At 41.9% G+C, this 121,109-nt stretch overlaps 2 protein-coding genes and 1 long non-coding RNA gene across 4 annotated transcripts; 1 reads left to right on the top strand and 2 right to left on the bottom strand.

Annotated features, from left to right (window-relative positions):
- Positions 1-2,111: 2,111 nt before the first annotated feature.
- Positions 2,112-69,544, bottom strand: esama (endothelial cell adhesion molecule a). The gene is made up of 9 exons (XM_078931212.1): positions 69,453-69,544; positions 68,506-68,587; positions 61,234-61,333; positions 11,978-12,108; positions 8,806-9,004; positions 8,547-8,702; positions 6,837-6,959; positions 6,381-6,519; positions 2,112-4,989 (listed from the first exon to the last, which is right to left on the bottom strand). The coding sequence occupies exons 1-9, from the start codon at positions 69,542-69,544 to the stop codon at positions 4,470-4,472; spliced, it is 1,542 nt and encodes a 513-aa protein (XP_078787338.1). The 3' UTR covers positions 2,112-4,469.
- Positions 44,563-48,531, top strand: LOC144983775 (uncharacterized). Its single transcript, XR_013647583.1, has 2 exons — positions 44,563-44,706; positions 44,792-48,531. It is a non-coding gene; the product is annotated as an uncharacterized LOC144983775 (long non-coding RNA).
- A 3,063-nt stretch (positions 69,545-72,607) lies between the features above and the next one.
- msantd2 (Myb/SANT DNA binding domain containing 2) lies at positions 72,608-88,429 on the bottom strand. Of its 2 annotated transcripts, none has more exons than XM_011492402.4 (4): positions 87,954-88,429; positions 81,478-81,733; positions 81,334-81,397; positions 72,608-75,300 (listed from the first exon to the last, which is right to left on the bottom strand). In XM_011492402.4, exons 1-4 carry the CDS (start codon positions 88,380-88,382, stop codon positions 74,391-74,393), a joined length of 1,659 nt encoding a protein of 552 aa, XP_011490704.1. In that variant the 5' UTR covers positions 88,383-88,429; the 3' UTR covers positions 72,608-74,390. The 2 variants fall into 2 exon arrangements, with proteins under 2 accessions (XP_011490704.1, XP_011490705.1); XM_011492403.4 differs by having other exon boundaries at positions 81,334-81,394.
- Positions 88,430-121,109: the final 32,680 nt, after the last annotated feature.

Genomic DNA, 121,109 nt, shown 5'->3' with positions numbered 1-121,109 from the left:
CTTTTTTTTCTTCTTTCTTCTCCCGGTGCTCATCCTCTGCCCTCCATTGCCTGAGACATTCACTGAGCACACTGTCAGTTGGGGCCTTGAGCTTGATGTATTCATGGATCTTGGATGTTTCATCCTGGATAGTGGCTTCTACGCTCACTAGTCCTCTGCCTCCTTCCTTGCGGCTAGCATACAGTCTCAGTGTGCTGGATTTGGGATGGAACCCTCCATGCATGGTGAGGAGCTTTTGTGTCTTAACATCCGTGGTCTGTATCTCTTCCTTTGGCCATCTTATTATTCCTGCAGGTTATCTGATAACTGGCAGTGCGTAGCTGTTTATTGCCCGGGTCTTATTTTTGCCATTGAGCTGGCTTCTCAGGACTTGCCTAACTTATTATGAGTAAGACATATTAGGGTAAGCCATATGTATCTAAATATATTTATATAGGTAGATCTTTTGGAACTTTTCGTCTCAAAAGTAGCTTATAAGTAAAAAAGTGTGGGCATCCCTGTTCTACAGTCTGCAGAGGAAACTGATGATCAGAAAAGAAGCTTTCGGTGAAATGGTCCAGAAAAACTGCTGTGTCCTATGGAGCAAGACTTGTTTCAAGCACACTCTTTCAATACGGACAGTGTTCTGTGGATAGACTACCGTAGTCCAAATGTGAGCCTCCTGTTCGTGAGCAGCAGATGCAGTGAGTAACATGCCCACTTTCAGCAATGAGCCTTCATTTTGGTTCAAGAAAGTTTTCTAATGTTTTCTAATGAGTATTTTAACTTGATTGAAGAAATTGCAGACATTTTTGCTTGTATCCACCAGTTGTGAGTAAAGCTGGACCTAAGAAGTATGGTTTTGGAATGTGGGAGGAGGCCGTAGATGCCAACGAAAACCTTCTCACTGAGGTGAAAGTGCTAACCACCACTCCACTGTAACCGTTGTGCTATCATAAACACTTGAACATTGGGAGTTGGGTCATCTAAACCAGTGTTTTTCAACCAGTGTGCCGCGGCACACTAGTGTGCCGTGGGAGATGGTCAAGTGCGCCGTGGAGAAATTGCCCTCATTAACTGATCTAAAAACATTTTCCATCTCCAGGAAATCAGCTCTTTGTTCATCCAAACAGGCCCTGATAAAACACTGAGTAGTTAGGAATATAAAAGATCTTAAAATTACTTTTTCTTTGTGTTTATTTAATTCTATTAAAGACATTTTGATAAAAATCATGGTACCGCGATTTAGCTGCAGCTATAACTGTGTAAGGACAAGTCCCGCCCCTTAAACTGTCTCCGCCAATCATTCTTGAAGGCTTAATCACATGTCATCAGTCTGACCAATCAGAAGTGCTTAAAGTCTTCACTTCCTTGTTCTTAATTCTGCTGATAAAGTCGCTCAGTTCTAACAAATATACCAGCTAAAGCTCGTCTTTAGCTGGTGGTTCATCTCTTAGAAAAAAACAGCCGCAACTTCCTGCTTTTTCTGCCACAATTATCACAAAAATTCACGTGAGATTGCGGGGGGGGGGGGGGGGGGGGGCGCTGTCGATCAATACAGACCATGAATTTCTGCTTCTTTTTTTTTGGATGCTGGTGTGCCGCGGGATTTTTTTTCAGGGTTAAAGTTTGCCGTGGCTCAAAAAAGGTTGAAAAACACTGATCTAGACCCACTAGACAGTGCTCTGAACCTTTTTTCTTCAATGATTTGTGATCTTCACTGGTGTCCATGGATTACATGAAATCTTTCCACCTTTATCCACCTTTGTCATGGTAGGGAGAACACGTCAATGTGAGGAGGGGGGGGTCATCTATGATAGCACAAGGGATAAAAGTAAAAGGAGCAACAAAGATTGCACTGGAAAGTCTAGGATATAAAAACTCCATAAAAAAATAATTTCGTAAGAAACAAGGTGTAATAATGGGACCCCTGAATCTGTTGACATGTTTTTTTTAATCATTTCTACACTCCAACAGGTTTAAAAGTCTTAACAGACGGGTCAAAACTGTGCAGCATTCTTCTGGACGAATCATGGCTCCAAAACTACTGGCTGCTTAGTTTTTTCATGTGGAAAGTTAGGCAACACGTTGATGAAAGTAATCTTTGAAAAAAACAACAAAGTGACAAAAAATAGCATGAGTTTATTTATTTCTATTATGGGTGAAAATATCATCATTTTTCATGAACATACATTTTAAGGAAACAAGTTCTCAGTGCTCTTGGTTTTACGTCCTCTGCATGGCTGCAGAAGGCATGGACTCCAGTGCATCAGTCAGCACATTTTTCTTCCAAAACACTAAACTCTGGACTAAAAAAAGTTTGTATCAGTTTATCTTATAGCGGTATAAAAATAAAGGCTTGTCTTGAATACAGTTTTTTAAAATGTACACTTCTAAAGAGCCATACACACTCTCAACACAGATTTAATTTACCATAATAATCCAAGCATGAATTCATTAAAGCCTAAAGGCTGCCCAATGAACTGCTCAGCTTAAATGCACTGCAGTCATTCAGAAAAACCTCACAGAAACCACCTCACCTCTAAACCTACACGGTCAAAACAATACAACAGCTTACCGCTCAGTCTTCTGTCCACAATATGGAATTCAGTTAGAATCGGCACGAGTAAAACTTGGAAATACACAAAAAAGATTCATAGCCTTTAAAAATAACAGTAGTTATAGATTTTTTTTAACTTTGAGTTTAAAGCTAAATTTAGAACTCAAAATTGCTGATAAACTGATCAACATAATGATGGTAGATCATTTGTATATACTAGTCTTTTAGTCTTTACCCTCTCCACAGTGCCCTGAGGTGGTGCTAGGATAAAACCACACAGGACCGTAAATATTAAATATGTGGTGGAGTATTACAAAACACAGAATAAGATGTTGCCATCCATCCATCCATCCATCCATCCATCCATCCATCCATCCAGCCTCCCTGTTAGAAGTTGCCTCATTCTAAAATCACTGCATTGACTGATCATATTTTACAGTTTATGTTATTGTTTTTTTCTTGTTTTTTTTCATGGGTGGGGTCTTGTTCTTGTTTTAATTGAGATTTCCCACACAAATATGTCATCTATAATGGTCCTTGAGACGTTTTTCACTTTTCTAAAAGTAAAGTGATGGTGAGTCGATGCTCCACATCTATGGAATAAAAAACTTTGCAAAGAGCCTGAGAGTTGCAGAGGATGTATAAATGTTGAAGAGCAGCAGGAGAGCCTCTGTCTTTACTTATATTTAACAAGCATCCTGTTATATTTTAATATTTGTTAATTGTCATAATTTGGGCAGCATGGTGGCGCAGTGGTTAGCGCTCTTGCCTCACAGCAAGAAGGCCCCCAGTTCAAGGCCCAGCTGGGGGACATGAAAAACACAACATCAATGGGGACCTTTCTGTGTGGAGTTTGCATGTTCTCCCCATGCGTGGGTTTTCTCCGGGATCTCCGGCTTCCTCCCACCGTCCAAAAACATGCTTCATGGGTTGATTGGCTTAGGTGTGAGAGTGAATGGATGTGTGATTGAGGACATTCTACCCTGCGACAGACTGGCAACCAGTCCAGGGCATCCCTTGCCTACGCCCAAGTGGCCGGGATAGGCTCTGGCAACCCCGTGACCCCGAAAGGGAATAAACAGTAAAGAAGATGAATGAATGACATACTTTCCCTTTATGTTTTTATGTATCTTTTTGAATTAGCCAGACGGCCTTTTTGTTTTCATTTAATTTGATTCTAAGTTGTTCATATTTGGATTTTAATGTATCAAATTGTTTTTCTAAAGTCACAGCTGGCTGTTTATCTGGTGTTGGGTGAGTAAAGGTGTTCAAATAATTAAGATGGTTTTCTTGCCATGTGAGGCATTTTGTGCTATTTCTCATATAAAATGTACTTCATAAATAAATACTGAGTAAGAATTAGAACGTTTGAGGTACCAAAAACAATCAGAAGTAAGCCCTGCATTATCTTTTTGTTCCTGTTAGACATCTGCTATGGTAAAGTCTGCATTCTACTTCAGACCCTGCTGTTGCACTGATAATCTTAGCTTCTTCATTTAGTTTCTTCACAGAAATATTGTGAAGCAGAGTGAGGAGAAACTGCCATTGGACTGCAGACGAGAACGATTTGCTTTGTTTGCCGTCACAAATACACAGATGCACTGCACAAACGTTTTCAAAAATAAAGCAACAGTTTGAATGAAAAAGTGTCCGAAAATAGGATGTTTATCACCATAATAAGAAAAAAATGAAAAAGATCATTTATAGTGTGGAACAAAGGTTATTGGAAAAATACACAAGTCTATATAAAATAAAGAAGAGTGTGGAGAAGAATGTAGCAAATCTAAAGAAGGTAAACATTATATTCTTGAATCAAACAGAAATATAGGCAGCCTTTTAGTTGTATGCTCTGTTATGTCAATGATTGACCAAACCAAATGTTTTCCTCAGGAAAATCCAGATGAGGAGCCTTGAGCTCACCAAGCTGCAGTTAGACTAGTGAACCTGCTTGGTTTTGAGCAGGCACCATAATGGGCACCCCTCCCATGCGGCTGATGTGGGAGGCAGTGATGGTGGAGGTGGGCAGTGGTGGTGGTGAGGGAACAGCCTGCGTCTGAGGGTGGCCATAGGTCTGCTGCAGCATCTGGGCCTGGGGCAGCTGACTGTAGCGCTCCTGCACAGGCACAGAGCTGCCGTTGGTGACGGGCTCGGTGGAGGTGGGCGGGCCACGCTGCAGGGTGGAGCTGTTGTTGTAGTTGTAGTGGGTGGGAGTAGAGGCCCCCTGGTGGCGAGGTGGTCTGTAGCCACCTGTGCTGCCCGTGGCAGTGATGATGGAGGCAGTGTCTGATGCTGGATGCCTAGGCTGCTGGTGATGGCTGTCATGGTGGCGAGAGTATCCTCTGTGGTGCGGGCTGGAGGCGATGGAGGAGAGAGTACCATTCTTGGATATAACATCAGAGCCCATGCCACTCTTTGCCCAGGATACACGCTTTGGAGCCTGAGCGTCCTCCCTGAAAGTGCAAAGGACATGGTGTTCCACATGATGATGTTTGTCATGACTGCTGCCTAAAAGTTTTGAAAAAAAAACCCCACTTTTTTTGTTTGGTTTTCAATCACAAGGACCTTTAAAGCTCTTCTTTACTTTTCTCCTCATTTACTGGAGTTAGAAGTTCAATCATTTACGGGTAAACGTTAAGAAAGGTTTGGCAAAAGCAGTGGCCAGAAAATAGCTGATCAAAATACTAATTATTGACAACACTTAAAAAAATACAAGAAAGAGTGTTTGCTCTGAAATAAATCCAACGACTTAGCAGCTCTAGCACTTTTTACATTAGTCTCTTAAAATGGCTGATGAACCTTGTTGATCAGAATATAATGAGTTGACAGAGTTTCTGTTCCAAAAAGCTTTATTTATTTGAATTTGGATTCCACAAGGAAGCTGTCTTGTTTTTATAGTGACAGATGAACTACAGAGTTAATGTCTATTTCGTAGTGTGTTGTGGAGAAGAAGTTAAAGTTGAGTGTTTTGAAAACTAAATGTTTGTTACTAGATTCTCAAAAGTCTGTCAGAGAAACTCCCACATTGCCCATCTCATTACAGAATCAGCCAATGGAACAAGTCAAAGAGAATAAACTGTTGGGAATTATGAAATGTGAATAATAATAAAATGAGCAAAATATATCTTTAATCAGAATCAATGCTCATTATATTCCAACTGAAACAAGAAATTTGGTTTTGCAGACTTTCAGTCTTTTGTCACTTTGATTACTGTCCTGCTATATGGTCAACTGCAACCCAACAGACTTTACAAAGTGCAGAACGGGGCTGCATGATTAGCTCTGGGTTGTCTTTTTGGACTAATACAGACTGGATGCATCAGTGTCTTTGATGGATGAAAGTTCAGGACAGGCTTGCTGTAGTCTGATTTTGTTTCTGCATAAAATCTGGGCCCTGCACAAACCCTTTAGTTAATGTTTGCAAATGCTGTCTACTACTAACACTAGAAAAGCTTCTGTTACTTTTACTTTCCCTCTAACATGAACCAATGCTCTCAAAAAAGATATTTAGCTCAATAACATACTGGAATATGCTGCCTTTAGGTATCACAGTAGCAAAATGCCATAATAGTTTTAAAGCTTATCTAAAAAATCCATAATTCATGCTGTAATTTCATGACACAACTGATTGATTTATCTTAATTTGGGGGTTTCTGTCTTTTTTGGGGGTTTATTTTGAATTCAAAAAGTTCCTGTGTTTGTTTTTATGTATGTATTTTGATGACGTGTAATGATGCACCTGTTCTTCCTAAGTGGACCCAGGAGGCGTAGCTAAGAAAGTAGTGCTCGGTCACCAAACACAACATTTTCTAAAATACTTTCATGTGTTGCCATGATAACCCACTTGATTTCATTGGCCATGTCGTCTTCAACGTAGCTCCGCTTCTTGAAAACAACCAGGAAACCAATCAGGATGAAGATGAGGAAGATGAAGCCTAGCACTGAGCCCACCGTCGCTCCAACAATCATTCCCACTTTATTGGCTGGAATCATGAAGAAAAGACAGTGATTACATGGCTTCAAAATTTCCTCCACACATCCTGGCAGTGGACGTCCTGCTGCAGACTGGAAGAACTGGAGCAGTCACATACTGTGTATCTGTGATACTTGTGATGCAGCCTTGAAGGTGAGTCGTGGCATCTGGACTTGATGTTTCACCTCTCATCGAAGTGGCTTGTCACTCAGAAGAGTGCTGAAGCATTAAAAAAAAGACTTTAGGTCCAGATACCATGACTCACCGTCAAGACATCAATGGATGAAGGAGCACCTTTATCAACTTGTGATGCTGTCTGCTACTTACTACTGATGATCTCCAGGTTAATGGAGCAGTTTGCTGATCCGACTGTATTGTTGGCCGTGCAGACGTAGAGTCCGGTCATGTTGCTGCTAAGGTTAGTCAGCTTCAGAGTACCCGCCTCAGAGTCTAAAACATCATAAAATACTGATCATTCCTACAGACACATATCAGCCATGTTTGGATTATTTTAAACTGCCGGTAGGTGATGACATGCAGAAAGTTCACTTTTACCTTTTGTAAGCTGCAAATGAACAAATAAGGGGCAACAATGTTTTAAGGTTGAGTTTTTGTGCAGGACAGGGTATTGATATCTTGGTGTTAACTAAAACATCAGAACCATAAAGTAATAAAATCCTGCTGGGAACGTCTCCACATCTCTGAGACCTTTTTTTCCGTCCTTGGGGTGGGTGGGGCACTGGATCAATGAACCGGGCTCCTCTTTTTCAAAGTGGACTGGAGGATGTGTTCTGATGGTAAACTCCGTGCTGGAGTACAGCAGAAGACCGGCCTGCCAAAAGTCTAATCTCAGCTTCAGGAAAACTGTTGCCTCCATCCTGGCTGTTAGTCAGCTCTCTTCCCTCTCAGCAGGGATACTCGCTTTGAGAATTGGAAGTTGGGAATTTTGCCCTTCCACAGGTGACTGGGGGTCTTCTTTTGAAACAGGGTGCAACAATTTGGGAGGAGCTCAGAGTAGAGCCATCACATTTCTACATCAACAGGAGTCAGATGATGTTGTCTGGTCATCTGACAAGAGGCATATCTAAACAGGATGAGGTCTGTGGCAGACTCAGGGCACACAGTTTACCTTAGACTGGCCTGGAAATGCCTTATAGCCTTTAGAGAAGCTGGAAGAAAGAAATCCTTTATCCATGTTTAGAATACTTTGCTCTGGATTCAGACCTTGGACTAGGACTGGGTGGTTGAGGCTCAGAAGTATTCAACACCAAAACAGTATGTCTTCGCTGACTGTTGAAGAAAAGAGGCTCTATTGATGTTGCTGCATAAGTGTCAATCACAGTCAGACTGGTGGTAAGTCTCCAACATCTCAGTGTTGTGCTCTCAAAACAATTGAGAGCAAGTAATCCAAAGAAAAGGTATTAACCCTTGTGCTATCTTAGATGACCCCCCCCTTCCATTGACGTGTTCTCCCTATCATGACAAAGGTGGATAAAGGTGGAAAGATTTCATGTAATCCATGGACACCAGTGAAGATCACAAATCATTGAAGAAAAAAGGTTCAGAGCACTGTCTAGTGGGTCTAGATGACCCACCTCCCAATGTTAAAGTGCCTAGGATAGCACAAGGGTTAAAGCAGCTGTGCAGAGTCCAAATAGCATATTGGTGCAGTCTGGAAAACATGAACTGTAAGCTCTGCAAGGCTGGAACTGCAGAAGACAGTTGGACTCAAACGACTCCAGAGCTGCCTGTTTTCACTCAGACCCAGTTTGGGCCAAAAATATTCTATTTGAAAAAGAATACTAATATATTCAACTTCTGGTAAGATATTAGAGCTGAAAGAGTCGGTTTTTTTCTTGACAGAAAGTGTCATTGAATTAATTTGCTGAGTTGGGCTTTTTTAACAAAATCAACTGCAACAACACAAAACAAGTGAACATATGACAGACGTGTGCAGTGCATCTGATAATGTGTGTGTGTATGTTTTCCATTTTCACTTGAATCACTTCATACCCGCAACACTTTTTGTACACTCACTTTGCATGGGTGGGAAGAAGATCTCAGTTTTGGGTTTGGTTTTCTTCCAGTGGTACAAAGGGGCTGGTTTCCCCTCACTGGACATGCAGCTCAGAGTCACATTTCCTCTCAGGGTAGGTGTCCCTATCACGGAGCAGTTAGGAGGAGACGGGGGAACTAAAACAAGAACAGGTTTTTAATGGTTATACATTAGAACGTGATGTCAGAAGTCTCTGTTTTTATCTGTGGAGTTACTGAAGGCAGAAATGCTTCCTCTCACCCTTCACATTTAGACTGAATTCAGTGACGAAAGGGACTGTCCCAGACGTTATGACCTGGCAGGCGTAGCGTCCCGAGTCAGACTCCAGGGTTTTGTTGATCATCAATGACACGTCCTGTGAAGGCATCTGGTTAACAAAACCAACGCGGCCCTTGAACTGGCTGCCATAAACTGTGGAGCCTTTGTTGTAAGAGATGACCTGGTCAGAAGACACAAGTAAGACAAAAACACAGGTGATAAGGAAGCTGGAGTTAGCAGCCTTCACAGAAAAAACATTTTGTATTCAATTCCAATAAAAACATACTTTTTGCTGAAAGCTTATGTAATTGTTGCAGTAATCTACGGGCTTCCATAAGAAGTATGACGTGTCCACAGAGAGTCAGCTGCTGCAGGTCAGGAGGAAATGTGTGGACCTGGACATCCATGCTGATGTGACTACTTGGCTGATATCCTGACCCCAAACATCTGAGGGATTTGTAATTCTAACATCTTTGGCCCAGAAAAGGAAACATGTTTGACATTTCTCAGAAGGTTTTATCTGAAATACATTTGTAAGTTACATAAACTCAGTTTGCTTCTGCTGCACACAGACAATCCTTCTCTGCATATTTGTAACAAGAAACATGCCTCTGAGCTGAGACCAGCAGTCTGCCCCTGAATGACTGATGTCTGACCTGCAGACTTACAGATGTCCCTTCTTTTACACCATCTGCAAAAACTCTCACAGACATACAGTCACATAAAAAATGCTAGTTTTATCTTTGACCATAAACATAATAAAGTACTTTCATTATTTGCAGTGAACAAAAACTCAGATAAGCAAAATGTCAGCACTGATTTTTCAGAAACGGGGCAAAACTGAGTAACATTTTGCATGCCCCCCCCCAAACCTCATCCTATAGCCTGTCATCATCAGAAATGTGATTCAACTCTTTCAGGATAGAAGTATTGTTGTATTGTGTAATTGTTGACGTGTGTGTGTTTTAAGATTTTTGGAGCCAACAATTCAATTCAATTCAATTTTATTTGTTTAGCCCAAATTCACAACAACTGTCGTCTCGATGGGCTTCGTATTGGTAATTGAAAAAGTAAATCAAAAGGATCATAAATACAAAGAGTTCAATAGGAAAATACTAAAATGAACTAACAAACTGACTAAACTAAACTGGACATCCCTGCCCTTAGACCCCCCCTTCGCGGTAAGGAAAAACTCCTAAAAAAATGGATTCTGGAAAAATGAAGAAACCTCAGGGGTGTCCACATGAAGGAGGGATCCTCCCCCAGGACAGACAGGCGATGTACCAGAACTCATAGAGAAGAATTAACTTATCTAACTCTACAACTACATACTTGTAGCATTGCCACATATGTAAATATATATTTGGAGTTGTCTATTTACTGAAAAAAGAAAGAGAAAATTCAGTATTGACTTTCCTGTGTTGACCCTGGTTAATATGGTCCTGGCTATATGTTTATTTCGTTTGGAGTTTATGTTGGATAACAGGGGATTGGAAACTACATGATCAGGAGACTCTGGACTACAAATATGGCTACCTGGGGACTTCCTGGGACCAGGTGAAACACAAATTAAGAGGAGGTGAAGCGGAAAGACAGAGAGTTGACAGCCGCAGGACACGTACATGCAGAGGATTACCGTGACGTCGGAGAGAAGTCCAACCGCATCGGTGGAATTTTCGAGGATTTATTCCTGCAATCGGGTGAGACCTCCACATGCTTGGAATGACTGAAAACCCTATCAACGGTGGACAGAGCCGGTAAGCCACGTACGTTCATCCTACGGACGGAACATCGACATCCCGCAGGTCATTTGGATCTCCGATTTCATATGGAGGGCGGAGGACGCCAAGATAGGCGGTGACTTTGGTGACTTTGTAAATAACGAACTAATATAAAAAAACTGGGGTGTATTGGGTAAAAAAACTGGGGAAGCTTGTGTGGGGTTGAATACTTGAGACTGTTTAAAAACACTTGAGTCATATTGGTTGTGTTTTTTTTGTTTTTGTTTGTTTGTTGTGTGTAATACTTTGATAAATTGAAGAGTGTTACATACTTACAACAGGTATGTTTGTAACATTTGAGTGTGTGTAGACAGACCCCGGCCTTTTAGACCAACCTCTACACCTGCCAGTAATGATGATAAACCCCCAGCAACTAGTTGCTTAGTGATTCAACGCCCTTCTACTTTTTTATTCATCCTTCAACTTCTTTAACCCCCTTTTATAATCATTGTTTTTTCCCCCCTTTTTTGTACCTTTAACGTCCCACTCTACTTTTCACATTTTTCTTTTCCCTTTTCTGTTTGGTCCAATAGAAATGCAAACAGATATAATCAACATATAACACCACATTTAAATAAAGTTTTTATTCTCCAAATGCAAAAGGGGTTTATAAAAAATATGCACCTATGTGTCAGAAGGTTCAATTGTAACAGTAAAATGGCCTTCAGCTCTCATGTGTTTGCTCAGCTGGTGGACAGGACAAGTTAAAAAAGGATCAAATCCACGTTGGTGTGCATGTAAACACCATCACAAAACAAGTCCAGTGATCGTTTTCCTCCCATCCCTGCTGAACTGTGTGACAGAGTTTATCTGATTTAAACAGAGACGACATTTTCAGAGAAGAGTGTGAAGGTCACCTCTTTCCAGTCATCTTTTCCCTCCACACCCACATGTGTTTTGGTTTTATGGCCTCTCATCTGCACATTACTGCCATCTGAATGCTGCACTAACATGAACCAGCTCCCACTCCCAACAGTGCAGGGACAGGGCTCGGTGGGTCAATCACTCTGCTTTGATGTGGCATCAAAAGGAGGCAGGAAAAGTTGCTTTTTTGTAACAGAATTAGACACAGAAATGTTTGTGCTGCTCTGAAACGATGAAGTTTTAGCTGTTTGATGGACAAACAACAGGAATGAAAACAGAGACAAATGCTGAACTCTACCTTTGGATGGGAATCTCTGCTTCATAGTTTGACCAAGGTTCTGATGTGATACTGAATGATTGAACGTTTTTTTTATTTTTTTATTGATTGTGATATTATTGAGAATCATCTGGTGGGTTTTTGTGCACATTAATGTCCTTATTTTTAGTGTGTACACACAAACACATAAACAAAAACACTTAGGGAAAGCAGGGTTTCATCAAGCACTCACCAATACAATACTGTCAGATATAAAGTTCCAGATGACAGTGCTGCCGCTTTGTTCGATGTTGCTGTTAGATGAGGCCTTCAGCTCCACCTGTGCCCCCCTCACCACGTCAATGCTGGTCAGAGCCTTTAGTCCTGGAAGAGGGAAGAGGAAGACGGGTCAGAAGGGACAAAAGACCATGGAAGATTTTGTGAAATTAAAATAAAAAAGAAAGAAATGAAAACTGCTAAATTAAATGTATTACATTCTATTGCAGTGAACTTCACAGTGTTGCAGGGATTAACACTCTTGCCTCACAGTGAGGCAGTGTGGGTTTTCTTGGGGCACTCTGGCCTCCTCACAGACCAAAGTCGAGTTTTGTGGGTCTGTTGGTGACTCTAAAGTGTGACGGTGTGTGAGGGAGAGATTGTGTGGCCTGTGACAGACTGGTGTCCTGTCGAGGGTACACCCCAGCTTTGCCCGACAGTAGCTGGGACAGGCTCCAGCAACCCATGATCCTCAAAGGGATAAAGTGGGTTAAGAAGATGGATGGATGGAGAACATGTTTGAGAAATGTCTCATGTTTTTTACATTTCTGTAAAAAAATGTTAAAGCTTTCTCTTCTGTTTGACAAGTTACTTAGCATTTGCTGTTCATTCAATTGCTCTACTTGTCCTCAATTCTACAGAATTTGAAAACTTCTGTTATTTCCCGTCTTTTGTCATTTTTTTCACCTTGATCTCTTATTTAGGAACTTATTTTACATTTTATGCTTCAATACAGGCTACAGTGGATGGAATCTTTTTCCTGCAGGCCATCTCCAAAAAAGGGTTTCATCCAAACAGGAACAGCACTGGAAGAGACCAGTCTGTTCCGGTTATTGTGCTTTTATAGCCAGAGGGGGGCAGCAGAGAGCTGAACACATCTCTTACAAAATGGTGTAAAAAGCTGTTTTTTTTTTAGTTCAGACAGAGAAACCATGTGTGCCAGTTCATTAATAACAAATACAACATGCATAACATATATAATGATATTGTTTTTAAACGTGCTGCTCACATTGGTCCAGCTAATCGGTTATTGTTTAGCAGCACGGCGACTGTTTTCTAAGCTTCCTCTCAAATGTCATTTTGCACAGCTCACACTTCACATTTCCAGATTCTTTCTGATAAATGACAGATGCCTTCAGGCCCTCGCCCGATGCTCCTTTCAGAATAATGAGAACCATCTATGAACATCTGCACATGTATGCAGCGCGGACAGGACACGGGATGCAGACGCAGGTGTGAAAAGAGACACAACTCACATAAATAACAGATAAACTGAAACATAAAAATAACACAAATCCTAACACTAAACATAACCTCAAGCTTGAGAAAACAGAACTGAGCAAATAATAAGAAGCAAGAAGGTGACCAACTGAACCATGAAACAAACAGACATAAGCAGCTGAGAAAATGACAAACTTGAAACTGGGGTGACAGTTGCTTTAGACAAGCACAAACAACAAGGTCCAACATGTAAGGATAACCTGAAAATATAAAGAATATATAAGAGTTTAACACTCACAGCGTTTCTGCCACAAACACATCAACATATGAGTCCTGGATAAAACTTCAGACACATACATTGTCTACACACAAAAAGTATTTCTAAAGCAGCCAAAGCTTGCACTCTCTGTCCCCCATGCCTCCTTGCTCTCTGGCTCTAGGGGCTCTGGGGGCTCCCGTGGCGGTCCTGCTGGCCCTGGCCTGGGTGGCGGTTGTTCTCTGCCTGTTGCCTTGTGGCGTTGGGGGGTTCTGGCTGCCGCGGCTGCTGCGGCAGGGGTCTTGGTGTGGGGGTGGCTGGGCGCTCCTCCTCCTTCTTTTCACATTCCACCATCCATTTTAGAAGAACATAAACACTCACCTGAGCACAGGTGTTAGCTCACCTTTGCACTAATAGTTTGTGTGACTGAATGAAATATTTCACATGTTGGTCTGAAGGCATACGTTTGCGTGTTTGAACATTAGTTGTATTGTGTACATGTAGACATGTTTGTATGTGGACGTCTTTGGAGCCAACAGTTGTGTTTATAACATTTGTGTGTGTGTGTGTGTGTGTGGACAGGCCCCGCCCTTATAGACTTGTATTACATTAGAACCTGACCGTAATGATTGTAAACATCCATAAACTTGTTGCTTTATGCTGCTTCATGGTTTTATCCCCCCCCCCCCTCCTATGAGCACCCTCCTATCCCCCCTCTCTAACATCCCTCTCTCTTCTTCCCTCCTTTCCTTTTCCGTCCGGTCCAACACAAAAGATTTTCAAATTTGATTAAAATGAATAAAGTTTGGCCTCGATTACAAAAGGGGTTTATTCAGACATACCTCTGGTTTGTCTGAAGATTCATAAAATAAAAATGTCCAACACAAGAGGCCTTCAGCTCTCATCAGTTTGCCCAGGTGTTTTTTTTTAATTTAATTTATTTATATTTATTCCACAATGGGGAAATTGTTCTCCACATTTTAACCCATCCCGTAGGGCAGGGATGTCAAAGTCAAATACACTGAGGGCCAAAAAAACAAAATGGCTATAAGCCGAGGGCCGGACTGGTTCAATGTTTATTAAAACATATTGAAATGGTTGCACGTAGCTTATTGAACCAAGACCTAACATAGTGTATCATTTAATGATTAAATGAATAATCGGGAAAACATTTTTCAGCAGGCACACAGACAAGAACAAACTGCCTTCAAATAAAAATCACATGTCACATTCCACCATCCATTTTAGAAGAACATAAACACTCACCTGAGCACAGGTGTTAGCTTACCTTTGCACTAATAGTTTGCATGATTGAATGAATGAAATATTTCACACTAGTTGGTTTAAAGGCATAAGTATGCGTGTGAACACTATCTGTTTTGTGTACATGTCGACATGTGGACATTTTTGCAGCTAGCAGGTGTGTTTATAACATTTGAGTGTGTGTGCTGACAGGCCCCGCCCTTTTTGTACTACATTTGAACCTTACCGTAATGATAAACAACCAGTAAACTTGTTGCTTTATGCTGCTTCATGGTCTTATCCCCCCTACCCTCCTATTATCACCCTCCTACCCCCCCCCCCCCCCCTCTTTAACGGCCCTCTCTCTTGTTCCCTTCTTTCCTTTTCCGTCCGGTCCAACACCAAAGATTTTCAAACATGGTTGAAATTAATAAAGTTTAGCCTAAATTCCAAAAGGGGTTTATTCAGACATACCTCTGGTTTGTATGAAGATTAATAACCCCTCTTGTTAAAGTAAAATATGTCCAACACAAGAAGCCGTCAGCTCTCATCTGTCTGCCCAGCTGTTGGACAGGACAAGTTAAAAAAAAAAAAAATCACATGTCCTGTATATTAAATGAATAAAGTAATGTTTTCTTATGGCTCTGTCAGTAAGTTGAAGAGAAAACATTTTCAACAGGCAAACAGCAAAAAAGCAATTTTCCTTCAAAAACAAAATATGTTCCTTATATCAAGATAAATGCATAAATGAAACTGCATGCACTATAAATATTATAAATATTATGCTGCTCTATTATCCTACCAATTACTGCTTCAAATAGTAAAATGAGAAAATATAGAATAAATCAAATCAGTTGTATTCTTTCTCATGGCTCTTAACTGCAATTTCCCCTGAGTCCATTAACTGAAAAATAAATATAAATAAATAAATAAATAAATAAATAAAATAAGATAAAATGCAAAAATATATGGCACACAGACAAAACAATACGTCCTTCAAAGAAAAATCCCATTTCTTGTAGAAACAAATGTAAAAATGTAACTGAATTAAAAACTAAAAATACGTTAATGCTCTGTGATGCTCACTTGTCTGAGGATGAGCCTGTACTTGGTGATGTCTCATCTTTTGTACAAGTTCAATGTTCGGGGTAAGGCTTTGAGCTGAGGAAATCCTCAGGATTGAGTGGAGGTGCTGATCAGTAAGACGGCCCCCATGTGATGTTTCGTTTAGCTTCATCAAAGAGAACAGTCGTTCACACAGGTATGTTCTGCCAAACATACAGAGCGTCTGAGCAGATTGGATGCGCAGCTCGGCCATTGTGTCGGGGATGAATGATGAAGCCGAGGTCCGCTTGCTGCGCTGCAGTGAGTTCGCGGGTTACCGTTGCATTATGGGAAATGTAGTATTGTTGCGTGCAAAACACCAGCGGGCAGCTACAGCCTGCGGGCCGGTTCTAATATTAATCAAATATCATCCCGGGGGCCATAGATAACTCATTCGCGGGCCGGATTCTGCCCGCGGGCCTTGACTTTGACAAATGTGCCCTAGGGCAAGCGGTGAGCTGCAGACTAGCCGCGCTCAGGGACCAGCAGCTTTCTGAAGAGAGCGAGGATTGATCTTCCAACCCTTCGGTTGTTAGACGACCTGCTCTACCGCCTGAGCTAAACTGCCACCCAAGGACAGGACAAGTTAAAAGAAATATATAATAATAATAATAATAAAAGAGAATATATGTGGGATATTAGTGAGGGGAAACAAGGGTACAAGAAACGGAAAAAAGAGGATCTGAAGTTACCCTGGGCTCACACTGCATCCTGCATCCAGGTGGCTGCACCGGAGCCGTTTAGCTACGGCAGGTGACTTACATTGGCTACCGATTCCTGCCTTGGCATTCCTGCCTTGTTGTTGTTATCCTTATAAAAAGCCTGTGTGGTACCTTAAAGGATGGGGTGGTTCTGGACCTCTGTGATCAGCCTCTTGTCATCAATGGTGACGCTCTACCACATACATCCACCACAAACATAGCAAGTACAGCGGAAAATAGGTTTTATTTTTAATAATGTACCACATACACTTAACGCTCACTTTCATGATTTTTGGTTTAGGTTTGATTTGCCTCAACCTTTCAAAAAAGTGCTTCGGCTCGCTCCGGCGTTCAACCAAAATTTGAAGCCAACGTAATGGATAAGGAGAGCCGGAGCGGAGAGGCCAGACCGGACTGGATGCCGAGAGAGTACACACCGCAGCTGGACTGGATGCAGCGTGAACCCAAGGTCAGAGGATGATGAAAGATTGGAGGAGGTACATTTAGACAAAGAGGCAACAAACTGGTCAAGGTTTATCATCATTACTGTCAGGTGTAGGTGTTAGTCAAAAGGGCGGGGCCTGTCCACAGACACACTCAATTATTACAAACACGCCTGCAAAAACCTTCACACACATACATTTCAACGCGTACACAATACAACTACAGTTCACGCGCACATATTTATGTATTCCTTGTGCTGTCTTAGATGACCCCCCCCCCTCACATTGAGGTGTTCTCCCTACCATGACAAAGGTGGATAAAGGTGGAAAGATTTCATGTAATCCATGGACACCAGTGAAGATCACAAATCATTGAAGAAAAAAGGTTCAGAGCACTGTCGAGTGGGTCTAGATGACCCCACTCCCAATGTTAAAGTGACTATGATAGCACAAGGGTTGCTATCAAACAAACAAACGCATGTGAAGCGTATCCTTCCGTCACGCACACTATTGAAGGAAAGGTGAGATGGTGCCTGTGCTCAGGTGACTGTGTTCGACTGTGATGGATGATGGAATGTCAAACGACATTGGCATTGGCAGCAGAGGCTTTTCAATGTGAAATACAAATAAAAATACAAAAAAGTAGCAAATGAACATAATTCACAAACAACGTTTGCTCCCTGTCTTTCCCTCTGCCAGCCTGTCTGCATTCCTGACCAGACCCTCAGGCCCTCAGGCCCTCAGACCCTCAGACCCTCAGGCCCTCAGACCCTCAGGCCCTCAGGCCCTCAGACCCTCAGGCCCCCCTCTTTCAGGACCCTTCATTTCAGCTGTGGCTCCATAAACTAGTCCTCCATTCCCTTCATCGTAGGAGCCTGGGCTTCTGCCTCTATCTTCTTTCTTTCTAAGTCCAAATGGACCCAATAACTGGTCCTGGCTGCTGCTAAGGTTCCCTGGAGCTGTTTTAGCGCCTCGGTATTGGTTTGGAAAAAGAGAATCAAAATCAATAACAAAATCATATTTCATCATCTTTCTAGGAGTCTAACAGTTGGTGTAAATCTTTATACAAAACCAACAAAACAAATAAAACAAAAAAACAAAAAAAATGGTGCTTACTTTGATAAATGTCTTCAATCTGCTCCACTAAACAATTACTGTACACTTTTCCCTTTTTTACCTTCCATTTCATACATTGAATGTATCAATAGCATTTGCTTCTTATCTTTATGAACAGATGCAGGAAAATGAGATGCAGGACTCCAGTCAAAAATTTGAATGTTTGGCCAGATTACAATTTGAGTGTAGCAAGAAATGGCAAAATTATAGAATTCAGAGATGAATTACAACAAACAAAAGCTTCTAACCAGCTCCAGCAGACAAAAACATTCCATACCTTAATGAGGTGAACTATAATGCTGTAAAATGTTTAGCACTCAGGACAACCTAAATATCTGAATGTTGCCCTGAGCGTTCCTTTAGATGTGGTGCTAATTTGGAATAATAGATATGAAAATAGTGCAAATGTGAAGTACATGAGAGATTTCAGCAGCAATCGTAACATCAATATTACATTGCAAAGTAAGGGCCAAAGCAGCTCCTCATTAGGGCGGATGCCTCTTCTTGATTTAACTTTGAGTACATTTTTCCATAAAAGTCTTGCCAAGTGCTGCTTTAAGAAGATTTCCAAACAGAAATCCTTCCTGAATCCAATAAGAGAGCATCACACTGGAGGAAAAAGATGAAGGAACACAGAGGGACGACTAGAGAAATGATCAAGGTCACGTGGATCCCATTTATAACATTCACTTTTGCTTCCTAATTTGGTCAGTGAGGCTTAATCTTTCCCACTGTGGCATGTCTGAAATCCACTTTTCAGGCTTCACAACGACTGACTTTAAATATTCTATGGTGACTGATAGCAGGGCAGATGGGAGCAGGTTTGCAGGAGGGAGTAAAAGGGTCAGGATGTTTTTTTTCCACAGATTGTAACACTCTTCAATTTATCAAAGTATTACACACAACAAACAAACAAAAAACAAAAAAAACCCACAACCAATATGACTCAAGTGTTTTTAAACAGTCTCAAGTATTCAACCCCACACAAGCTTCCCCAGCTTTTTTACCCAATACACCCCAGTTTTTTTATATTGTTTCGTTATTTACAAAGTCACCAAAGTCACCGCCTATCTTGGCGTCCTCCGCCCTCCATATGAAATCGGAGGTCCAAATGACCTGCGGGATGTCGATGTTCCGTCCGTAGGATGAACGTACGTGGCTTACCGGCTCTGTCCACCGTTGATATGGTTTTCAGTCATTCCAAGCATGAGGAGGTCTCACCCGATTGCAGGAATAAATCCTCGAAAATTCCACCGATGCGGTTGGACTTCTCTCCGACGTCACGGTAATCCTCTGCATGTACGTGTCCTGCAGCTGTCAACCCTCTGTCTTTCCGCTTCACCTCCTCTTAATTTGTGTTTCACCTGGTCCCAGGAAGTCCCCAGGTAGCCATATTTGTAGTCCAGAGTCTCCTGATCATGTAGTTTCCAATCCCCTGTTATCCAACATAAACTCCAAACGAAATAAACATATAGCCAGGACCATATTAACCAGGGTTAACACAGGAAAGTCAATACTGAATTTTCTCTTTCTTTTTTCAGTAAATAGACAACTCCAAATATATATTTACATATGTGGCAATGCTACATAGGCCCCCCCCCCCAGCCAACGGCTGCCCAGGAATTGACCCATGATACGTCTTTAAATTCATCACATGTACCACATCTTCTTTCTGTGGGTTGCCCCAACCGACTTTATAGTTAACCGGTCCCAGTCTTTTTATGATCTTTACTGGTCCTTCCCACTTAGGCGCTAGTTTCGCAGAAAACTTCTCACTTGCTTTGGACAGTGGATGCGACCTGACCCAGACTAGGTTACCCGGCAGGAAGTGCGCATCTCTCCTCCGGTTATTGTAATACCTAGCTTGTCTGGACTGGTGCAACCCCACTCTCCTTTGAACATCCTCAAACATCCTTTGCTGTCGTTCCAATAAACTGTATGCAGATGAATGTTCGGGGGAAGGAGGTTTATGTATGAGTCTCTGTAGTGGTCCATATATTTTCCGTCCTAAAGCTAACTCTGCAGGGGTCTTCCCAGTGGTCTCTTGTTGGGCAGTATTAACAGCAAAACGGAATTCAGGAAGCCATTGATCCCACGTGTTGTGGTATTGGCCAACAAACGAGGCTATCATGACTTTGATGGTTCTGTTAAATCTCTCTGTTAGATTTGTCTGAGGATGATAACTGGTAGTCAACTTATGAATGACCCCCCATGTATTACATAGTTCCTTGATCAGGTGACTAGTAAACTGGGGACCCCTGTCAGAGACTAAATACTTGGGAACGCCCCAGCGAGTAAAGATCTCCTCCCTCAAGATTTTAATCAGACGTGGAGTAGTACTGTCTTTCAGTGGAAACATTTAGATAGTCCACTATCACCACTAATACAGTGTTGGATTTCTTACTCCTAGGAAATGGTCCCATAATATCAATCCCCAACATTTCTCCTGGAGCGGTCAGCGAGGTGGTCTGCATTAAACCGGATGGCTTACGGTTGTCTGCTTTGAGTCTTTGACAAATTTGGCAGTTCTTTGTGTGATCCCACACATCCTTTCTTACGCTTGGCCACCAAGCGACCTCCAAGACCCGTAAGAGTGTCTTCAGTTGACCCAGATGGCCCCCTAGTGGGTTGTCATGGAAATATTTGATAAACTCAGATATAAGTGACTTGGGAACTACCAACTGATATTTTACACCTTGGTCTTTCAATGGCGCCCTTCGATACAACACACCCTGGTGTGTCTCAAAACCTATGCGTCCCGAAGGGGTGGATGTAAGGTGGGATTGGCGTAGATCACTAACAACTGGATCTTTATCTTGTTCTTGTGCGATTTCGGCTAATGTGGCGGGTAAGTCAGAAAAAGGTTTGACTGCAATTTTCAGACATGGAGCCGAATTGTGGTGTGAATACGTTTGTGGTCCAGGTCTGATGACGAGCGGCTCAACTACCCGTGAGAGTGCATCAGGGCCCGTATTGAGGCACCCCTTTCTGTAGTGAACCTTAAAACAAAACTGTTGGAGCCTTAAAATCCAACGAGTTAATCGCGATGACGTTTTTGGGCAATTAAAAGCCCATGACAGAGCTGCATGGTCTGTGTAAACCGTAAACTCCTGTCCTTCTAAATAGTGTCGCCACTTCTCTACGGCCCACACGACTGCCAAACACTCCTTTTCTGAGGTGGAATAATTCTTTTCGGGACCCCGCAGCACCCTGGAAGCATAGGCTATGACACACTCTCCTTGTGGTGTATCTTGGGTTAGTATGGCTCCCAGCCCCACTTCACTGGCATCGGTATGGACCTGAAATGCCCGAGAAACATCTGGTTGTGATAAGATCGGAGGAGTTTTTAAGGCTTCCTTCAACATTTCTACGCTGTGTTGGCATTCCTTGGTCCAGTTCCACTCCACTCCTTTTTTCTTCAGGTGGTTCAAAGGAGCTGTAATGTCAGCGAAATGAGGAATGAACTTATGATACCATCCAGCTAGACCTAAAAATCGTTGGAGTGACTTGATATCAGTGGGTGTGGGAAAATCAGTCACTGCTTGTGTTTTCTCTGGGTCCACCTCTACCCCTTTTTCGGACACCAAGTGTCCTAAGAACAGCAGTTCTCTCCTAAAGAAGTGGCATTTAGACATATTCAAGCTTAGGCCGGCGGCCTTGAGTCTCTTAAACACAGCTGTCAGGTCTTCCATGTGGGCTTCCTCCGTCTTAGAGTACACTATAATGTCATCGATATATACAAAACATATCTTTCCTCTCAGCTCACCCAAGACTCTTTCCATTAGCCGTTGGAATGTTGCAGCTGCATTTTTTAGTCCGAATGGCATACATTTGAACTGAAATAGGCCCATGTGCGTGGTGAATGCGGTTTGTGGGATGCTGTTTTTTGCCATTTCGACCTGCCAGTATCCCGACTTTAAGTCTAGGGAACTAAACCAGGAGGCACCTTCAAGTGACTCCAAGATGTCATGTATTATTGGCATTGGATATGCATCAGGCAGGGTCTTAGCATTTACACGTCTGTAGTCCACACAAAATCGGTAAGATTCATCTGGCTTTTTCACCAGGACCACAGGGGATGACCAAGCAGATTGGGATGGTTCAATGATGTCTTCTTTTAACATTTTATCAATATGCTCTTCAATGATTTTCTTTTTTAGAGGAGAGACCCTGTATGCTCGAGCTCTTACAGGGACCTCATCCTGTAAAAAGATTGTATGTTGTTCGAGGTGAGTTCTTCCCAACACACCGGAGGTGACTGTCGGCCACTCTTTAACCAGCTGTTGGAGTAACTCGGGACAACCAGAGTTGTATAACGGACCTCCAGTTTCACTAGGGGTAGCAGTCCAACAATGAGGAAAGTCCGGCTGCCAAGCATAATACAAGTGAACAACTGGAAAAGTTGGATGAAATCCAGGGTTCATCTGTATCGAAGAAGGGTCTTTTGGTGGAAGGAAAGCATGGAATATATAACCCTGATCGGTTTTGAGACCGTAGCTGCGTTTGGCTAGGTTAAGAATAGCACCAGTCTTCGTCAGAAAATCCAAACCCAAGATCAGAGGGAAAGCCAGATGGACATCCTCCATGATGTTTATATCTAATGGCCATTGTTTTCCGTGCCACTCCACCTTTATTGTTTTCTTCCCTAAAGCCTGGTGAACAGTTCCGTCTGCCATCACAAAACCTATACTTGTAACTGGTTGCACTGTGTCGTCCGTATCAGAGACAGCCCTCCATAGACTGGCTTTCATCAAAGTGAACGTGCTGCCGGTGTCTAACACAGCTTCACACTTTATTCCCCTAAGAGTAATGGGCACTATCAAAAGTTTCGGGTCCTGGTATTCTTGGTGGTTTGGTTGGGACATTGTTACACCCATAGTTCCTTTTGGTATATTTTTCTTGTCTCCTGGTCTTCCTGTAGGTCGATCGGTGTTGGCATTTATTTTCTGCCAATATTCTTTAACACCTATACAGTCTCTCTCAACCATGGATCCAATTTTTACCAACTGGGCAACAGATGAAACTGTTCCACGTAGACATCCCGCCACTCTTGGGTTTATGTTGTTAAGAATTCTACGGACTATTTCTTCTTCAGGCATATCCTGTTTCCATTTTAGACATAATGCCCGGTAATCGTATGAAAAATCCCTGATACATTGATCTGGTTGTTGGACCGTGACTCGTAATTTCTCTTCTACCTCACTTAAGTAATCAGTGGGGAGGAATGCAGACAGAAAAGCTTCTTTGAATGACAACCAATCCTGCACCTCGGCCTTTGTGGCTTTTCACCAACTCAAAGCCGGACCCTTCAAGACTGCAGACAAAGTTCCCATTAACTCATGATTTGGTAAAGGCCTCAGGTCCAGGTAATTCTCGCATTGTTCTATGAAGTTAATTGGATCAGAATCACTTTTGTCACCAAACGTAGGGAAATCCAGTCGAACCGGAGGTTTATTGTAATATGGGGTTGCACCAGACAGACGTGAGAGATGGGAGTAGGTTTGAGGTGATGGAGCAATGGTACTAACATCTGTGGAAATAGCTATGTTTTTTTTTGCTACTGGGGTACTAGCAGATCTAAGTGTCGCTAACTGTTGTTTCCATTTTTCATCTCGGCGAAGCATACAGTTTACCATGTCCTTTTCTAATTTTTCTACAGCACACGTAAACTGTCGTTCCAACTTGGCAAAACTAGCATCCACATACTCTCTGAAACTACTCTCTCTATTCAGGGAGCTTATTAGAGAGTCTTTAAAATTTTTCTCCATTCCTACCACCTGTTGTTTTAAAGCAGTGAGTTCTAGGTTCACACTATCCTCATTTGGTGGTACAGGTTCCTCAAACTGTCTCCCCCGTTCTAACTGTGCATCTTCATCCGCATCACTATCATGCCCACCTTCAATATTTAGCTCTTCCGCATCGTGTACAGAGACCTGATCCTCATCTTGTAGATACAGCGAGCTTAACATTGAGGAAATCTCCCCAGCCGAATTAGACCGCCGTGTAACAAAAGGACCTGCACTAAAGTCAGGATCCAAAGCAGAAACCACACGTGGAGAAAACCTGGCTGATGTCATATTATTATTCTCACCACCAGCTGCCATTCTTAACAGAGGAACAGCCCTCCCCAAAACAAAAACTAAAACCCTTTAAATTCCCAAATCATTCCCCATACTGGCCACCATTATGTAACACTCTTCAATTTATCAAAGTATTACACACAACAAACAAACAAAAAACAAAAAAAACCCACAACCAATATGACTCAAGTGTTTTTAAACAGTCTCAAGTATTCAACCCCACACAAGCTTCCCCAGCTTTTTTACCCAATACACCCCAGTTTTTTTATATTGTTTCGCTATTTACAAAGTCACCAAAGTCACCGCCTATCTTGGCGTCCTCCGCCCTCCATATGAAATCGGAGATCCAAACGACACGCGGGATGTCGATGTTCCGTCCGTAGGATGAACGTACGTGGCTTACCGGCTCTGTCCACCGTTGATATGGTTTTCAGTCATTCCAAGCATGAGGAGGTCTCACCCGATTGCAGGAATAAATCCTCGAAAATTCCACCGATGCGGTTGGACTTCTCTCCGACGTCACGGTAATCCCCTGCATGTACGTGTCCTGCGGCTGTCAACCCCAGTGGCGGTTCTACACTAACTTACTCCCTGGGCGGGTAACCCCCCCCCCCCCCCCCCCCCGCACGCATGCAAAATTTGACAACATCCTGTTGTGTTCCCTATCTTCTATTTAGCCATTTTAATCAAAAAATGCATGAATTTTCTAGACTCGTATTACAGGGGGGTCAAACTCAGTCACACAGGGGCCTAAGTTAAAAACACGCTCAAGGTTTTGGGCCGAAGAAGATAAATGTTTACTGAACACACTAAAGCTAAACTTTTAAACCTTTTAAACTGAACTTTTTGAACATAAATATGAATAAAAACAGGAACATTAATCCAGAATAACTCAAGTTTAACCTTAAATAACTTGAAATATTTTGTTTTCCATATAAATATATTCTGTCAAAATTATACAAATATGAACATGCTGCAGGACAAAACAAAGAAAGCCTGGAAATATTAATAAGAAATTACATATCAAATAATTCCATTTTTTTTGCTCTTTCATCATTTTTTAGAGCATTTTTTTTTAGAGCTGAACTCCTGTTTCATTTTTAGCAATAATTTCTTAATGTGTGACGTCCTGTGTGTGTCTTTGTGAAACATATCAGAGGGTTTAGATCTAAAAAATAAAACTTATTGTGATTAATATGTTTAGGTCTTATAAAACATTAAAGACTAAATCTTAGAACTCATCAGTGGGATTACTCAAAAATATTTGGCATTTCCCTAAATTTGTGCAACACCAACAGCAGAAATCCTCCAAAAAAACTCAATCCTAAAAAAATGGTCTGCGCTCACAACCCCTCCCCCTCCCTCTCACACACGCGGCTCCGTCTCTATGACGGGAGGCGCAGCTGCGGCCCAGAGTTGATTGTCAGATAGAAAAAGACTCCCAATCACCTGTTAGTGTGATTCAGCCAGCCACCGGCGAGTTGCGCTCCCCTCTGGAGTTTTTTTACTTATGTTCCAAAGACTACCGCAAAGAGGTGTGGCCGCAAGCGTCTTGCAGCAGAGGGCGGTGGTCACGTGCGCATCGGGTCTGCTGTGTCGGAGCAAAGAATTGTGGGAAATAATCCCCATTGCCTGCTTTTTTCGAAATTGGGTTGAGCACGGATGTTTTTTCTGCCTAATTCCTTTTCATGTGTCTGTTTTACGTTGTTTCACTCTAAGGTATTCTCTTTTTTTTTTTGTGTCACGAACAGCTAAAAAGAGCTTTTATTCTTACCCCTGCCTCATCAGCTGAAGATATACATGGTAATTTTGAAATTCCAACTTGAAATTGTCAACTTAAAGGGAAACATTGGTTTTGTGAAATGAATTGCAAAGGTTTTACATGGCAAGAGAAGTAAATAAACAAATATTTTGAGGTTGGATAAGCCACTAAACATATCACAAATATAACAGTAAAACAAAAACGTACTATACTTTAGTACAATAAATCATTTTAAGTGAATATATATATGCATTAAGTTCTACATAGTTATGTGAAGGAAAATCAATCTACTGGAGGGAATGGAAGAACTAGGAGAATGTGTGAGCATTTTTTAATGTTTAATGATTATGAAACATTTTCCATTTAGCTTCACTGTAAGATATAAACTGTGAATGACTAATATATGTTATATTTAATCTAATATTGTTCTGATCTTTTGCACTTTTACCTGAGTGGTTTGCTGTGTCTGAAATGGAAGTGTTGATCTAAGCATTTCTGTAAAGGCGCTGGAATGTCTGAATGCATGTCATGGAGAGGAAGGGGAACCAGCAGAACTGATTATCACACGGTTTCAGAAGAGTCTCAAAGTGTCACTGACCGCATGTGTGTGCAGGTTTCACAGACTAATTAGGAAATTGCAGGAAGGACTTTTGCTTCCTGTGATTGCTGGACATCAGTGTAAACAAAATGCAGCAGCGCTTGAGTGAACTTCTAAAATCTTCATCAATGTGTCGCTAAGATGGGTGGAGGGTGTTGGCTGCTTCCTGTGTTATCAGCATCTCTGAGGAAGCTGATGAGTACAGGGAGCAACTAAAACGTTGTTGGTGGAAACCAACCTTGAGAGACACTTCCAGCTATACGGGAAATTTAAATATATGAGGTACACAAATAAACACATTCTTAAAGCTTTTAAAAATATCCTTAGCTGTCGTGAAAAGAAAAATAGCAAAGAGATTTAACAGGGAGAGATGAAGGAGGAAGGATAATATAATCTGGATGATCCAGAGTGAGGGGCTGGGAGGAGATGCAAAGCCACGGTCTCATGGAGATAAACTGCTGAACTATCCTGGGACTACTTATCCTAATTCCTCCAGATTAAAGTTTGAACTGATAGCTCCTGCATGTGTCCTCAGCAGAATCCAAACATTTGCCAGCAGACTTTAGATCACCAAACAGAATCATACCATTTCAGGGTGGTGAGGTGCCAGGGGAGAAGCTGTTGCTGACGTCTGTGTCAAATCTGCATCCACTGTCCCTCCTTCCCCTCTGCCTGTCTGAACAGCAGAGCACACGAGGAGTTCCAATACGCTGAGCACCCTCACAACAGACACACAACTGTTGTAATGTCTCTGTTACTGTGGAGGCATCCATATTTGATCATTCTGATTGAGTGGGCTCTTCCTGCCTCCTGATGCTGTTCTTCACAACTTCTTGTGAGGATTTATACAAAGTCTTTACTAGTGAAGAAGAAAACCTCAGTATTTGTTTAAATAGCCAGCTGACACATGGAATACTATTTCTGTTAAGGATTACAGTGATTTCAATTTAAAATATGAAGCTTTATGATATTTAAAACCATACAATTTCATTTGAATTACATCTTAACAGTTTTGCACATGTTTAAATGTAATATTTTATGGTCTAGTGGTTAACACCTCACAACAAGCCCCTGGTTCAAATCCCAGCTGGGTTCTTTCTGTGTGGATGTTCTCCTCATGGATGTTTCCATTTTCTCTGGACACTCCGGTTTTCTCTTCCAGTCTTTTCAAGTTGTGTATGTGTTAATTGTGTTTTGTATTTGTACGTTTTTGATACATAACACAGTAATGCACATAATGTATAGTTTTGCTTGCAAATGAAGAATTACAAACAAATCCAGTGAGTCTAACTTTTCTTGCTAGTAAATTAAGAAATGTATAATTTGGCAGTGGAGATATGGCAAAAAGTTCAAAAAATTCGACACAATTTTCTAAACCTTTCACTCAGCAGATGTGGTCCTCACAAGGGCAGAAGTAAAATACGTAAAACGTATCATGTTCACAAACCGCTCAAGGCTGAGGGAGGCTGAGCTCATCATCTGATAAGTCCAAGTCCATGACAGGATAATTAAGAGGAGACATGACTGTGGGACTGCTGGAGAGGAATGTGGCACTTCTATCCTCGAGCTGCAAAACTACCAGTCATCTTCAGATGGAAGAACTCGGAGAGAAGGAGGTCAAATGTCTCATTTATCTGATCCAAATCTCTCCATCCACTGCATACACTGCCTGCTAACATCCCAGTCTCTGATGTCTGGGCCCCGGAAGTTATGACATGAGAAGATGATTAGCTGGTGTTTGTATCTCGTAATAGTTAAACTCCATGCCCTCACTTTGGGCCCCACTAACATCACAGGACCTTATGATCTTCTCCACTCACGTACCAGCTGTTTAAATGAAAGATTTTCCTTTCAAACAATTAGGTATTATCTGTGGCTGGATGTTACCGTCCACCATCAGAAGAAGTTTGTTGCCTCTTTGTCTAAATCAGAACATCAGACTTGAACTGTTAAATTCTGTTATGAATAAGCATGCACCCATCAAGAAAATTGGCTAAAAATCGCAATAGCCCTAGGTTTCTTTGGCTTTTATCACAAGTACAGCAAAAAAACAAACAAAAAAAAAAAACTAATCCCAAATATATTTGGGAGACAGTGAGAGAACTCGAAAATAAGCCCTCAACCCAACTGCCTTTATCAATCAAAGTTGAATCATTAATACTTTTAATGAACATTTCATAAAATCAGGCTATGTCTATAAATCTACAAATACTTTCACTCATCAGCATGAAAAGACTCAGTTAAAGTCTACTCCTGTAATCAGTACATGTTTTCAGGCTCCAGTCAGTCTCAGAACAGCTCATTCTTGAAGAGATGCTAAGTCTTGACCCATACAGTCTGATGAACTGGACCCTTTCTTTGATAAAACTGCAGCATCTTTCAGAGCATCACCAATTAAAGATGATATAAATCTCTGTTTTGAAACCACTGTAATACCACGGTCATGGAAAACAGCTGTTGTGCATCCAACTTTTTAGGGTGGAGATCATCCTGACCCTACTTTTTATCGGCCCATCTCAATTTTACCACATATATCCAAAATAATATAAAGAATTGTGAATAAACAAATTACATATTTTCAACATCTAAGGCTATGTTCACACCGCAGGCTGAAACGACCCAATTCCGATTTTTTTGCCCCAATGCGACCGGTATCTGATCTTGTCATGATAGTCTGAACGACACAGATCCGATCTTTTCAAATGCGACCCAGGCCACTTGGATATGTGGTCCTGAATCCGATACGTATCCGATCTTTTAAAATGTGACCTCCGTCTGAACGTGAATCCGACCCGTACGTCATTGATACGCAACAAACTTCATCATTCTGCGTTGAAGTAGGCAGGAACTAGAACATAACCATAAACCACAGCGTATGACGCTGCTGAGACCAGTCAGTGGAAGGGAAGCGAGGTCACCGATTGGATTCATGTTTGGGGTGATCGCTTTATTCAGACCAAACTCAATGGGCTCTTATCGCAACCGGGCAGATTTTGAAAACATTTCCAGTGAAATGGCCGAGCGTGGTGTTGAACATTTCCCGTGATGACTTTTTTTTTTCTCCCTCTCCAACCGTGGTTAGAAGCGCGGGGGACCGAAGGCGGATCCTCCTTCGGGGTTCACTTCCCCGTTTGGACCCTTAGATTCTCCAGAGTGGGTTAATCGCATTTATTCTGGGGGAAACTTTCTTTTATTACCATTCTCCTTCCTTCCTAACACACAACATGAATGCGCGCCCCCACTGCCCCCCGCGCTCTATCCTCTCTCTGGGTCATTTCACGGTCACACAGGAGATCACAAAAATTCACATTTAATTGGAAATGTGAACGGCCTTGCAAAAAAATCGAATTTTTTCAAAAAAATCGGAATTGAGCATTAAGCCCTGCAGTGTGAACGTAGATAAAATAACATTATCACTGCAACCCTGTCTGGCTTTCGACCAGATCATGGCTGTATCACTGCTGTCTTGAAAGTCTTAAATGAAATAACTTTTGCCTTTGATGAAAAAAAGTCCTTTGCAGCATTACTTATAGATCTGGCCAAAAATATTTGATACGGTAGATCATGCTATTCTACTAAACAAACTGGCAGATATTGGTGTTTTAATAGCTCGCTTGGCTGGTTTAATACATATCATTCAGACAGATCACAGTTTCTAAAATCAGACATTTTAATGCCACAGTCTCTCCCTGTTACCTGCGGAGTGCCACAGGGATCTATCCAAGGGCCTATCTTGTTCTTACTATATATAAATCAGTTATCTGCAGCAACACGTAGGTGACCCATTCATCTTTACGCGGACAACAAAATTCTTTATACAGCAGGCCTATCCCATCTTCAACAGAGTTTTAACTCAATTCAGGAATGTTTGTCTTCCTTGAGGCTTGTATTGAACACAAACAAAACTAAAGTCATATGGTTTGAAAGAAAAAGCAGTCTTTCTCAGACTGAGAAGGCAAAAAAAAGCATTTTCAAACATCACCACCTCAAATGGGACTATTCTTGAACAGATTCCTAAATATGGAAATACCTGGGTATAGTAGTCTTTCATTCTCACTAAATCATGTGTGTGTTTATGTGGAGGGTTAGTGACACTTATAGTGCACGAAACCTCTACAAACTACCTCTTAATAAAAGCTATAGTTATATACCATAACAACACTTCTATCTTTAAAAATTGTGTTCCATGAATCTGATAAGAGCTGTGGTATTGATGCCCTGCAAAAATTATCAAATGTGCGTCTTCATTGATTTGTAGTTTATATGATATCCCACAAATATGGTTATTAAATGGCTAATTTAAATAAAAATGATGAATTACTAAATAAATAAAAAATAACAGAAAATGTATAAACAAATCTTAACCCCAATTAAGATCTGTCTTAACTGCCCTATAATTTAGTATAAAGGATCACAAAATCACACACAGGCACTCAAACACACGAACGCACTTCCCTTCCATTGTGTAGAGGATGACTGGCAGGAAGTAGCTGGGCGTCCTGATAGCACTATATCTATATATTCCAAGATTAGCCTGTTTGCCTGGTGAATAGTTCAGCAGTGAAGTCTAGTGCAGGAGGTCGTGCAGGAAGTGGCTCCTGCTGGCGCAGAGGGAGATGAATACTCCCACTTTTCAATGGCTCCCAGTGTTACAGTACCAAAAACACTAGAAGTGCAAAAAGAAAGGCAGTAGTCCTTCTGAAATGCTGGGCAGGAAAAAAAGACAATGAAACAATGTTCAAGGTTTCATCTGCCACCTGCAGCTTAAATTACTCAAGAGAAATCTCTAACAAATGCAGCAGAACAATCATCTGGACTATAACCTTTTGTGTGAGATGAATCCTTAAGACTTTCTAGGTAAAAAGGTAAAAGGTGCGATCAACGCTGGTCCATGTTTGATTAGCAACTGTTTGGGCAGCCGTAGTGCACTGGTAGAGTGGTCGATAGTTTTTGGGTTCGATTCCCGCCTTACCTGCCTATGTGTCCTTGGGTAAGACACTGAATCCCACCTTGCCTCTGGTAGAAGGTTGGTGCCAGTGTTCGGCAGCGGAGTGTGTAAATGTGTGTGTGACTGGGTCTGTGACTGTAAAGCGATATGGTCCTTCGAAGAAGGTAGAAAGGCGCTATATAAGTATTCGGCATTTAGCATTTACCAACTGTTGACAGCTGTGAAAGCTCACCTAATATTGGGTTGGGAGCAAACTAGCAAACATTGAGCAGACGGGCATCTGTTCACTTGCACATGAACTCTAGTGTGGTTCTCTTAGTGCAAATGCAGATGGACTTTTTATGAACCTGTCACAACGAGCAGTTGTCACATTAAAGAAACAGGCAGAGAAGGTTATTGACAGGGTTTTATTAGTTTAATGCAGCTAAAGTTAAGCAGCAGCAGCAAAGTTCTTCTAGGTCAGAAGCACCTGTGAAAGCACATAGATTTAAATATGAAGGTTTTACGGCTGCTGTATGTCTGTGTATGCCTTTATGATTGTGGTGACTCACGTCTGTTTTCTGTGGCAGGAAAGGTCGGCCAGCAAAAGAGGTCCCTAAGGGTACAAGAACCTTATATTGGTTCCGGGGAGGGAACCAAAATCATTGTAAAGTTAACAGGGGAGATTTTATTATTTGATTGAATTATTGAAATGGTTTAGGAAGAGTTAGTGAGTGCTATTTTTGTAGGGGGAAATTATCTATTTTTATAGGGGTTGGGGAAACTTTGAATGTATATTTTAATATTTTGTGTAAATACATTATCTGTGGGAACTTGGGTGGATGGTAGCTCCCAAAGGAGATATCCTATAAAGGTGGGAGTTGTAACCATTTGGGGGTGGTTGTTGGTTAGCGGTTAGAGATTGGAGCATGACTGTGAATTGCAACAGAGAAAATGGAAAATAAAGTTTTGAGCCAAACCCAAGTCCTGAGCCTGTGCTTGAACCATGATGATGGTCTCCGAGATTACAAGCTGAACGTGACAGAACCAAAGACGAGAAGAGAAGCAAAGACTGTCAAATGATACCTCTGTGGAACTGGTATTGTTGTAATTGTGTCTCATTCCTCCATTTTTATGCATTCTCTTCCATATTCTGCAAACATAGTGCTGTCACTATTCACAAAACAGCTGTTTTAAACATCTCGTTTTGTAACACTAACTTCCATCCAGTTGTTGTGTAAATAGGCTCAAGCAAGGCAGAAGCAACTCAGCTTTCTGTTCTGTCTTTTTTGCCGGTGTAATTTAGTGATGCTGCATGGTGTCTGAGCTTTAGAAGCAGCAAGTTGAATAAATAAATGCCCTGCTCCTTTCTGACACACTGCAGCTCTGCTTTTCTAATTCCAGTGGATTTGAACTAAGTTGGGTATTTGCTGCTTTCCTCATGAGGCGGAGGAAAGAGGAAGACTGGTGTCTGCTAAGGAGACGAAATGAGTAATGACACAGTCTGACACTTTCTCACTAACGCCTGCTCTATTACCAAAAGATGCTTAAGAACCAAACAAGGACAACGATTACTGAATAACAATCCAAATGTAGACCCGGCTGAAAAACAGAAGGGTCTGATGCTGGACCACACATTCAGTGAAGCTCCCGTGGAGCAAAGAGATAAAAGCCAGCCGGTCATATTTAACATGACAGCTTTGCAGCTCGTGCCTCAAAAGGTTAATCAGTGCTGATCAAAAACAACAAACATTTCCTGCTTTTCCACACAAGTCTGAGACACTGGGTGGCTGCGAGATCAATCTGATCAACACAGACGACAGCTGACCATATAAGTTGATTGTGGTGAATTAAAACTCTGGGTTAGTTAACCAAGAGCTAGCCTGACGTCCAACCAGGTTAGGCTCTGGCAGCCCTGTGACCCCAAAAGGGATACAGCGTGGTTGGATGTGTGAACAAGACCGACAAAGAAACTGGTCATTTGACCGTCCAGATAAAAGATTCATTTTTAACTTCAGTGTGATTCAAAGCTTCATCAGAAAAACCATGAGGCCTAAGCATGGGCAGAGCTAGGATGTCATCACTTGAAGAAAGACTGTTTTTTGGGGAGATGGAAGTGGTCTGTCCGGCACTGCACAGCTGATGAGGTCCATAATGATTCCAATTGGTCGTTGCACAGGGCAACACTCGCCATGCTGCTGGAGCACCTCCTCTCTCTGAGCAGCAGTAGCAGATGCTGCTGTTTGGATCTGTGTGTGTGTGTGTGTGTGTGTGTGTGTAGGTGTGCACGTGTCTGAGCAAAACCCAAGTCTACCTGCCTTTTCTGAGAGCCAATAATCAGCCATGAGGAAATATGTTCTCATTAATTCTATTTTGAAATAATTACAGTTTGTTTTAGTTAGGATTCACAGCCCACGGTTTTTGAAATGCTTTGGTCTTTAGTCTGCTTCACAGAGGCCTTTCTTTAAGAACTTGTCGATCAATGCAGAGGAGCCACGGTTTGAGAGCCTTTTCTTTATTCGAGTGCACAACAGGAGTCAGAGCACATTCGCTGCTCCTCAGACAGGCCATATCTCCCAATGACATGTCAACCTTCTTCCATATCTCTCCCCTTTAAAACAATAAACTCCTCTTATTGGGCATTGCCCTCAACAGATTTACAATGACATTTTCCTTTCATTAACATTTCCAAATTCATTACAAAGAATATAATGTGCGTCAGAATTACATTATTAGCATATGCTGAGTAAACTAAAGAAAGGCAACTCAATTTATTAGGGATTGCACAATGGGGGCTGTGCTCCATTCCCTGTTTCACCTTGGAGCAACCATCATAACTGTATAGGAAATACGTAAACTGCGATTTTGAGGATAAAAATGCTCAAAAAGACGTTCTTGTAAATTGCATTTATAAAACAGATTAGTGGACAGATTTTTATCTTACTAGTTATTAGTTGCTCACGATGGCGAGGAAAGTTTACAGGTGAGGCAATGGTTCAGCTGCCTCCTCTGATGGGGAGACATGTTTCAATAAAAAAAAAAAAACACAGACCCCAAATTACACTTTATAATCAAAAGTATTGGCTCACCCATCGCAATGATCAGAATCAGGTGTTCTAATCACTCGACCTGGCCACAGGTGTATAAAATCAAGCTCTCAGGCATACAGACTGTTGCACAAACATTATTGAAAGAATGTTCCGCTCTCAGGAGCTCAGTGAATTCCAGCGTGGAGCAGCTGCATCCAAGCCACACATCACCAAGTGCAATGCAAAGCGTTGGATGCAGTTTATGCAGATGCTGTTTAATTTGGTGGAGGAGGAGTCATGGTGTGGGGTTGTTTTTCAGGACTTGGGCTTGGCCCCTTAGTTCCAGTGAAAGAAACTCTGAATGCTTCAGGATACCAAAACATTTTGGACAATTCCATGCTCCAACCTTGCGGGAACTGTTTGGAGCATGGAATTGTCCAAAATGTTGACCCAGAGCTCATGACCATATGTGAGTATTGGAACAAAGATCTACCGCATAAATTGAGAGCTTTGCTTTTTTGCTCAGCTCTCTCTTCCCCACAACTACCGCATAACGACAGGCACGATCCGCCTGTCAATCTCACCCTCCATTCTTCCCTCACTCATGAACATAACGCCAAGATACCTAAACTCATCCACCTGTGGCAGGAGCTCTTCCTTCACCCAGAGAGGTCAAATTATCTTTCCTCTGTGCCTGTTTGAAGCTCTCCCGGATGTGAGAGTTAAAGATCTCCCTTATGGAGGGCTCAGCCAGATGTTCCCAACAGACCCTCCAGTGACGTGCAGTCAGATGAGGCAAGTGAGGCTCGGCCTCACCTGTCATTGTGATAAAATAGAAAAACGTACATTAAGTAAATATTATTTTCTATTGAACCGTTGTCAAGGTTATTTCTGAAAACACAAGACAGTATTAACAAAGGAAACAAACACCAAGAGCCAGGTTTGATTTTTCGCAAGTATAGCTGGAAACAGACAACCCTTCTGTTCCAAACCGCTCTTCCTCGGGTCTCCCTAGTTACATGGTGAGTGAATTATCTATAGGTCACAAGGTAGTTGTCAATAATGTTCAGTTTTCTGAAATGGCACACGGAAAGATCACAACACAACCACTTTAATGTAAGAAAAACAAAACACAAAAAACTGTCTTGAAAAAGGCACTTAGAGTGATAAGAACATATATACATTCAACATCCGTGTGCAAGATATATTTTCAGTTGACTCCACACATTTTCCACAGTTTGTAAGGTTTTAAATCACAGAGCTTGGGTGTCGTGTGATCACATTCGGAGCGGAAACTCCGGGTGAGGCTCTGAAGCGCTTCGCCTCATGTCTGACTGCAGGACTCAGATTTACCAGAGACGTGCGGTCAGACCACTGCTGTAAGGCCAGAGAAAAGGCTGCCAGTGAGGGGAGCCTCACCAGCAGGGGGCAGACGTGAGCTGACAGCTGCTTTGTAGCTACACTGCTGCTGTAGAAACGGAACAGAGCGAGGAAGTAAGGCCAAAATGGTTTTCAATTTTTTTATTTTTTTTTAAATAACATGGGAGTAATTGGGAAAAAAATGTAAGAATTTGAAAACTCAATTTTAGGCCTAAAAGAGTTATTTTTATGATTGTTTTCACAGAGAACATTAGATAACACTGATTAAAGCTCCAGAATTTGAAGTTGGAAAAATACCAGAAATAGTTACTGAGGGTCAAATGTGTGCTGAACACATCTGTATACTTTAATTTGTTTACAGTAAATGTGAATAATTTATACACAAGAGTGTTCTATCCATGTCTATAGAAGAAATATTCTCTGTAGGACAAATATGTTCTTGTGTGTATTTTATAAGCTGTTAGCTGCTGTTAGATAAATGGTGAAATATTCCGTTCTTGTAATTGTAAATCTGACTCCAGAGGAGTCAGTGCCTCACCAGCCATCAACCTCACTGCACGTCACTGAGACCCTCACAGTATGTCTGGGTCTCCCAAGTCTTTTCAGCCTCCTTCCCCACCAGCAAATTCAACCCTCCACCAGGTAGTCATCAGTGGACAGCTTTTTCCTTTCTTTACCCGAGTGTTTTAACAAATGGCCGAAGGTTGCCTGAAACGACTTCAAAGTCGATTAATAATCTCCTGACTATGGTGTCCTGATGCCAAGTGCTTTTTTGTTTGTTTGTTTTGTTTATTAGTTTATGTGACAGGGACAATATGCAAAAACATTTACACCAGATTATGGCCGAAGCCAGTTACCGTCTGTAGTCCCTGAACGGGTGAAATACAATACAATGTCAACAGTCATTCAAATACATAGTTAGGCCGTAGCACAAAGGGTCTTGCCCAAAGACCAACACTGGGTGAGGTTCATCGCGCTCCCTGGTAAGCAAACCCTAATTTCCTGCTCGCCAGGCCTACACCCAGCCAACTGAGCCATCCAACTGCTTACTTCAGCCCATTCTGCTTTGGTTAATGTTGATTATGGTTTAAAAATAGTAAAATCTTACATCTGAAGAACCAAATAAACTTCAAATTTCAAACTTGCTCTCCTAAAATATGCTTTCTGAAAAATCATGATAAAATGAAAAATCAGATCAGTCAATATCAGGTCATGAACCAGCCCTGCTTCTGACATTTACAGTTTTGTGATGAGCATCTCAGATCGTCTGCATTTTGAGCTCAGGTTTAGTAAGTGGGGGGCTTTCCTTTGACTGGGTAGTAATGAGTCTGTGACCCCATCACCAACACCCCGCACACACAGACTGCATCCTGCCTGTGTGTCCTGTCTGTCTTACTGCACATCCTAATTAGAAATGTCCCAGAGAGCATGAGGGGGAGGAGCCATTCAAATAAACAAACCAGCTGTGAGACGCTGGAAGTCACAAAGTTCACCGTCCCCACAGGATGCTCTCATTTTGTTTTTTGCTCCTCAATATCCTGCTGCCTTCGCCACTCTAATGTGTTGTCATTTGCTATAATATAAAAGGAAAGTCATAGCAGGAATCATCAGAGGACTGTGTCGAAAGAATGGGTGACCTGTATGTTTGCTGAGTTCCAGCATGAAAAACGATGAATGTGCCCCCTGTGTGCTCATGCCAGCTACATGAATTAGTCAGTGGAACAACAGTTTGATCAATCAAACCTTCAGAAAATTCACCTTTTGTCTGAGTTTTGTTTAATGGATGAATGGGAGATACTAGAGAAGATGAAATACAGATGGGGAAAAACAGTAAAAAGAGGTTTTTGTGTTGTTGTCTGTACCCTTTAAAATGACACTGATTTCAGAAAACCCTTTCCTTGCATCTGTATTTTCCACTTTACTTCACCTTTTCCAGCTTCAAACCACAGAAACAAATGCTATTTTTATGATAATGTAATTGTAGCTTTGGAAACCAGGAGAAGCAGCAGCAGCCTGTAATCTAAGCCCTAGCACCCAAGGAGCTCAAACATGACCTGACATGTTCCAGAATTAGAAGTTTCTCTGCCTATCCGCCGTCAGAGCTCTAGCATAAGCCAATGCAGAAAATGAACTGCAGAAAAAAAGATGATTTCATGGAAAATGACATGAAGACCCAAAGAGCAGCTTTGCGCTTGAATACCTTTTTGGTGAAACTGTCTTTTTCTAACCTGTTTATAAGCAGAACATTTTGAACTTTATTGGCCCTTTGTTGTTTGGTTTACTTCTTGGGATTTAGACAATTATTTTCCATTGTTTGCAAAGAACTCTTTCCATCCAATCAGCACTTTGTGTTTGCGTTTTCTTAGCTTTTTCGTTGTTGCATGGCTAATTGAGGGTCATAATGTTTGTTTGAAAACTGAAATTGCAGAATTGAAAAACTAAACTTTAAGTTCAAATGTTTGTTTCTGAAAAACCAGGAAAAGGTTTGACACACTAAAACATTTTTAGCTGTATGTTGATTTGCTGAGTGATCTGAGGTCTGATGGGTCAGCAGGCTTTAAGCACTCACTAGAATTAGAGCTGTGGGGGCCTAAGGGGTAATGGTTAGTGATATAGACTTTTGAGTGAAGGGTTGCCAGTTCAAGTTCCTCTACTGCTCCATTGGAGCAAGGGTTGTACTAGCTCTATGGTTTTATTGTTAACATTATTCAAAACCAGTGTTGGGAAACACCCTGACTTAACCCTTAAGGCCCGTACACACCGGGACGAATATTCGCCAGGCGTTATTCGCCAGCGTTTTTCGCCACGTTTTTTGTGTTCACACCCAGGCGATTTTCGCTGACGATGAGCCGAGCGAACATGCAATTTCATTCCCTGACATTAGATGGCGCTTAATGTAAACAGAAATACTCCTGTACACAAGGTGGCGCTGCGCAACTTTACGATTCTTAAAGTCGCTTTTCACTCAGAAGAAGAAAGCAAGTATTTACGCGCTTGTCAGAATCATACAAAGAAAACATGAATATTTCAAGCATCAGTAGCTCCAACTGGTGCTTGGTTCGGGGATGTTTTAGAATGTCCGTCATTATTTCTTTGCGGCTGTGTAGACGCTACTTGGCGTCTATCTTCTTCGCTGGTATGTGTGCTCAGCAAGGCAGTTTTGTGTTTGAGCGCCCCCAAGTTGTGTTTTACTGTAACTTCAGAAGCTCCAGACACGTGTGCAAAAGCGGCATTCTCATTGGTCGAATAGATTTCGATGCGACGCGTCGAAAAAAAAAAACGAACCCGAGGCGTTTTTTTTTTTTGACGCTTTGGCGCGTGGCGTTTTTTCGCGTCGGTGTGCACACTCACATTGGTGCCCTTTGTTTAGTCACGAGGCGTTAAACGTCGGCGAAAATCGCCGGCGAAATTCGTCCCGGTGTGAACGGGCCTTTACTTTTAAAAATGAATTAGTTTAAGTTACTAGTTACATTGCCCAACGGGTAATTGAGTTAGTAACTCAGCTACTGCCCAGACGGCAAGGCAAAGTGGCCCCCATATGGCTGAGTGCCCACTTAAGCCAATGTGGGCAAACACAGGTGGGGCCACCACGGAAACGGCAGATAAACCTATTCAGGGGCAACATTTCAGCCCACTTTTAAACTATATGGTGCCCACTTGGTCTTGGTGGCTGGGTGTGTCTTACAAGTAATAATTTACTCAGTTACTTTGCCAGTTAAAATACTGCAATACATTTAATATCTTTTTTCAGCTGCGTCCAGACATAACAAATCATTTAAATGAAAGTAACCCTTGTAGTATTCTGGTATAGGTTTACCAATGCAGTTATGTTGTTTAATTACAATAAAGAGAGGATTGAAATGTAGATATGTAAATGTTTTTCATCAGAATTATCACACAACAACACTGCAACAAGCCATACATATAAATATTATTAATATTGACTTCACATAAACTGATCGTGAAGGTTTTAAATATCAACTTATTTTAGTTATTCAAATTGTTGTTTGAATAAACAAAATAGTTTCAATCACGATGACAGAGGGAAAAATGGAATGGAAAACCATCAACAAGAAAAATGATCAACTATAAGATATAGCTCTGCTTCACTTAAGTCATCCTCTTATACACTGCATCTTAACCTGAAGTTTAACATTGTCAATTATAACAAAACTGCAATATAAATATAAATAACAAAAAATGTACATGAGGAGCAAAACAAACTTTGCATAGTATCAACGTGAAGATTTCTAGAATAAACGAACATTTCAAGTTTCCTAAATGACGTTTTTAGCTCCATATTTCATTTTTGTGTTCTTGTCATCGTTGCACATTGTGAACATATTACTGCAGGGAGGGGAAAGTCCAGCTCTGCCGGAAATTCGAATGACTCTGACTTATCAGTGAACAGTGAGAGCAGGATTTCCACAACAAACTATCAAATAATTCTGTTCAGTTCTATTTGGGTTACTGGGCTGTAGAATCCAGTTGGTCTTGTTTTCTTGGTGCAGCTTTGTCACCGGAGCACCCACACCGGGGCTCAGTGGCTTCTGTTTGCTGCTTCGTTAGATTTGAGCAGCTTTAGACGGACATCGGTAATGCCTTAGTATCGGGGCACAACATGAATTTGTTCCTTTAGTTTTAAGTTAAGTAGAGGGAAAAAAAGAAGCGCTCCATGAGGATTAAACCACATCAATGAACTGTGAAGTAATGCGCCACAATTATTACCAAGTAACTAGAACAGCATTGTACTAGAGATAAAAGTAATTAGTTAGATTACTCTGTTACGTAACTTGTAATGCCATTAGTAATGCAGTTAAACCTAAACGGCATTACTCCCAACACCGATATAAGCATTCTGAAGCTTAACTGTGTCAGCAGGTCTGTGTCATGACATAGTCTAAAACTGTTGGACCTTCACAAACGTAACATTGGAGTTTAGTTCAAATGCTATAACATGTCTCCCAACAACAGTTGTGTCTCATGATTACATGGCTGTGTGGAGCGGACATTGGGTTCAGTCTGTGAATGAAGCTCTAAAACACTAACCTCTGTTTATGATGGAATTATTATTACTGCTGCACACATTATAATGATCATCCAGCCCAGACGGAAGCAACATCGGCACGGTACAAAAGAAGAACTGAAAACACCTGCACAACCGCTCTCACTGAAGAGGGCCTGGGAGGGGTGCAAAGAGGTCTGATGTCACACTTCCAGAGTAGCTCAAGCAGGATTGGTTGTCTTTGTGCAGATCGACCCACTCACATAAAAAGCTCTTGCAAAGCACTAATCCTCTGAGCAAACAGAAATTCATATTCATAACAGAAAAAAACATGCATCTGTTGAGACAACATCCATTTATTTTCTAAGCCTGCTTGATCCTGTTTTGCAATTGTCGGGTTGCTGGAGCCTATCTCAACCACTGAAGGCCTGGGTTCACCATGAACAGTTCACCAGACCATCACAGGGCCACACAAATACAGACAACCACTCACACTTACATCCACGACTAAGGCTCAATTCAGAATCCCCCATTAACCTTTGAACCATGTTTTTGGTCTGTGGGGGGAAGCTGGAGTGTCATACAAACTCCACAAAGAAAGGACCCCGCAGAGACTGGAAGCAGGGCTTCTTGTTGAGAGGTAAGAAGGCTAACCAGTAGAGCACTCTGGAGCCCCCGGATGAAACACCAGATGCTGAAACCCAAACTTCAATGCAAAAATGTCTCCTTTCTCACAGTTCACCTATATGGGATAGAGAGTCATTCTTTTCACATGGCAATGTCTAGACTTCAATGCTTCTGCTGCTATGAGCTCCTCAGGCTGCCGGTGTTCACACTGGAAACCCTTTTAATCTCACCAAGTAAATGTGCCTAAATTCATGTTTAATGAGCTTATTACACATGAGACTCAAAGACTTAGCAGATTACATTTTACTGAAACAAACTTTGTACTGAGCAAGAAATCTACTAAATCTGCTAACAAAAATAATTCTTTTCCTTAACATAATGCATATGGTCTAAAAAATGATTCCATCTTTGTGTAATGTTACACATCTCACCTTTCACTCAGTGGAATGAAAACATTTGACAAGAAATTAGACAAACATCATAAAAAATGTAGTTTTTGCAGAGAAAAGATTTGACCAAATTCCCTCTATTATAAAAATGTTTCTTGTAAGACTAAAAATGTTTTTACTAGAAACAAAAGTGATTTTCAGCAGTCAGTTGCTCATTTTTTTGTGTCACCTTTTTCCACAGTCTCATAACCAAAGCAGCTGATGATGGACAGGCAGCTCGCTCTCTGATTATGCTGGAGGACACAGAAGCTGCTTCTGTTTCTCACCATGACTTTCCTTTACATCAGTGGCATGTTTAACTTCTGTCACTGTTCTTTACAGCAGCTATCAAAGCTTCAGGAGCAACATGTGTCAGCAGATGGATGTCATAGTTTACGTGTGAGTCATTGACTGTATAAGAGAACTGGACTGAGCGTGTGTGACGTCACCCATAGAAAATGCTTAACCTACGGCTCCAACCAAAGTCCATTCAGTCACCATTTTTCTGCCATACAGACGACGTTGTTTCAGAGCCAGACGACGTAAGCAAACGGTGATGGTCTGAGTCACTGTTTCTATGGCAACCACTGTTGCCAATCAGGAGTAAGCTTGTTCAAAATCCAAAGCACTTTTACTGAAAGCAGCTCTGGAGAATCTGTCAATCAGACATTTTGAATGTTTGAGGTAGGAGCCAGCAGGCACCACATGACCACCACATGAGGCATCTGATTGGTTAGGTTATAACTTGAACCACTTACAACTAAATAAATATCATAAAAATATATAATAAAAATGAGGATTATTAAGAACATGTTGAAAAATGTATTCGAGTGACAATATTTCTTCTGACCAGAAGAATGTCTGAGTAACAGCTGTTTATTTTCTATAGAAGTCTGTGGGATTTTGGCTTTTTATTAATCACTTCAAACCTCTGGAAGCTGGCTGCCTAAAAGAATCCCACACCATGATGCTGCCTCCTTTATGAATTGCAGTGGGCTGCAGCAATGTGTAGTACTGTCTAGACTGGTAAAACTACTTTAGCCTAATCAGACCAACGAACCTTTTAGCATTTATACTTGGAGACTAAAACAAGCCTGTTGGAAGCTGAAGTCATGACTTCCTGAGCACCAAAAAACCAAATCTTCCCAATCATTTATGTATTTTTTCTGGATAAATTAACATTCAACACTTGCTATGGGACACAGTACCATGAGAGATAACACAGAGTTTTGTTGGAAGGTGAGTAGATGTATTGTTTAGAAGGAAGGACAATATAGAACTAAATTGGAACCACAAAGATGTTTTTTGTAAATAAAATAATAGGAAAAATATTGTATAAAATCACACTTTAACACATAGAACTATGAACTCTGCTGTAAAAGGATTTCTTGAACTTTCATGGAAGTTGCTGTTAGCATGCACTCTGTGGAACCACTTGTGAAGACAAGTCAATGGCTGACACTTCCTGGTAATGCTAAGGATGCACATATTAGAAGAGATCAGGGTGGACATTTTTTTCATTTTGGAGCCATAATTCCCCAAAAGAGATCATAAATAATGTATTAGCATTAATATTAAAATGAGTTACAAAAGGTTTTCAGCTTTGGGAAGTTGGGCAGGTCAAAGAAGAGCACTGTGATTGATGTTCAAATAAACTTCTGGCCTGTGGCGTATCGATCTGAATATCGATAGTATTGATACTAGCGTGGTGAGTTTGATACTTTTGTTGCAGTTTTTCTTCAAAACGTAAAGTAAATAGATTTAATTTACTTATGGAGTTTTATTTTTTCTATTCATTTATTTAACAGGGACAGTGCAAGGCTTTGGGCTAATTCTGGCACATTGCTTGGCTGCAATGCGCCAGAATTAGCCCAAAGGCTATTTTTCATCTGTAGTCCCCAGACAGGTGTTAAAAATTGTCAACCTAAAAACCTCAAAACATGAATTAAATACGTTAATAGAAAATGTACATATACAATAGACAATCATTTAAAATACAAATAACTAATAAAAACAGGAACACAGTGAGAAACATAACAAAATATAGACACAAAGGTGACAGACCGGTTCAGCGGTTTTTAGGTGCTTTTTAAACAGAGTGAATGCGGTGAGGTCTCTAGTAACGTTTATGCAAGAGCAGCATCTATCTGTCTCCATTGTTGCCAGATTGAGCAAAAAACAGCCCAATTTGAGTAAATACCCAATTTGTGTGGAAAACTGCCCAATCTGGCAACGCTGTCCGTCTGTGTAAACGGAGCAGCTGCTCCTCTCTCACTGCTGCCCTCCCATTGCCCCTCCCCTTCCTGCTTCAGCCACATATTTGCACCAAAGGCAGGAGTTTTTGTTGTGTTGTTTATATTTTTATATTTCTTACTGTGTTGCTTTTTGTTTACTTCTTTTTACTAGTGACTTTGATATTTTTTTGCTGCCTTTATTTTTTTAAATAAATGTTTGTAATGCTATCACACTAACATTTCTTACATTTGAGCTTTTTATTGTGTAATAGTTACTGTTTTCTTATTATTACTGTATTATGAGATTATTAACATACATCTCTATTACATTGAATGTATGTTCAGTTCAGATTGTTGTAATTAGTTAATTAACATTTTTATTTGTCAAAAGTCTCTGACCTGTGTTTCAGATCGATACCTAAATCCCCGGAATCGCCCACCTAGGCCTGCAGATTCATTCAGTGCTGCTCGTTCTAGGCAGAGATGGAACTTCATGCTGCTGCTGCTGCTGCTGCTGCTTCGTTTTCATCTGAAGTCACATGAAGCTCCTCAGGTTTCACTTTGCATAATAAGAACCATTTTCTCTCTCTAAAAATGGCTGCTGCTAACCTGCATTCTTACTGTCTTCACCTCTCCAGCTGTGTTGCACCTCCAAAGCAGGCATATAAACCTTCACAGTTTTCCTTTCCAGGTAAGAGTCCTGGTTTTCTAAATTGAGGCATTGTGCTCTGCAGCCTGTACCACCGCCCAGACTTTCACAGCACAATAGACAATAGGACCTAACTCCGGTTACCAGGTACCTGCACACCTGTCTCCTGCAGGCTCTCCCTGTGAGCTTAGACCCCCTCAGCTTCTCCTGCAGGGATCCAGTTGCAGGCAGGACATGCAGGGTTCTGGCTGCACACCTGACAAATAAACTCATCCTGCTAACCTGAAAAGCAGCAACTCTGATCTGTGCCAGTTTTGTCCTCAACAACTACTTCCCCAAGTCTCAGCACTGAGTCCTTCCCTCCCCCACAACGGGGGTTATCCAGGAACAGCGGTGCACCTTCAAATAGATATACGAGGAAGACAGAACATATTTATTTTGGTGTCTAATTGCTATCAGTGGAATGATCATTTTGGGCTGGAACGAGAGCTGGATGCAGTCGAGTGCATCAACAGGAAGAGGGAATGTACTGGAAAACCTTATCTGGAAGCACCAGGCTGCTGTAGCGGGAAGTGGAATGTCAGGACAGGAAAAAGGAAGAGGGCGAGGATGTGATGTGTGAACTCACGTACAGACAAACAAGCACACATCTGAAGACACACAGAAGCACCAGAACACACACTCCTGACGACACACACAGAAGCTTTTCCTGTCAGTGGACAGAGAAACAAGTCTTTACACTCTGTAATCCTTTTTCTGTTTCTTTCAGTCTTTACTTTATTCTGTTTCTTACTTTTGTCGCCATCATTGAGATTCAAATGAGTAAATGACCAAATGAGAAAAGACTGTTTATTTTTGCTGCTTAGGCTCTGAATATTGTTCAGCTAAAAAACAGAAGAGGATTTCACAGTGAAGACAGATTTAAGTCATGAATGTATTAAAACAGGTTTATGTAAAGACAACATAAGTAAAGACACAAGAGTTGGTGCTTTTTCATTTGTATACCTGAACTTAAAAATCATTTTCACCAGATTTTTACACTGAGCTCAAGTTATCAATCTGAACATGGCTGAGTTCCACTGGTTTGGATGTAGACGGCCTCTGTTCTCTTATTTACATTAAGAAAACATCATTTAGAGAAAGGAAATGAAGTCTATGGAGGAGCAGAGTCACAGCACGTCAGGAGGAAGCCAGGATATAGAAACAAAATGTAGACAAGGAGAACACAAGGTCACACAAGGTCAACAGACTGTGAAGGCAAAGAATTATCAGTAAAAACAAGATATATAAATATATCGAATAAAGTATTCTAATGTGGGTTAACAGTTGAAGACTGCATTCTATATATAAGTATTGTTAACCCACATTTGCTATCAGTCCTCTTTGAGTGCTACTTTTACATTAAAACTGAAAACGAAAGAAGATCTTACGGACATTTAAAAATAAAGATAACACCAAATCATCACCTCCAGATCCTTTTCTCTGTATCTCCTATACTGTAGCCTTGGAAAATAAATATATTTTAAATAATAAATAACAGTAAATATGAAAAAATATTTAATATAAATCTTTGGGTGGAATAATTAACCATAAATTTAACTGGAAGGAAGAATTGTTGTAAAATATAATGCTATTCTTAACCCTTTCATAGTAAATAGAATCCATAAATGTATTTATATTTTACCTTTAGCACATTAAAGAATGATTTTTAATGACATAATAGTTATTTTCCTGAGGTCATTTTCCAACCAAGACGACTTGATCTCTGAGGCTCCGCCTTTCTCTCCTTGTGGGTGCCGCCCATTTCATGACATCATCCTAGAGTCGGTCTCAGCTGTGTGTCTGCATCTCATCCACTAAAACAAACAACATCTAAACTTTTGCAAAGATGGATGTGCATATTGTGCATATGAAAAGAAGGCGTTCAGTCCAGGAGTCGGCAACCTGCGGCTCCGGAGCCGCATGTGGATCTTTCATCCATGTGCTGTGGTTCTCTATGGTTTTGTAAAATAACTTTTATGTTCTAAGATTGTCGTGGTGCTTTCAACACCGTCAAGATGTGCCAGCGGCCAGAAGGAAGAGACCAGCGTGAACACGTGGAGGGGGCATGTCTGCGGCTGTGAACGTGGACCAGAGTCTGTTATGGGATGGGAAGTTCTTCTAAAAAGACAGTAATTGTTGAATGAAAAGTGAGAAAAAGCCTCGTCATGCAGAACCTCCTTGAGCTGTCTGTCAACCAGCTGTTGTATTTTTGTGAGCAGGTCTGAAGGAGGAGCGGGTCGGAACCAGGCGAGCTGCTCGACCCTGCAGCGCCTCCCCTGTGCTGACGACTACAGTTGGGAAACAGTAAACTGGAAAGATTCATGAAAATAATATTAAAAACCAAAACAAAAAACTAATGGCTGAGTATTAGGTTTAGAAAAATTTAAATATAAACATTTTCCAAGTGAAGTTCTATCTGACTAAGGCGTGTAATCCCAACAATGTTCTAACCCAGGTAGGACAAGGATGGAGAATCTGGAGAAAATTGAAGTTCCTGAAGTAAACAGTTCATTTAATAGCACCTGGCAGATCGGTTTGCTTTCCACGACTTTACCAGTATGAATAATATGTAAGGGTTAATGGCCTTCGAAGTATGCATTATTACTTTTTAACACACGCCGTGGAAGCCTGAACCGTCCGATGCGAAAGAAAAAAAAAGTGATAATGCACACTTCGAAGGCCATCAAAACGCTTATACCATGGTCACTTACAAAAGAAATAAATAGTAACCAGTTTTTAGTCCTTAATTCTTGTTTTTTTCCAATTTGGATCGCTTTTCTCACAAAAAGCGAACTATTTGTTACGTGGTGCATAACAAATAGTCTGCGTCACGCCACACCACCGCTGCAGTCAAGATTCAGCGATATATATATGCTGATCTTTCAGATGGGCCGAATAAAGCATCAGTTCAGAGAGAAAGTTCAGCTCTTACCGCTTGTTTTTGTCCAAAGGTTCTTTTAAAGAAGCCGGCGCAGTGATACAAAACATTCAAGCTAGGTGACTGGAACTTCTTCTTTCACCGTGCGGTTATCATGTGGTATATCACTTTCAAATGCACACTCAGCAGCCAATCAGAATCAAGTATTCACTCGGACCATGGTATAAATGTATCATACCAGTATGATATGTAATGAGGAATTAGCAAACAACAAAGTCTCAAATGTGGCAAGACATTCCAGAATAGACATGCAACTGCATGGTGGAGCAGTGGTTAGCCCTCTTGCCTCACAGTAAGAAGGCCCCCAGTTCAAGTCCCGGCTGGGGGACCTGAATCAGAACATCAATGGGGGACCTTTCTGTGTGGGGTTTGCATGTTCTCCCTGTTCATGTGTGGGTTTTCTCTGGGAGCTCCAGCTTCCTCCCACTGTCCAAAAACATGCTTCACAGGTTAAACTTGATCAACATTTAACTGTATTAGTTAATCCATATACAATAATAATATAAGATCATATATTACCTAATATTAATAATAATTATTCATATTAGTTGCATTTGTTAAAAAATACATCTGAAAGTGTTTTTATGTTTTATAAAAACATAAAAATGTCTAAACGTTATGTAAATGAGCTTTGCTTCGATCCACAATTCTTCATTTACTTCAATGTTGTTATTTTATCTTTTGCCTCTTTTTTTGCATTGACAAATATTGCATTGGAAATACCTAATAAAACACAGACAGGATTTGAAGTTGGAATATACTGTTAATGTCTAGACTGTGTTGGGTCACAGTGGACCTGTCCTGAAAATAGTGAGGCCACATGGCATCAAGAGCCCTCAGCAGCCTGCAGTCCTAAAGGGGGTCTGTGTGTACATATGCTCGCTTCTGTCTGCCATTTGTTTTACCTGTGAGCTGGCCTGTTATTTACAGAGGAAAATAATGCATCTACTGCAAAGCAGAACCAGCTTTTTGTCCTACTTCCTTCTGAAAGCAAAAAAATGAAACAAGAAGATGCCCCACAGTGCTGTGGAGCCAGGATGGCCTAATGGAACCAGCTGAGACCACTAACTCAAATAGTGGTTAAAGTAAACACCACAACAGCAATCAGTGAATGTGCTGCAATTTGTGCTGACAGAGCAGGAACCACAATGAAGCCTAACAGCATCATGTGATGAAAATAACAACCACCATGCATTATGCAGCACACTCTACCTTTCACTGAACCAGGCACTCTGGACTCTCTGGGACATCACTGTCCCCACATGAATTCACGGTCCAGTGGTTTTACCCTTTGAGCTTCTTCTTTTGGAGATAACAATCATCTATCATCAGTTCTGCTCCGCTGGGACCTGCTGCTTTGATCACACATAGGGTGGTGGCACTGGTGATATCGCTCTGCAACCTCAGAAGCAAACTTTTGGCACTTGATCTGCCCAGTTTGCCCTGAGGGCCGCTAGAGTGGCTTTGGTTGTTAGATAAACACATCCTAATGAAAGAAGGCCTGATGTAGCGGCTTAACCACAGCGGTTAGAAGATGTAAGCCTGGGAGTTCAATATTTATCCAAGCTCATATATTTAAGTAAACCTGCTGCACCCTGCTTTCTGGCTGGGATTCCTGTTTTTTGCTAGTTTTGAATCGTTTTCTTACATAAATTAAAAAAACAAGAAGTTGCAAAAAACAAATGTAGCAATTTTAAACTTATGGTGTATTTTAAACAATTTAGAAACAAGTAAAGCCACCGCAGTTTAAAACAAACGCTCCTCAGCACACAAGTATCTGAAGCTGCATTCTGAACCTGGAACTACTTTTACCACAGACTCACCATTAGGTCATGAAGGCCAACGACTCCTTCCACATTTGAGCAACCATTTCTAAAGTCCATGAAGGGTTCTTCCTGAAGCTTTTCCTTCCCTTTACATGCCTCACGTGTCCGTTAAATAAATTAGCTGCTGGAGTTTAGCACGAGTGGATTTGGAGATAGTCTGCTCCTTTGGATGGATCTAAGAGACAGATAACCTGCTTCTAAAGCCTTTAACAACTGGGGGGTATTACAGATTGCATGTTTAAAGTACCCTGACTTTAACCCTGAACTCTGGCTGAAGTCCGTCTGAACTTGCTAACTCTGGGTATGTCGGTTCCAAAAGAACGGATATGAGTTAGCGTAATTACGCTCGACTTGGTGTGGATCAGGGAGTCACTGTCACGCTACATCGTAGGATATAGCTTGATGTCATCCATGTAGAGGAGGTGACTGATGTTGGCCCCATTTCTGAGTCGGTATCCATAGCCAGTATTGTTGATTATTTGGCTGAGGGGGTTCAGACCTATGCAGAACAGCAGTGGGGACAGAGCATCACCTTGGTATATCCCACATTTGATGGACACTTGTGCAAGTGGCTTCCCATTGGCTTCAAGGGTAGTTTCCACAGCTTCATTGAGTTTCCTATGAAGGCTCTTAGAGTCCTGTTGATGTTGTACAGCTCCAAGCATTCAGTGATCCATGTGTGTGGCATTGAGTCATAGGCTTTCTTGTAATCAATCCAGGCTGTGCACAGGTTGGTGTGTCGTGACCTGCAGTCTTGAGCGACTGTTCTGTCAACCAGGAGTTGGTGTTTGGCTCCTCTGGAGTCTCTACCAATGCCCTTCTGTGTGTTGCTCATGAATTGATCCATGTGCCTATTTATCTTGGTTGCAATGATGCCTGACATGAGCTTCCATGTTGTGGAGAGACAGGTTATTGGCCTGTAGTTGGATGGGACTGCATCCTTTGAGGGATCCTTCTGGATCAGGATCGCTCGCCCTTCAGTTAGCCATTCGGGGTGAGTCCCATCTCTTAGCAGCTGGTTAATTTGTGCTGCCAGGCACTCGTGGAGTGCAGTGAGTTTCTTTAGCCAGTAGGCATGTATCATGTCAGTGCCCCATGCTGTCCATACCTGAGACTCTTTCTTGGATGTTTGCCACTGTGATGGATACTGGATTCTGTTCAGGGAGGTTGCTATGTTCTTTTCTCAGAGAGACCAGCCACTGGGCATTGCTGTTATGTGCTGTCTCTTTCTCCCATATACTTTTCCAGTACTGTTCAGTTTCCAGCTTTGGTGGGTTTGATCGGTTGTTTTGACCCTGCCAATGAGTGTACACTTTCGCAGGCTGAGTTGCGAACAGCCTGTTTATCTGTCTACTGTGTACTTCTTTAGGTGGCTGCTCAAGACTAAGAGCCTTTGTTTGGCAGTCTCCAGTGCTCCAGGTATGGGCATCTGGCTGTATCTCTTAGGTACTTGCTTTCCCATTGTACCTCTTTGAAACTCTGTCAGCTTACTCACATCCTTCCGAGTTGCCTTGATTTTGGCATTGCTTGCTTCCATGATGGGTATTGTTTTCTTCCATGCCAAGCATCTCAAGTATCACTGCTGCTGAAGTGTAAAAACATTCATTGATTTCTATGATTGTTGTGGAAGGAATTGCCCTTAATGCTTCATTCGCTGTTTCCAGAAGACTTCCAGGTGGTACATCACTTAACCGGTCTAGGTGGTTTCGGGGTTGCCTAGTGGTCATTCTAGACATGATCTTGTCTTTCAGGTCAGTTGCCCAAGCTCAGGGCAGTAGTGTGGTATAACCTCCTCTCTGACCTGCTGTTCTGGCTCTCCCGTGGTATTGCAATTGTATTGTACTGCTTCAATCTCAAGTTGTGATAGGAGCATTGGGCTACCGGTTTTTTGGACATTGGCCTTGATTGAGGGTTTCGAAGCATCCATTCATTCATTCCACATTCTCTGTGGAATGAATGGGAAGACTTGAGTAGTAGCAGCATCCTAACAGAACCTTGTTCTCACATCTAGTCCATTTCCGTCTTGTTCCAGTAGCCCACTTTCCATCAGGATGCTCTGGTCCCCCAGCACCTGACGCATGTGGTTCCTTGTCTCTCATGTTGTGAGGTAGGCAGTAGTGTTAAGGGTCTTGCCCAAGCACCCTCACTGGGTGATTTTAATTGCGCCCGATTTCCATTGCCATTGATTGTTCATTCTGCCCCGGGAAATTGAACCCTGGTTTATATATATATATATATATGCGAATGATATTTATGTATATAATTACTTTAAATTTATATTATCCCTTGTGCTAACCTAGGCACTTTACCATTGGGATTTGGGTCATCTAGACCCACTAGACAGTGCTCTGAACCTTTTTTCTTCAATGATTTGTGATCTTCACTGGTGTCCATGGATTACATGAAATCTTTCCACCTTTATCCACCTTTGTCATGGTAGGGAGAACACCTCAATGTGAGTGTGGGGTCATCTAAGATAGCACAAGGGTTATACTAAGTGGACCCCCGACCACAGCTCTGGAGGGAAAGCCTCATTTCTGCAACACCCCCTCAAACACACACCAAGCTAGTCTTTGACACTGGAGATGGAGTTCTGATCATCCAAAGGATGTCAAAACTGTAGCTAAAACTCTGTGTAGTGTTAAAGAGTTAAACATTTAATTATTAGTTGACTGGTGTGGCTTTTTATCTTTTTCTATTCTAAATGTGTACCTTGTAAATATGTATCTTCTATTCAATTTTTTTTCCTTTTCTATTTTTTTCCAATTACATTATTTTAGTGACAGCATCATTGTATTTTTCTCGAGGTCAGGCAACAGTTTTGTGGGAAGTAACCCCCCCGCTCCCCTTAATGCCTGACACTGGATTCTAAACAGGGTTTTCTCCAGGTGCTCTGGTTTCTACCTCTTTCTGAAACAAAAAACAAAAAAGAAGAAATAAATAACTTTAAATAAAACAAATAAAACTGTTAAAACTGTCAAAAAAATTCCCCAAGTTCTATAACCCCTAATTCACAAAAGTAATATTAGAAAGCAATAAAACAATCAAAAAAATGCCCCCTCCTTGATTTGCCACCTTATTGCGGTGGAGGGGTTTGCATGCCCAACAAATTCCCCATTTAACAGCTCCTGACTGGGTCTATTGATGTCAAGGGATGGGCCAGACTAAGAGCAATTCACACATAGAAAGAACAATAAATTGAGACATTATCAAAGTGAAAGTTTACTCTTTCTAAAGTGTTACCAAAGCCTAACACTAAAGCAAAACCTCATTGAGTCCCTACGAAACCTCAAGGTTGTAGACTATGACGTTTCATGGCTCCCATTAATTGAACGAATGCATTCATGAACTGAGTGAGCAAACCTTACAACTGCCCAAACACAATGCTTACAGAGTGACCCTGCATTTTATGACTGCACGGTTGCCATCCTAACTGCACACTTGCTCGATTTGGGAGCAGTGTTCAGGGTGTTTGTCACTTGGGGGGGCGATAACCTTTCTGGTTGATCTGATTGGCCGAAATCTGCAGGTCAAATTCAGGGAGGCAGTGGGGGGACGACTTTGACTTTTTAGAGGCTCTAATAGAAAAAAAAACGGCGGATATAAAGTGGATTAAAATAATAATGAACGGCCAAGAACAAGGTGAGAAAGTGCAGCGTTTTCTTTGGGCTGTAAGTTATTCTCATGTGAAAATCACTTTATTAGGTAAATTCTGCCTCAGTTCCAATGAAATGGCCGATCACACAGAAAATGAGAGACACTAAGTGCTGTAAACAGCTCCGACAACAGCTTCTGGTGGCTCACCTGACTCACGTCTCTTGGTCCGCGACCCACATCCGTGAGTTGTGACCCGTGAGCCAGCTCTCCAAAGCTTCAATATAATTTCATGCCATAAATTGAGCGTAGGAGCGCATTTTGACATGGTGGATTCATTTGTCCCATGATATTATCCCATAGCTCTCAGTAGTGGGAGTCGCGAGACTCGAGTTGCAGCGCACAGACGTGGGTTAGGTGAGCCACCGGAAGTATGTTTACATCGCCAGCCACGGCTGGAAAAAAATGGTTGGACATTGATTTGTATTTTTCCTAGCTAATCATTTTCAAAGAAAGAATGGGAATCTCAAAGGCATTGAAAGACATTGTCAGCAAAAGAGCACAAGATGTGATGTTGTGATCATAGTCCTGCAGGGACTGAAGCCTCTTTTTTCTGACACTGGGTGACCTTGTTGTTGCTGTCTGGTCAAGTTCTCTGGCTTTGTCCACTCCTCACATTTAAAGCTACCAGGCTAATTTGCTGCTGTGTTGCTATTTTCACATAATCCTCCTCTAATCCTCAATGACTCAATTAAACAGCCACATCTCCAGCTTGCTATCTGGCTCTATCTGTCACACTCACTATTTGTAGTCCCCTCTGGTTTCTCCCCTCCTTCTCCACCCACATCTCCCCTCCACCCAACAAAAGTCTAAACAAAGCCTTTAATGCCTTTTTCTGACTCGTCTTTTCCTAGTCCAACCGCTGGTTCTCTGTTTCTTCTTTTTTGTACTCAGTAAGGCTAACTGTGACTTTACTTTGGCTGCTCTCCTCTGATTTGCAGTTGCAACTGCTGCTTTCCGTGCTCATCATCAATTATTGAAAAGCAATCCACATATGCAATACATTAGACACAAGCTTTCAACTGAGAAACTAGAAGTTTAATAAAAAAACAAAACAAAATAATATAAAATAAAGTATTGAAACAAGAATTGTACTGTGTGTGTGTGGAGGCACTAAGTGTGTGTTCTGTGTGAAAAGATGTTTTGGTGATGAGTGGAGGATGGATCCCCAGAGAGGATTCAAACTGAGGGCAAAGATTTGACATATGTGATGATAAAGTTTGGTTTTTATTCTAAGCCAAGGCTGTCTTCCTCACCAAGCAGCCTGAAGTCACCTGGTCCGGTCCGATTCGTCGAGAAGGACCGGCTGGGTGATCCAGAAAGGGGGGGGGTTACACTTCCTGGAATCTTAGGAAAAATGAAGGTTTCTTCACCAAGAAAGCCTGTTGTCTTACATGGTCACATGGCTTCTACATTGGTCAAGTGACGTCTGTAACCCTTGTGCTATCCTAAGCACTTTAACATTGGGAGTTGGGTCATCTAGACCCACTAGACCAGGGGTCGGGAACCTTTTTTCTTCAATGATTTGTGATCTTCACTGGTGTCCATGGATTACATGAAATCTTTCCACCTTTATCCACCTTTGTCATGGTAGGGAGAACACGTCCATGTAAGGGTGGGGTCATCTAAGATAGCACAAGGGTTATACTAAGTGGACCCCCGACCACAGCTCTGGAGGGAAAGCCTCATTTCTGCAACACCCCCTCAAACACACACCAAGCTAGTCTTTGACACTGGAGATGGAGTTCTGATCATCCAAAGGATGTCAAAACTGTAGCTAAAACTCTGTGTAGTGTTAAAGAGTTAAACATTTAATTATTAGTTGACTGGTGTGGCTTTTTATCTTTTTCTATTCTAAATGTGTACCTTGTAAATATGTATCTTCTATTCAATTTTTTTTCCTTTTCTATTTTTTTCCAATTACATTATTTTAGTGACAGCATCATTGTATTTTTCTCGAGGTCAGGCAACAGTTTTGTGGGAAGTAACCCCCCCGCTCCCCTTAATGCCTGACACTGGATTCTAAACAGGGTTTTCTCCAGGTGCTCTGGTTTCTACCTCTTTCTGAAACAAAAAACAAAAAAGAAGAAATAAATAACTTTAAATAAAACAAATAAAACTGTTAAAACTGTCAAAAAAATTCCCCAAGTTCTATAACCCCTAAGGGGTCGGGAACCTTTTTTCTTCAATGATTTGTGATCTTCACTGGTGTCCATGGATTACATGAAATCTTTCCACCTTTATCCACCTTTGTCATGGTAGGGAGAACACGTCAGTGGAAGGAGGGGTCATCCAAGATAGCACAAGGGTTAACTCAGCGGTTTTGGCAAAGATTACATGTTGTGGAGCTGGCCGAGCGAAAAAACAAATTGGTCACAAGCGGAAAATCTCCTTTTCAGCACATAAAAAATCAAAAATATAAAATGTTAGTGTGTCTTTAAAATTGACTGGAGACTAAATATAATTATTTTCTAAAAATAATTTAAGTAAAAAGATGACATGCGCAAAAACGGAAAGTTTAAGACTAAGACTAGATTTAAGAACAAAGACAAGAGAAGAAGGATTTGTTTCTCCTTGAACCTGAAATGCTTCAGAATGGAACGGAGCAGTGAGCTTATGGCCTGGCCAACATATTTTTCTACGTCACAATATGGCATTTCTTTTTTTAATGGCATTTTTCCGTCTGCTCCTGATTTACGATGAATAGAAACACTCAGAAATTAATTTCTTAGCTAAATTTTCTTCATTTATATCCTCCATCAGAAAAATGCTACAAGAACATCTGACAAACACCAAAAGGCCTTTTTCATCGGAGTGGATTTTTAAGCAGGTGACTTTTGTTCTCACTTTGTTTCATAAACTGCCCTGACATGCAGGCATATCAGCTTCAGTGATGTGCAGAAAGATGGGATCACAGTCGGGGCGATGAACCTGGATGCATGATCAAAAACCCCACAGAGGCCACTGAGTCATGAAAAGATGAGCCGAACCAGAGGAAGAGGAAAAACAGCATCTGGCATTTGACAGCTTGAGTCTATTTTTGTCACGGTGATGAGTTAAAAGACATAAACATCAGGTTTCTGTGGATGGGCGGAGCTCCCACGCTTTCTACTGCGCTTGGCGGTGTGATGTCTGGCACACTGACATGTGGTGTCAGGAGGGGCAGAGGAGACAGACTCTGATGCTCCTGCTGGACTCTGCATGTGTGCAGCTTTTGATTTCTCCTGATGATCAGAACAGCAGAGGAAGACCATCAGGTCTGGGAACTGTCTCTGGAGAGATGTTACAAGTCCGATGAGGAGCTTTTGTCCTCCAGGAAGCTGCGAGTTAAAATGAGTGAGAGGGTGATGGAGGGGCTGGGAATACCACACAAGCTTCTGCCATAGGGGTCTGGCAGGGGCGCCGTGTGAGCAGGAGAATGTCGACTGCTGAATATTAAAAAAATGTGTTGCATCTAAATGAGGATCTTCATCCCATGTGACAGAAAATTAGGCTTTTGTGTGTGAGTCCTCACAAACACATTTAGCAGGCTGATCCACTGACATGTCATTGACTTCTACCCTCATCTACCTTTTTCTACTGAGCAGCCTATAACCCGCAAATGGAATCAAACTATTTTAGTAAAACAGATGATGCACAGCAAGGCCAGCCTAATTTAAATCACCAAGACTTCTTACAGTTATTCACACACATGACTATTTGAGAGAAAATATCTGCACAGAAAGTCAGAGCGCTGCCTAATTACTCCCAGTGTTTGTGGTTAATGGCTTCTTATGGATGGCTGGCCTCAGGAAATCAGTGAACGTAATGACCAGTCACTAATGAATGCTCCAAACATCAATGATGATCCTCAGCTGAAAGCTTTCCGTGAGCTGGCACTCTAAAGGAAAAAAAAGCCCAGAAGCACGTGACTTCGGAGGAGTCTCTGTGGCGCGTGCGATGGGCACGTCTACGATTTTAAAAGGGAAACACAGTCAGCAATAAGCCAGACAGCCTCAAACTTAATCCTGATAGATCCTGTTTAACATTCGTTTGAGAGATTTCCACCTCTTCAAGCACATGAGCGGAGGAGATTATGGAGACTCTGTGCCTCTGCAGGACTGACTGCCAGTGCAGCAGCAGCAGAGTGCAGAGCAGAACCATGAAGGGCAGAAGAGCAGAGGTTTCTGTCAGGAAAACAATCAGGAAAAGGGCAGCAGTCAACTCGTTTCACAGAGTTTCACAGACCAAGTACCTTATTTGCCCCGGATAGTACTGTCTTCATATAGGTCTGATCTTTACAGGAGGGGACATAAAGTAAACTGTCCAGGGCTCACAGACGCTCAGTGAATCACAGCTGAGAGGAAATCTGCTGTGAGGAGAGGAACTTGTGACAGATCAAACAGCGTCCTCTGTCATTTTAGCAGCAAGAACATGTGTATCTGCAGTTTCCACAAATCATTATGATGTCAGGTGTCACCATGCAGATGCATTACCAAATGCCTAAAAATGCTGGACTACAGTGTCTCACATATCAGGGAAATGTCTCAGACTCAATCAGCCTCAGAAATACACAACTGTAGTGATTTTCTAGACTTCTGACACCTCCAAGTGTAGTCTAGACTAACAAGGTGGATCACAAAACAGAACACCTAGAAACGGAACATTTAAACACAAACTTCAATTCAAAATTTAGATAAAGCCTATTAATATTAAAACATAAACCAAGGAAAAATAATCCATTTGTTAAATAATTAATGAAAAAACTAATGAGATGCTGACTTTTGGAGAAAAGCTAGGAAAGGAGTCCAAAAGGGCGTCTAAACACAGAAAGGGAAGAAGTCTTTCATGTGGAGCCGCATGCTTTTGGACACGCAGGAGCAGCTGGTCCGGTCCTCCAACAGTCAATTATTAATCAGATTATTCCGATGATGTGTAAAATATTCCTGGATTTTATTTCCCAGGTTTGTCAGGAGGGTACCTGCCACACAAAGCTGTTTCATTATTCATTCATTCCAGTTGTGTGCAGCACAATGACTGCTGCTTCTCTCCTCGCATGTGCACCGCCGTGACCCCGGAGGGCATGTGGTCGGAGCGCCGAGATGATTCTACATGAACCCTTCTGCAAAAAGACGCGTGCTGAAGCTGCTGGAACAAACTGTCAAATGATAGCGGAGGAGCGTGCACGTGAACAGAGTCATTCTGCTTGTGCTCTGGACACAAGTGATGAAAGCTCACTGCAGGAGGAAAAACAGATTATCAGCTGCATGCTTAAATGTGGAGGCTTTCTTTGAGGGGGGCCAGGGTAATGATACAGGGCACATTTTTAATAGCTCCTCAATTATACTGTGTATGATAACAGGGATGAGAAAAGGCTGTGCAGAAAGGCTGCAACTCTGAGCCATTAGCAGTGATAATGACGTCAACTGTGCTCTCTCCAGACTGTGGTTACATGTGACCAAAAAAAAAAGATAAAAGCTCATAATTGCATATATGCTACCCGGGGAGGAGAGGGACAACGAAGGGAGATGAGGATTAGGGGGAGATGGAAGGTGATAAACTGGAATAATGCAGTAAAGCTGAATAAATACCAAATGTGAGTGAAGAGTTGGAATGACCAAAGCACTCACACCCACAAGCCAAGAAAAGCAAACACCCTGGGGCCAAGGCACTGATGCTGATGAGATGGAGCTGCAGCCCCCAGGAGACAAGGAGGACAGGGGTGGGGGGCGGACAACAAGTTGAAAAGGAAAGAAGTCCACAGGCATAGCAAGAGAGGCAGACTCCATGATGTTTAAGGGCCTGTCATCATGCTTTTCTCCAGCCTTCCAGAGAAAACGCAGCCATAAATGGGATCATATATGACCTTTGACACGCTAGCTAATAAAGGATTTTTTGCAGCTCATTTTCCCACCCGGAAGTAAGACGACTTGATCTCTGTGGGTGCCGCCCATTTTATGACATCATCCTAGAGTCGGCCTCAGCAGTGTGTCTGTCTTTCAACCACGAAAACAAACAACATCCAAACTTTTGTAAGGTGGATGTGCATGTGGTGTATATAAAACTGAAGCGTTTTTGTTGATCACCGCTAGCTCCACGGAGAAAGTGGGTGTGTGTTAGCCTGGGGGTGGAGCTGACAGCACAGACTCTTCCTGGAAGGGGCGGTTCCTCACTTTGTGACATCCCAATAGGAGCTGGTAATCAGGGAGCAGGTTTTTAGAAGAACGATCAAAGATGCATGGATGGATCAAAATACCACTTTGGGGTTGTTTTTTGTGAGGAATGAACAGTATAAGACACTAAAAAGCTCATAATGTTTATTTCACCCTGCGACAGACTGGCGACCTGTCCAGGGTGTCCCCCTGCCTTCACCCATAAGTGGCCGGGATAGGCTCCAGCAGCCCCGTGACCCAGAAAGGGATAAAACTGAAGAAGATGAATGAATGAACGAATGAACGTTTATTTCGCAGGACGAACGCCCTTTAATCAAATGTTTTTATTTTTGTAACTGTTTCTGCCCAGACCAGGAAGTCTTAAACAAAAAGAAAATAACTTGGATCAGGTTTGTCTTCTGCATTTTTCTTGTGAAAATGAAAAGTCCAGTTGTGTCCACAGGGGACAGAAGAACAGAAGGATTGAGTGGAGCTTCTAAAATTACCAGAACGTCTGTCCTCTGAACATCTGAGATTATCTGCCTTTGCTCACCTACCTTCATTACAAAATTATTCCATTCTATTTGAAATCTCTATTTAAATCTATTTAAAGTCCCACTCTAATCATCTTTGCATCTACTTTTAAAGTATTCCCAGTGGTCTTTGACTATGATTAAGACATTTTTTAGCCAAAATCCCAAAACCTGTGTTGTTTCTCAGGACATAGTTTCTGCAGAGCAGCAGGAGTTCATCAGAAATCCACCTCAGAGTTGTGGGCAGAACTGTTGGTGTATAGTAAGCCACTCCCTCATCCCTCTGTTTTCATGCTCTCCTGTTAGTTTACAGCCCCTCACCACCCCAACTAAACAGTAGCCGTGCAACAATATTCCAGCCGTACAGTTTAGATCCAGATTCCAGCTCAGACCAGGAAAACAAAGACGTTCATGCTATGTGTCTGCAGGTGGGTGCATCAGAACGGAGCGGAGCAGGAAGAATTTCACAAACTCAGTGTATTTTCTACGTCACAACTGAGAGCTTTTTCAAAGGCATTTTTTTCCTCAGCTAATCATTCACAACGATTTTAATAAATAAAAAGTATGATAACTGCAGATGTAGCTGCAGGAGAACACCAAGAAAGGGCACAGACCAACAGAGCCCCTTCACCCATTCTGCCTGGATGACAACACTGACACCCCCAACCCCAATGTCCTGCAATGGCCTTTTCTGCTCCTGGAGTAACAACTTTCTGATCATTTCAGAGAAATGACTCCATCTAGGAGGATTCTTCTGACTGACTACCTGATATATGTAGGATTGATGGACCTTATTAGGCTTTGAGGTAATGTAGCAGTGGTGCTGCAGCACGTGAGTAAGGATGTTAGTTGAAAGCAAGAATTAGGAGGAATGATGATGGATCAAATCACTAAATCTGGCATTTGTGTAGCTCAGCTGATGCAAAGCTGCTTTCAGTGAAACAGGCTGTGAGACTAAATGCTGCAGAGCAGTCTCTTGTCTGTTTTCAGCTTTGTGGGCTCATCCAAACTCTACTTCTGAGACCTGAAGCTCTGCAAACTGAGCATTTGGGTGAGCATGCAGCGTGCTGTGCACTCTGCTCCGTGAACTACACGCGTGTTTGACTGTAACTCTGGGTGTTCCATGTCCTGCACAGCACGTCTGAAGGCATCACAGACGAGCTGGGAATGCACTGCACACGCACCAGGCATCACAGCACACTTCATGCACCTGTTAAGCAGAAAAGAGGACTTGTTTTTTGGCCACCAGTGATGACTGGTGCAGTAGTTTTGTGCATTCACATTTAAGCTGGATGCAGATGATTTACCTGAACATGCCCCAGTTTCTTGTGACACACCTGCCAGCACAAAGGCGACGTGCTTCTGCTCAGTAACAAGACAGGGGGATTTGCAGCAGGATCCAACTTTCTGTGTGGAAATGAAAAACCTGTTTCTGCACAGATTCACTCAAAGATTGGCTGAGAAGCTTGATAAATCAACATTAAGCAACCTGAAGATGCTCATGAGAAGCAAACTAACAGAAGTAGACCTCCTTGATGCTGTTAGCAAACTAACTGTGATGTCCAAAAAGACACGGGTAAAGTGAGTGAATATGACTCAATGTTATGGAGAGTGAAGGGGCTGAGACTCACTGACTGACAGAGCTTGTTTAGCACTCTCAGCATCCCTCTATTCATGACTAAAGCCATCACTTCATTAGGATTTTGAATGTTAACTGTATTTCTTCTGGAGCTTAGTCTCTGAGGATGTAGCCTGACAAGAAGAAACTTCAGTCATGGCTGCAATGGAACTAATGATGCATCCCAAGGGCCAAGAGATGTGGAGATTCCAGCTCAGACCAGGACAACAAGGATGGATGGTGAGTGATCAGAATGGAGCAGAGCAGGGAGCTTGAGGCCTGCCCTGCGTATTTTCTCCCTGACAACTACAAGCTTTTCCCAAGAGCAGTTTTTCCTTTTCTCCTGACTCACTGGGATTTGAATAAAGAGATACTCAGAAAAGCAGTTTTAATCTTAAATTCTTTTATATATATCCCACAGGAACATGTTAAAAACACCAAAAACACAATTTTCATCAGTGCATCTGAAAAGGAAAAAACAAACTAGATTCTTTTCCTCTGAAGCCGCGTTATTCAGAAACTGGGTTTGAAGAAGACTGCCTCTGCAAACTAGCATCCTCTGTGCGTAGGGATTTTGCTCTTGTGACAATAACAAAGTGACACAATGCTTCTGACCCGCACTAAAAAGACCAAAACATTACAGTTTCTTTACACAGAAACTGCAAGCCGTGCACACTATGACACAAAATGTGTTTCTATTCAACTGACTAAACGGCAGAAGACTCCGTCTCCTGCGTTAGGTAGACTAAAAATGACTAAGAGGAGAAGTTAGGCAGCATTGGCAGTAAAAAGCAGGTATTCCTTTCAGAGGCTCATTAGCTGCAGAAACATTTGATGAAGAAAACCAGGATTATATCAGCATCCTTAAGGCTTCAGGCCCCTCCCCCACATCTTTCCCACACATTCCCACAGAATCATTCATCACAGCCCGTCCTGTCTAAACCCCTGCCCTTAATTCCCGTCTGTCCACAGATTTTTTAACCTCTCCTGTTTTTTCCTTGTGGTGATCATGACAAAAGAATATTTGTCCGCTCTGTTTTGTTTGCGGCATTTAAAACTGTGGAGGGACGCCGCATTCAGCCAATCACAGCTCCTATCATTCAGTTGTTAACGTCCATCCCATGGGAGTGAAGAAATGCACCGCCTCAGAAGATCCTTCAGAGACCCATTAGGTAACTGTCAGCAGCAGTGTTTCCATGTAAGAGGCGGAAGGTGTTTTCCTTTGTCTTTTTTCTGAAACACTGTGCTGTATTCTACCTTTTCTGTGCCCTCCTGAGAATATCATCTTTGAAATGAAACAGTCTTTGCTTCATTGGCATCAAGAAGAGAAGAAAAAGCAGTCCTTTCAGTCAGAGGCAGATGGAACATGAAGTGAGTTAAGGGCTTTGAGCCTGTTGGGTTTGAGGAACACCGGAAAGTCTCAGCTCCTCCAGTTGCTCTTCTTTGTGTCATAGTTATTCTGGAATCAGGCATTATACTACTCTATCACAGTCTCACAGTCATATTCTATGAAGGTCAGACAAAACACTCTAAACACTTCATCTGGACACCGGTTCTCATTTTGCTGACACAGCTGTTTCATATGTTCATCCGTGATCACTTTTTCTGTTCTTGTTTTAACTTTCTTTAATATTTTTCTGATTTGCTTCATTAGTTGATAACTTTCCTAGATTTATTTTACCACTAAAGGCTGTGTTTTGCTTTTCCTTCATACAGAGAGTGAGGTTTCACACGGCCAACAGAGACTGAGCGCCACATGAGCAACGGAGGTGAAAAATGCATCTTCTCCACCCCCACCCCAACTGAGGACGCTCCATTAAGCTTTCTCTACATTCAACACCCAGTTGATGTCTTCCTCTCGGGGTCTTCCTCAAGCTCTTTCACAAACTTTTAGTTTCAAGTAAAAATCAGTAATGGCCCTTTGAAAGGCTGACATTGTGTCCATTAGCTAAAATGACAAAAGATGAATAAAAGACAACCGTCAGTGGGCGGTTTGTGCCAGCAGGGCTGAAAGACTGAAGTAACAGGAGAAAATGCCATCTATGCCTTGTGCTTGTTAAAAACCTTAGTAGGAGTACATTATACTTTTATTTTGAAAAGAATTACAAGCTTCTGTGAAAAGTAAAAAACAATCACATTTTGAGAAAAGGCTCATTTCTCTGTATATTTCTGTCTTCATTCATGCCATAAAGAAAATATAATTCCTGTTTATTATGTAAAAACATGATGTAACGAATGCAAAGTAGTATTACATTTTCTTCAAGGGTTACAAAACACTAAGTTCAAGCAGGTTTTGATCAGTGGAGAATGAGCCCAAAGGTCTCTTTTACTGGTAAAGGGTGCAGACCCCTGGTTTAGGTTTTATCCTGTGTTTGATTGATGAACTTCTGGTTCCGACAGCTACTTTTAGTCTTTTTGTGATATTGGTTCTCTGGGCTACATATTCCACGTCTTCAGCTGCATGTCGTGACACTTTCAGCTCCTCCTGCTGTAAACAGTCATTAGCCGTTGTGCCATTAAAGGTTTGAGAGAGCTTTGCTACAGTCAACCGTGAATTAGGAGGGTTTGAGGCTTATGCCGCTGTGTGCAGCTCAGCACGCCTGGGACAGGCGTACAGAAGTCCCCACAGTCTGCAGAAAGGAACTTTCCTGCCTGGTATCCTTCATCTGGTCCTTTCTACCTAGAGTCTGTGGCTGAAGTTGAATCTCTGAGGATTAAGAAGACCTAATAGCAGCTCAGAACAACTGCGTGGCAGACAAACACAAACGCACTAATGAGTTTAGTTGGGAGCATTCACCCAGATCTCCAGTTAATGAGAAGTGTCATCTCCATAAACTGCTCTGCTCTCCCCTCATGGGCTGGTGTGGCCTTCATTTTAGACTGAACAAAGGGGAGGGGCATAGACAGGAAGAGCAGTGAGGAAAAAGATGAAGGGATGTAGTTTGGTCGTCTGCGCCTTTAAGAATCCTCGGGCCATGTTGGGAAAGTCGCCCAGTCCTTTTCTCATGACCCCTGAGCGAGGCAGCCTGCCTTCAGGGTCCATGCGTGGAGATGAGAGGACATAGAACAGCCAGAAGCTGACAGCACCCTGCTTCACTGCATGACACCTCTGACATCCGGTCTGTCTGCGCTCACCTGCACACGCCGTGCACACACCGTGCACGCCGCACACGCCGTGCACTGCTGTTGTCTGTTATGACAGTACAAACGAATTCCTCCTTCCAAATGTCAACGACTGATCTGCATGTCTCCAAGCAGCATGTCACACGTCAGACAGAACTTTCCCACAGTTCATCCCACTTTGAGACTAAAAATATGAATGTTTGTGAAAACTTAAAAATAGGAGCAAGTCACTGAATGTGGGGCAACTAAGCAAACACCCGGCGGCTGGGCTGGTCAAGTTTTAGAGGTCAAAGGCATTTAAAGAGAAGTTATCACTTACTTCAAATCCGCATGAACCTGAGAATAAGACTTTAAGCCAGATAACACACCGGAATTAACAGGTTGACCTCACTGTTCTTGTTAAACCAACACTGGGAAAACTGTTTTCTTTGGCTTCTTTTTATATAGTTCTATAAATGGTTTTGAATTAAGACTGGTTACTGTTTCGTTATGTAAGTTCAGTTCTGGAACTCGTTTTGGTCGTACTTGGCTTTGGATACGACCTTCCACAGCAGTTTCTGTACTTTGGTCAGTTCCACCCTCGGTTTCTGTAAGTTCATGCTTTCTCTTGTCATCTCTTGGCTTGCTCCTCATCTACTTTGTTCTAGGCTTCATTTCTTTTGGGTCCTGATTTTGTCCTGTTTTGTTTTTAGTTTTTTTTAACATTTCGTCACTTTGATAAATAAGTGATTTTTTTGTCAACCTGCAGACAAATAAAGACGTAAAAACCAAATATAAGAAAGTAAACGAGAAAAACTACCGGTAGTAAAAGGACACAGGAGGTCAGGACAAGTGGTTTTCATGGTCTCTGCAAGATCATGTGCGTCATATAGTGAGTGACAGCTCTCTCTTTTCCCATCACTGAGAGCCTAAACCTGCTCTAATCTTCTGTGAGGTTCCTGTTTTCCTGGGCCTTGTAATGAGAACTAGCGGGTGTAAATACGTAGGATTACATGAAGCACTGGCGCTCTTGCACAGATTGACCATAGAACAGCAAACAGCCTCTCAGGCAGGAAAAAATACACACTTGTATGTTTCTGTCATTGGAACTGATAAATCCCTCAATCTCAATCCTCAAATGAAAATTGGTGGGTCAAAAATATGAGAACCAAAGGCACAGACTGCTCCAATCAGAGCTCAGAGCTTTGTTCAACATCCGTTTGGAATTATTCTATGGAAAGATCATGAGTGCACGGCCAAAAATGTCAGATAAAGTGCGGCAGTGACTCCATTCATTGTCTTGAGGTCCATTTGTGTCGGATGCAGCATTGTCAGTGAAACAATGGAGTGTGAAACAGGAAACTAAACAAAGCTTTAATGCTGCTTCATGACCCATGATCACATCACTAAAATAGAAACATTACAGACCCCCTCACCCTACCCCACCCAAAAAACACCAGGCTCAGAGCCTTCTGAGGGTAACGGTTATCCACTGCCTACCTGGAAGACAAGTGAGGAGGTGGCTTTAGCAAGGGCGTGCCCAACACACTCGTGAGATTGTTCAGCAGTCTGTGGAAGATAGACTCTGACTATATTTTGATAAAGTGTATCCCTGAAATTGAGACTTCTTTTCAAAGCATGTGAAACTGCAGCAGCTACCAAATCTGAGCTACCGGTATATGGCGCCGACAGGCCGCCTGTGTCTGCAGAAGCTACCCCCCCACACATACCCCCACACCCTCAAAGTGGTGGCTAAGATGTCGTGTCTGGAGATCCATAGGATGAGACTGAGATGGGAGCTTATTTTCCCATGGTTGTGATCAAAACAGCACTGCTCAATCTAGATCAGACCGGCTTTCATAGATGATGGAAGGATGGCGATTGGTTTTTCTGTCATGTTCACTGCCACACAAAGAGCTTTCCAGAGGAAAAGGTGGAAATCAGGGCTTTCTGAAAACTGGACAAATGGTCTTAGTTCAGGCCACAGTCCTGCAACCAAACTCCATTAACCACGCAGGTCAAAACTCATGTTCAAAGGCTTCACAAGAAAAGTATCACTGCAGACTTTCAGAATGAAAAGATACAGAAAAAGGGAAACTCAGGTGTTCATGTACTTCAGGACGAACGACAGGAGGGCAAACTCATTTAAACAGATGGAAGAAATCACCTAATCAGGCACAAAGGGTCTTGAAGCTATTATCAAATTGGCTGACCTTCATAAAACTGCAATGCCACATTTTGAATGGGTTAATCAGATTAAGAAGCACAGCACTGTTGGAGAAGCTGAATATGAAGAATGACTTTAATGAGGTCCCAAATTAGGTCAAACAACCTAAATCTTCTAGCTGCTGATGGGTCTGTTGCCTCTCCTTGTGTGGGAAGAGCTGGAGACACAGGAGAAAGCCTGCAGAACACCAGCAGATAGGAAGCATCAGTCTGTGCAGGAGGAGGCTTGTTCAAAAAGTCAAATGCTGTGAGAACCAAGAACAGTGAAGAAGCCTGAAAAAAAGAGGCGTAAAAGCCAGAACTTGCTTTCTTGTAACAAACTGAATACAGTTCATTCCTCTGATCACCTGTGTTTTCCCTAAACATAAACTTCTGGTAACTAAAAACTAAAGTCACATGCAGAGAGCAGATGTTTTTAAATCGGATTGCATCTGATAAAACTCACTGAGATTCTCACGTTTTCTTTTATCAAATATTTATTTTGGTTGTTTGTAAGAAGACGTTTGCATTTCTAGCTCCCTGTGACCCAAACCATGGACCTTTCTGCAGTATCTCCATTGTTTTCAGGACTAAAGCTGGGGTCACGCTGCTCCAGAACCCCAGAACCGTCAGCTGGAGGATCACTGCCATCCTCCTTTGAACTGCCATTGTGGCATGACGGTCAAATGGAACTGTTCCTCCACCCGCAGGGAGTAACCGGAGAGCTGGAGGGTGCTTGCGTCAGTCCTTTAGAGTGTTTTGGCAACAAGTGTCAGAAACTCGCACAGCAGTCCCGAACACATTCAGGGAAGCTGATCCCTCCTGCCTGTATGCCTCACTAAGCACATGGGAGTCATCGGCCCGCCTGCTGGTGGTACCAAGCACTCACCTGAAGCAGACAGGGCCCCCCAAAGCTGAGGGGCAGCCTTTTTCAGGGAGCCTGTTTCATACATGAACGTAGAAACATTAATAACAGCTGCTGACAGAAAAGTCAGAGGCAAGTGAAGACAGCCGCGAGGAAAGATGCTAAATTCCTAAGCAGGACACCAAATCCCAGAAAGGCAGAGCTTTCATTTGACCTCTGGTGGCTGCGTCCTGTGTGACCTATTTAACACACTCTCAAGAAAGTCTCTATTTTCTTGTGAAATTCTCTCTGACATTTGTGAAATGTTCTAAAATGAGATCATATATTTTATCCTGACTTCACACCATGACTGTGCTTTCAGACACTCCTGCAGCTGCACCGTGTCCCACTTTCTGAAAACAAGACAAGGCAGGCCAAAAGTAGGATGAAGGATACTTAGGATACTGTACATGAGTGAAAGTAGGAGTTTAATACGGTGCTGCAGAGAAAGACCACTGAGCCAATGTTGCAGCAGCTATGAAGGGATTATTCCTCCCTGGGAGACATAATCATGTGGAACACACTTGTTTCAAATCCAGTGAAAGACAAACAGGTGTTTGAGCCTTAAATCCATCCTTCTTCTGGCACACTGACTCTCCAGACAGAATCACATCTTTCATGTTCCGGGTCTGAAACTGTCAGGATCAGGCAGGTATACAGTACGTCCCAAACAAAGGCTCAACCCGGGTTTCTGTCAGCACTCAGCATTCAAAAACCGAAGAGATCAGAACCAAACCCGCGCAGACTAACCTGAGAGCTCCCAAAGACACAGCAGTGAGAGCAGCGCAACTTTCCGGCAGAGCTCCATGCTGACACACTCTGCGCTCCCGTCCTTCATCCAGCGGTCTCTGCGCTCAGGTCTGCGCCGCTGCTGCCGTGCGCGCGCCGCGGACGCGCTGGCCGGGCCAGGTGGGGGCGCGTCAGGTGGGGGCTCCCGGAGAGACCCGGACTCTGAGCGGAGCGAGCGGAAGCTGGAGCGCCGTCCGTGTGTGTCCGCGCGGGATCCTCACCGGCAGCGAGTGCAACTCCAAAGTTATCCGCCCGTGGGTCTGCTTCACGGGGAGGGGGCAGAGGCGCGGGGAGGAGGAAGCGCACCACCCTCTGCCCCGGCTCGTGCGTGCGCTGTCTCACATCGGCGCACGCACGGTCCCGCACGAAGATAAAACATCTGAGCACCTCCTAAAGTATGATGCGATATTCTGGCAGAGTGACAGACAGTCACAGACCTGAAGTCCAACAGGGACTTGATGCTTAAAATCAACCAAAACCTTCTCGATTTTTCCCTTCACCCTTATTTTTTTATACTTGGATTTCCTCAGGGTCACCACAGCAGCATTGGTAAGGGGTAGTTCTTGGAAGTCTGATCGGACGGTTGTAGGTTCGATTCCCACCTTGCCCTCTCATGTTTTGAAGTGTCCTTGGGCAACAAATAACCCCATCTTGCCTCTGTTGGTAGGTTGGCGCCAGCTTGGCAGCGGAGAATCAACCCTTCACGTCTACATTGTGACCTTTTTCTAATCCCTCATTTATTCTTGATATGTGAAAATCAGCTTTTATGTTTGACAGTTATGAAGGATTTCTCTGTCTATATATCATGTTAAGGTGACAAACTAGACAACCGTAAAGGTTTTTCAAAAACCTGTCAAAATAAGACTCATTTGAATGAGTTTCATGGAAAAGGGTTCAAAAGGCTTTACTGAACACTGCAGACTGTAGGAGTTTTTGTGTGCTGCAGCTGCAGCAGCTTCACCGTCCTTTCTGCTCTGAGCCTCTCCAGCTCCTGTTCCATCATGTATGAAGAGCTATGACTCTGAAGCAAAAGGACTCAGTTTGACATATATTCCCACAGGGAGCCCCCCCCCCCCCCCCCCCCAACCCTTACATAAAATATGAAGAACTGAAATTGGAGCTCAGACAGTCACCTCGGCAACAAAGGTGAGGTTAATTCAGGTGGACTGCTCAATTAGAAGAGGTGAACACAGGTTATTGTGTGATTAAATTCAAAGAAACAAGTTCCAGTTCAGCAGGAATAGAAGGTCACAGTGGGATTTCCTGCCATGTTTGGGCTTCCATTGACATTCTGCAGAATTCAGGCAAACGTGCCAAAAGCTGCCTGTTTTTGGTGAGGATTGAAATCTCTGCAGATGTTCTTGAGCAGCATAGCTCGGCACATATTCTTGTTCTCCAAATGTTCTGTTTGCTTGGTCATGGATCAGTGACAGTCGTTACCACCTGTTTTCCCCTCGAGTGTCTTTGTCTTAAAGCAGCTCAGCCCTGAAAACCTCCCAGAAAACTCTCAGAGGTAAAAGAAGGTCCGACTTGATGCTGCTGTTGCTGTTGTGTGTCTGTTCTTCCTCGTCTGATAGGTCCTTCTGCTCATTATGAAGAGGAGCGCTTCCTCTTCCACAGTCAAACATAACTCCTGCCGCCCTCACCTGTTTCCCAGACCTGTCCGTCCTGACCATCCTCTTCCCCCTTGTGCTGGGGGGGGGGGGTCCTGCTGCAGTCATTGTCAGTCATCAGCTGATGGAAAGGCCAGACACATCCATCAGAAGAACCCACAATCAGCTTAATGCTGCATGCTGTTTGGACATCTGAATGAACATTCAAACCCAAAGACAGCACATGTAGAGAGACGTGGAAACACATCAAAGAACGGCTGTTTTTATTGATGAAATTATGACAACTTGGTCTTTCCTGTTTACTTTTTGAGGCCAGTCAAAGTAGTTTGACCAAAAGTTCCTTATGTTCACCTTAACACACACAGAACTGAGAATTTGTTCTCATTAAAGACTCTTTTTCTTCCATTAAGGCAAAATTTCTTCTAGTTTCTGTAATTAATCAGTATTTGAAGGTTTTTCAATGATTCCTTTTGGACGTTAGCCTTTTTGCTTGTTTTCAGTCCAGTCTTTGTATTTGACTATTTTCAGACAATTGTGTTCTTTTACTCCAATTTCCTTCATTTTCGTATAATAAATAATATGAATAATAATACGAATAATATAGATAGTAATAATAATAGTAATAGGAATGATACTAATAAAAATGATTTTCATGATGAAGAGACCATCACAGTTCTGTAAATGTATGTAAATACAGTAAGTACAAAATGCTTTATGATTAATGAGATACTGACTTAGCACTTTTCTTTTTTCTGCCTTGATTAAGACCCAAAGCGGCGCTTTACCGCCACAGTCCCATTCACTCACACACACACACATATTCATGCAAGACGCTAACCTATAAGCACCATGAGCATTGTGGGGTTCAGCCTTTTGCCCAAGGGCACTTCATGAGCAGTCAAGGAACCAAACCTCCAACATTCTGATCAGAGGTTTTTCCCTCCACCTCTGCTCCACAGCGACAGTTCAGATGACAGAATGTTTGCGTCATTCTTCTATAGTAATGCAAATATTTCAGAGACAACATCAGAATGAATGAAAGATTTGATATTTAAAAAAATTAACATTTCTGTAACCCTTGTGCTATCCTAGGCACTTAAACATTGGGAGTGGGGTCATCTAGACCCACTAGACAGTGCTCTGAACCTTTTTTCTTCAATGATTTGTGATCTTCACTGGTGTCCATGGATTACATGAAATCTTTCCACCTTTATCCACCGTTGTCATGGTAGGGAGAACACGTCAATGGAAGGGGGGGGCTCATCTAAGACAGCACAAGGGTTAAAACCTTTGGCTTGTAGCTGCTAATAGAAGGGCCAATAGTGAATAAAAGAGTTTCTTTCCTCTGCAGACCAAAGAAAGCATTGTGGATGCATGACTGTCTCAGTAACATGGATGAGGGTTTCTTGCAGACTGCAAAGGTTTTCTGGAAATTATCATTCAACAGCAGTTTCAGATCAGAATTCGCTCCAGCCACTCTGGACTGCAGATGAGAGGGATCAACAGTGTGTGAGCAATGCTGACTTGCATTTTATTCTTAAAATAATATAGTGTTTATGAAAATGTAAGCAAACCACAGAAGCATAAAAGCTGCTGGATCACTGTTTTAGTCCCTTTTCGTGCATTTATCAAATTGGTTTCACTTGTATGTTGTAAGTGTTTACTCATCTTGTCTTGTGTGAATTTTCATTTGTTTTCTCGTTTATCTGAAGTTCCTGCTGTGTATTTGTTCTGGTGTTTACCTGTGACTTTAAAGCTTCAAATGTGACACCCAAAATGACTCAGTGCAAGTTGTTGCTCCCACTAATCTGACATTTTCTGATCATTTTATTGAATTACTCGTTATTCAGTTTTCTGCCTCACCAAGAGAAATCCTGTGATTTTTGCTCATAGACACCCATATTTCTGCCACAGCTGTCACCGTGTAAAAGCAGGTCTGGCTGTGTACCACCACCTTGTGGTCAAATTGGGGAATGACATATTTGGTCTCAATAAGTAGCTTTTTGTATCAGTGTTTTATGTGCATCAGCAGTAAAATTGCTGTGCTCTATTAGTCAGTTTTAATAATGAAAGTTATGACAAATTCTCAAGTATTGCAATTTGAAAGTGAAATAAATTTGTTACTGAAATAAATTTAGTCTAGAATATCCTATAGTTCATTCCTCAAGATTCTTTAAGATATTTCTAATGAAACGCTTGAGCTCAACCAGAAAGGGGCTTCTTCCTTCTTGTCTTACTGTCAGGGTTTGTAAATAGTGCCCATTCAGCAGAGCTTCACACTCATTCAGGCTTTCAGGACTGTCCTAAGGAGCGGAGCAGTGTGGTGTTACGTTATGATCAGGACAGAAAACGGTGAACTTTTATGACAGCCATCAGCTCAAGGCTGTCATAAAAAGATTAAGTTAATTACTTTGATAAAAGTATTCAGGAAAAGAAACATTTCACACATGTCACAAACAACAGCAGGTCTCCATTTATTGTTTTGCAGACATGTAAACACAGGACAGTGACTGAAACCATCACAAACACAAGTGTCAGCATATTCAACAGAAAATACACAACTCTTTGTGAGAAACTCTTACATTTTGTAAGTTTGCAGAAGCTGGAATGCTCAAGAACACGGATACTCTTAAATATATATATATATATATATACTAGATAAATATGGTCATTTTCATATACATAGAAACGTATGAACTCCTCCACTCTTCCTTCAGTCCTTTCCTGGAACATTGCACATCCCCTCGTGTTTTCATGAAGAAGTCAGACTGATGACTATCAAGGGAAGTCATGTGACGCTGACTGCTGATTGAGCCTGAGGACGTCTGCGCATAGCTGAAGAGCTGTAAGTGCAGTCTGTGCAGACGGGCTGTGAGGCCTGCAGACGCTCACCAACACTGACAGGATCCTTTCAAAACACTTACAGAAGCAAACTGGGGAGTCCTCCTGTGCTCCTGAGGTCAGGCCAGCAGGCTGTGTGAGGCAGGACTGACTGCCAGGCCTTCCTCCACAGAAATGTAGACGTCGCCGTCCTCTTCGCTAGACTCTCAGGGAGAATTCCTCCTGTAATCTTCAGGAGTTTCTCTTTTCAAGTAGTGGTTGTGGCTGCAGCAACGTCAGCCAGGCAGACTAACCAAAATCTGTTTATTTGCCGTCTTTTCACAAAACTTTCTCAGTGGAAAAAATCACAGCAGCACAAGTTAACACTGTGGCTGACAAAGGGGGAGGTCACTTGGACTCCCCCCTCCGCCGTCATCCCTGTTGTGTGTGAAAGCATTGCTGGCTGTCGGCCAGGTGAAAGTGCAAACTCCATCAGCGTATCAGACGCACTAAACTCCGTTTCAGACTCTAACATCAAAGTAAAGGCAGTTTTAGAATAAATCAAGGCTCTCTGCCCCGTTTCCTACATCCCACTGAGGTAGACAGATGGATGCTGCCATTCCCACATCCCCCGCTGACAAACGAAGCAGTGAAGACTTACAAAACCAAAGGGACTTCAGAGGCTGCCACAGCCACTCTGACCTCCAAATCTCCCCTCTAGACCATCTATAAGGGCTTCATGTCCTGCTGGCCAGATTTAGTTGACAGGCATTTCACTCTCTATAGACAGGAGTGTGCAAAAGTCCGAGGCAGCCGTCCCTCTTTAAGTCTTCTACAGTGGTCCAGAACATTTGGAGGTTTATCTCCTGGAGCTTTTCCACAGGAACTTCTCCTTTTGTCATGCTCTGCCACTCAGCACCAACAGTTGGAAGCTTGGCAGAATGGATGCACACAGAATCCATGAGTTCCCCATTTAAAAATCCTCTGAGGAGCTGTTCCGGTTCAAGACCTGCATCCAAACACTGGCTTCCATCTTTCTGATGTATCAAAGCACTGTGATCCCTTTCCTGCACAAACCCAGAAGCAGGCCTCCCGGGCCTCGGTCCCGGTGCTGCTCATGACCCGGATCAGGTGTGCTGCACCCCTGACTGGTTGCTTGTGGGACGGCGGCACTTCGGCCTACAGGCTCCGTTTAAAGGATTACCAAAAGGTTTGGCTCTGTGGAAATAAGTGAGGAGTTCATAAAACTTTTACACAGAAGTGTAGTTACCACCTTAACTAACAAGAACTGAAGAATATTAGCTGTGGCCCTGAAACTGCAGATGTACAGCCTTAATCTTCATCTCCTTCACCTGGGAGGAGCTCCTGGTGACACACTTCTCCAGAACCACCAGAAGTCCTGCACACAGTGGGCTACAAGCTTTTTCTGTAGTTGTATTTCAAAGGATAACCGACAGCAGTTTCCAGACACTCCACCAGCGAACCTGCTGACAGGAAGTCCAGCTCCACCTCAATGAACTTGATGTGAACAGCAAAGCGCTGCGGCGGCTCTTCGCCAGCGCCGCTGTCTGGACTCAGCGCTGTGCCGCTGCAGTTCTCCCGTAGGAAGCGTGTCACAGCGGAGGACTCCCCGCGGAAGAACAGCTTCCCAGAACCCTGAAAGTGCTGTAAGAGACACTGCTGGATGGTTCTGTCCTCAGCGATGCCCAGGTAGCAGTAAGTGACCTTTCCTCCGGTTCTGTCCCCTTGGCCCGCTCCGCTGATCTGACCTCCGTTTTCGGACTCGCACTGGAGCGAGCTGTGATCCTCGCTGTCAGTGTGAGGTGAGGTGTGAGCGGTGCTGTTGCTGCCCATGACAGACTCAAAGCCAATAGCATATAGTCCGTAGGTGTTGGGTATGTCCCCGGGCAGGAGGTAGTGGAAGGCTACTTTGCCGCTTCCTGTCGCCCTGGACTGGGACACAGGGACCCAGTCCACCTCCATGTGCAGCTCCAGGCAGCGTGCTTCACTGATGGTGATGTCCAGGAACTTGTAGTATACATTCTTCCAGTTCATTTTCTGAACTTTGGTCATGATGACGCGACCCTCCGGCTTCTCTGGGTTGAAGTACTCACGCAGCCTTTTTCCCAGCGGCACCTGCGAGCTGATTTCAGCGTAATGGTAGCGCACGTCCTCGCGCCAGCGCGTGTTGTAGCCCACGCCAAAGATGGCCAGCTTGTTGGAGAGATGAAGCCGGGAAAACTCGGTCCATGTCTGGAAGTGCTCCCACTGCAGCTGCACCGACTCCAGGATCCGGATCACAGTCTGCATGGTGTCCCTCTTCCTGCACACAGAGGCCACATGGTGAACCGAGGAAAAGTGCCTGATTTTCATTCCCACATCTGGGAACCACATTTGAAATGCTTTTTGTTTAGACTAGACCCTTATGGACTTTGGGTTAAAGGTTCTCCACAATATATCCTGCAGTTTTTTGTCACAAGCCATAAATCCAAATTGTAGAAAAACAAGGCGATTCAGTGGAGCTGGTTTCAATTGTTTTAATCAAAATTCACGTCAACAACAAACATTCCCAAATTGACATTTACAAATGTATGTCAACATTTTAGATAGATCTTAAGAATTAGTACCATGACATTTGAGGAAAAACACTTTTTAATGTCAATGTCACAGCTTCTTCTTTTCTTTCCTTCTGAAGTTTCACACCGTTTTTCTGACATTTTTCTGCATCATTTCTGCTTTGCTGGCACCTGCAGTGGACCCACTGCAGACCGCTTTGAGGAGCAGGAGTCTTACTCATCCAGGCCACTTTAATTCTCCATCCACTACCAATGGATGAGAGAGCACACATGATACCTCTCAGACCATCACTCATTATTGGTAATGTGTGCGTTTGCTATGTAGATGTAGTGTCGTATGTTGGAGGCGTGGATCGTTCTGGCAGAGCAGAAGAGAATGCAGGCAGAATGCTTTGTCTCTTGCATTGTCTACACTCTGCAGACGATTGGCTGTAAGGATGGCAAACATAATTGCTAAGAATTTCAAAGGCTAACTGAACCAGCTTACGATTTTTACCCATATTTACAAATGCAGAGGAGCACTCCTTGCTCACATTCAACAGGAAATGTCTTTCTTTACCTCTTGCCATGAAAAGCACATCCTGAAAATGTATGAATCCCAAAAAGAGCTGAACATAGAGCGTTGCTAAGAGCTGAGGTCACCTGAGGCCATCTATGATCCTTGTTCTGTTGGCAACTCCTGTGTGAAGGACAACCGACAGGATAGATCTTTCTCTAGACTCCAGACAAAGAGGCAAATTCATGATGAGCTTTGGATTGCTTCAGAATTATGCAGTCATTTATTTATCATATAGAATTGCTGGAGTGCATTTTTCTCCAAAGCAAAGACAATGTTGGTATTTCTGTTGCACTTCTTGTCGTCTGAAGCATCAACCTTCTCATGCTCTTTCACCAAAGGAGGACCTTTCATCCTCAGCACATTTACAGGTATTCCATGCCTGATGATCTGCTCACATCAAAGGCTGCCTCATTTCTGAAACACACATTTAATGCATAAAGTTGTGCAACAAGTAATGCATCTACAGACAGTATATATGTGCAGCCTGAGCAAATGATTACATTGACCACATAATGTCATGTCTGACCTTTCTTCTTCTGTGGTCCCAGTAACTGTGGGCATGTTCAAGAACCCGGTGTACTGACGGTAGCACGACGAGTTGGACTTCAACAGCCGCATAGTTTGTAGTTTTATGTGCAACAGAATCCCAGTGTATTCCTTCATCTCAACAGCTTAGAGCTACAGACCTTTAAAGAATGAGAGTACCATGATCTGTCTGTACATTTGTTTACTCCATATTTCTATAGGGACAAGTCAGTTAACAGTTTCACTGTAAAAAGGTATAGCTTCAACCGTTCAACTATTAAACTAACTAACTAACTAAACTAAACTAACTAAACTAACTATTTAACTAACTATATACAAAACTAACGTGTATCCTGGACAATGCCACCCACCCTCTGCACACGACCATCAGCAGCCAGAGAAGCACCTTCAGCAAGAGGCTGCTCCTCCCAAGGTGCAGGACCAATAGACTGAGAAACTCCTTTGTCCCCCGTGCCATCAAACTCTTTAACCACCACTTAGGAGGGGGGAGGGGGACAGAAAAGGTAAGGGAAAGGAAAGGGCCTGAATGACTTTTTTTTTTGTATATGCTGTTTTGCAGATTTTTAAACTGTTACTTACTGTTTTTACTGTTCTAATTTTTCTGGTAACTGTACTGCTCTTTCCTATACGTATGTCAACCAGTGCTGTATGCGATGGAGATGTCAATTTCCATGCGGGAACATCTGTCTATCTATCTATCTATTGCCCCTAAAAGGAATTTAAAACATATAAAAATGAACATCTTAGACACGACCCTATATGAAAACATGAGAAAATGTAACCTATTGAATTAGATTCAAATCACCACAACTCTAAACTAAATACTTTAGTTGTGTTTGAGACTGAGACAGGTTATTTTACTACATACCTACTGATAAGGTCTGTGCCAGTGAGAGATGATTCTTCATATGATGAAAAGGACAGGCTGAACAGGACCAGAGGAAACAACAGGTAACCCCATTGTGGACCAGACTTTCTTTCTAGAAGCTTTAGTTGTTGATCCCGGCACAGGCTCACTGCTCTCTGCTTCATGGACACCTGGTTGTTGTCTATTGCTTCTCAGATGAATCCAAGCACTTGGAGTCTTCTGTAGCACGTTGGATGAAAACCAACGTTTACCTAACTTAAGTCCATTGTGATGCTGTGTTGGTACGTCTCAACAATTGTCTTGGACTCACCACTCAAATAAAACCACCATTTGAGGCAGTTACTGAAAGAAGTTTTCCATCTCTTGGCCGTAAAATCCATAGTTTCTCCTTGATAATGATAATAATGGATTCGATTTATCAGCACTTTTTCTTGGTGCTCAAAAGTGCTTCCAATGTGTCCCTTATTCACTTGTCATTCATACTTGGTGATGGTAACTACTGATGTAGCCTCAGCTGCCCTAGTGTAGACTTACAGAGGCGTGGCTGCCAGTTAGCACCTACGGTCCCTCTGACCATCACCGGAACATTCATACACATTCACACACCAGTGGAGCCGCGCTGGAGGCAGGAAGGGTGAACTCTTGCCCAAGGACACAATGACGGCTGGCTGGGTGGAGCAGGGTAGAGCCGCCGACCCTTCGGTCATCGGACAACCTGCTCTACCACCTGAGCCGCTGCCACCCCCCTTTTATAGATACCATGTGCATGTAGCACCTTTTAAACAGATTTTTCTAATATTTAGGAGCCTTTTCCTCCTCCAAAGTCATTAAAGTGTTTGCTGTCATCTTGGATACAATTGTTCTTTTATATTAGACCAGCAAGTTACGTGTGACCCAAACCGCAATGCACATGTAAAAAATATCAATACATTGGGCTGGTTTGATCAAATTGGTTAATCAATCAGAATCGGGGGGACCTTTCTGTGTGGAGTTTGCATGTTCTCCCTGTTCGCTCCGGGGTCTCCGGCTTCCTCCCAATGTCCAAAAACATGCTTCATAGGTTAATTGGTTAATCTAAATTGTCCCACGTGTGAGTGTGAGAGTGCATGGGTGTGTTATTGTGGCCCTGAGACAGTTTAGTGACCTGTCCAGGGTGTCCCTGCCTTTGCCCACGAGTGGCTGGGATGGACTCCAGCAGACCCATGACCCCGAAAGGGACATAATCGGTTTTAGAGGATGAATGTATGATCTGAATCAATCAAAGCTTAATAAATGAATAATCAATTCATAAAAGTAGAAATCGATCTTTTAGGTCTTTCTTTTTTTGGTGACTTAACGCATAGCAGCAGTAAAGCTAAAGCCTGCTAGCTTAATGCTAACATATAATGGAATTTCCCATAGGACGGCTAATGCTAACGCTCGTTCGACCTAAACATACATTTCTGACTAATTGAACAGCTTTATAGACTCACAGGCAAGAATTGTCCAAACTCGTTTAAGGAAACATTTAAAGTATCCATTTGTGGTCTAGAGCAGTGTTTTTCAACCTTTTTTGAGGCACGGCACACCAGCATCCAAAAAAATAGATAAAAAAAAAAAAAGCTCAGTCTGTATTGATCTACAGCCGCTCCGCAACCTCACATGCATTTTTGTGATAATTGTTGCAGAAAACCCTGGAAGCTGCAGCTGTTTTTTCTAAAAGATGTATTAAAAATTAAGTCAAAAGATTCAAAAACTGTTTGATGTGTGTTCGTTGTTTTAAGACGTTAAGAGGAGAGACTCATTGTGCGCTAAGACAGTCACTTTACTGCATCATGGGAGATGTAGTGCCCGTAATGCGCCGACCGCAGAAAGACCAGCGTCTCTGAGCTTCATGGTTTTGTTCACTTGTTCCACAGTCTGATACCAGATTCTGTGGAAAGCTACACCGCTAAAGACGAAGTTTAGCTGGTATTTTTGTTAGAACAGAGACTTTTTTGCGCTAAATCGAAACAAGGAAGTGAATACTTTAACCACTTCTGATTGGTCAGACTGATGACATGTGATTAAGCCTTCAAGAATGATTGGTGGAGACAGTTAAAAGGGCGGGACTTTTCCTTACACACTTATAGCTGCAGCTAAATCGCGTTATCCCGTTATTCTTATCAAAATGTCTTTAATAGAATCATATAAACACATAGAAAAAATAATTTTATGATATTTCATATTCTTAACTTCTCAGTGTTTTATCAGGGCCTGTTTGGATGAACAAAGAGCTGATTTCCTGGAGATAGTAAATGTTTTTAGATCAGTTAATGAGGGCAATTTCTCACGGCACACTTGACCATCTCCCACGGCACACTAGTGTGCCGCGGCACACTGGTTGAAAAACACTGCTCTAGAGCACCATTTTTAGCTCAAATCTTAAGGAATAAAGTGTAATGCTATAGCATGAGCTCCACCTCCAGGAGAGGCAGAACATTTATTTTGGTAATGAGTCAGTTTAGAGCCTTTACAATGTTCATGATAAGGTATGGAGAACTTTTACACTCTAACCCAGAACCCGGTCCAATGTCGGACTGAAATGACACGATAGAGCTTTAACCTGACGGCCGAAGAGATGACACAGCATTTTAGCAAACGCAGCAATGTCGCTATGCGATCAGTCTGCATACGCGCAAATATTACGCCACTTCCTCTATGTGGCCAACATTTAAGTCATTTGATTTATAGTTACTCCCTTAATTGAACGTGTTGTATACGTTTGTTCTTTCAAGATTGTAAAACGTCATTATCAAAAAATGTAAAAGACATTTTTTTTTCAAAGATCAGAAGCATTTCTCTCACTCCTCTCTGCCTCCTCTACGTCAGTCTGAGCCTTTGAAACAGCAATAACTGTGATCACAAGAATTTCTTTTCAACGACAGAGAGCTTCCCCCGACGGGATTACAGCGCCAAAAAATAAAAGGTCGCCAAAAATCTCAACGATAAGTGATAGAATGAAAGCCACACGGCTGGGAGTCGTTCTCTCTGTTTGGTCGTTTGTATTTTTATGTTAGCAACAGGAAAAGAGGAGAAGTGAGCACATTTTACTCTGAAATGTCACCGACTGCTGCAGCCGCTTTAGCCGTTTATGCCGTGTCTGCGTTAACGGAGTTATTAATAAAGTGTCAGGGAGTGCCACTGTGTCCTCTTTCTTTGGCAAGTTAACTGCCGTCAGACAAAAAAGAAGAAGAAAAAACACGTGTAGTCTGTTTGTAGTTATTAGCAGGATCGCGTGGTCTTTAGCCTAAACATTTCTTTTTCTTTTTTTTTTAACAGTAAAGTAAACTTTCTTAATATTGAAAACATTTTCGCTGTTATAAAAATATATAACTATTTTTGTTATTATCATCCGAAGACGTGCCCTGACCATGAACCGCTGTAGCGTAATTTATATATTTTTTTAATATTGCGCATGTGTAAACTGATCGGGTAGCGACAGGCAAGTTAGCACACATAGCATGTTAGCACACGCAACGTTTGCTCATGCGGTATGTTAGCACACGCAACATGTTTGCTCATGCAGCATGTTAGCACACGCGGCTTGTTAGCACACGCGACATGTTAGCATTTCCATAGCCTTGCATGTGGTGAATTTTTGACTCCAACTCTGATCCACTTCCTGGGCTCTGCAGAGCTCAGCTACTGAGTCTCAGGCTTTTAACAGATTTTTTGGTCTCAGACAGTGTAGTATTACTGATATTACTGTTACAGTTACTGATATTTTTTAACACAAGCTTAAATTGGCAGCATTTCAAACACAAAGAATGTTTTTTGTTGACTTACTGGCTTTGGTCAGACAGCTCTGCTTGTATGTGTAGAAGTCTGTTTCTAGACACCTGGAGGTCTTCTAGACACAAAATGCAGGACAAACATGAGCTCAGATCAGTTCCATACCAGCCTGCTGCTTACACACAGTAGGTAACTCACCACTCTCCATGTCACCCTCGTGAAAAGCTGAGTCCAGGACCTGGTTGCACCAGTCCTCCTGAGAGAACTCTTCCAGAGTGCTGCCGTCAGACTCCATCTCCTGATACAGTCCATTGCTGTTGATCAACACCGGGGCGCAGGTCTGGGAGTCCCAGCCTCCCTGACCAAAAACTTTCTCCAGCTGCTCCAGCGTATAGCTACTCTTTCGTTTGCCAATCCCGTGTTCCTTGACGCGGCTGTAGCAGCGCCGGAGGGTCTGTGGTGGACGAGAAAGGCAGACATTTGGTTCAGTTCTTTTGTCTCAGATAGGAAAGGTTTTGGGTGTTCTGTCCGGGCCTGCAGGGTCTTGTGCGCGCCGACCCGGCAGGGATGCGGGGGCTTGGCCCAGGGCCCCGGGGTCCGCGATGCATCCACAGCATAGGGGAGTAGGTTTTCAAGATGGGTGAGGAGGGGTTTGCTGATCTTTTTTTTTGTAAATTAGTTGGCATGAGGGGGATTTATTTTCAGTTTCATTCTGGGGGGTGGCGACCTGGGGGAGGCAGTAGTATTGGTCCCTCTGGTATGTATGGGTGCATGAATGGGGGTGCTAGGGCCTCCTGACACTTCCATATTTATCGACAGCCTTGTGGGGGTGGGCGTTTGGAGGGGGACACGGTGAAACACCACACCTGTCTGCCCCCAATTCTAACTTTCAATTTAGACACCACACAACGCATTAACACCACACACAGAGGTACCCTGGGGTGGGGGCCTCTGCTGTTTGGCATACGATGCACAGGTGGGGTCAGGAAGGGTCGGCCAGTCTTTACCCGCCTGGTCCTCTCAGGGCGCCCGGGGGTTTTGGGGGTCCAGCTGGCCAGGGTGGGGGCCGAGCGTGCAGTGTCAGGGGTTGCTGTGTGGTGGCAGAGTGTAGGTGGCACTAAGAAGAGTGTTTGAGTGTGGGATTGTTCGGGGGGGACAAGAATGGGGGATGCCTCCTGACGTTTGTGTTGGAATGTTTTTGCCGTGTTGTTGATGTGTTATTGTGAAGTTTTTTTGCTGCGTTTTTTGTGTTGCAGATGTGTTGGCAGGGATGTTTTCATGTTACTGATGTGTTGTTGTTAATGTTTTTGTGTTGTGTTGCTGTTGAGTTGTTGTGAAGTTTGTGTTGTCAGGGCTCCAGACTAACTTTTTTCACTAGGAGCACTGTGCCCACAACTGAAAATTTCAGGGGCACAACCAGAAAATTTAGGGGCGCATACCGTAAATCCACATGCTAACCATATCTACTTATTTCCACTGTATTATGTAATAAATACTTTAATAATAGATGTAAAAATTACAATGTGCTGTTTCTAATTCAGTGTCACATTTTAATCTGCACTTTTGAAGATGCAACAAGAAGGTAAACTGACAAAGCATCATGACAGTACAAATAAGTAAAGAAAACGGATGGAAATGTATGTTGGTGACACCAAAAGCGTGTTTGAGATCACCCAGGTGGACTCAACACTGCACAGATCACCAGGGGCCTGTTTCAGAAAGGAGGTTAAGTGTAAACTCTGAGTGCGTTAACCCTGAAAACAGGGAAACCCTGGGTTTTCCGTTTCAGAATGGGAGGTTTGTTAAACCAGAGAAAGCAGAGTAAGTCAAACCCGTTTCTGAAAGAGAGGTAACTTATACTCGGAGTCAGTGTCCATGGTTACTTATGCTGTGAACCTAACCTAACGTGTTGTTGCTGATGTTGTGATGTTTTTGTGTTACTAACGTGTTGTTGCTGATGTTCTGTTGTTTTTGTGTTACTAACATGTTGCTGATGTTGTTATGTGATGTTTTTGTGTTACTAACATGTTGCTGATGTTGTGTTGTGATGTTTTTGTGTTGCTCACGTGTTGTTGCTGATGTTGTGATGTTGTTGTGTTACTGACGTGTTGTTGCTGATGTGTTGTTTTTGTGTTAACGTGTTGTTGCTGAAGTTGTGATTTTTTTGTGTGGCTGACGTGTTGTTGCTGATTTTGTGATATTGTTGTGTTACTGACGTGTCGTTGCTGATGTGTTGTTTTTGTGTTAACGTGTTGTTGCTGATGTTGGGTTGTTTTTGTGTTACTGACGTGTTGTTGCTGATGTGTTGTGATCTTTTTGTGTTACTAACGTGTTGTTGCTGATGTTGTGTTGTGTTACTGACGTGTTGTTGCTGATGTTTTTGTGTTACTGACGTATTGTTGCTGATGTTGTGATGTTGTTGTGTTACTGACGTGTTGTTGCTGATGTTGTGATGTTGTTGTGTTACTGACGTGTTGTTGCTGATGTTGTGATGTTGTTGTGTTACTGACGTGTTGTTGCTGATGTTGTGATGTTGTGATATTGTTGTGTTACTCACATGTTGTTTCTGATGTTGTGTTGAGATGTTGTTGTGTTACTGACGTGTTGTTGCTGATGTTGGTGTGTTACTGACGTATTGTTGCTGATGTTGTGATGTTGTTGTGTTACTGACGTGTTGTTGCTGATGTTGTGATGTTGTTGTGTTACTGACGTGTTGTTGCTGATGTTGTGATGTTGTTGTGTTACTGACGTATTGTTGCTGATGTGATGTTGTTGTGTTACTGACGTGTTGCTGCTGATGTTGTGATGTTGTTGTGTTACTGACGTGTTGTTGCTGATGTGTTGTGATCTTTTTGTGTTACTAACGTGTTGTTACTGATGTTGTGTTGTGTTACTGACGTGTTGTTGCTGATGTTGGTGTGTTACTGACGTATTGTTGCTGATGTTGTGATGTTGTTGTGTTACTGACGTGTTGTTGCTGATGTTGTGATGTTGTTGTTTTACTGATGTGTTGTTGCTGATGTTGTTGGGTTACTCACATGTTGTTGCTGATGTTGTGTTGTGATGTTGTTGTGTTACTGACGTATTGTTGCTGATGTTGTGATGTTGTTGTGTTACTGATGTGTTGTTGCTGATGTTGTGATGTTGTTGTGTTACTGACGTGTTGTTGCTGATGTTGTGATGTTGTTGTGTTACTCACATGTTGTTGCTGATGTTGTGTTGAGATGTTGTTGTGTTACTGACGTGTTGTTGCTGATGTTGGTGTGTTACTGACGTATTGTTGCTGATGTTGTGATGTTGTTGTGTTACTGACGTGTTGTTGCTGATGTTGTGATGTTGTTGTGTTACTGACGTGTTGTTGCTGATGTTGTGATGTTGTTGTGTTACTGACGTATTGTTGCTGATGTTGTGATGTTGTTGTGTTACTGACGTGTTGTTGCTGATGTTGTGTTGTGATGTTGTTGTGTTACTGACGTTTTGTTGCTGATGTTGTGTTACTGACGTTGTGCTGTGATGTTTTTGTGTTACTGACGTTTTGTTGCTGATGTTGTGATGTTGTGTTACTGACGTATTGTTGCTGATGTTGTGATGTTGTTGTGTTACTGATGTGTTGTTGCTGATGTTGTGATGTTGTTGTGTTACTGACGTGTTGTTGCTGATGTTGTGATGTTGTTGTGTTACTCACATGTTGTTGCTGATGTTGTGTTGAGATGTTGTTGTGTTACTGACGTGTTGTTGCTGATGTTGGTGTGTTACTGACGTATTGTTGCTGATGTTGTGATGTTGTTGTGTTACTGACGTGTTGTTGCTGATGTTGTGTTACTCATATGTTGTTGCTGATATTGTGTTGAGATGTTATTGTGTTACTGACGTGTTGTTGCTGATGTTGTTGTGTTACTCACATGTTGTTGCTGATGTTGTGTTGAGATGTTGTTGTGTTACTGACGTGTTGTTGCTGATGTTGGTGTGTTACTGACGTATTGTTGCTGATGTTGTGATGTTGTTGTGTTACTGACGTGTTGTTGCTGATGTTGTGATGTTGTGTTACTCACATGTTGTTGCTGATGTTGTGTTGAGATGTTATTGTGTTACTGACGTGTTGTTGCTGATGTTGGTGTGTTACTGACGTATTGTTGCTGATGTTGTGATGTTGTTGTGTTACTGACGTGTTGTTGCTGATGTTGTGATGTTGTTGTGTTACTGACGTGTTGTTGCTGATGTTGTGATGTTGTGTTGCTGATGTTGTGATGTTGTTGTGTTACTGACGTGTTGTTGCTGATGTTGTGTTGTGATGTTGTTGTGTTACTGACGTGTTGTTGCTGATGTTGTTGTGTTACTTACGTTTTGTTGCTGATGTTGTGTTACTTACGTGTTGTTGCTGATGTTGTGATGTTGTTGTGTTACTGACGTGTTGTTGCTGATGTTGTGATGTTGTTGTGTTACTGACGTGTTGTTGCTGATGTTGTGATGTTGTTGTGTTACTGACGTGTTGTTGCTGATGTTGTGATGTTGTGATATTGTTGTGTTACTCACATGTTGTTTCTGATGTTGTGTTGAGATGTTGTTGTGTTACTGACGTGTTGTTGCTGATGTTGGTGTGTTACTGACGTATTGTTGCTGATGTTGTGATGTTGTTGTGTTACTGACGTGTTGTTGCTGATGTTGTGATGTTGTTGTGTTACTGACGTGTTGTTGCTGATGTTGTGATGTTGTTGTGTTACTGACGTATTGTTGCTGATGTGATGTTGTTGTGTTACTGACGTGTTGCTGCTGATGTTGTGATGTTGTTGTGTTACTGACGTGTTGTTGCTGATGTGTTGTGATCTTTTTGTGTTACTAACGTGTTGTTACTGATGTTGTGTTGTGTTACTGACGTGTTGTTGCTGATGTTGGTGTGTTACTGACGTATTGTTGCTGATGTTGTGATGTTGTTGTGTTACTGACGTGTTGTTGCTGATGTTGTGATGTTGTTGTTTTACTGATGTGTTGTTGCTGATGTTGTTGGGTTACTCACATGTTGTTGCTGATGTTGTGTTGTGATGTTGTTGTGTTACTGACGTATTGTTGCTGATGTTGTGATGTTGTTGTGTTACTGATGTGTTGTTGCTGATGTTGTGATGTTGTTGTGTTACTGACGTGTTGTTGCTGATGTTGTGATGTTGTTGTGTTACTCACATGTTGTTGCTGATGTTGTGTTGAGATGTTGTTGTGTTACTGACGTGTTGTTGCTGATGTTGGTGTGTTACTGACGTATTGTTGCTGATGTTGTGATGTTGTTGTGTTACTGACGTGTTGTTGCTGATGTTGTGATGTTGTTGTGTTACTGACGTGTTGTTGCTGATGTTGTGATGTTGTTGTGTTACTGACGTATTGTTGCTGATGTTGTGATGTTGTTGTGTTACTGACGTGTTGTTGCTGATGTTGTGTTGTGATGTTGTTGTGTTACTGACGTTTTGTTGCTGATGTTGTGTTACTGACGTTGTGCTGTGATGTTTTTGTGTTACTGACGTTTTGTTGCTGATGTTGTGATGTTGTGTTACTGACGTATTGTTGCTGATGTTGTGATGTTGTTGTGTTACTGATGTGTTGTTGCTGATGTTGTGATGTTGTTGTGTTACTGACGTGTTGTTGCTGATGTTGTGATGTTGTTGTGTTACTCACATGTTGTTGCTGATGTTGTGTTGAGATGTTGTTGTGTTACTGACGTGTTGTTGCTGATGTTGGTGTGTTACTGACGTATTGTTGCTGATGTTGTGATGTTGTTGTGTTACTGACGTGTTGTTGCTGATGTTGTGTTACTCACATGTTGTTGCTGATGTTGTGTTGAGATGTTATTGTGTTACTGACGTGTTGTTGCTGATGTTGTTGTGTTACTCACATGTTGTTGCTGATGTTGTGTTGAGATGTTGTTGTGTTACTGACGTGTTGTTGCTGATGTTGGTGTGTTACTGACGTATTGTTGCTGATGTTGTGATGTTGTTGTGTTACTGACGTGTTGTTGCTGATGTTGTGATGTTGTGTTACTCACATGTTGTTGCTGATGTTGTGTTGAGATGTTATTGTGTTACTGACGTGTTGTTGCTGATGTTGGTGTGTTACTGACGTATTGTTGCTGATGTTGTGATGTTGTTGTGTTACTGACGTGTTGTTGCTGATGTTGTGATGTTGTTGTGTTACTGACGTGTTGTTGCTGATGTTGTGATGTTGTGTTGCTGATGTTGTGATGTTGTTGTGTTACTGACGTGTTGTTGCTGATGTTGTGTTGTGATGTTGTTGTGTTACTGACGTGTTGTTGCTGATGTTGTTGTGTTACTTACGTTTTGTTGCTGATGTTGTGTTACTTACGTGTTGTTGCTGATGTTGTGTTGTGATGTTTTTGTGTTACTGACGTTTTGTTGCTGATGTTGTGTTGTGATGTTGTTGTGTTACTGACGTTTTGTTGCTGATGTTGTGTTACTGACGTTTTGTTGCTGATGTGGTTGTGTTACTGACGTTTTGTTGCTGATGTTTTGATGTTGTGTTACTGACGTTTTGTTGCTGATGTTGTGATGTTGTTGTGTTACTGACGTTTTTTTGCTGATGTTTTGATGTTGTGTTACTGACGTTTTGTTGCTGATGTTGTGTTACTAACGTGTTGTGCTCCCGCCGCCGCAGCACCGGCACCAGCCGCTCACCTTCATCCTCTCCCGGCACTGAGACGGGGTCCTCTCGTAGCCCAGCTCCGACAGGGCTCTGGACACGCGCTCGTACATGGCGGGACCGGGGGCCTTCCCGGAGAACACGGTACCGGCCACCTCCAGCTGCTGCATCCTCGCCTCCGTCAGCCGCTCGTTGCCCCACACCGCGATGAGGGCGTTCGTCTCGGAGGGCGTCCATGACATCCCTCTGCAAGCAGTGAAGTTGGAGGAGGACGAGGCCGCCGGACGGCTCGTGGTCCCCGAACCCACGTTCAGAGGGGAGAAGCGGTTCGGCGTGGACGGGTTGGACTGGCACTGGTTACTGTCGCTCAAGTCCTCCGATTCGGGAGATGGAACCTCGGTTTTCGGGATCTTCAACGGCCTTGTTATCTCCGGGGAATGCTCTGCGTTGCCGGACGCCGCCATGTTTCCTCTGTTGCTAAGGCCGGGGGGAGGGAAAGTGACGTAGTGCGTGGTACGTTAGGAGGCGTGGCTAAGGTCGCGCGTGCCTCGTGCGTTGTGCAGACGTGGGTGTGCTCGTTGTCTTTTGCAGGTGATATTTAGGCATTATTATTTGCAAAAGTAATTTAGAAAGATGCTCATTAAATTTCACTCCCCTAATTGATAAAGCCAAGAAACGTGTGAACCAATGGCTTCAGAGAGACCTGAGTCTGAGAGGAAGGATTTGACTCTCCAAAGCAGAAGGGATTTCTACACTAACTTACTCTGCTCTGTCTCTGCACCTGGACAATCAGACTCTTTAATCTGTTGACCAAATGCTGCTAAACTTCATCTGGAAAAACCGTATTCATTATTTTAAAAAATCTGTATTAATGAACTCCTATGAAAAAGAGGCCTAAATTTTCTTGATTTTACTACTTTAAATAGTACTTTTAAAATAAACTGGATTAAGTCATATTTAAAAAATCCACTCTCCATTTGGAATATTTTCCCTCATCACATGTTTGCTAACGTAGGTTTTCTCCATTTTCTTCTGCTTTGTGATTATAATATAAACAAATCCCAGTGAAACTCTCTGCTTTTCACAGACAAACTCTTCTTTCATGGGCACTTATCTATAAACACAATTTTTTCCCTCATAAGTTTTTTATTTGGAATAACGTATCCTTTACGAGAACAAATCTTTATTTTACAATAATTGGTTTGACAATAATATCCTACTGGTGGCGGGTCAGCTCTTTAACCACAATGGTCGATTGCTTAAAAATGAGGAATTTAACCTTAACAGTAACCCTGCTGTTCCCCCTAAAGAGTATGCCATTGTTTTTGATGCTGTCACTAATGAACTCTGTGAACTCTTTAGAAATACTGTACTTGATGCAAATATTCCCTTCATGTCTGTAAGTGACACCACTATTGGAAAATCTTGTTTCAACTGTGCCCGAAAAAATAACAAGATCATGAGTGTTTCAGCAAAATGTCATTTCTGTTCCTCTGCTGTTTTTTATTGGAGAAAATTTATTCCTGACTTGTCCTGGAAAAATGTTTGGACCCTGCATCAGAAATTATTAATTAATAACAAGATGAGAGACGTCTCCTACAAACTCCTACATAGAATCTATCCCACTAATCAATACATGATCAGATAGGAGAAGACTATTGACCCCAACTGTACCTTTTGTAAAGAACACCCAGAAACAGTCAGTCACTTATTTTGGAATTGTAATACTACTAAAAAACTTTGGAAAGATTGTGCACGTTTTATAAATTATAAATTAGATTCACAATATCAGATGAAATTTGAACATTCAGTGATGAAAGTCTTCCGGGAATTCCCGGAAATCCGGGTTTTTGAGCAAACCGAACGTACTTTCCGGGAAATAAAGACCTGATCTCTACGGACAAATCGCTTTCCGGATTAAAAAATGGTCTGAAATCAGCTAATTTTAGCTTTATTTTCTATATTTCTCCGCAGATCGCTTCCTCTATGGTCGTGGCCATTTCTCGTCTTCCCGGCCTAATTGACCAATGACGGGACGTTTTAGTTGCTTTCGGATGCGTCGACGGGTCTGATTGGCTCTGTCTGCACCACGTGGTCAGCGTGACTCGCTTCCCTAGAGACCAAAACTGGTGGACCCACGCTAAACTTTCACAAACACATCTGAAGAGTTTGCGATCAAATTTGTGTTAAAATAATGGCAGGCATCGTCATTATTGAGCGTGGTCACGACCTCAGTTGTGAGAAGACGATAAAAAACAAATTGAAGTGGTCTTGGCTGGAAAAAAAAGATTTTTAAGGTAGTGTAGGTCAAATACTTTTTTGTGTAAAATAATCTCAAAACCACATTTTGAAATAATTTCAATTTTAGTTTTGAGTTTCAGTTTTTATTTTGAATACATTTCTCTATCTAATTTATTTGTATTTCCTAATTACCATGATTTAGTTCAGTATAGTTGACATTAATTATAAGTATTTGATGGTTTGGACCCGCACTCCCTTAAAAAATAATGTTTACAATGTTTAGTTCAGTTTGTATGTTTGTTTTGATATTTCACAGATTACTTAGTATTGGTGTTAAAGGAGCCAGTTTAGCTCGTGCTGGTTTGCGGTGCCTTCCGTCCGTGAAACCCGGGTTCGACTCCAGGCTCCTCCCTGTTCCCTTCTCTACCTCTGCCGGTTCCAAGCCCGGTTTGAGAAGGTTGCGTCAGGAAGGGCATCCGGCGTAAAACATTGCCAAATTTACCATGCGACTCGTTCGCTGTGGCGACCCCTGATGGGAGAAGCCGAAAGTGGAAGAACTTAGTATTGGTGTTAAAGAATTGATGTATTATGTTATAGAATTATAGTTTAAAGCAGATCCCATATTTTGATGTAATTATAGTTTGAGAAAACAGTGCAAGTGGATGTTGTACATCAGTCATTTCTAAAGCAGAAATAATGTATAAATAACTGAGGTATTTTCATAGAATATAATAGTTACTGGTGTTCTTTTTGCCATTTGGGGCTTTGATGTTACTATATTTTAGCAATTGTATGTTTTGCAGCTTTAAGGAAAAGCGTAGATTGTAGGATTGTGTTACTTTGAGCAATTTTCCAAATTCTTTTTTAGGACCAGCAAGTCCTTAATGGAGAGTCAAACTAGGGGTTTGAATGACAAATCATGATGCTCCAATTAGTCTTAGTTTCTTGATAAAGAAGTGAATAACTAGCTGCCAGAATGCACCAGAATGCATCTAAGACCACGTATTTTTCCAAAATTTCGCTCTGTGCCCGCCATATCGCTCAAAGAAAAGTTCAGGGATTTTTTCCTTGCCTGACTTTCATCACTGAACATTTCATATTTGGCCTTCACGAAAAAAAAATATAAGATCAAACGTAAAATTGGCAATTAATCTAATTATAATATTTGGTGAATTTCATATTCACAAATCAAAGTTTTGCTTATCACAACTTTTTTTCCTGTAATAATTAAAGAATTAGAATCTTATTTACATATTATCTCTAATAGCTTAAACAAAAAGGCCATTCATATTTATGAAAACTGTCTATTGAGTATTTTCAATGCATAGCATCTGTAATCTTTCTTTTGTAATACATGTACCATCCCCTGAAATTGTCGTTGTTATGACTATTGTTCCTGTCATACATATTTGTTCTATTTGTTTTGAACAATAAAGTTAAAAAAAAAGTCTTTTGCGGCTGACAGCAGTGTTTTCTCAGTAACAGCGCAGTAGTTTCTGATTTTAACAGGATGTGTCTCGACAACCGCAGGAATCTCAAAGCTGCGGATTTAATTTAAGACATTCTTTCCGTCTCTACGACTGACATTTAGTTTTTACATCTCAATTAAAATCATGACTTGGAAAAAAGGATATCAGAAAGAACTGTAAAATACATTTTTTTGTCCCTATATATTATGATTTATAATTCCAACTACAGTAAATAATTTAAAGAAAAACATTTTTTATAAAAGAATTGGTTTATTCTAAAAATCTAGAATGGCGTGGCTCAGAATAATCCAAAGCCGTTTTCACATACACAGTTTGTTAGGGTCATAATCTGTTTAATGCAGTTTACCTGTAGCAGGTGTTGATTTGATTACTTGTGTCGGTTTTTGTCTGGTTTTCTTTTCTTGTTTGTTTGTTTTTAATTTGTAGTCACAGATTAAGCCCATTTGATCAGATTAAAATGAAATTTTCCAAATTGAAAAGTAAATGAAGATTTACCACAAGTGAAACTTTGGTGGGGGGCTGGGGTGGGCTCCATGCACACGTGGCCTAACTCCAGGCACCATGGGAACACTAATTTACTGCTCCCATTAGCAGCTTCCAACTTCTCAGATTGCTAGAAGAGTTGGAACTTAGACATTTTCTGCACCTCTTTTCTATTTGACATTTGTTTAAAAAAGCAACTGATAATTATGTGTTGTAGATCCTTGATTTAAATTCTCATTGTGATTCTTTTTATTGTGTTCCAACATTCTAAAATCTTGCACTTAAAAAGGTGTGCTCTTCCTTTTCCCTCTTCCACAAACCTTTTACTCCTGTTCCATCCCGTTAAAGGGCAGACAAGTCAAAGGCCACTTGTCATTGGGTAGAGAGTAGCTTTTATTGAATTTTGAGTGTCTAATTGGTCCTGTCAAGGTCAAATCAATGAAGGTGTCATTGTTTACCTAGTCTCTTCTAAGACATTGTTTGATTGGCTTCCATCAGGGACTAGGAATCATTTCAGTCTGCTTTCCATCTGCCTGCTGTTTTATTGTGTGTTGCTGCTCAGACACAAATTCAACATCTTTGGTATTTGGGACATTACTATTCTGTCTAAATGAATTCTTCACACTTGCTGTCCACTGAAGGTCAGACACAGCAAACATCAGCACATTAGTCCCATGACACGATTGGTTTCTTGTCAGCATAGAACATTTCTGCTATCCTGAAGCATTCACATCTAGTCACAACAAGATACAGACTGCCTTTGGGCAAAAATGGGTAAACCTTTTTGGGGCACACAGGGGGCCCACACAAATGAGCCATGTAGTAGACCGCTCAGTGAGCTCCGAGAGCAAAACTGTGCATCAACATTTTTTATACGGCTATTCTGCAACAGACAGGTCATGGCAACCATTTATAAAACACACAAGGGTAAACAAAGGGTGAAGTAGGGGAGATGCAGGCACGTCATCAAGATTTTTCATTTTTTAGACCAGTGTTTTTCAACCTTTTCTGAGCCACGGCACACTTTAACCTTAAAAAAAATCCCGCGGCACACCAGCATCCAAAAAAAAAAAAAAAGGAGAAACTCATGGTCTGTATTGATCTACTGTCCCTCCACAATCTCACATGCATTTTTGAGATAATTGTGGCAGAAATAGCTGGAAACTGCAGCTGTTTTTTTTCCTAAAAAATGCAATAAAAGTTAAGTTAGAAGATTTAAAAACAGATTGATGTGTGTTCGTTGTTTCAAGACGTTTAACAACAGATCTCCTTGTGCGCTGTCAATCTCATGACCCAATGCATCATGGGAGATGTAGTGCATAAAACGGCTGGAGATCGGTTTTCGGAGCTTCAGTGTTTTGTTCACTTGTTCCACGGTCTGATACCGGATTCTGTGCAAAGCTACACCGCTAAAGACGAGCTTTAGCTGCTATTTTTGTTAGAACTGAGCGACTTTACGAGCTAAATCGGGACAAGGAAGTGAAGACTTTAACCACTTCTGATTGGTCAGACCGATGACATGTGATTAAGCTCCCCAAGAATGATTGGTGGAGACAGTTAAAGGGGCGGGACTTTTCCAAAATACAGCCGAAGGTGCAGCTTAATCGCGGTACTGTACAGTCATTCTTATCAAAATGTCTTTAATAAAATAAAATAAACGCAAAGAAAATGTATTTTACATCTTTTATATTCCTAACTCCTCAGTGTTTTATCAGGGCCTGTTTGGATGAACAGAGAGCTGAAATCCTGGAGATAGTAAATGTTTTTAGATCAGTTAATGAGGGCAATTTCCCAGGGCACACTTGACCATCTCCCACGGCACACTAGTGTGCCGCGGCACACTGGTTGAAAAACACTGTTTTAGACCCCGAAAATCCTGCAGACTGCTCAAAGAAATGTGCTGTTTACGTGATGAGTGCACTCCCTCTGTGTGGCCTTCAGGTTTGCCCATTTTTCATCTGTAGACAGCCCAAGTCTAGCAGTGAGGGCAGTTGTGACTAAGGCTTTATTAATGACTAGAGTGTGTGTGGCATAAGACCACCATGCCACAGCATCACCTGTACATCATAAGTGCAAGCAACTTATATTTTCCTTATAAATACTTCATGATACACTTCCATACACACAACTTTCCCTTTTTGAATGAGCCTCAAGGGAACTGCAAGACACACCTGCGCTCCAGATGCAGACGCACCTCTCTACAGCCATCCACGGCCAGGACCACCCAAAAACCTCCAATCACCTTTTGAGCTATTTTCAAAGCATTCACAGTGGTCTTTGATTATGATTAAGCCCTTTTTAGCCAAAACCAAAAACCTGTGTTGTTTTCTGGGACATAGTTTCTGCAGAGCAGCAGGAGCTCATCAGAAAGTTGTAAGCAGGACTGTGGAGTAAGCCTGTGCTCATTTCCCATCATTCATCTGTTTACAGTCTCTTCCGCTAACTTACAGCCCCTCACAAGCCCAAGCACACAGAAGTAGTGTAACAAAAATGGTGATCAATTTCGGAGCTATCCAGCTGTTCAGTTTAGATCCAGATTTTAGCTCAGACGAGGTAAACAAAGACCTTCATGGATCTATTTGTCTGACAGTGGATGCATCAGGATGGAGCAGCAGGGAGACTTTGGTCTGCTCACTGTAGTTTATATGTAGAGACTACAACCTTTTCCCAACAGCATTTTTTTGTCTTCTTCTGACTCACCATATTTGAATAAAGAGCTTGTGGCCTGCCGATTGTAGTTTGTATGCAACATCTACAAGCTTATTCTCCCAATTCACCATGATTTGAATAAAGGTATACTCAGAAAAGCTATTTTAATCTTAGTTTTCATTACATATGTTCTCCATCACGAGAAAATGCTGCAAGAACATGTTAACAACACTAATAAGACCATTTTCATTGGAGTGGCTCTTTAATGTTTGATCTAAAGTAATCTTCTGAATTTGTTTGGCTTTGTAAAGAGATGTCATTTCTGGATTTCTCTTATAGAAGGCTTACTGAAGAATGCCTCATGATATATAAGGGACTTACCATCATCCTTCAGACTCGTTCTGCATTTATGCTATATTCTCTGTGGCTTTGTTTTTTTTAATAAAGCCCCTGGACCTTGTTACACCTTTGTTTGTGGTTCTTCCCTGCATCTGGGTTCTTTACTGCCATCCTGACTTGGACAGATACATGAAAGACTGGGTATCATGTAATGACAGAAACAGCGATTATTCAGCATCCTTCATGATCACCTTTCAACTAATTGGCACCTCTGTGTTTTGAAAAGGACAGCAGAGTCCCTGATTGGTCAAAATTCAGCTATTCAAGCATTTGAAAGTGCAGCTGGTTGAACTTTCAGCGCGCAAAAACAGCCCCAAAAACATACATAAAAACTTGTGTAGCGACGCATGGACGTGAGTGTTTTAAACACAGAAACACTTGTTTACGGGCGCTTACATCGACATTTCATTGAAAGCAGCTGCTTGAACTCCAGTTGCTGGGGCTGGTGTGTATGTAGCTTCACTTTCACGCATAGTAACGCAACTTTCAAAGTCCGTTTTCAGGCTCTGTGTACAAAATGCCCAGCAATTGACCGTGCGCTGAAAGTTAAAGTTGAACTTTGACCAATCAAGGACCTGACTTTGGTAGTGACGTGTGGGGATTAGGGATGCAGCTGCTTAATGAAGGTGTTAGCTTCGATCTCAGTGGAGGTCTATGCAGAACACACAGACTTCCAACATTTACAACTGGCACATTCAGAAGCGGGAAGGTCAAATCCTCTGTGGCTCATTGATGTTTTAATATTCCAGAAAGCACATTTGAACAAAATAGTGATGATCTCTGTTAATCTATGTACCATCAAGGAGACGCCATGGTATTTTTGGGGCATGTACAGACATAATTTAAATTTAATGAGATCAGACTTCATTTGCATAGATTTAGAACACAATCTTTACCTTTCTGTTTGTTGACAACCTATAATTTTATCATTTTAGAAAATGCACAATCCTTATAAAACATTTTCTTGCGGATGGATTACTGACATAATATAGGTTGAGTAAAGATGCATATTATTTGTATTCTATACGGTGAAATTGAAATCACTCTCATCCCTGTTGTCACTGACCTGAAAAAATGATTTTCAAAAAATATGTCCTCAAAGATTGTAATCTGGGATTATTTGAAAGGAGGATTAAAACTGAACTCATGTTTTGCCAAAAGCTCTCAGACAGACCTTCATCCAAGCGATGGATTGATTTTTGCCTCCCTCCTCATCTTTGATTGAGCCGCATCTGTTACCTTCAGAATTAATGACAGTGCCAGGAATGGCCTCAAGTGTTTTCAGTTAAGCACGTCTGACTCACAGCCGCTGCTTCAGGCTCATTATTTCACACGTGTGAAGTGACAGGATGATTATGAAGGCTACACGCTGCTGAAGCTCCATGATGTTTTCTCCCTCCAGGCTTTCAGTTCAGAGCCCGCCGCCTGCAGATTTTCTTCCATGTAGCTTCAAACTAACAGACTAACTCTTTTAAGAAGCATGTCTCAGTCCGCTCTGAAGTCTCAATGGAGACAACGTCTCAGTTCCTTCTAACAGACACAACACCGTTTATATTGATGAGTTAGTAATGAAGAAAGCCTTCATGTCTCAAATTTTTACAAACTAACTTTTGTTTTTTGCAACAATCAATGAGAAAAAACAAGGCAAATCATAATAAGAATAAAGATTTAGTTACTGAAAAGATAATTCTTACAACACTTTGAACATTCCTTTCTACTTATCATGTTTTCTTTAAACATTATTCTGTTTATTCATTGTACATGGTTTATTAAAAAAGTAAATCAGATTATATAGTTACATCCGGTAATGAAATTATAGAACAAGGAATTTCAAGAGCATGTGTAATTCCCATCATCATACATTTTTACAATCTTAATTAAAATGTATTGATCCTGAAAATTGTGCTTAAGTTACAAAATAAAGCTGAATATAAAATGAGAAAGGATAATGTTTTATCCTAATTGGGATTTCTTCCCATCCTCCCCTGGCTGAGTGCCGTCAGTGAGGCTACATAAAGCTTTTATGTGTTTTTCAGGGGCTGTGACTAAAAAACTACTTCTCTTTGTTACAAAGTAGTTGTATGTACTTGACTCTGTCTGTTATAGCTCATTATTATTAGACACGTCATGGAAGACCAACACAACCACCAAATGTTTGGACTTCTTTATTGATTTTGTCATGTTTCTCACCTTCTCTTCCTGGTGCCCAAAGAACAAGATGGTGGCCAAGGCCTTCACTTCCTGTTTAAGAGTTGAGCATAGGAAGTGGAGAAGATTTGCATTTGTTTGCATACCTCATGGTTGTAATGATTTGAGTTGTTTGTTTATTTATGTTTGTCTTTGTTTACAGGACTTTAACTGTACGGTTTCAAAGACATTTCTATGTTTTGTTGTATATATTTTTAATTGTTTGATTAAAGCGACTTCCAGCCAATTAACTGGAGCCCATAAAAGGGAAGGAGCGCAGTGTGAAGAGGATGAGTGTGTGTCAGCTGTGCAGCCAATGTGTGTTTGCTTGGAATAAAATCTTCTGTTCCTGAACTTTAGGTCATCTGCCTCCTATGTTAACGTTATGACACTCGTATTTAAGAAGTGTACTGTGTATTATACTGGATATGCAGCAGCTGTTGGTAGATTATAAAAGGGTGGAGGTAAGATTGTTCTCATTTGGCCTCATAGATGCCCCTTTGGCACAATACAAACAACCACCTGAGACTTTGGATGCATTCTTTCCCGACATTACACAGTAAAAAACTGTCATTGAGGTTTAAGTTGTGTAACACCAGATGTCAACAGAAGATCCTTCAATAGAAAGCAACACAATCTTGACTAATATAAAGCGTTTTGCTAACAGAGCTTAGTTTTAGTGATTATTCCTCGGTTCCAAATCAAGTTGGTCTGAAGATCCAAATAATTCCTCACTGCTGACTTTTGTATTTCAGTTAGTAGAGGATCCATGACTTTAACCCATTTAGGTCATAATCAAAACTCTGCATTATTTAGAATATTCTTCAAGAAAGGTGTTATGAAAGTCAGGTCTACTGTCTCTTTGTCTGTACAAACCATCAAACCACACTGCAGGTTCTTTGATGGGACACTTTTGGCCAGAATATATTTATATAATTATGTGAAAGAACTTCATGCTTTTTTGTTTGGAAAATATGTTTGGAATATATTGTAAACTCTTACATGACACTGACTCTAACACAACACAAAAAACCCTCTTGAGCCCCCGCTGACTCTCCTGATGTTGGAACGCCTCTCTTATCCAAGCCATGCCAATCAGTGCACAGCTCCTTAACTTTCTCCAGCTGGGCTCGGCTTCAGCATCCTCCCAGTGGACTCCTCTCCCTCAACTAACCTCCCCCAAGCGACCATGGGGCCCAGGTGCCTTTAGAGAGTGGGACACCGAGGTAATTTGGATCAGCATGCTTTAGCACACACAGACTGGGGAGAGGAGGGGGCACTGGACATTAAACACTGTCTCATTAGGTTTGTTTGGATAAGAGGGGAGACCTAATGAGAGGTGCCGTTTGACCAAAAACATCTGATCCTCACCCGTTCCTAACAAAACATCCAGGTAGAGCTCTGGTTTGGAGCCAAAGCCCCGCCTTCCTGCCCTCAGAGAAGCAGCAGGGAACATGAAGTGAGGGAATCCAGGTTAAGCACTTCAGAGGAATGAAAAGTGACCATAAAGACATTTGATATCTGTCTGGTTGAGTTTTGGCTGAAGTTTAAGGTAAACTTTGCAATTTGTCTGTCTTTGTTTACAGAAAACATAAATGACACAAAAAAAGATCTAAAGTAATCAACATAATCTTTCCAGAGTCAGCATGTTCTTGCAGCCATCGTATGCCCTAACGCTCTTGGGCAGCAGCTGGGATCCATTACCCAATAAAAAATAAATATTAAAGACAGCTTTGTGAATTAGGGACATTTCTCATCTTATTAACATCTCATGAATGTTAAATTACAGTCCAGTACTTGGTTGGTGATGACATTGTTTGCATTGTCATCACCAGTCATGAGATTTGTCTGGCTCTAAAGGAACTGTTTAAGTGTTTTCCCAGCAGGCAGTTCAATAGCAAATCTCTTCATATCACAAAAAGTTTGACAATATGTCATCTTAAAAGTATGACTTCATGTGTTGCCACAGTAAATAATGTGACTTTTGATGTGCCATACTTCAGTGTGAAGACAGAGGAAGTAAGGATTGCTGATGACTAACTCTGTTTTATGATTTACAGCCACCTGACTGGTGCATGTCTGTTTGGTTGGGACCCTTGAGGTAAGATGGTTTAGTAAAGCAGAAATGAACTTCTGCATGATGGCCATGAGGGCCCCATGTGTGCAGCAGCTGAGACATCCAGGCCTCTTGACCCACAGCCTGTCCACAGCTCAATACAGCATTAGCCTGTGCAGCTGACCTGATCACAGTGGGCTCAGAGGGGGATAGCTATTGCCACCCCTGAGTGGCATTCATCAGGGTGACACACAGTATTGACGTCATACTTTGGCAGAATGAGTATTAAAGGACTTACAATGGCTTCATGTGAGATTGTCACAGGACGTGATGAGGCCTTTTCAATGCAAACTCAGAAATGTGATGACTTAATCTGAGACATTTTCTGCACAAGAGGGTCCATCAAGTTATAAATGTAGACCATGAATGTTCTACAGTCAGGACCATAAATATTTGGACAGAGACACATACTTTGTAATTTACTTTCTGTACATTACCACAGTTAATTTTAAATAAAACAACTCAGATGCCATTGAAGTGCAGACTTTCAGCTTTTATTCCATTGGTTGAACAAAAAGATTGTATAAAAATGTGAAAAACTAAAGCATTTTTTAAACACAATCCCTTCATTTCATGGGCTTGTAAGTAATTGGACAATTGACTTCCATGCTATTGCATGGGCAGGTGTGGGCAATTCCCTTGTAATGTCATTATGAGTGAAGCAGATAAAATGCCTGGAGTTGATTAGAGGACTCGTGCTGCATTTGGAAGATTTTGCTGTGAACAGGCAACGTGCGGTCAAAGGAGCTCTCCATGTAGGTGAAAGGAGCCATCATTAAGCTGAGAAAAAAAAAAAAAAAACATGCCAGAAACTGCTACAGTATTAGGAGTGGCTAAATCAACAGTGTGGTACATCCTGAGAAAGAAAGAAAGCACTGGTGAACTCAGCAACGCAAAACTTTGCTAAAAAGCATCTCAAAAAGCCAGCACAGTTCTGGAGAAACATTCTTTGGACAGATGAAACCAAAATCAACCTCTACCAGAATGATGGCAAGAGAAAAGTATGGAGAAGGCGTGGAAAAGCTCCTGATCCAAAGCACACTACATCATCAGTAGAACACGGTGGAGGCAGTGTGATGGTCTGGGCGTGCATGGCTGCTAGTGGCACTGGGACACTAGTGTTTATTGATAACACAGGACAGAAGCAGCCCAATGAATTCTGAGGTGTTCAGAGACAGACTGTCTGCACAGATCCAGGTGAATGCAGCCAAACTGATTGGATGGCGTTTCATTATACAGATGGACAACGACCCAAAACATACAGCCAAAGCACCTCAGGAGTTTATTAAAGCAAAGAAGTGGAATATTCTTAAATGGCCAAGTCAGTCACCTGATCTTAACCCAATTGAGCAGCATTTCACTTGTTGAAGACTAAACTTCAGACAGAAAGGCCCACAAACAAACAGCAACTGAAAGCCGCTGCAGTAAAGGCCTGGCAGAGCATTCAGAAGGAGAAAACCCAGAATCTGGTGATGTCCATGAGTTCAAGACTTCAGGCTGTCATTGCCAACAAAGGCTTTTGAACCAAATATTAGGAATGACCATTTGGTTTCCAGTTATTTCATTTGTCCAATTACTTACGAGCCCATGAAATGAAGGGATTGTGTTTAAAAAATGCTTTAGTTTTTCACATTTGTATGCAATCTTTTTGTTCGACCCATGGAATAAAAGCTGAAAGTCTGCACTTTAATGGCATCTGAGTAGTTTTATTTCAAATTCACAGTGGTAATGTACAGAAAGTAAATTAGAAAGTATGTGTCTCTGTCCAAATATTTATGGTCCTGACTGTATTTCCCAAATGTTGTCATATATAAAGAAGACCGAACTATAAGGAGCCTGAAATGAGACAAAAATCTGAGATGAATCTGTCAGGCAGTCAGAATTTATTAGCTGCATGCACAACAGCTCTAGAACTTGTTTGTACTGTGTAACACACTACACATTAGAATCGATAGCCATGTTAGCGTTTTTACAGCAACACTCAAACTTGTTTGTAAAAAAAGAAAAAAACAGACTGACATTTTGACAGAGCACCATGCAGTAAATAATAAAGCCAAATACAAGCCGTGGAAATTATATTACAAATACAATAATCATGTGAGATCAATTTGATCAATTATGATCCATGTTTACATGGAAAATTCTTAAGAAATACAAATGATTCTCTCAAACAATTTTGTTGCGATAGACTGGCGACCTGTCCAGGGTGTCACCTGCCTTCGCCCACAAGTGGCCAGGATAGGCTCCAGCATCCCCGTGACTCCAAAAGGGATAAAACGGAATAGAAAATGAATGAATGAATGAATTTTGTTGCAATACGATAGTAAGGAAATACTCATTCATGTGAGAAAGTTTGGTGACTGCAGCTTTGGGATCTTCAGAACATTTTTTATCAGATGTGATCAGATGTCCATTAAAAATTAAAAACAAGGACTTTCTCCCAAATATTTAGAATTGTGAATGAGATGATTAGCTTTCTTGACTAGCTCATATCAGTGTAACAGTTTATTAGTTTTGGTTGCTCTCCTGCTGCTCTGTTGGCAGCAGGAGAGTGCCGTTATCTTTAAAAAGAAACAAAAAGCTGATCTTTATTCTGTGGACATGCCTTTGGAGGCCGTTGTTTGCGTTGAGACAAAAAGAAGAGACACTTGCTGTCAGCTGTAATGTTTATTATGAGATCTTTTAAGCCCCGATGTCCACGTCAGTGCATGTCTCAGTAACTGTATTTGTTAGCTGTTAGCCTCCTGCTAAGCTACCGCTGTATGCCGCTGCGCTCTATGACACTATAATGTTGTGATCCGTTCATGTTACGCAGACTTCTACTAGGACATTTGTTTGACACCGAAAGGCTTGAAATACACAGTGCTGATCAAAACAATAATAAAAAGACAGTATCCAATCACTGATTGGGAGACAACATCTAATTTTGATCGACTGCAATCACGGGATCGGACCTGAATTTCTTATCACGTGATCGGATGGGGACATCCCTACATTTATTTCATTGACAGTGACAACAATTCAGCACTGAACCCATCCAACCGACTGTTTAATTGCATCCCAATGACAAAATGAAAGGAGATGGGAAATGGCGGATACTTCCTAGAAGGTAAAAGGTGCTTTACACATTGATGGCGGCTCCGCTGCTGAACACTGGGACCAACCTATAACCACCAGCGACAAGGTGGGGCACAGTGTTTTGCCCAAGGACACTTCGACACATTAGCGGCCAAGGCGGGAATCGATTCTTCAATATTCCAATCAGAGGTCCACCGCTACAGCACAGCCAACCCCTTGGTCTTACCTGTTGAGACTTAACAAGGCTTTTGACAATCCTCTGCCAGTTAAAAGTTTGATGTAGTCTGCTGGTCCATCATGAGCCCCTCGTCATTCAGTATGAGCTGTTGTGGGATAAATATAGACACACAGTAAAACTAACAAAGGTGGGAACGTCTGCTTGAAATGAGGCAGCTTATAGTTTCGTTTTTCTTTGTAAATGTGTTTTGTATAAAAAATACTTTAAGACATTGTTCTTGGAAATTCAACCAAAAATACACCTTTCCTAAAGTTCAATTTAAAAGATCAATTTAAAATCCATATTCATCCAGCATTTACAACAGCACGACATGATCAAAAGGGTTTTTATGGACAACTAAGTAAGTTGTAACCTCTAAAGTGGTAAAAGTGATGCTCAGCCTTTAAAATAACATAAATCAATTAAAGATCAATGCTTCAATTATGACTTTCTGACTGATAAAACAACAACAAAGAACTGTCAGCTCGTGTGTGTAAATGCATGACTGTGATTGTGTGTGCTTGTGCAGGCTTCCTGTTGGGAGGCTAATTAAAAAGCCCTGGGTGCAGAGAGGCAGCTTTAGCGCCCAGCCGAGTCCTTTTTATCCTTCTTTTTTCTCTCTCAATCTGAGCCTTTGATGGCCACAGTGCTAATACCCCTCAATCTCACATGTGGCCCCTCTGCACAGAAAAGTACCTTTCCCACAGGTTTAATGGGGTGTGCTATGAGCTGACAAGTTAGATTTTACTCAGTGTTAGGGTAAAGAGACACTAAAAACATATGTTGATAAAATATAATTTGTCCAGAGTGCCCAGATATGTGCTTCTATTCAAAGTGCCCACATGTCCCTGAGAACTACAGCCATGTAAAGTACACACACATCTAAAATTACTATCGCATACAAACAGTACGTGTCTCATGAAGGGCTGTCAAATTATTTTGTTAATTGCGATTAATTAATAACAGACATTTTAGAGCATTTTTTTATCGCGTTAATCTAATTTTCATGCTGGACGGTTGCTTCCGTGTTCATGCCTGATTATGCACACCTGGAAGAGCATTATCCAGCTCATAGAATGACTATCTACACACAAAAAATAATTAATTACTAGAACTTCAATCCAAAAATTATTATAAGTATCAAACTCCTCACTTTTACCGTGCAAAATGACACTTGTTAACAAAAGCACATGACCAAAGATCTCTTCACTCAGGAATTACGAGGGCGGTTCAAAGCAACTAGAGGCAGAAATTGTGCAGAAACTCTGCAGCTTTTAGTCCTTGTCTTAATAGTTCACTTATTCAAACTTTATATTTTGCAGAACATTTTGAATGTCTGTATCAACATCATGCTCAACACCTTTTAATCGCTTTCTCGGTCCAGTGGAGGCATTCTGCAGGGCAGTTACTGACAAGAAGACAGAAGGTAGTTGAGAAGTGTCTATGACAACGATTGTTGGGAAAACAGTGAGCAGCTATGTGTCCCACGTTAAAAGTTGAGCCTGTATTCATCCGTCCACATTTCAGTGAGTTGCTGTGTTTCATCGTTGTGGTTTTATGTTTTGTTTTAGAAGAATTCTGTTAAGAAACTACAAGGTGGCTTTTAGGAGGACGTCACAGCTGCGCCGCGCGTGTGAAACGTAAAAGCATGTAGGAAGCTTTTTTAATGGTGTAAAAATAAATGTTCTAACAAGTAAACAGTTGGACTCTTTTTTTCTGTTTTAACCCGACAATCGTTGCTTTATATTTGTCCACGACTCATCTGTTGCTACATTCCTACTCTGTTTACATCGGATACGGTGGCCGTTTGGTCCATTTGTTCCTCTCTGAGCACAGAGCATATCAGACTTTGGTGTATTCAGACAGTATTTAGAGTTATTGGGGGAAACGCGCTCTGGTTCACTTTAAGTGGACCAAATGTGTCCAGTCTAAATACACCCCAATATTCTCTGCCAACTTTTTTAAGTGGTAAATTAGAGCACTCTGAGCTGTTCAAGATTGAAAAACGGATAATGGATAATTACTACCAGAATATTGAAACACCAACTATTCAAGTGGTTATGGACAAAGTGGCCACAAAAGACACATATTCATCCTTTACAGGTAATTCAAATGGAATTTTCTAATAATAACTGCTCAAATCTTTGAATAAGCCGCCTCAAACGTCAAACATTGAAGGGTAACATTTCCTACTGGCTTTTCAATGGCATCTCGTGAGAACAAAAAGTGACACAAGTGTCCAAAAAGGTTATATTAAATATTATTGATAAAAGGATATAGTAAGATAAGCTGCTGTTAGCATTTCCACACAGTTCTGCCTCCTTTACGACTGTCTGAGCTGTTTGAACAGTGGTAAATCACACAAATTCATGTTTTCCTCGACAACAGAGAGCTTCCCATGACTGGACTACAAGAAGGTTGCTTAAATACAACATTGTATATTGTTGCTGTTACAGACAATGAAAATCTCTACAATGTGTGACAGAAAGAATACAACACAGCTTGGAGTCATTCTCCCTGTTTGATCGCTTTTTTAATATGTTGGCACCAGGAAAAGAGGAGAGGTGAGCACTCTTAACGCTGAGGAGATGTTTCGGGTCGCTGCATCCGCTTTCGCTGTTAATAATGTGTCAGTGTTAACAGACAGTGTCAGTAAGTGGCACTGTGTCCTCGCACACTGAGAAGTCAAACGAAACAGAAGAAGAAGGGAGCAACACTTCTCATTCAGTTCATTGAGCGCACCCTTAAAGTTCAACCAGTTAAACTTTGACAAGACAGAGATTCGGGTTTGGTAGTGACGCATGGAGAGCATCCTTTTTCAAATCATGAAAGTATCAACTATTGTAAATACGATAATCATTTGGAGGAGAAATTAATAATTGAAGTTTGTGCCCGGACGGAATCCTTTGACACCAAGTCTTTCGTAGAGCTGTGACAGCAACAGCCTGATTCACGGGTGGATTTGCTCGCTTCAATATTTTGCACCAACAGAGAGTGGCGGACATTTACTAGTAATCAGTAGAAAAACAATATTCCCTGCTTGTCCGGTGCTGGTCCGGTGTGAACACTGTGGGCGGTTTAATGCACAGACACGTTATCATCGGCAAAAGCAGCTGGCACCCAGTGACATCGTCGTTCACTTCTCCTCTCTTCCTGTTACAAACATACAAAATAAAAGCCATGAACTCTTAGATTTGAAACTGGAAAAAAGATCTGAAAGTGAAAAAAAGATTTGAAACTGAAATTTTGAGCTTTCAAACTTAAAAACAGAAAAGCTGAAAACAATTACGTTTATGTTAAGAATGCAGACATTTTTTTTAATATTGACAAAAAACAAAAGAAAAAAGAAACGTTAAAGATCAGGACAGCACAATCCTGCTAAGGACTACATACGGACTACAAATGTTTTCTTCTTCTTCTGTTTTGTCTGACGGCAGTTTACTCCCCAAGTTACACGGATACAACACGCTTACTGTCACTTCAACTCCTTTACCACTGTTGCTTACAGTTTAAGGTTGCAAAACTGCCACAAGACAACAGCTGACATCAGTTAGTTCAGCAACCTCTAATTTAAAGCTTCCCAACTGCTTTCAGGCACTTGGCCCAGGCTTCACCTCAGTGTCTGCTGGACACAACTACTGTGTGATCTGTGAAAAATAGGCAACAGGAAGTGGCTGGCTGAAGTTCTGAAAAAAAAAAGTACTGTTCACTTCCTGTGCTGTCAGACCATGACTGTATATAGTTATGTAGGGATATCCTATCCAACATAGCTTCTTCTTAGCTTTAAACTGCTCTCTTTAGAAGCCTCAACACCATTTGGAATGAACACATTGACTGGAGGTTACTCAATCACACAACATTCTCTATAAGTGATTGGGTGGAACTAAGTGAGGTGACCGTTTTGTTAAGTCTGTCTGCTTTCCAATAACAAAACATGTCTATTATAATGCAGACATTTGGGGTCTAAACATATCTAAAGTAAATCAGACTATGAATACATTTAAAATAGTCATATATTTGATTTTTCAACAAGGGAGCCGATGGAAATTTACCCTTTTGAAACCAACCTCCAAAATCAGGTCAGAGGTAAACACACAACAATAAATCAAGCAAAATTCCCATCTGAGCTCAGATTTGGGGGATAACTGTAATAAATATATCATGTTGCTTTGTGTGGGAACACACCAAATCTGAATGCAGCTGAGATGATGAAAATGTGCCATCTGTTTGATTAGTGAGAAATGATGAAACCCATTAGGTGTGTTTTTCTTTGACATATCTCCATACATTTCAGAACTCTCATGAGATTTTGCATTTTTACACTGTGCTATGCAAAGAAGCTAAAACATTTTAAATTGCATTTATTAATAAGGAGTTTCTAGTTTTTCTGATTTGAAACCTTTTGGAGGCACGGTTCCATTCACCCATGTCCACACATAGTGGCTCAGCTGCCTTATACTGGTGCCAATCTCAATCACCAGGAGCAATGTGGGGTTCAGTGTCTTGCCCAAGGACACTTTGATGACATGAATAGAATTGAATAGAATAACTCTATTTCTACTGCATTTTTCACAAAAAGAAATCACAATGTGCTTAAAAAAAGATGGCATAAAATCAAACCAAAACACAGAGAGATAGTAAAATCTAAAATGTATATGCCCTACAAAAAATCAAAATAAAAGTTCAAACATAATAAAACAATGACTAGAATCAACTAAAAGCTCTCCTGAATAAAAATGTCTTCACCTGGGATTTACTCAACTGAGTCAATCTGTCGTAGCGACAATGGGAGCGAGTTCCAAAGTCAATTACTTGAAAGGAGAGACCTTCAGTCTTAAAGCAGGTTTTTGAAATGCTTTAGAGATGTTGTTCGAAAACGTTAAAGATCGGGCCAAAGAGTATGGAGTTAAAAGGTCAGAGATGTACGTACGTCGGGGTTTGACCATGTAAAACTCTAAAACCAATCCGAAATTTATCAGGCAACAGAGGAGAGATGTGTGTCTGTTCACTGGTTCCTGTTTAAAGCCTTGAGCAGACAAGGCAGGAACTGAACTTGCTTTTTTTTGGTCAGAGATCATCGCTTTACCTCTGCACTACAGCTGTCCGTAAATCCAAGCACAAAGCTGAATATGGTCCAATTTTATGGATGAAACATTTTCATACGCATGTAATGTTTGAATAAATCTCTAATGTAAAAAGTCTTGTAATGCAATTATTCACTTACAAAAATATTTGCTAAGCATGAAAATAAGCATTGAAATGTGAAAAATGCTACGACTACTTTTCCCTCAGTGCCGTTGGCCCTTCTGTGTAAAGTTTAATCTCATGGTGTTTGAATATTGACATTTTTGCAAAAATGTGTCATTTGCTGCCCGCTGAGATGACTCTGAAATGGGTTTCAGATTGAACAGTCAGCTTCAGAGACTTCATCTCATTTTTATTACCGGTATGTCCTATTTTCTGCTACTTTGCTGTCCTCTTCATTACAGCCTATGGACCCCTTTTGTTCGGATGTGAGAGACTCCAGATGATACCCTGCCTAGCTCGTCCATCACTGTTGCCCCATGTTCCCCGCCTCTGCAGCCGTCCCACAGCCAACATGCATATTCACAGGGCTGGTCTCCCATCTGAGGACACCAAACCACCTCATGTATCCCTCACCATTCGAATGGCTAATAAAGAGGGAAGACATTCCCCTGTGGTGATGTCACCCCAGGGACTCCTGACTAATGAAAGGACTGGCCCTTCCAATGAACTGTAATCACCCACAGCTTCACACAGACAAACATAAGTGTTTATAATGTGTCGCATGCTGATTGTTTTAGTCTAGGTTGGAAAACATTGAACCTCTCAAATGTAAAAGTTAAAAAAAAGAAATTTGATAGTTGATGTTGATTGTTTAGTACTGTAAGAAACAAGACAAATGTAAAAAAAATCTCTTCACAAAAAAATAACGCAAACACTGATGCTTGTCTTCAGACTTTTTGATTTTTTTCCTTTATCTCTTTAGTGTCTAAAAATTGACTAATTTAGCATTTTATTTTACCTTTAGTGTTTGGTGAGGTTAGTACTGGTTAGTTAAGTTTGTTTTTGTCTTTCTGTCAGGTATACTGGCTCCATCACTCTCTTCAGTATTTGGTCAGCTAGCTTCTCTTGTCATTTTTGCTTTTCCCCCTTTGTCTTACCTCGTCCATCATGTATTCCAACACCTTTCATTTTCTGACACAGGTATTCAGTTTGATCCCATCTTTTCAGCACTTAAAGATAGTTTGTTTTATATTGTTTTCAAAGAATTACCCTCTTTTGGTTATTATATCAATCTTTTATTTTTCTCTGGTTTTGTATGGTTTCTTTTATCTTCAGCTTTAGTAATTTTGTCTTTCAACACAAACATTTGTATGTCTTATCATGACCTTTCCAACGTATCCAATGATCACGGAGCTATTTTCTTGCCTCCTTTTCTCTCAGACTGTTAAGCTGTCCACCAAAAACTTTTTGCTCTAAGGAAATTCTTCCTAACCTGCTTTCTAACCAATTAGCTGCAGAACCCTCTCCACCCCTAGCAAAGAAAATTGATCATTTAAAATTTCTAATGCAAATTTAGTCAGTCCTCTCAGCCCTTTTGCTGTTCCTCTGCCTCCTGCTCATTGTGTCTGTGGAATCCTTGATGTTCCACATATTTAGTTGCCTGAGAGTGGAAGGGTCCTGGAGAGACATGCTCGTCATCATCATCAAGGCTCCTGCGGGGGGGATGCCCCTTCCCGGTGCGTAGAGCTGACCAAAAAAACGACGGTTTTCCATTTTTTCCGTAAGGTTTAACATCTCCAGCAATAACGTCTGTCCACCGAGTACGGGGCTTGCCTCAAGGTCGTTTCCAGCCCACAGTCCCTGGATTAAACTGCAAAAGGGCTTGCGATGGATGTAAGAGGGAAGACGGAGAGCGTGGCCGAACCATCTGGTGCTGCATCGGCAGGAGGCTTGGGGCTGGCACGTTCAGGCTCTTAAAGCTCTGTTAGAGACGCGTTGGGGCCACCTTACTGCATGTTCTCAATGGTCCATGGAGCCCGGCTGTCAAAGCCATCTATTCTTGTGGCTAAGCTGTAATTTAAAGGCCATGTCTCCAAACTATAAAGCAGGATGGAGAGTACAGTGAAGTTATAGACCCGGAGCTTTGTCATGATGTTTCAATGCCACCAGAGAGCTTTTTTGAGAGACTTCAGCGCTGATGCTGCTAGTGCCCATCATGCGGGTGAGGGATTTGCTGAGTAGGATGGTGTTGTCAGCATCCTCCAGGTCAGTCAAATGGTAACTGCCAAGAGACACTTCAGGGACCTGCTCACAGACCCGGGACATCAGCTGATCTATGATGCAGTTAAACACATACAGCAATGCTTTCGGCATTGCTGTATTGGAGGCTAAACAGAGAAATAAGCTTGGGTGATGCTCCAAGGGTCTTTAAGATAGATAGTTAAGACATCCTGTGTGGCCCATTACTCTGGGTGGCATCCTTGACATTGCTAGACTTTGGAACCACCCCAGGACTGATCCCAGCAGGTCCAGGTAGTCACCACTTGTCTTGTCTGTTTGGAAAGAATTCCAAACCATGCAGTGATGTCAGTGCAAGAACAGATTCAAGGTTGAGGCATAGAAAGTGGATTTTCTTCTAATTGGAGAAGAGGATGCACCCCCACATCAGATCCCCAAAAATGACAAAGTCCAGAAATCTAAACATCTGCACACTGTTCATCTCCACAGTCTAAAGCTTGAGCCAGGCCACAGCTGACTCACTTCTACCTTAACTGGGACTTATGACCTTCTAAAAAGCAACATTTTACCATTTGACCAGTAGTAGCATTGGAAATACTTCACACAATGTTTACACCTCAGTCTTCTATTTCTCATTTTAAATGCTTGTTTAAAATCATGTAGAAGGATGTGTGCTGTAGTCAGAAACACAAAATGCTAAAGCAGAAACACACACCTAAAAAAGCTTTTGTTCTTTTTAAATCCTATCCAAGACATCTATCTCAGAACCAAAGCAGGATCCAAGTATTGATCAATGGAATTTTAGTGACACAAACCGTCACAACATCTCAGAAAAAAATACACTTCCAGGCACAGTGAACAAACTTTGATCTTTGAAGGATGATCCACCATTAGGACCTCTGTCATTTCCTGAGAGGCCACATTTCAGTCCCTGCCAGCAGGCCACCGCCGCTAATGGCCCCAGTCAGAGGATGTGGGGGTGAAAAGACTGTGGGTGCCAGCAAAAGAGCCACTCTCCACCCTAATTGGCAAGACTCCATCTAGCCTGCTTTACAGAGTGACGGGGGTGTGGGGGTGACGGGTGTTTGAGAGCTTTGTTAAGCTGGACCGATCTTTTTTCCTCTGACCACCCTGGGGGCCAAAGAAGTGCTAAAAATGGACTCCATATGGAAACAAAACAACACAAAGGGGGGGGGGGGGGTCACTCATGTCTATAAAGAATATATTCAATATTCAATTTTTATTTTTTATTTTTAGGATGCAAGTAGAATTTGAAAGGACAGAAGTCACTGTTGTTGTTTTTACAAGAAAATTATGTTTTGCAATTAGCTGCAAAACAAACAAACCAAACCTCTGGTTAAATGAAGTCAGCACTGGAAACGAGTTGGAAATTATTTTTTGCTCTCACCACTTTTGCCATCCTAACCATAAGTAACATCATCCAACCAACCAATCCTGAGTGTTTTTTCTGAAGACTGAAAAAAAAAACGAAAAAATGAATGGAGACTAATTTGGGAGGGAATGGGTTTGCCTCGTTTTAATCATTTGTCGAGCCCCTCTGGCCTCAATAAAGCAGAATCGAAGAGTATAAAAGAACAGTTTGGACTGCCCCAGCTGTGAATGCCCAGCCCATCACACCACACAATGGAGCAGTTGGATCTGCTATAATTCAGTTTGTGATCTCAGACACGCCCCCTGCTCTCTCCACATCTTTGTTAAAGTCATCTGTCAGGCATGTCATTTGCTTGCCTCCAGATGGTTTAAATCCATAATTTAAGTACCAGAAAAAAGGTAGATATATTGTTGGATTCTACATCCCTTTGTGGTTTTGCTTCCACTATGGGCCATTATTATCTAAAAGTGTGTTCTCTGACTCTATTAACTTCAGCTTTATATTAATGTTTTATAAACGACATATGTCTGGAACTGATAGGAGCCAGCTGCCGGTGCGTCATGGCATGAAAACATGAGGTGCTGGGGCGCAATGTGTCCTCAGTGATCATAATGCTACAGTAAAAAGACGTGCCTTAGAAGATTCAGGTGCAAAATGAACAGATATCTTTTTTTTATCTAAAAATGCTTTCTTCCTGATCACAGGTATTTGTTCTGAATAATTCAGAAATTATGCAAGTTTCTCTAAACAAAGCATTCATTGTGGAGATATGCATGTGTCTTACAAATCTGACTTTTGCTATAGTTTATCTTTAACCATCTCAAATTTCTTGTCATCTTGGAAACTGGTCATGGTGTGTAAGTCTTTCTGGATTTTTGACACGTTTTCTCTGCAAATCCCCCCATTTTCATTTTCCCTCTTGTCCATGCTCATGGATGCTTAGGAGGTTGAACATTTGCAAAGTTCTTTGTTCCATTTATCATTTAGAAGTTAACAAAAAATTAGGAGAAAGTAAACATAATTAGTGTTGAAAAACTAAAAAATGGCCAAGGAGGGAACTGGAAACAAATCTGAAATAGGCTGTAAATTCTGGTTCCTTCCTAAAGTCCCACTCACCTTTTGATCTATTTTCAAAGTGTTCCCAGTGGTCTGTTACGATTATGATTATGCCAATTTTAGCCGTTCAGAAAAGGAAAACACTGGATGCATCAGCTTCTACATCAACCTTTAAAGCCTTTTCCAATGGTATTTTTGCATCTGCTCCTGATTCACAATTTGAAGAAGAAAAGAAAACGTAGAAATGTAATTTTATTCTTAATTTTCTTCATACATGTCCTACTTCAGAAAAATGCCACAAAAACTTGTTAACAACACCATTTTTATTTTATTCAGAATATCTAGGTATATTTTTCTGAGTTGAGCATGCAAACACACCATTCGACATGGTGTGTTTGCATGCTGCATGTTCTTTGGGGTTGTACGGTGAGTATGGAAAGACTCATCAGAGCAGCCTTTTACTCTGCATCAAGCTGCCCAGGCTCTACTCACTAACACAAGTCCCCAGGAAATTGGGATTTTGAATTTGTGGTAGTCCTCTGGAAAGTACTTACTGTATGATGTGTGGACAGGAGCTTCAAATTGATTTTACCCAGGACCGTATGGTTTCTTTGAAGTGAACTGTGCACATTACTCTGTAGGAAAACGAGCTGAGGTTTCCCTCTTCTTTAAATTCTGAGGCTGAGAAATAACAGTCCTCTTTTTCTAATCAACCTCACACAGACTTAACACTCCTCCGGCAAATAGCTTCTGTCATGCTTTGTTTCTAAGACTTAATACAGATTGTGAAAACACTGAGTATCTCTAACACCACAAGGTCTTGACGGATTCCAGTTGAGTGTGTTTTTGCAGTTTCATGCAGCGTCAGCTTCCTGAAGACACTTTGAAACAGCAGGGCCTGGTCTGAAACCTGAAAAGGTCGAGAATCAGGAGATTGTGGATAATCTATGCTGCCAAAACTACCACCTTTGCTTTGAGACCATTTGAGCTCCTAAAATGCTAATGCATATTTAAAATGAATACTTTGCATTTATCTGCATTAATCTCAAAATTTCGCATGTAAATACATTTTAAAAGGAAATTGGTATGGAAAGATGTGGATGAGGATTCATGAGATGCAAATGTAGGATAAATGGCAGGTCATCTTTTGTTAGCATCTATGGGGTTGTGGCTAATTGGGCTTGTGTTACACAATTATCTGGGGTTTGTTCAGGGTTTAGCTGTTCTGGGTGTGAGGCATTGTGAGTGCTTTGTTGAACTTCCTCTCCTCATGACCCTGCATACAACTTTGGCCCCTGGAGATCACATAATCCCCAGACTGCAGCATATTGGCACTGTCACTCCCAGTTACGCAGCCTGCCCTCTCTCTGATTTGGATGAAGACAAAAAGATTTGGTTTCCTTCTCCTCAAGGGTCAGGTTGCTGGGTTTAAATTGTTGCAGCTGATGGCGCACCCACTGTCCAGAGCCTTTGAAGTTGGCTTTGAAGTTATGAGGCAACTGGAGGAAATGATCAGAAGATTTTTCCCACAGAGGCTGTTTGTGAGAGGCCTGATTGGACACAGCACCCTAGAGAAAGACAACAGCAATCTTACTTAGGGAGGGGACGGCCCTGATGTGAAGATGGGGACACCAATGAATGCAATGAGACATACGGAAAGTAGTAAACTCTGAGCTCCAATGAAAGATCCCCTAAACTACCGTATTTGACGTTCCAGGTTATGGGCCCATGACATTTTACATCAAAAAGACACTTGGCAGTTGTAGAGACTGCCATGTCTAAAGTCAGCTGTATGTAAGCAGGAAAAAAAAAAACACCTTTGCAGTGTGGTTAGCTTGCGGTGCTCGATCTGGCTGCCTGCCCTCCTTCACTACTGCACTTTCCAGATAGTGGAGTTGTGTTGACAGCTGCATTCAGAAGCTCCCAAGAGGGAAAACTGCTGAAGGCCACTGAAGGGCACCTGACCAGACCCAAGCACAGATGTTCCTCCACAGAAATATGCTGTGGTGCTGCTGCACTACTACCTGCTGCCCGTCTGAACAGGTGCAGACAGAAACTTTGTCCCACTGCTCAGCACACATCCAACTTTGATGACACTGTATCTGACCCAACTTTCACCCAGAAGAGAGCCACAGCCTATAATAATTACACTGAGAAGGAGAGCTGCACACATGAAACGTTTAGTTAACATGTTCAACTGTATTTTAAGTGTTATTTAGATTGTTTAATAAAAATTGGAAAATCATTTTATAATTTAAAGCAAAGTAAAAGGCTACATATCTGTTTTAAAGTAAAAGATATTGCTTGGAACAATCTCAGAAACAATATTATTTTTGCTGAACAATGTTCATATATGGCTCCAGAAATGTTCAACTGTCAAATCCTCAGCCAATCTTTGTTTACTGTTTTGCCAAATTAGTCATAAAATCAGGAAAGGCTAAACTCTATAAGAGGCAAGTTTATGCAGGCAGGTCAAAGGCTGAAGATGATCTCAAGTTTATTGTCAAGATTGGACGACGTTATGTAGCTTTGTCAAAAGTAAATTATCCAAATTTTTTCTTTAATGTATTGAACGATGGTTTAATTATAGTAATTTAGAAAAATTTACAAAAATACACTGACCGGCCACTCTAAATACACCTTGCTAGTACCGGGTTCGACCCCCTTTTGACTTCAGAACTGTGTTAATCCTTAGTGGCATAGATTTAACAAGGTACATGAAATATTTCAGAGTTTGGTCTATATTGACATGCAATCATCACACGGTTGCTGCAGATTCGTCGGCTGTACATCCATGATGCTAATCTTCCATTCTACTACATTCCAAATGTTCTCTATGGGGTAGAGATCTGGTGACTGTGGATGACATTTGAGTCCAATGAACTCATTGAAATGTTCAAGAAATCAGTCTGAGATTATTCCAGCTTTAAGACATTATAGTATACTTCCTGCTGGAAGTAGCCGTCAGAAGATGGTACACTGGGGTAATAAAGGGATGGACACGGTCATCAACAATACTCTAGTAGGCTGTGGCACTGGAACCATGCTCAGATGGTACTAAGGGGCCCAACATGTGCCAATAAAATATTCCCCACACCACCACCACCAGCCTGATCCATTGATACAAGGCAGGATGGTTCTATGCCTTGATGTTATTGAAGCCAAATTCTGACCCTTCCATCCAAATTTGGCAGCAGAAATGGAAACTCATCAGACCAGACAACGTTTCTCCGATCTTCTATGGTCCAGTTTTGGTGAGTCTGTGTGAATTTGTATCTCTGCTTCCTGTTCTTAGCTGACAGGAGTGGCACCCAGTGTGGTCTTCTGCTGCTGTAGTCCATCTGCCTCCAGGTTGGACGTGTTGTGTGTTCAGAGATGCTCTTCTGCAGACCTTGGTTGAACCACTAGTTAAGTGGTTCTTTGGGTTACTGTTGCTTTTCTATCAGCTGGAACCAGCCTGGTTATTCTCCTCTGACCTCTGACATCAACAAGGCATATCTGCCACAGAACTGCAGCTCACTGGATATTTTCTATTTTTCAGACAATTATCTCTGAACCCTAGAGATGGTTGTACATGCCATAATACATTGAGTTGCTGCCATGTGTTCGGCTGATTATAAAATTGCGTAAATGCGCAGTTGGACAGGTGTATGGATGTACGGATAGATAGATAGATAGATAGATAGATAGATAGATAGATAGATAGATAGATAGATAGATAGATAGATAGATAGATAGATAGATAGATAGATAGATAGATAGATAGATAGATAGATAGATAGATAGATAGATAGATAGATAGATAGATAGATAGATAGATAGATAGATAGATAGTTTTCCTAGGTTGCCATTTCATCACTTGTATCATTGCACACAAACTTGCTGAATGTGTTGTCAAACATTTTGAACATTCATTTCACTAACCCTAACCCATGAAGATGTCCATAAGTGTATGAACTATCAGTTGAAATCACTGATAAGCCTCTTCCTCACAGTCACTCACACTTGAATCACATGACCTCCCACTTTACAAGTATAAATAAACCAGGGAGGATTGGTATGAAGTGCATCCATTTATCTACCAAACTGCAACACATGGAAGGTCTGCCTCATGGAAGAGGGGCGAGGATGGGTGGAGGAAGGGGATTGTACGAAATCTGGCACAAAGAAAATTCACCTGGAATTTGTTTCTTGTCATTTTATTCAAAAACATGTAAAATAGGAATTTGAAAGTAGTAGTCTTTTCAATTCAAAAGTAGACAAAAAACTGAGTTTTAGGCCCTAGGTTCTAAAGGGGTAACCCTTGTGCTATCTTAGATGACCCCACCCTTGCATTGACGTGTTTTCCCTACCATGACAAAGGTGGATAAAGGTGGAAAGATTTCATGTAATCCATGGACACCAGTGAAGATCACAAATCATTGAAGAAAAAAGGTTCAGAGCACTGTCTAGTGGGTCTAGATCAGTGTTTTTCAACCAGTGTGCCGCGGCACACTAGTGTGCCGTGGGAGATGGTCAAGTGTGCCCTGGGAAATTGCCCTCATTAACTGATCTAAAAACATTTCCCATCTCCAGGATTTCAGCTCTCTGTTCATCCAAACAGGCCCTGATAAAACACTGAGGAGGTAAGAATATAAAAGATGTAAAATACATTTTCTTTGCGTTTATTTTATTTTATTAAAGACATTTTGATAAGAATGACTGTACAGTACCGCGATTCAGCTGCACCTTCGGCTGTATTTTGGAAAAGTCCCGTCCCTTTAACTGTCTCCACCAATCATTCTTGGGGAGCTTAATCACATGTCATCGGTCTGACCAATCAGAAGTGGTTAAAGTCTTCACTTCCTTGTCCCGATTTAGCTCGTAAAGTCGCTCAGTTCTAACAAAAATAGCAGCTAAAGCTCGTCTTTAGCGGTGTAGCTTTGCACAGAATCCGGTATCAGACCGTGGAACAAGTGAACAAAACACTGAAGCTCCGAAAACCGATCTCCAGCCGTTTTATGCACGACATCTCCCATGATGCATTGGGTCATGAGATTGACAGCGCACAAGGAGATCTGTTGTTAAACGTCTTGAAACAACGAACACACATCAATCTGTTTTTAAATCTTCTAACTTAACTTTTATTGCATTTTTTAGGAAAAAAAACAGCTGCAGTTTCCAGCTTTTTCTGACACAATTATATCAAAAATGCATGTGAGATTGTGGAGGGACAGTAGATCAATACAGACCATGAGTTTCTCCTTTTTTTTTTTTTTTTGGATGCTGGTGTGCCGCGGGATTTTTTTTAAGGTTAAAGTGTGCCGTGGCTCAGAAAAGGTTGAAAAACACTGGTCTAGATGACCCAAATCCCAAGGTTAAAGTGCCTAGGATAGCACAAGGGTTAATATGAAGTGTTGATAAATTCCTGTTACAATAGAAAGTAATAGATGTTGGTTCAACTTGTTTGGAGATGTTTGGAGATCACATGTGATCACATGTGATCTCCAAACATCTCCAAACAAGTTGAACCATTCAAAATCTTTTCAAGAGATTTGTAGCTAGACAAAGGCTTACCGTGCATAATTGTTAATCTAATGAGACAACTGCATCCTAGCTGAACATGTGACTGAACGGGCAAATTTGTAGTTTGCCACTTTTTCCTTATATCTGATGGATATGCATGAAACTTAGTTTCACGCTCCCAACAGATGTTATTTGAAGAAAACTAAAGGTCACTATTCAGGTTTACTCCTATTCAATTGATGCATATTGCGCCGGAGCACAATAAAATTCACCTCAAGGCACTATACACAAAGGTGTTTTAATTCAATTAAAATTAAGTAGAAAAGTCCAGTTCGGCACTGTTGAACTGTAATTAACTTAATGTACCTCATTCAGTTAGTTGCCTGGGATCTTTGCTCACAGATCTGCAGCACAAGATGCTGCTCTGCAGTGGCTATCATTGACTGTATTGTGTATACCTGGACAAATTATGTGTGATATCATCCATAGAAAATGCCTTGCTTCCGGTTCAAATCATGTTAAGTCAATTCAGTTGCCATTTCTCTGCTGGAACCAGATCTCCTCAGTAAGCTGTGATTGGTCTGTCTCCATTTCCTTTGCTACCACTGCTTCCACTGAAAGCAAGTTCAGGAAAATCTGTCAATCAAAGGCTTTGAACGTTCGACGCGAGGTCACCTACTTTTATTGAGGTTTCTGATTGGTCAGTTTATAGCTTGAATACCTTGATCTACAGCAAAAATATCATGAAAAGAAAATAGGATTATCAAGAACTTGTTAATTACAAGTACAAGAGCATGGATGGTCATTCTGACCAAAAAATGACAGAGCAAGAGTGACATTTTGGCTTTTGGGAACCAGTGGGTGCCTCAGTCCAGTTCTCATTTACTGTCAATGGAGGCTACTCAATTGCGTGTGGCTCTCGGGATGCAAAATCAATATGTGTTTGGCCCCTTAAAGTTAAATGTGCTGCTATGACCTCCTATCTCACCTCCACAGGGTTGGATCACGAGCCCCTGCTGCTTTTCCCATTTCTCTTTGCCTGTTTTTACCTGTTATTGTCTACAGTCACGCTCTGGCCACTCCCTCTGCGCAGAAGGCGGAGCATCTACTTAATATGAAAGCTTAATGTTAGTGCAGCTCGCAAGTTGTGTATTAATGGCACTTTTACAGTGTTTTGTGTGAGCTGATGAACCAACTAATCACAGTGGGTATTTGGCTGTTTGGGGCGTGACACTGAACATGCTTGAATGATGCAAGCAGAGAAACATTCAGGGCAGGAAACCTGACATCCCCCTCCATGTTCCGTCATGATCGGGCATAAGTTCAGAGTGACCCAAATGCTAGAACTCGGAAGGAGACTCAGACAACGAGGTAAGTTTAGGATTTTTAATGGAGAGGTAAATGAGTGATGTTTCTTTCCAGGCAAAACGTGGCAACATACAAGAGCATGAGAATTGACCAGGCTAAGCACTATAGGAAGAACAACGAACTGGCGTCGAGTGAAGGTCCAGAAGCTCCTTAAGAAGGCTGCAGAGATGATGAAGGTGATTGGGAACAGCTGGTCGCGTCCAGAGCAGGCGGTGGAGGGACTTACAGTGGCACCATGACAGTACCCCCCCCCCCCCCCCCCCCCTCAACGACCACCACCTGGCGGTCCAATGCGCCGGTCAGGATGAGCGTGGTAGAAATCATCGATGAGGGTATGGTCCAGAATGAGGGAACGGGAGATCCAGGAACGTTCCTCTGGACCATACCCCTCCCAATCCACCAGGAACTGCACCCACCGCCCACGGCGCCGGACGTCCAAATCTTGCTGACTGTGAAGGCAGGGGCGCTGTCGATGGTACGGGCGGGTGGAGGGGAAGTGGACGGCGGGCAAAGCGGACTCTCGGAGACCGAGTTAATTTGGGAAACGTGAAACGTAGGGTGAACTTTGAGAGCTGCTGGGAGGCGTAGCCTGACACATGTAGGATTGATGATACGATCAATAGTGTAGGGCCCAATAAACTTAGGGGAGAGCTTGCGGGACAAAGCCTGGAGGGGAATGTTACGTGAAATTAACCAAACATTCTGGCCAGGCTGGTAATTGGGACTCATCCCCCTGTGGTGGTTGGCTATCTGGCAGTTGCATTCCTTGGTGCGGAGGAGAGCCGCCCTGGTCTGCAGCCAGATGTCCCGACAACGTTGAATGTGAAGCTGGACCGAGGGCACTGCCAGATCCAATTCCTGCGAAGGAAACCAAGGGGGTGAGTAAACCAGGGAGGCTTCAGATGGAGACAAGCCAGTGGCTGTAGAGGTATGGGAGTTGTGGGCATATTCAGCCCACACCAGATACTTGGACCAGTCTGCCTGGTTTTGGGCCGCCAGGCACCGAAGAGCCGCTTCCAGTTCTTGATTTGCCCGTTCTGCTTGTCCATTGGCTTGAGGGTGGTAGCCAGAAGTCAGACTGACGGTGGCTCCGAGGCAGGCAAAAGGCCGTCCAGACTTGTGAAGTGAACTGTGGACCCCGATCAGAGACTATGTCACAAGGGATCCCGTGATGCCGGAAGACGTGATGGACGAGAGGGTTGTCTGTTTCCGTAGCAGTGGGTAACTGAGGTAAAGGTATAAAATGAGCAGCTTTGGAGAACCGGTCGATGACCGCTTGAATGACCGTATAGCCCTGGGACGGGGGAAGCCCAGTAACAAAGTCCACAGCTATGTGGGACCAGGGACGGCTCGGCGTGGACAAAGGGTGCAACAACCCGGAGGGTGATCGATTAGAAGATTTGGAGCGGGCGCAAGTGCTGCAGGCAGCGATGTATTCCTCAACATCCCGCTCCAGCGAGGGCCAGAAAAAACGGCGTTTGAGGATCCGGATGGTGCGGCAAACCCCTCCATGGCTGGCAATGCAGGAGGTGTGACCCCAGGCGAGGACTTCTGATCTAAGAGAGTCCGGGACATAAAGGGTGCCGGGAGGGCAGGAAGCACCGGTGGGGAGTTCACCTTGAGCCTGTTGGACCTTATTCTCTATTTCCCAAGTGAGGTTGCCTACGAAACATGACGTAGGAAGGATGGGAGAGTCGGAGGTGGTTTCTGTGACAGAATATTTGCGTGACAGAGCATCGGGCT

Source organism: Oryzias latipes, chromosome 14 (genome assembly GCF_053564925.1).
Source record: "Oryzias latipes strain Hd-rR chromosome 14, Olatipes_Hd-rR_3.1".
NCBI lineage: Eukaryota > Metazoa > Chordata > Actinopteri > Beloniformes > Adrianichthyidae > Oryzias > Oryzias latipes.
The sequence above is the reverse complement of the archived record's forward strand: the minus strand, read 5'-3'. Positions and strand labels throughout refer to the sequence as shown.

Coding starts and splice junctions, on each gene's coding strand:
- esama (XM_078931212.1), bottom strand. CDS start 69,544: ATGGAACAGGAGCTGGAGAGGCTCAGAGCAGAAAGGACGGTGAAGCTG. Junction 68,588..69,452: donor CCTACAGTCTGCAGTGTTCA/GTAAAGCCTTTT, acceptor CGCTGGATGAAG/GACGGGAGCGCAGAGTGTGT. Junction 4,990..6,380: donor GACATGGCCAATGAAATCAA/GTGGGTTATCAT, acceptor TTGCACTTTCAG/GGAGGACGCTCAGGCTCCAA.
- msantd2 (XM_011492402.4), bottom strand. CDS start 88,382: ATGGCGGCGTCCGGCAACGCAGAGCATTCCCCGGAGATAACAAGGCCG. Junction 81,398..81,477: donor CGAGGGTGACATGGAGAGTG/GTGAGTTACCTA, acceptor TTTTGTGTCTAG/AAGACCTCCAGGTGTCTAGA. Junction 75,301..81,333: donor GAGCTGTCTGACCAAAGCCA/GTAAGTCAACAA, acceptor CTCTGTGTGCAG/GAAGAGGGACACCATGCAGA.